This window comes from Corythoichthys intestinalis, chromosome 22 (genome assembly GCF_030265065.1).
Source record: "Corythoichthys intestinalis isolate RoL2023-P3 chromosome 22, ASM3026506v1, whole genome shotgun sequence".
In the NCBI taxonomy this organism is placed as follows: Eukaryota; Metazoa; Chordata; class Actinopteri; order Syngnathiformes; family Syngnathidae; genus Corythoichthys; species Corythoichthys intestinalis.
Genome location: NC_080416.1, coordinates 24252341 through 24388619, shown reverse-complemented (window position 1 = coordinate 24388619; position 136279 = coordinate 24252341). Strand labels below are relative to the sequence as shown.

Sequence of the window (136279 nt, the reverse complement as noted above, 5' to 3'; positions counted from 1 at the left end):
CTTCCTGCGACAAAATAAAAGCATGCATCACAAAACAAAAGTCAACATCATAATCAACACATTTCGCCAAAAGGCAGAAGTCATATTAATAAAATGAATTAAAAAGTAAGATACTGGGGGGATTGAATAAGATACTGATAACGCGACAAAAAAAAAAAAAGAACGACTGCAGACAAAATGGCGGACGAGACTCTGGCGTTGTAAAGTCGAAATCACTTAAGTCGGGTACGTCGTAACCTGGGGACTACCTATATTGGAAAACCGAAAGACCGAATAATACACATGTATACAATTCATTTTTTTAGCCATGTCAGACAAGTATGCTATTCAGTGAATACAAGGCGCAATACTGCCACCGGAGGGCAGTGTATCCTCCATCATTAAACAAAATACAATACAGTACCGTATTGGCCCGAATATAAGACGGTCCTGATTATGAGACGACCCCCTCAAGTTTGAAAAAAGACTTTTTGAACACCAAATTAATTTTTATACAGAAAATAATTACAGTACATCCAAAACAAATGAGTATAACAATATATTTGAGAGAGAAAGCCTGTTATTTTGCCTCATTCAAATCTTAATATCTGAATATTTAAATATGTAAACTAAAGTGCACTCACATTCGTAAATGAATGGCCTCTGGTTTTCGAAATGTAAATAAACCAATCTATTGTGATAAAACAACAACATTTCAATAACTGCATTAACCATCAAAGTGAAGTCTAACTGTAACTGTAGTCTTGAAACAAATCTGAATCAGGAAAAACATTGCAATAAAATAATGCAAACTGGTTAAACTTGAGAGTAGCTGAGATCTGTCATGACAGAACATCGCTTCAATGATATCTGGCGCCATCTAGCGTTGTTAATGGGTATGATGTCTAGACCATGAATATAAGACGAACCCCCCTCTTTTTCATTCTTATTTCAATGCTAAAAAACACTGTCTTATATTCGGGCCAATACAGTACTTTCAAACAAACAGAACTCCAAACTACTCACACATGGGCTCAAATGCACTCTGCTTGATGTGACGCGGGACATTAATGGAAAGCAACTTCAGAACAAGCGTGTAGCAATGATGAAGTAAATTTATTTCCCTACATTTAATAATTTATAAATTTCTGTGATAGCTCATAATACTTACAAACCGCGAACATGTTTGCTGAGAGACAGTAGTGTTGTTTCTCGCCGTGTTTTGATTGTGTCATTACAAGAGGACTAAGGTTCTTCACACTATTCGGTGGTAAACTTTCGGTCTTTTAACTGGAAACTGAAAATGCAATTTTTCGACCGAGGGTTTTCAGCGCCAAATTTTCGGTCACATTTCTAATATTAAGAGTTATTCCGATAACAATCAACAAAACAAACTACCCATCTCACTCCAAATCACAACCAAATCCATTCAAGTCCTCATCTTAGCATCACTATTGAACAACTGCACCAACTTGAAGTCGAGGGCATGCCTTGAGTATACATAAGTATCAATACAGTGGTATGAAAAATTATCTGCATCTTTTGGAATTTCTCACATTTCTCATAAAATCATCAAATGTGATCTGATCCTTATCAAAATCACACAGATGAAAATACAGTTTCTGCTTTAACTAAAGCCACCCAAACATTTATAGGTTTTCATATTTTAATGAGGATAGCATCCAAACAGTGACGTAAGGGGGAAAAATAAGTAAGTGAAACCTAGCCTAAGGAGACTTAAAGAGTAATTGAAACCAAATTTACCAAACATTTTAAGTCAGGTGTGTGCCCAACCACTGATGAGTGGTTTAAAGCTGCCCTGCCCACTATAAAGCACACATCTGGTAAGAAATTTCTTGATGAGAAGCATTGTCTGATGTGCATTGGTCAAAAGAGCTGTCTGAACACCTGCAAGGTTTGTTGATTTGTATCAAGCTGGGAAAGGATACAAGACCATCTCTAAAAGTCCGGATGTTCATCAATCGACAGTCAGAGAGGTTGTCTACAAATGGAGGGAGTTTGGCACTGTTGCTTTTCTCCCAAGGAGTGGCGGTCCACCGAAGATGACGCCAAGAGTTCAGCGCAGGATTCTCAGAGTTAAAAAAGAACCCTAGAGTGTCTGCTAAATACTTACAAAAATCACTGGCACAGTCCAATATGTCTGTGTACACATCAACTATATGTAAGTGTTCATGGGAGGACTCCACGGAGGAAGCCACTGTTGTCTAAAAAAAAAACATTGTTGCTCGTTTAATGTTCGCAAAACGGCACTTGAACACTCGACAGTTTTGGCAAAATATTTTCTGAACTGATGAAACCAAAGTTGAATTGTTTGGAAGTAACACACAACGTCATGTGTGGAGGAAAAATGGAACAGCTCTCCAACATCAACACCTCTTCCCCACTGTGAAGCATGGTGGAGGGAACATCATGATTTGGGGCTGTTTTGCTACCTCAGGGCCTGGACAACTTGCAATCATTCATGGAATAATGAATTCAAAAGTTTATCAGGATTTTTTGCAGGAAAACCTGAGGTCGTCTGTCAGACAGTTGAAGCTAAAAAGAGGATGGATGCTGCAACAAGACAATGATTTAAAACACAGAAGTAAATCAACATCAGAATGGTTTCAATAGAACCACATACACGTTCTGGAGTGACCAAGTCAAAGTCCAGACATGAACCCCATTGAGATGCTGTGGACAGACAAAGACAGAGATTCATGCCCAACATCCCAGGAATCTGACCAAGCTACAGCAGTTTTGTCGAGAAGAATGGACCAAGATTAGTCCTGATCGATGAGCCAGACTGATCTGCAGCTACAGGAAGTGTCTTGTTGAAGTTATTGCTGTCAAAGGGGGGCCACCAAATTTTAAATGTGATTGTTCACTTACTTAGTTTTCACCCTTCAGTCATTGTTTGCATACTGTCCTCATTAAAATATGAAAACTTATAAACGGTTGGGTGGTTTTAGTTAAAGCAGACAGTTTTTTTTCATCTGTGTGATTTTGACAAAGACCAGCTCACATTTGATGGTGATTTTATGCAGAAATGTGAGAAATTCCAAAAACGTCAGATACTTTCTTATACCACAGTATATAAGTCGCAGGCCCAGCCAAATTATGAAAAAAGTGTGACTTATAGTCTGGAAAATACAGTATGTCCTTTCATGTTCATGTCAATATATTTAACATAAATATATAAAAAAATATTGTCAAAAGGGATGCTAATGTCGTAGCTATAGGTAGGAAAGGGCAATAAATGTCTATGACAAAAACAGTCAACCGTCTTAGATTGGTGCAAAGTGTGGGCAAGAGAAACCCTTTCCTGCTCAAATTAATCCAAAGATTGCCCTTAAAAGGTTCAACCAATGTGTATGTGTAGAGTAATAAATATGAATACATACAGTACATATTGTATATGTAAATCTATACTAAATGGATCCTTAAAGTGGAAATGGAGTCTTTGTTTTCTGATTAAGGAATGGAGTACTTTTTATGTTCCCTTAAAATGGACAAATGGACATTCTTCCCCAGGCCAGGAATTGACGACAAACATTATAGTTGGATGGTTCTTTTTTTTTTTGCCTTGTTTATATGAACAGAAACTTCTCTAAATGTAAGTTGAATACAAAGAATCTATGTAATGTGTAAGTTATCAAAAAGAAAATCGATGTTTGTATGTGCAAGTATGAAATTTGTGGAACATTCAGGAACATTTGGGGGAAAAAATCTGTACAATTCTATGGCGTGTTGTCTTTGTTTTGTTAAAATGACGAATTATTGGTGATTTCAGTATTTGAATCTGAATATATTGGTGATGCTGACAAAGAAACGATGTCATTCATTATTACGAGTTTTCCGTTATGAGGTCACATGGGTGTTAAAATTTGGGAAAAGAATGTGTGGAGGGTGTAACTACAAGAAAAAGTTTGCTTTTAAAAAAATATATATAATGCGTTAAATTTAAGGGGATAAAAATGTTGCAATTAAAAAAAAAAAAAAAAGATTCTGTGTCATGACCGCAGAACAAGTCAAAAAGGGTTCAGATCAGGGGATATTTTGCCAACTGTGGACTTGTGTAGTCCTTTAAAGCGATGTTTTTCAACTGGTGTGCCTTGAGAGATGTGTGTGGTGTGCAGCGAGAAATCCAATATCGTTTTTTTCTTTTCTTTTCTTTTTTACGTCGTTGGGCGGAGTTGCAGTTGGAAGGAAGGAATAGGTAGGTTGCGGTCCTGTGCAGATGAGCGATGTATTGTTCGTGTGTGGATACCAGCACGTCTACTGTACATCACTTGATTAGATTCGTCAACTGTCAATATACACAAGAGTGTCCTTTCCGTTTCATCCATATGTAACGACTGTCAATTCTCCACCTGTGTTTTATTCCAACACATTGTCAAGGACAGCAAGATGGCTGATGGCTAGATATCCGAGCAGTTCTTAAACGCAACACAAGCAGCTATGGTTGTTCGGATCATGTTTTTTTGCTCCCGATCCGATCCCGAACGTTTTAGTTTGAGTATCTGCCGATCCCGATATTTCCCGATCCGATTGCTTTTTTTTGCTCCCGATTCACTTCCAATCATTCCCGATAATTTTTCCCGATCATATACATTTTGGCAATGCATTAAGAAAAAAATGAATAAAACTCGAATATATACATTCAACATACAGTACATAAGTACTGTATTTATTATGACAATAAATCCTCAAGATGGCATGTTTTAACATTCTTTCTGTGAGAGGGATCCATCGATAGAAAGACTTGTGACTTTGTGTATTGTGACGAAATATTGCCATCTAGTGTATTTGTTGAGCTTTCAGTAAATGATACTGCAGCATGCCCCAATGCATGATGGGAAGTGAAACCATGATGGGAAGTAAAACCATGACTGTGCGCCATGCTACCAATGGATATGTGTTCTCTGCTTTGGGAAATAAATTAAGGCGATAAGTTAAAGATCTATTGCCACCTTGCTTTCCCATATTGCTTCCTATGTGATTTCTAATCACAGGGAGAGGGATTGCAAGGTTATATCCATTTGAATAAAGGCTTCATAGCCTGCTAAAATTGTTTTGCGCTGCCTTATATCGGTCTATATTTGTAAATCGGCGTCATTACAGGTTGTGCGTGACAATGAGTGAGGGTCGTGCAGCGCATATATTTATAGCATTAAATATTTTAACGTGACACATTAAACTATTTGCTGCCGTTATTGGGATAATTTTCATAACCCTACCTTAAGCCTAAATTAAAGACTGGTTGAGTAACGTGTCTGTAATGCTAAATACAATTAGAAAACGAAAATATATACAGTACATATGTACAGTATATGTAGTATATGTACAGTACATAAAAGGCATGGCCGATATTTGCCAATTCCGATACTTAGAAAATGACTTGATCGGACCTGATCGATCGGGACATCTCTATAACCATTAAGACCTTATTTTCAAATTTTGGGATTCTCTGGCAATTGCAGGCCTTTAAGGGTTAAACCAAAGAGCAAAGCTACAACAGTTTTCACTTTGCCATGACCAAATATAAAGCATTTACTTAATTCATACACTACTAAAATGCTCCAAAAGTAAAATAAAAAATATCTCAGTATGACATTTAAAGGCACTTTATTTTAGACATTCTTAAAACAATCTCAATTCCTTTGAAGGCATTACACATTGACAATCACATGACCGGGAAGACTGCATGGAGCGCAACACCGCACTGGTTGAATCTGTTGCGCGCCATCTTGATGTAGCCTTTGTCGCCATATTTGACACCCCAACTGCAACACAGTTAAAGAAAACGCACCTTTAATCCACTTTTAAATAAGCAAAACTATGAAAACCAAACCTGTTCTTGATCAACCAGTAGTCTCTTCCTTTTTCTGTCCCGTAGCCCACAGCTAGCACACCATGGTTCACTTTGTGTGTGCAGGCCAAGTCCTCATACACCCCTTTTAAAAACAAACAAGAAAGTTGGCCTTCAAACTAAGCAAAGTGGAGCAAAATTTAAGTCACCGACCGTGGCGATAGAACACAAATTTAGAGTGCGAAGCATCAATGGCCACCGAAATTGGGCCGACGTTGGCGAGGGCAACCTTGAGGGCTTCTTCGTCACCTTTGGCCACGAATGAGTAACCTGAGCAGTTGGCTGCGCGATCTTGAGGTTTGTATGTGCAGATGCCACGCTGCCAGGACAAAACGGGGCCATCATTAAGGCTTTTCACATGGAATGTGTTGTGGTAGTTGGCCAAACACTAGCAGTTATATTAAAAGCACCAGTTAGGTGACCAATCAATATAAACAGTCTTAGTCAAAATTGATTGGGTGTCTATCACCATCAATGTCAGTGCAAGTCACCTTGGCTTTATAGGGGTACGCCTGGTCGGAGTCAATGCCGCGGTTCTTGTCAACGTACTGGAAAGCGTGAGTCATAAACCCACCATGGCAACCGTGGTTGCCAAAGTCCATGGAGCAGTCCACCAGGTTTTGAGGGCTCAGTGAAACTAGTTTACCGGTTCTTTTCTTCAGCTGACCCTCCAAAGCACCCACCGCACTGAAGGCCCAGCAGGAACCGCAAGAACCCTGCCAAGGATTGAGTTATGAGGAGATTTACACATGTCATCTTGTGGATTTCTTACCTGTGTTTTGACTTCAGTGACCAGGCCGCCTTTTCTCCAGTCTAGAGACTGAGGTGTGGTTGACTCCCAGTTAAAACTCAGTTGTATCCTTTCCAGGTCAGCAGGGACCACCGTACCCATGAGCGTCCCCATAACTTCCTCGTTGGTCTACAAACAAAATCATGGCTCAGGGGTACACTCCCGAATTTGTGAGGATGTTTGCAAAGCAACACGCATTTATTTAAAAAAAAAAAACTCCATAAATTGATTTTACAAGTTGACACTTAGTCTTGTTACCATATCTCCCAAGTGATTCATAGCCAGCTCGTAGGTGTGCATGCCCAGGGTGGCCTCCAGGTTGTGGACGCTGATCATCTGCAAGTTCTCTTCCCAGATACGCCTGCGACCAGACTCTTCCACCTTAACACACGCACACAAAGCAAACATCACAAAACCATAACAGACATTTTAGATCCCATTTTTACCTCATGTTTGTAAACTTTATTGTGAGCCTCCTTCCACAGTTCCCAGTGTGCATTCAGAGCTGGACTGATGTCGGCCTCTGCTAATCCCCACAGGATGGCGAAGAGCAGGCTCCGAAACATGTTTGGTTGTGCCCCCCAAAAACAAAACATAACAAAACAAAACAAAACAAAACAAAATCAAGCAAAACAACAGCAGGGCAAACAATTTCAGTATCAACTGACCTGATGACAAAATGAGCAGGCATGCAAGCTGGCGTGCAAAGAACCCCTTTTTATCCTGATGGATTCAGACACACCTGCAGACCGTTACAGCCTGAATGATGACATCATCATAGCAGGTGCATTGGTGCATATAAAAAAAGATATTTAAAATCAAATATATTTAATCTTAAAATTATATAGTTAACAGAATATAAAACTGTAAACTAAGACTATATAAACATATATCAGTTCTCAAACTCTGCTGCGGAGTTATTTGTTCTTCATTTTACAGCTGGAGTGAAGCGCATTTGTGTAGATACACCAGATATACAGTGGGTGGCAGCAAAGTGCGAAGAATAGGATTACATTATTACATCCACATAAACAATACAACATAAGTGGCATGGTACATTGTTGTTTAACTTGATACATAACATAACACAACATAACTAAGGAATAATCATTAATACAACATAAAAAATTACAATCACATAAAAATGTAAGTAAAAAAAAATAAAAATAAATAAATAATTACAAAAAATAATACATAGAAAATAAGGTGAGTTTTAGGGTCTATCAGCTAATTCAAGCTCCTCAACAATTCTACACAGTTTCAAAGCATTTTCCCCTTCATATCTTTCGAAGAACAAAAATAATTACATAATTCTTTGTGGAAAAACTTGGAATAGATTTGAAATATTCATTCTTATTTATGAAAAGTTTACCGAGAATTATAATTGTATGATTGAAAAAGAGGAAAGTACAATAGTATTATTTATTTAAAAAAAAAAAAAAAAAAAGAATAAGCACATTTATTCATTAATGTAGTTTTTTTTTTTTTTTTTTTTTTTTTAATTAGGTTGTTCTAATTAAACGTTTGGTAAGAAACAAAAGGATTTTAAGACCATAAATAATTAGTTCAATTAAAATAGAAATACACATAACAAAAAAAAAAAAAAAAAAATCCACACAAAATTCAGTATATTTGTGATACATTATACATAAGCATGCATAAATATGTCAAGAATAAACACAATTAATTACAGTATAGTTAGCACAAGAAATAATAATTAAAATGTAAAAATACTAAATTTATACATTACATGTTTTTGCGTTTTGCTCATGTTATACAAAGCACTTTGAATTGCCTTGTGTTGCATTGTGCTATACAAATAAATTTGCCTAGCGTTGCCTTGCTAATAGAGAAACATGATACACACAGTAAATAATAATAAAGAAAAAAACATAGTATATTAAGCTTATAAATAACAATAAAATATAAGCAATCAATTAAATGTACTACGAAAAAATGAATGCAACACATACAGGATAAGTTCAATCAATCAATAAATCAATCAATCAGGAATAAATTATTAGATTTTGCAATCAAGGAACATACTCCGATAAAAACAAATACAGCATAGTGAGACAACCGATATCAAAATATTCTTTCATTAAAAGAAAAAAATAGATCAATAAACCAATGAACAAATATATTGACATATAAGGAAATATACAACTGTAAACAAAAAAATAAAATAGAATATGCAAGATGTGGATAAGTTTGAACTATTTTCTGGCAAAATGCTTGCTTTATTGTTACCTGGGAAAAAGCACTGTCTAAAACAAACAAACAGGGCTTGCCATGCACAAGGGGGGGGGGCACGGGAGCTGTGACTGCGACCCTCGACCCCGGGCCCACTCCCAGCCTCGCTGGCTCCCCCTGCAACAAAGGGGCAGACGGTGATTGGGTCCCGGCTCTTTTGTCTGCGTCGGCATGGGGCCACGGTTAAAACCCTTCAAGTGGCTTGGGGGTTCCCGCCGGTGACCCTCCACTCTTACGATTAATCGACTAATTGATAACTATTTTATTATCAAATGAACTATTTAAAAAGTCGAGCAATTGCTTAAAAACATCGAAAATAATCTGAATCCTTCTTTTTGAACCCCCAATTGTTTTGTTGTTGGTTTTTCATTTTAATTTAATCTCTTTTTTATTTTTTTTTATTTTTATTTTTTTATTATTAACTCAGTGACGGTGATAGACGTCCAATCATGTAGGTCTTTGTATCCTTCTGATGACAATTTAACTGAGTTTATCACTTGAGGACGTCCAATCCATTTGAACTGCAAATGAACATTCGTTCATTAGGATTACAGTGAGGAACTGTGTTAGGGTTAAGTGATGCCAATAACAGCCACAAACAGTTGTACGTCTACATACAAATTTAATTCACTTCAGGACCCGGGTTGTAAGTCGAAATGATCGAATGTCGAGCAGGATTTTCCCATAAGAATATACAGTGGGGCAAATAAGTATTTAGTCAACCACTCATTGTGCAAGTTCTCACACTTGAAAATATTAAAAAGGCCTGTAATTGTCACCATGGGTAAACCTCAACCATGACAGACAGAATGTGGAGGGAAAAAAAACAACAGAAAATCACATTGTTTGATTTTTAAGGAATTTATTTGCAAATCATGGTGGAAACTAGGTATTTGGTGAATACCAAAAGTTCATCTCAATACTATGTTATGTACCCTTTGTTGGAAATAACGGAGGCCAAACGTTTTCTGTAGCTCTTCACAAGCTTTTCACACACTCTTGCTGGTATTTTGGCCTATTCCTAAATGCAGATCTCCTCTAGAGCAGTGATGTTTTGGGGCTGTCGTTGGGCAACAAGGACTTTCAACTCCCTCCGAAGATTTTCTATGGGGTTGAGATCTGGAGACTGGCTAGGCCACTCCTGGACCTTGAAATGCTTCTTACGAAGCCACTCCTTTGTTGTCCTGGCTTTGTGTTTGGGATCATTGTCATGCTGAAAGACCCAGCCACGTCTCATCTTCGATGCCCTTGTTGATGGAAGGAGATTTTCACTCAAAATCTCTCGATACATGGCCTCATTCATTCTTTCCTTTATACAGGTCAGTCGTCCTGGTTCCTTTGCAGAAAAACAACCCCAAAGTATGATGTTTCCACCCCCATGCCTCACAGTGGGCATGGTGTTCTTCGGCTGCAATTGAGTAGTCTTTCTCCTCCAAACACGAGAACCTCTGTTTCTACCAAAAAGTTTTGGTTTCATCTGACCGTAACACATTCTCTCAATCCTCTTCTGCATCATCTAAATGCTCTCTAGCGAACGGCAGACGGGCCTGGATGTGTACTTTCTTCAGCAGGGGGACACGTCTGGCAGTGCAGGATTTGAGTCCCTGGCGGCGCATTGTGTTACTGATAGTAGCCTTTGTTACTGTTTTCCCAGCTCTCTGTAGGTCATTCACTAGGCCCCCCTGTGTGGTTCCTGGATTTTTGCTCACCGTTCTTGTTATCTTTTTGACGCCACGGGGTGAGATCTTGCATGGAGCCCCAGATAGAGGGAGATTATCACTGGTCTTTTATGTCTTCCATTTTCTAATAATTGCTCCCACTGTTGATTTCTTTACACCAAGCGTTTTACCTATTGCAGATTCAGTCTTCCCAGCCTGGTGCAGGTCTACAAATTTTTCTCTGGTGTCCTTCGACAACTCTTTGGTCTTGGCCATAGTGGAGCTTGGAGTGTGACTGAATGAGATTGTGGAGAGGTGTCTTTTATATCGATAATGAGTTAAAACAGGTGCCATTAATACAGGTAACGAGTGGAGCCTCGTTAGATCACGTTAGAAGGAGTTGACAGCCAGAAATCTTGCTTGTTTGTAGGTGACCAAATACTTATTTTCCACTCTAATTTGGAAAGAAATTCTTTAAAAATCAAACAATGTGATTTTCTGTTTTTTTTTTTTTTTTCCACATTCTGTCTGTCATGGTTGAGGTTTACCCATGTTGACAATTACAGGCCTCTCTAATCTTTTCAAGTAGGAGAACTTGCACAATTGGTGGTTGACTAAATACTTAGTTGCCCCACTGTATTATAATTTGATTACCGTAATTTTTGCACTATAAGCTGCTTCTTTTTTCCCTCATTTTGAATCCTGTGGCCTACTTGTTTATTTATTTGGGATAATAGGTAACACATAAGACTGCCATAAGACCGTCATAATAATGACATGACACTATCATGGGCATTAATGAATGCTAACGTCATCCGGCAAATTATGTCACTAACTCCATTTATGTCCAGCTTAGATCATTTTTTTTATTATTTTTTTTTTTACATCCATTCAAAAGTAAGATACTGTCAAATAAAGTGTCACTAAATACTATAACTCGCAATTGATGAAACAACTACAACAGTAACTGAAAAAATAAATAGCACAAAACATGAATTTTGATTGTAATTGACATCTGTAGCGCTGTAATGCATGCTAGGAGACATGTTGGACAACAACAGTGTTAACAGCAGGTGGCAGCAGAGGTTTACTGTCTCCCCCAAGGGAGCAGTGATAACCAAATGAAGCTTCTTAAAGCAATTAAGCTTTGCAGCCAATTGGTTCAAAGCTTTCATTTAGTCTAATGACATTCTTATAATGCCGCTGTCAAATAAAGTGTTACCGGTTAATATCTTTTGGTGTAAATATCCCATGATACAGTGAGGACAGCTGCGACTTATAGTCCAGTACGGCTTATCTATGAACAAATGCCGTTTTCGTGTCAAATTTGGCGGGTGGTGCCTTATAGTCCGAAAATTAATTTAACAAAGTAATTTGTTCCACAGTCCAAAAACCTACGCTAAATCCCTCATGAATACCGCAGGTACAATTAAAAATAGCCATTACACATAGCAAAACAAATAAATTACAAATACAAATTGTAATAATAATAATAATAATCCACCGTATTGACTCCTAATGTGGCAGTTGTATTTTGCATGCTGTTCCTGAACAGGCTGACGAGATGGTGAGAGAGGTGCGTTAGTTTTTATTTTCAGTTTTCATGTTCTGTTGTTGTTGGCATCGGCTACAGCGGATGGTAGCCGTGTTGTGTTAAACAAGTTCTGATATAAATGATTAGAAACCTGACAAAGATGGCAAATTTCTTGCTGATGTTACAGTAATAATAATTTTCACCCACTTGTCATCACTTATATAGACTACCGAACGGAGGTCAGAAAAGGACCATCGAGATCATAAATATCTTCAACCGTTTCCATCTTAATTTCAATGGTAAGCGTCACCTTTTTTTTACCACCAGCACTAACCTTCTTGGAACCCATGTTAATTTCTTTTGCTAGAAATTCACCGTGCTGCTGTCCTGGGGGAAAACAATGAAATTGTGTCGCTGCTGGAAATTGACGCATTTTGAGCATGTCTCCATATGTCAGACAAATGACAGTCAAATTTTACGTCGGATGTTAAAAGGATCGTATGTCGAGGTGTTCGTATGTCGATGTCATTGAAGGCCATGTATGTCCATGCCAATGACGACCATGTACGTCTATGCCATCGACACCCATGTACATCCTTGCCATTGACCGTCATTAATCCTGTATGCCAATGTTATTTTATTTTTATTTTATTTTCATGACTTGCACATGATTTGACATCCAAACTGATCTGAAGAACCAGAACTGGCCCAAGGGCCTTAAGTTTGCCACACATTCCCTACATGCATTGCCTGCGGTCTTCATTTGAACTCCATTTTCATTTTTGACTTTCCAGAGTGTGAGTGGCCGCTTTAAAAAACAAAACAGAAAAAACAGCAGAAGAGTAAAAAGGAAGCGCTGTGTGAGGAGCCAGTCCAAGATGAAGGGGCAGCAGAAGAAAAGGGGCAATTACTGCTCCTTTCTTATGGAAATGCTAATGAAGTGGGGACGTGGGGTCCCTCGGGTGTGGGGGGGACAATAGAAGGCCGCCGGCAGGTTGAGCGTCACCGTGTAAACTGCTTCCTGCCAGAGGAGGCCGTTTAAGGCCCTGACTTTTACTGACTAACAAGCCATCTCCAGGCCTCCACTACAAAGAGGCGTCCCTCCATCAAAGCTGCGGGCGGCCACTGGCTGGCGTGTCTGTGGAAGATGCGCAACCTTTTCCCGGGACGGGAGGGACCGCTTACCTCTACGGTGTCTCCACGCAAGACACAGCTAAACACAAATTTACGATGTTAATATGTTACATTTAATACTAATGTTATATCCATACTTTTTAATTCACTGCAAATCCAGGTATATTTATGGTAATCACAGAGTGATATCTAGCTCTCCATTGACCACTGTTATGAACAACATTCAAATCCAATGAATGTACTGAACTCAAAAATTAAATACATCTGAACTGTTTTCAGCCAGTTAAGGCCAAGTTATACTTCCGCGTCGGACCTGCGCCGTCAAGGAAGACCCGATTTACGACCCTGCGCCGTAGCCTGACGCAGTCCTATTGATTTTTCAAACCCTAGCGTCACGTCAACGCATATGACGCGGCGGAAATGCACTGTGATTGGTTCGCTCACTGTTGTTCCCGGTTCAGCGTGAAATCACCGCCATTGTAGAATGGAAAAAAACTACACGCAAAAGTGGACCAAGCCGACGGGAGTATCATCGAAGAGCAAGTCTCGTCAAGACATCATAAAGTTTGCCAAATGGCAATGTTGGCAATTGAATAAAAAAATGGAAGAACCACCGAGACGTGTGTGTTCGGAATTGAGTGGCCACACGAAGCGGTGGCCCAGTCGACTTTATGTCGTATTTTTGGTTAGTGCACTTCATCATTTATTGTGTACATATATTTGCTGTGAGTCTGTGACTTATTTACATGTCGTACTTCAAGTATATGAAGAATAAAGCACAGGTTTGGTGTCAAAAGAGTTGTTTTGATCTTTAATTTTCAATAACAGACAGTTCACACACGATACATCATCACTGATTGAGAGTGCCTCGGTGCTTTTTATAATAATGTTAACATCAAGGCTTCCAACGCAGTTTGGGAAGTTCCATAGATGCCAGGCTATGGCTTCCCATTGGCTGGCTGTAGGACACGGCAAACAAATCGGGCTGGAGGGCTTTGCAGACCTTGGACAAAACGCTGGACCCTGTGCTCGACGCCAGTTTGAAGCTAGCCGCCACAGCTAGCTGGTTTCCACCAGAGGCTAGAAGAACTATGCGGCTTCAAAAGTTGGACGGACCGCCTCGAAACCGTCTTCTGCGTCGCCTGTGCCTCAACATTTGTATGATCAACATTTATTCAGTGTTGATGAGCTGAAGATCCACATTCAAGCGTTCCATCTTGCATTGTTTATTTTTTCTCTGTTAAACTAGACAAGAGGAAGTCAACAAGCATGCCCCAAAACCGTACAAATATAACACCACACCCCTTTAGTGGCTTGGCGGTGAATTACAGAGCAATGCTTCACCTGGCCGGAGAACCATCGAATGTCGAATGACGCCGTAGTCGCTGCATCACCGCAACGCGGAAGTATAACTCGGGATCTAGTCTTTTATGTACAACTCACCTTATTTGTAGCTATTTAAACCAACTGCTGGGGATGGTGGCAGAGTGGTTAGCACATCTGCCTCACAGTTCTGAGATCAAGGGCTCAATCCCGTTCTCTGGCCTTACTGTGTGGAGTTTGCATGTTCTTACCATGCTTTCGTGGGTTTTCTACAGGTACTCCGGTTTCCTCCCAAAAACATTGTAAAGCATTGTAGGCTGATTGAACACTCTAAATAGCGTACCACAAGCTACACGTCATTTCCGCTCATTAATATTTGTGACGTTAGCTATTGTTGCTAAGGGAGGATACGCTACCGTTTGTCCCCAATGGTAAATGAATGGAAATTGTGTAAGAAGAAGATGTTTACAGAACTAAACCTACCAATTCTGTCTGAAAATGATGTCCCTGATGCCAAATTCACTGGTAAAGATGTGTAAGAACATAAAAATGTTCAGTTAAAGAGATGGCTTGAGCCTCGAGGGCTGACAAAGACAACAAAAACGAGCCGACCGATGCAGAGCCTTAGGTTTTTTATCGACACCTTTTTCTTCCGCGACTGACAGTGACATTCTCCTGTTTCAACAATCTATCTTTACCGACACGTGCCCTGTCTATCTTATATATTATATCCTCTGGCTGTCTTACGTCTCTGACCGTTGTTTTGGGCAACTACATTAATATTTTTGTGTAGCGATCGCAAATGGTACTCGTTGAGATGCAGCGAACACTTAATTTTTTCATTAATATGAAATCTTAATTCTATAATTTATTTACACTTCCGCCTTTAAAGTTTTTTTTTTTTTTTACAACAGAAAATGTAACAGTGGCAGTCAGATACCATTTTAATTTAAGTACATTGGCAGACAGAAGCAGCACTGCAAAACGCCACGCTAGAAAATAAGTAAAAAAATCAAAATGGCTTACTTCTTCGTCCATTGAAGGACCATGGCTCCCAGTAAAATGTTTACTGCATATGAAATGCGAATGGTTTCACCCTTGCTTCTCCTAGCTGTCCGCACAAGTTGATTAATTCTTCACATTTTTCCTCCGAGGTTTTGGTTTCGGGAAACGTATGAAGAAAACATCCTTCGTATGTCATAATGTCTAGAGTCGTTTCTATAAGTTCCAAAAAATCCATGTGTGATCGGCATGTTCATTTTTGAAAGATTACTGGAGAGAAGTAGAAGAAATAACATTGTTTCTATGCGAGGGTGGGTCTATAATGTCCCACTTCCACTTTACTTCTGCTTTACGTTGCAATGTCACGGTCTAAAAATAGCATTCGTGCGGTACGCTATTGTCCCGATCTGTATGACTGTGTGCGCGAATGGTTTTTTGTCCCCTTGCGCCCTGCGATTGGCTGGCAACCGATTCATAGTGTACCCTGCCTACTGCCCATAGTTAGCTGGGATTGACTCCAGCACCCCCGTGACCAGAGGTGAAAGTGGTTAGAATTTCTTGCCGGAACTCAGCGACGTAAAGGTCGCCACTGCGCCCGAAATTTTATTTGTAATTTTAATTTTTGTATTTTGGGGGGGGCAAAACTACTGAAATGCAAAGAAAACTGTTTGGTCAGTTATTTTTATAACACATACAAAAACTGATTTTCATTCAAAATTTTTGCAAAACAAATGTTAACAAAAACAGCTATAACCCCAACTTCCATCTCCTAATTTTTATTTTCCCTCATTTCCTCACATACTAAATGCCAAATCTCAATTTTCACTACTTAAGAACATAGGATGTATATTAAAATTGAAGATAATGTAAACATTTATTTTTTGTTGTGTTTTTTAATAATAAAGATAAAGGTAACATACATTCAGAAAAATATGTACAAATGACTTATATTATGCAGAGTAAAATGGAATATATTTTGAAGATCGCGCAAACATTGACTTTTTTTAATCATAAGGAAATGAATAAGTAGCCTAAGATAAATGAACAAATATAAGTCCAAAATGCACATTAACAGCTAAGATGTTCTGAACCTCCCCATCAGAGCAAATAAAGCTAAATATGATAAATAAGCCACCTTAACTCTTTCCTTGCTCTTAAAGATTTGATTCATTTTCTGTTACATTGCCCTTTTAAAAAAAATCTTTATTTGCTGTTTCAGAAAACATGCACATTTGAACCAATCAGAGCTAACTATCTGGTGATCACATGTCAGTATGTCAGCCAACTGAACGGATAAATGAGTCCAGGCGTTTTGCTTTGCTGCATGCATTCGCACATTGATGTGACTCTTCATCGTCAGACTCAGATAACTGCAGCAGCTGGGGAAACCTCCATGCCGTCCGTGGAATAAAATAAATGATAAATATCGGAATAAAATAAATAATAAATATCAGTGGAAACGGATTACGCTACACAAGCACTTTGTTATGCTTGTTGTTAACACTTGTGTATGTAAATCTGATGTTGGTACATTGTTTTCTTCTTGGAGATAAAATGCATGTGTGGCAGCTTTGCTTTTTTTTTTTTTTTTTTTTTTTTTACATAGAATTTTGACATTTGCCGACATATTTTCGGAATCAAAGCACTGTATACCGGAACAGCGTTCCGGCCCTGAATCTTATACCGGAACTGCGTTCCTGACCGTTCCCACCCACTTTCACCCCTGCCTTTGACCCTCGTGGGGATAAACAGCTCCGAAAGTGAATTAATGAATACCAGCTTTTCAATTACTGTACTTCAGATCAATTTATTTCAATATTCATTTATTTAACTCATTGGCTGCTGTTGACAGCGCTTGACATCCAATGCATTTTTTACTGCGAGTTTTGGCAGCGATTTGCCCCCACCCCCACCTCCAGTCAAATTGGATTGGACACTAATGAACATCAGTGAAACATGATCACTCACTCCCAGCCTTTCCAGTTCAAATGGAATGGATATTTATCACTGTCAAAGGCAGTGAATGAGTTAAAATGAGAAATTCAAGGCCACTAAATTTTGTATTAATACTGTATTAATCAAATAAATACCGCAATTTTCGCACTATAAGGCACACCTATAAGTTGCCACCCAACAAATTGACACGAAAACGGCATTTGTTCATAGATAAGCCACAGTGGACCTTAATCCACAGCTGTCCTCACTATATAATGGGATATTTACACCAAAAGATATTAACCGGTAACACTTTATCTGACAGCGGCATCGTAAAACTTTCATGAACCACCATGAAGCTTTGAACCATTGCTTCAAGAAGCTTTATTTGGTCATCATTGATCCCATGGAGGAGACAGTCAACCTCTGCTGCCACCTGCTGTCAACAATGTTGTTGTCTAATATTCCTCCTAGCATGCATTGCTGGGCTACAGATGTGAATAACTATAAAATTCATGTTCTGTGCTAATTATTTCTTCAGTCAATGTTCTAGTTGTTTCATTAATTGCTAGTTATGGTATTCGGTAACACTTTATTTGAGAGTGGCACCATAAGACTTTCATTAGACAGTCATAATTATGATCTGACATTGTCATAAACATTAATAAATGCTTATAACAGATGTCATTTAGTGTTATCGGGCAAGTTATCTCACTTTGATTGGATGTAAAAGAACCGAGTTAGTGCCGGATGACACTTAATGACATCTGTAATAAGCATTCAGTAATGCCCATGATTGTGCCATGTCATAATTGTCAAATGCTGTTAAATATGAATAAATACATTGAACACACACACAATAAAAAAGATTTATTTATTTTTTATGTAAAGAACCTGCGCCTCTAATTTGCGGGTTTTCAATTTTCGCGGGGGGCTCCCCATTAACTGCAAAAAAAAAAAAAAAATCACTGTACTAACAAAAATACCGTAATTTTCAGATTATAAAGCGCACCTGACTATAGGCAAGGCAAATTTATTTATATAGCACAATTCAACACAAGGCAATTCAACGTGCTTGAACAAATATAGGCCACCACTCACCAAATTTGACCCGAAAACGGCATTTGTTCATTGATGAGCTGCACTGAACTACAAGCCACAGCTGTCCTCAATGTATTATGGGATATTTATTCAAAAAATATTAACCTGTAATTTTGTATTTGACAGCAGCATCATAAGTCTTTCATAAGATCAAATGAACCACCATGAAGCTTTGAACCAATTGGCTGCAAAGCTTCATTTACCATCACTGCTCCCTTGGTGGACAGTCAACCTCTGCTGCCACCTGCTGTCAACACTATTGCCGTCCAACATGCCTCCAAACATGCATTGCATCGCTACAGATATAAATAATCAAAATTCATATTCTGGATTAATTCTTTCTTCATTTACTGTTCCAGTTGTTTCATTAATTGCAAGTTATTTTATTTGGTAACACTTCATTTGACAGTGGCGCCATAAGACTATCATAAGATCATAATTATGACATGACTCTGCCATGAGCATTAATGAATGCTTATGACAGATGTCATTTTGTGCTATCCGGCAAATTATCTCACTTTTGAATGGATGTAAACGATCCGAGCTGGACATAAATGGAGTTAGTGACATCATTCATAATGCCATTAATGCCCATGATAGTGTCATGTCATAATTATGATGGTGTTACAGCAGTCTTATGATGCCATTGTCAAATAAAGTGTTACCCATTAACCCAAATAAATCAACGAATAAGCCGCACTGGACTACGAGCCGCAGGATTCAAAACGAAGGGGGAAAAGTAGCGGCTTATAGTCCTGAAATTATGATATGTTATTTCATTATTTGTACATAATTAATCATGTAAAATTTCTAGATTTTATGAACCTTTTGCAACTGTATTTCCTTATTTATTTACTGCATCCTTTTGTGGCTGGTTGGCTAAAAGAAATCCAATGATTTCATAGGTGTGTGTGTGGTTCATTTTAAAGGATTGCCATGATCTTTCAGTGCGTATTTTTTTAAACAAGGTTTATTAATATTTGATAATACAAATCAACATACTGTACATACTAGGGTTGCCAACCATCCCTTGAAAAACGGAATCGTCCTGTATTCAGAAACAAAAGTATGCACCCTGTATCAAGTTTTCAAGGGACCAAAAGGCGATCAGTGGAGGTAAAGAGGTAATGTCTATTTGAAAAAGTGTGGTTATTGTTTTCTTGCTATGAATTTTGAAGAGATAATATCTAAGTATATGAATGTTCAGTGCGTAAATAATCTAGAAGAGAATACATTTTAATTGAGTGTACTTGAACAGAAGGGGGCAGTATACTTGTTTCATACAGTAGGTGGTTAGGGTGGGTCTTATCCATCTGGGTGGGGGGGATTTTGGGGATGTATCTATTGTCTTTTAATGAGAGCCTTTGATGTGCCCCCACTGTTTGCTGTTTGTACACCTGGGACCCTGTGCCGGCATTCACATTGGCCGGGGGGGTGCGCGGGGGATCACTCGCCATATTCCAGGTAACACTTTTCAATCAGCTGGCGTGGGAAGGCAGTAAAAGCAGGCCGGCCCCCTTTGTTTACCTCCTCTGCTTTACGGTGCGGTGTGCAGCCCGCCCCTAAGCCGCAAACATCCCAAATCCTCCTTGCTGCGGCCCTGGTAGACATCGGCCTCCGGCAACAGTTCTGTCCGTCATCACCAAGTTTGGTGGTATGATAAAATCTCAAGGACTCACGTGCAAAAGTAATTAGGAACTCAGCTACAGTGGGGCTAAAAGTATTTAGTCAAACACTAATTGTGCAAGTTCTCCCACTTGAAAAAATTAGAGAGGCCTGTAATTGTCAACATGGGTAAACCTCAACTATGAGAGACAGAATGTGAAGAAAAAAACCCCCCAGAAAATCACATTGTTTGATTTTTAAAGAATTTCTTTGCAAATTATGTTGGAAAATAAGTATTTGATCAATACCAAAAGTTAATCTCAATACTTTGTTATGTACCCTTTGTTGGCAATAACGGAGGCCAAAGGTTTTCTGTAACTCTTCACAAGCTTTTCACACACTGTTGCTGGTATTTTGGCCAATTCCTCCATGCAAATCTCCTCTAGAGCAATGATGTTTTGGGGCTGTCGTTGGGCAACACGGACTTTCAACTCCCTCCACAGATTTTCTATGGGGTTGAGATCTGGAGACTGGCTAGGCCAGGGGTCCCCAACCTTTTTTGCACCACGGACCGGTGTGATTTGGGTCTTTTTTTCACGGACCGGTGTCCTGTCAAATTTTGCACCCTTATAAAATTTTGCTAACAAAGCTTTTGTGGCGGTGAAAAAAGCCCTCTTTTATATTCTGTTGGACTCTCAATGTTATCCAATGGTGCTAAAAAACTATTTACATCATAAACATACATGTGCAACATGGAAATGGCGTAAATTAATGCTTAACGACACGGCGAAGTCGTTAAGTGAGAGGGCTACGTGCAGTTGTGTGCACCTAACATGGCAAACGTAAGTTAATATTTCTTTCTTTAAAGAAAGTTTGTAGTGTGTACTTTGGAATCGCTGCATTTGCGGTCCTTTTTAACGTTACGCGCATGCCAACTTTGTCAGAACACCGGCAATGTGCGGCAGAAAAATACAGCAAATATAAAATAGCATTTGTTTTTAGCCTCGTCGTGTTAAGTGCAGGGAAAAAATACAACTCACCCGCTGAATCAGTGGGAGGCCTGAGTTTGTTTCGTTGAGACGAGATGGTCCCGAGATGGGAGAGTGAGAGAAGCTAGCATCACAAATACACGATGTTGGAAATTGTAGCACACTTTTCAGCGCGCTCCTAGCGATGTCAGGATATTCCGAAATGACTTTAATCCAGAACTTCGGTAGAGTTGTTGTCTCAAATATACGTTTAAGGTCGCCGTGATTTGCGATCTCTACAAGCTGATATTCCTGTTGCACAGACATGCTCGAATCACTCGCTTTATTCACATACGGGTCACGAATTCACTCCTTCGCAGTTCGTGGGTCTTTAGTGATTGGGAAGTAGCATAAATTTTGTTTTCTTCAAGGTTGTAGGCACATCTTCTGGGCCGTCAGGTTCCCTTTTCCCCGTAAAAAGTCTGTCCAAAGACGTCTGTTATTCAGTCATTCTAGTTTGGGGGCTAATTATTTCCGGGAAGAAATGTGATTGGCGACGACCTACGTCATACGTTATTATCGAGTCCAAGCACACATAGATATACAAAACGAGATTTAGTGCTAACAGCCCAATCAATGCATTTCTATGACGACCTCCTATCTTGTAGTTGTATATCTAGAGTAGACAGGGATATTGGTGTGTTAAGCGGCACAGGCCCAAGTCAATTGGCCAGAATGCAGTCGTTAATAAATTGTTAATTATTTCTGCGCGGCCCGGTACCAAATGCGCCACGGACCAGTACCGGTCCGCGGCCCGGTTGTTGGGGACCCCTGGGCTAGGCCACTCCAGGACCTTGAAATGCTTCTTAGGAAGCCACTTCTTTGTTGCCCTGGCTGTGTGTTTGGGATCATTGTCACGCTGAAAGACCCAGCCACGTCTCATCTTCAATGCCCTTGCTGATGGAAGGAGATTTTCACTCAAAATCTCTCGATACATGGCCCCATTCATTCTTTCCTTTACACTGATCAGTCGTCCTGGTCCCTTTGCAGAAAAACAGCCCCAAAACATGATGCCCCCCCCTCCCCCATGCTTCACAGTGGGTATGGTGTTCTTCAGATGCAATTCAGTATTCTTTCTCCTCCAAACACGAGAACCTGTGTTTCTACCAAAAAGTTCTATTTTGGTTTCATCTGACCATAACACATTCTCCCAGTCCTCTTCTGGATCATCCAAATGCTCTCTAACAAACCGCAGACGGGCCTGGACGTGTACTGGCTTCAGCAGGTGAACACGTCTGGCAGTGCAGGATTTGAGTTCCTGGCGGCGCATTGTGTTACTGATAGTAGCCTTTGTTAGTGTGGTCCCAGCTCTCTGTAGGTCATTCACTAGGTCCCCCGTGTGGTTCTGGGATTTTTGCTCACCGTTCTTGTTATTATTTTGACGTCACGGGGTGAGATCTTGCATGGAGCCCCAGATCGAGGGAGATTATCAGTGGTCTTTTATGTCTTCCATTTTCTAATAATTGCTCCCACAGTTGATTTCTTTACACCAAGCGTTTTACCTATTGCAGATTCAGTCTTCCCAGCCTGGTGGAGGTCTACAATGTTGTCTCTGGTGTCCTTCCACAGCTCTTTGGTCTTGGCCATAGTGGAGTTTGGAGTGTGACTGACTGAGGTTGTGGAGAGGTGTCTTTTATATCGATAATGAGTTAAAACAGGTGCCATTAATACAGGTAACGAGTGGAGCCTCGTTAGACCTCGTTAGAAGTTAGACCTCTTTGACAGCCAGAAATCTTGCTTGTTTGTAGCTCACCAAATACTTATTTTCCACTCAAATTTGGAAATACATTCTTTAAAAATCAAACAATGTGATTTTCTGTTTTTTTTTTTTTTTCCCCCCACATTCTGTCTGTCATGGTTGAGGTTTACCCATGTTGAGAATTACAGGCCTCTCTAATCTTTTCAAGTAGGAGATCTTGCACAATTGGTGGTTGACTAAATACTTATTTGCCCTACTGTAGTTGGTTTAGCCATATGAAAAGCACAACATTTACTCTTTGTTTAGCATGTTCGCTTTGACACCAACAAACACAGAATTTGGTGGTGTCTTTCACAACAGGGTGCACTAGAAGACACTAAAAATCCATGCCTGAAATTATTCAGGAAGTCGGCCATCTTGGTCTGAAGAAGATATTTATGCTGCCTTCACATTCTCTGGAAAAGATTATGCTTACCACTTGCTAATTGGTAATTCTGAGTACGTCTTGTTCATGCGCTTTTGTTGTCGTAGCAAAAAAAAAAAAAAAACATGGCAGACACGGACTTCATTTTTTGTTAATTGCGCGGGCAAAACTGTTTTAGACCTTTCAATTCATGTACTACAACAAGAAGAGAATGCATCAAAATGCAAACGGTAAGTTTTTGTTTGTAACGGAACATTTTAGCCAACACTTGGTTACAAAATAAGAGTTTTACAAATGTGTGCACTAAGTTATAATGCCAGCGTCAAATAACTCGACGAGATATATCCTTAAGAAACTTGTAGTTTCTTTCCATTCTCAACTTGTGAATTTCGACAAGTGGCATTTACCATAATTACGACATCAATTGAAATAGAGATGCAACTGAAAATTTGCCACTGAAAACTTTCAGCCGAAAATGGCTAAAATTGCATTTTCAGTTTTTGGTTAAAAGACCGAAAGTTTAAAATCGAATAGAGTGAAGAACTGTAGTCCTCTTGTGATGACATAATCAAAACATGGCGAGAAGCAAATATACTGGCTCACAGGAAACATTCCCCCGGTTTTTAAGTATTTTGAGGTATCAAAGAAATATATAAATGATTAAATCAAGACAAATTAAATACATTTGCTACATCACTACTAAATGCACGTTCTGAAGTGGCTTTACATTGATATACCGCGTCACATCGAGTACAGCATTTGAGCCCGTGCATGAGTATTAATGAAGTTTATGAGTTTAATCAAGCGAACATTATCCACATAAAGTAGTATTTAAATGCATACATGTGCATTTGCTGTGGTTTACGTACAGTACATCGTACATACAGGGGCAGCATGGTTGCACGGGCTGTATGACTCAGCAGTACAGTAGTCGTTCCCCAACCCAGAGGCTGTGGGTTTGATTCTACATCTTGAAGAACTCGTCTGTCCTTGAGCTAGATACTGAACCCACCGTTAGTCCTGGTGCTGCGTCACCAGCAAGTAGATGATGATCTGGTGTTGAAGTGCTTTAAGTGTCTTAAAAGGTGGAAAGGCACTAAACAAGTGTAACACCATTTACTAGGGGTGTAACGGTACACAAAAAAATCTCGGTTCGGTACGTACCTCGGTTTTGAGGTCACGGTTCGGTTCATTTTCGGTACAGTAAGAAAACAAAATGCAAAATATAAATGTGCTAGTTGTTTATTACACACTTTTGTGCTTTCAACAATAGGAACATTAGCCTATACAAAACTAGAATTCTGCTCAAAAAGTATCGGGTATTTAAAGATAATGCAACAACAATTTGGCTTTCAGACCCCGCATATTGGTCAGCTTTCTTTCTGAAAGAAAGAAGAAAAAAGAAGTCCTGTGTTAAAGAGAAAAGCAATCCTAATGACAAAGATTTTAACAGGTATTTTACAAATGAAATGCCTCACTGAATCATTTTTTTTTCTTATGAACGGTTTTCAAAAGCTTTAATGTTGGATTTTCTCAAGTTAAAGCACCACACAGAAATTAATAAATTTAATTGTGTAAGCAGGATCTGTGTATTATTCTTATTATGTAATTACAGGTGTTTTAGCTCATTTCAATTTATTTTATTTAAATGGGCTATTTTTTATTTTGTTATGTGTTTATATTTCACAAATCTGATGTAGTATTAATTTATATTGTATATTTTATGTTGTATAACCTTAGTTCCTATGTGAATATTAGTTCCTACTTGTTTTGTTGTGGTAGGAGGGTTTTGTATTGAACACGGGGCCGTGTTGGTTATTATTATAGCTGAGAAGACAGCAGTAAATCAACAAAGACAAGTCAACTGTGCCCCGATCAACAACTCAAGAGATCTGATGGACTCTAAAAGTGGGTTAGGATTGCATATTAGTTTGAAAATCGACCGGTTCCACTGTATTTTTACACGAGTGACTTCCGGTCTGCCCGATTCTAGCTACTGGTAGTAGTATTGACGCAGGAGAGTCGCGTCTCGCGTCAAATATTAAACTCGGCCATTCTTTTCGCGTGCGTTGTGTTGAGCCGCTTCTGGGACGCGTCTAACACGCAGCCGCACTGCGACTGGTGTGCATTGGCTGACTGACTTTAATGCCCGCGGTTCACTGCGTTCTCGCGGCGGCCACGTTGTCGCGCCGTTGACGTTTCTGGGTTATACTGTCGTACCGTGTTGGTCCTCATTATAGTAGAGAAGACGGAGTTAATATAATCTACACAAAGAAACTGTGACCCGATCGACTCACAGCCTCGAAAAGTGTTTTCTGAAATTTCCAGGTTTACGGTGAATCAGTAACAGGCACACTTTTGCTCAATAGACGATGTTTATTGATTAGAAAATGCAGAATAAATGAGAATCATTGATTACAATCCCACAACAGCAAGCAACAAGTATCAAAAACAAGCATAAGAAATGTCAAAGATGATGCTAGATTTGAGTTTGTCAACCCCAGAATCCCCGCGCTACGTCACAGCACAACCAAGTGTCTCCTAGCAATGAAAATCGCTTACCGTGACAAATGAGTGGGAAGCCAGCAACACTCCGGCAGAGCGGCAAAGGAACAAAGCCAGGTGATCCGTACGTGACCCCTGGCGGACTTCATGGGTCGCCCGGAAATGTTCGGTTTTTGTAGGAACGCGCCCCGCAGAGGCAGAGAGGCCAACCTCCGTCCCCGAGCGGCGCGGCCCTGACCAAGGACAAACATTAAAGCTACTTTTGGTTCAGCCCCCTTGAAAAAGGGCTTTTCACATGGGACAAATGAGCTGTGCTGCAACAGATGCAACAAATGGTAAATATTATGGGTGCAAAACAATTTATCTCTATGGGACCCAGGCGTGTAAGTAACTATGGGACCCAGGCGTGTGGTAAAACAATACTATGGTGCAAAACAAGTTATCTCGTGAGATTCTCAAGCGCGTCTCCTAACTATGAGAACAAGGTGGAAAACAATAGAAGTTGTTACAATCTATGTCACAGAAGCAATCATACATCACAAAAGCATAATGTAATATTTTCCCCCATCAGTAAGGGTTACATTACGTCAGAAACACGTTCGGTACGCCTCTGTTCCGAACCGAGCACAACGTACCGAAACAGTTCAATACAAATACATGTATCGTTACACCCTTACCATTTACCATTGAGATCTCATTCAGCTTAGCAATTTGAGGTGTGAGACCCATTTTTCGAGTGTCCCAAACTTCCAAGAAAGTGCAAGCTTTCATCAAGGCTTCATCGGCCATGATGTGTGTGTGTCTTTGTCCACCGAACAGAATGCTATGACGATGCCAGCGCCTCTCGGCCAAGAATTTTGCTTTCGGTACATCCCTATGATGAAGGCAGCATTAGTCCCGGATGCTATGTTTCACTTATTTGACTAATCGCACCAACCTACATGAAATTGGGGTAGGGATCATGTTTGTAACAGCAGGAAGTATGCAAAAGTCTCAAGGACCTGCACGTGAAATTGACTAGGAAATCCCCATTTATGTTTTAAGCTGCTATTTTGGCTAAATTGGCCTCATGCCTTGCCGACCTACAAGCGGGAATTGAATTGTTTCCGTCTTCCCAACGCTTTGAGCTCAGACGAAATGATGACGGGGGTTCCCGATTACAGCTCATTGTCCCTGCAAGTCGAGGCGACGGCGTGTTGCGTGAACATCTCATTTTAATTGTGCATTTCCAGAGGTGAGGAAGTGTCGCTGGAGGTGGCGGCTCTCAGGTCACACGTCCTGTGAGTAAATAACGTCGGCCGGTCGGTCGGCAGCGCCTTCATCATGCTATCCTTTAACACTTACTGTTTGTCAGTGCAAAGTGGCCTTTTGATCCCTCCTCGCCCCCTCCCCCGCCGCCCTACTCACCGCCACTGCCACTGGTGAGATGATATAAAAGTCTACTCGTGATTAATATCGGCTAATATTTGCCCATGTCTTTCCTTGGACCCTCACGTCATGCGGGCCCCCAAAGTGTGATCTCACCGTGCGTGGCTGCAGATGTGTGTGTGCGCGCACACAGCTGGGGGGCTGCAGCGAGGAGAGGGGGGGTTAACTGTGTTTTCTCACACACTGGTGTCTGCTGACTTCAGCTGCTCATATTTACATCAGGCAATGGCAACAGGGGGAATAACAGAGGGCAAAACACACCCGCAAAAGTAACACAAAAAGTACATATGCTTAAATATGACTAATAGAGGGACGTGTAGTGTAATCATAAAATATACTTTGCTGAGTAAATATTGGCATCATATTATCAAAAATCAGTAGGTGTGTCATGCCAAGTGTTCATAAAAAATGTGGCGTTTTTTTTATTCCTAGAAAGTATGTACCTTTAGCATGATGTCGTTTGAGCATTAGCACTGGTCTTTATATACAGAAGGAAAAAATGGCAATAATGATTCAATTAAAGGGATTGCAAATAAGTAAAATAAAAAAATTAAAAAATGAGAACAAGTAAACTAAATACTAAAAAGTACTAAATACTAAACTATGAATAAACTAAAGAAAGTTAAATACAGCTAAACTGCTTTGAACAAATATATTGTTAATGTTTTTTAAGTGCTTAAAACACTAAAATATATGCATAGTTTAGCTTTAGCATTATGCCGTTTGAACATTAGCACTGCCCCTTCAATATAGAAGGGGACAAATGGCAATAATGATTAAATCAAAGGGATTTCGAATAAGTCAAATTAAAATACAAATGCAACCAAATAAACGAAATACTAAAAACTACTAACACTAAATACTAAACTAAGACTAAAGTAGAAAAAAAAAAAAAAAAAAAAAAGCTATAACAACTAAATTGCGTTGAACAAATATATTGTTAATGATTTTTAAGTGTTAAAAACACTAGGATGTATGCACGCTTTAGCTTTAGCTTAACTATGATGCCGTTTGAACCAATGTTGTTTTTGGCAGCCCTTTTAATTTTAGTTTCAGTCTTTTGGACAATTATACTTATTAGTCTTAGTGATATTTTAGTCATTTCAAAACGTGTTTGTCTTCATCTAGTTTTTGTTGACGAAAACTCGATTAATTTCGTCTAGTTTTAGTCGAGGTTAACTATAAATGTTTTCGTCTGTAAAATTAAAAAAAACAACAACATAATAATAACTGTTTCCAACTATTTCGAATGAACATTGGCATACGAGCACATATTGTAGCATCTACAAGGACAACGCCAACTTGGTGATAATACACATTCGGCAGGAAAACAGTATATTACCGTATTGGCCCGAATATAAGACGGCCCTGATTATAAGACAACCCCCTCTTTTTCAAGACTCAAGTTTGAAAAAAGACTTTTTGAACACCAAATTAATTTTTATACAGAAAATAATTACAGCAAATCTGAAACAAATAATTATAACAATATATTTGAGAGAAAAAGCATGTTATTTTTTCCTCATTCAAATCTTAATATCTGAACATTTATATATGTAAACTAAAATGCAATCACATTTGTAAATGAATGGCTTCTGGTTTTTGAAATGTAAAAAAACCAATAAATTGTGATAAAATATTTTCGTTATCGTCATCGTTGACAAAAACAACAATGATGTTAATGTTTTTTTCACACTAGAATATATCCAGTTTTTTTTTTTTTTTTTCAAATTAGTGACCATTGTATCACGCTTTGATAATTGCAGTCATGAAAAATACATCAATATTTAATACGTATTTGATTATTTAACCTTAATTTAAATACAAAACATGATTTTGAATGCAAAGAGAGCAAATAATAACAATAATTTTTGGACAAAATATATAGAGGAATGTTACTCTAAATATGTTTATCATGATTAATTGTACGTTTTTTAAAGTCACAAAACAAAAATATGGGTCAATTTGACCAGCAGCAGCTTGAATGAACATATACTATATACTTCCTTGACAGATTTATTCAATTATTCCTATTGTTTTTACAGATTTTGTCATTTAGTGGATATGGATTTTATCTCAGTATGTGCATTCATATGTGTTTTAACAATCATTTAAATTGATGCTCTGAAATGTAACATTTTCTTCAGCAGTGTCAAAACATTGCCCGGAGTACTTAGCATGCCAAAGATCCCGAGGGTCCCACAGCGAGATGAGGGCCCGTGGGAGTCAGCTTTGGGTAGCGGGGGGCTAATTACTGGCCCCACTAATTCTTTTTATCCCTTTCAAAGGGGGCAAGTGATAAGAAGAGGTAAGTTTAGATTTCCTGAACTTGAAGTGGAAACGCAAAAGCGACAGACGAAAGCTCAAGGGGGCTCAATCCACATCGTACTCAGCATGCGTGCGCGTATGTGTGCAGGTGTGTGTGTGTGTTTCTCATACGCTTTTTGGTCCCTTTATGGTCATAATAAACAGTGACATCAAAACCTAAATAAAATATGAAAAAACACGAACTATAAGACATTAAAAGTCATTCTCTTTGTGTTTAACAAAAAACAAAGAAATATTATTAGAATACATTATTATTCTTGTACATTAAAAAAAAGCTATTATTGTATTTTTACACTTAATAAAATATAAATACTAAATATTGCTAACATTAGCATTTGTATCTAGATTTGTTATGGTTATGGTGTTATACTTATATAGCGCTTTTCCACCTTTCAAGGCGCTCAAAGCGCTTTACGTGAATACAGTACTTCTACATTTTGAAAAAAAGTTATTGTTTTCAACAAAGGAAAACTTTTAAATACAACATATTCTTCCAACATTTAGATTAGATTTACTACATTGACAAAAGAGCAACAGTTTCAGTTCTTAAATGTTCTGATTTTACTCTTAAGATTTTGTTATATTTATTAAAACACATTTTAAACACACAATATTTTGATAATGCTAAATCAGTGGTTCTTAACTGGGGTTCGATCGAACCCCAGGGGTTCAGTGGGTAAGCCTCAGGGGTTCGGTGAGGGTTAAAAAACACAGAGCCCTATTTTAGTACGCTGACTAAATCTAGGCAAGTTGGCGTTTCAGACTAGGTTTTGGACTGATTTGCCCTCAATTTACAGGGTTTATTCCATTTCTTTCAACTGCTAGCCCTCTATCTAATGGGAGGAGGAATCTGTTTGCTCAATGGAAGGTTGACCCGCACTCCGTATATGAGGAAGTATAACAGACCTACAGGCAGTGTGAACTGCGTCGATAATTAAAAAAAAAAAAAAAAAAAAAAAAGCATTTGTCATTTTACGTCATGAAAACAGTATGTGATGCAAGGATGCGACAATAAAATGATAATATAGACATGAAAACTAGCATGGGAGGCCGTTTGAGAAGTAAATCATACTTGCTTTCACATGCACACTCTCACTCATGCATGCTCTCTCACAAACACTATTATACCCTGTCATACATAGTAGTATAGTCTCTCATATAAACTAGTATACTCTCACATACACCTTTAGTCTCTCACACCCACTACTCTAGTTTCTCACACACAACTATAGTCTCATATACGCACATTATAATAACGATTTTTTATTCTTGATTTAAATGTCCCCAAGCCACTTGAAGTTTGCTAGAAGGTCTTTATTTTTAGGGATGTAATCTTTAAATGGGTTTTTAAATCATCTTCCTTCCTAATTGTGCTCAGTATAATTGTCAGTGTATGAAACTATACTATTACATGTGAGAGAATGTAGAGTACTGTGTGTGAGAGACTAAACTAGTGAAAGTGAGACTACAAGTGTGTGTGAGAAGCTACAGTAGTGTGTGTGTGACTACAAATGTGTATGAGGGACTATACAAGTGAGAGTGAGAGACTATATAGTGTGTGAGAGAGACTATGCTAGATAGTGCGCGTGAAAAACCACAGTAGTATGTGTGTGAGACTATACAAATGTGTGTGAGAGACTACTAGTGAGAGTGACAGACTATCCTAGTGTGTTTGACAGACTATACTAGTGCACGTGAAAAACTATTATTATGTGTGAGACTAAGACTATACTATTATATGTGAGAGAGTATAGTAGTGTGTGTGATAGACTATAATACTGGTAGTGAGAGACTATACTAGAGTGTGTAAGAAACTATAGTAGTTTGTTTGTGAAACTATACAAATGTGTGTGAAAGACTATACTAGTGAGAGTTAGAGACGATACTAGTGTGAGTGAGAGACTATACTAGTGTGTGTAATAAACTATGGTAGTGTGTGAGTGAGACTACTAATGTGTGTGAGAGACTATACTAGTGAGAGTGAGAGGCTATACTAGTGTGTGTGAGAGACTGTACTAGTGGGTGTGAGAAACCATATTACTAACTGTGAGAGACTAAGACTACATTATTATGTGAGAGAGTATAGTAGTGCGTGTGAGATATTATAGTAATGTGTGTGAGAGACTATACTTGTGTGTGTCATGTGTGAGAGAGTATAGTAGTGTGAGTGTGAGAGTATACTACTATGTGTGTGAGAGTATACTAGTGTGTGTGAAAAACTACAGTAGTGTGTGTGTGAGACTATACAACTATGTGTGAGAGACTATACTCGTGAGAGTGACAGACTATCCTAGTGTGTTTGACAGACTATACTAGTGTGCGTGAAAAACTTACTATAAACTATAAAAGTTTATGTGAGACTATACAAATGTGTGTGAAAAACAAAACTAGTGAGAGTTAAGGACGATACTAGTGTGCGTGAGAAACTATAGTAGTGTGTGTGAGAGACTATACTAGTGTGTGTAATAAACTATGGTAGTGTGTGGGTGAGACTACTAATGTGTGTGAGAGACTATACTAGTGAGAGTGAGAGACTATACTAGTGCGTGTGAGACTATACTAGTGCGTGTGAGAAACTATATTACTATGTGTCAGAGTCTAAGACTAAATTATTATATGTGAGAGAGTATAGTAGTGTGTGTGAGAGACTACTTGTGTGTGTCATATGTGTGAGAGTATAGTAGTGTGAGTGAGAGACTATACTACTATGTGTGAGAGAGTATACTAGTGTGAGTGACAGAGTATCGTAGTGTATGTGAGAGACTATACTACTAAGTGTGAGAGAGAGTATAGTAATGTAGGTGTAACGCTATAGTTGTGCATGTGTGACAGTCTGATGTTACATGTGAAAACAAGCATGATTTTCTTCTCAAACAGCCTCCCATAGAAGACCAGGAAATGAAATGAGTTTTATTTATTTTACCAACATGAAAATCAACAGCAAAAGGCAAAATTATTTGTAGTAGATAAGAAATTTGAACAGGAATTCACTTGGATGTTAGCTTGCTAGGTTTTGAATTTGTAAAAAAAAATAATAATAATAATAAATAAATAAAAAGGCTTTATCGTGAAATTCTGAAGGGTTCAATGAATGCACCTGTGAAACTCGTGGGGTTCGGTACCTTTAGCAAGATTAACCACTGCACTAAAAAAAATGTTCTTGTTGCTTTGCTGCTTTTGATAACATATTTTGTTACATTTCATCACAAAATAATTTTCACAATGACAATAATATTACATATTAAAATTGTATTAAAAGATGTATATCTACTATAGGAAGAATTTTTTTTTCATGATGATGATGATGTATTCTGAAGAACTAAATACAACATATTAATATGTGATTTCTTTTTTTTTTTTTTTTTTTTTTTTGCGCATGTGGTTGGAGGAACTTCAGTTATATAATATTACCGATTAGCTTTAAAGATGGAAGACTAAAAGAAAATAATAATGTCATAATCTAACCATGTGGTCCTAAAATGAGCTTGATATATGCGGCGAGCATCTTTTGTATACCCGCTGAGTGTTTTTGTACCTGTTGTCCATCTTGAGGGTCTTGACTCATCCCGCTGGCTGCGCTGATTTATTTAGGCCGGCGGAGTCCTCTGGAAAATATGCATGCTTATGAGTGTCTCTTTGTCAAGCACCAGACCTCTGCAATATTTCGCACCCAGGTGCCGCTGTGCTGATGCTTGCCCGGGCCACGACTCCGGCGCTTTAACCCTCCCGATACTTCCAAGTGATTCACATCGTAAAAGAAAAACTTCAGTTTAACAAACGTGACTTGTTTTGAATGAACACCTAGGACTACTACCTATTGTATTTTTACTCATTGGCTGCTATTGATAGTGATAGAAGTCAAATCCATTTGAATTGGGAAAGGCTGGCATTTAAAATAAATTGGACGTCTATTACTATTAACGAAAGAGTCAATGTAAGTCATTGCAGTTGTATTGCATGTGAAAAAAATGATGTAAAACACTAAAATAACCTGTATGCGACCCTCAGGTAAGTTTAATTGTCTATTGACTACTTTCGGCCAGGATGTTGATTTGTCGCCATGGCAACACATGACTCAGCCTTGACGTATATTGGTAGCTTCCGGAAAATGTGTGTACGTTAGGCCATGAACATGTCCTTCCTGTCAAGTCGCCAAAATAAAAACACGCAGACAGAGTGGAGGAATTAGGGGGCTGAAGGGAGGGGGGATAAAAAGGATACGGGATGCAAAGGTGTGAGGAGTCTCCTTTACATTTATGGCCTCCGTTGAAGTAGAGGAAGTGGCGCAGTAAAGCGGCAGTCACGCTCCAAAGCACCCTCGACTCAATTCCAAGTACATGACAGTGGAAATCACAAACAGGAAGACCGCTACAGAGAGTAGAAAACAATATATATTATAGGACTATAGCCTACATACTGTATGTGTAGCAGATCGTTAACAATAATGGAATGTTACAGTAAAATATAAAGTGTAAGAGTTTAAATTATTTTTATAATGAATACATTTTCATATTAATACAAAGTTAGTAAAAGCTAAGGTAATTAACTAAAAATGAATAAAACAGAAATACACTCTGGTTACCGCCCCAAGTAACACTCTACAGTAGATTCTTTTTCCGAGTATTTAACTCATTGCATGTCATTGACTGCGATAGACGTCCAATTCTTATAAACTGGGAGGACTGGCCGTGACTGCCCATTTTATGAACAAACCATTCATTCGCACCGCCCAGTAAAAATAGATTGGATGTCTAGCACTGTCAATGGCAGCCAATGAGTCAAATGCTAGGGGGTATGGTTGGTCTCAACATTGGTAGGGACGATATAACAGCACAACCTGCATGTACACTTCTTTCTGGGGACGGGACATTCATAAAACCAAACAAATTGGGTGAATGGGGGTCAGGACTACATTTCTCACAAATACGAACCAAATTAATTGAAAGGCCAAATGATCAATGCAAAATAAATCTGTACTCTATTGACTTTGACTTTCACGTGTTTTGGATCAGGTGATACACCGTTCGATTCAAACTTTTGTTTTCAAAAACTACTAAAAACATTTTGAAAACTTCCAGAATAAATGTCTGGATTTTATTAGCAAATTTAAATTGCAATATTTGAAGATAAATTACACTAGCATACACAATAAATACAAACTTGTTAATAATCTCCTAACTATACAGGAATTCAATGCTGTCTAAAGAAAAATATTAAATATAACTGAAAAAATTTCTTAGGGAATAACAAAAATAAATAAAAATGGAGCCCGCCCTCAGGTAAAACACACTGCTTTTGTCCACACGCACAGCCAAACTCGACAAAAAATGAAAGCTCCTTTGGGATGCTTTATGACCACATAAATAAAATAAAAATGAAAATTGGGGAGAAGGGGAATAACCTCGGTTCACTATATTTCTCACTGTTTAATTAACGTTAACAGTAGAAAACCCGTACAGGACTTCTCTCTAAGCAGTTTCCTACTCAAGTTTCTCAGGTTAGCAAACTCACAGTTTAATGTTATGCTAACTCTGATGCAGGTCGGACTTTCAGCAGAAACATTAGGGGCCGTTTACATGGTGACTCACCAAGAATACGAATATTTTAGAATTTTCATGTATATGGTTTCATCTCCATTCAACGACGTAGTATTCATGCCAGGCCCTAGGGGACAGTGCATATTTACAAGGCGACAGCAAATGATGCACTTTGACCCCCAACAACCTCCTCAGCCCGGAAGACAACATACCGGCCCACTCCAAGCATTTTTGGCATTTTTCTTTTGCTCCAAAAGGCACAAAAATGGAAACATTCAACATATTTAAATTCAAATATTATAAAAACAGTAAGCTAAAGCTGAGGTTCTGCCATATTTGCTGTTTTTAATGTTTAGTAGCACTGCTGCACATGGCCAATGTGACGTGTCCGAGTGCTGATGTTATCGGTACGGGAGCTTTCCATTGATATGGATGCGGAGCAAGCCCCTTCAAGCCCTTGCAATTGAATTCTTCCACTTTCAATGGTTTGCGTCTTCGCCTTCCTTTTTCGCCGACACCATATAAAGGTGAGGCCGCTCCGCAATACAGTCATTGCGTCTTGGTGTCGCGGAGTGGCCATGAAAACTGCCACTTAGTGGTGTTTTCCCCACCTTAACAACATTGACGTCTTTATACATTACAGGTACTTACATTGGTTGCTGCTGGCTGAGAAAAAAAACTTGTAACATCCTCCTCTTCGAAAGGGGGCGGAGGAGGCAGCATGTTGTCGACATGTTGTATTTCTGTCGGGGCTGTGAGTACGTGTCTGGGCGGGAGTCAAGTCATCGGCCAATGAAATGTGCGTTTGTTGAAGAAACAATGTACTGGCACATTCAGCAAGTGTAAAGGGGTAAATGTAAATCTGAACATAATGAAAATAATTCACTTAATAACGGTAGGATCAGACAGATAATCTAAATAACCTATACTGCATAACTATGGTCTTAATATAATATTAAAAAAATGTTGGTGGGGACAATTTGAGCATCCTGAAAAGTTAGTAGTGTTATGGCCCTACTGTCAGTATGCAAAACTACGCCCTTGGAAATGAGTGCCCTGCATGAAAGGGTTAAATACAGGTAAATCGGTTTTAATGTATAAAAGCATCAGGAAACCTGGAAACGCAATGAAAAGGAACGTAAACAAAAAATGTTTTATAAAGTTTAATTTACCCAACTCACGGTACAATTTGTGTTGGAATGATGCCTTTAAGGGGGGTAGTATGCAGAGATTGGAGTTGGGATGATGGTTTGTCTTTATGGAAGTGTCTGGGAGAAAATTGTGCTTTAGAGTAACAGCAGCTTTCCCATTCAATGAACAGCTGAAAGTGTCTTTAGCATTCCTTGCCAACAGCTTCATAACCAAGCAATGGATTGTAACTTGAAAAACTTGCTGCATGTGTAAAAGTCAAGGTACAGCTCGGTCAACTGCACAGTTTTTTAAAGGTATTTCTTAATTGATTTTGTTGAAGTAAATAAATGGCTGCTATGTATAAACTGTATAATTATAGCTGATGAATTATTATACTTGTCCAAATTTTACTTCAAACACTCACAAAAATAAACGCTCACACATTAGAAAAAAAAAAAAAATCACATTTAAAAAATCCTTTTGATGATATCGTTTACAGATTACACAATTTCAACACCTTAGGAAATTTGAAAATATGACATGCGTGTTTATTTACTAAATTTTCTTTTATTTCAAATAACCAAAATAAAGTTTTCTTCCTAATACAATATAGTAAAATGTATTGGTAAGTATATAAGATTTATTATTATTATGATCATTTAATTTTTTGCATTTTATTTTAAAAATTACAAATGAATGCATGAAAGTAGTTGAAATTACAAACACACTGTTAAAAAGCTCAAAGTCAAGTCAAAGTACTGCTTTAGACATTTTCTTTAATGTATCACTTAAGTGTTTAATTATGTTTGTAGATTTTATAAGCATTATGACACATACTGTATATTATCAACTATAGCGATGGTTTATTCTAAATCGTGTAGCTATTAATGGGCAAAAGTGCAAATTATTTCATTGCAGAAGCTCACAGCATTTTTGTTTTACTTCTACAATTTGGTCTCTGACTATGATTTTTAAAGACTATTTTCTTCAGAAATGCTGTGAGCCTGCCTTCCACACTCCCCCTATTTTTTTCAAGAGGTTTGCGCAAGGGCATAGGTTTGCATAGGGACATAGGGAGGTAGGGACATAACACTACCAACATTTTAGGATGCTGGATTCCCATATGTTAAAAGATAGAATTGACCCTACCATTATTAAGTGAATTATTTTCATTATGTTCAGACTTACATTGACCCCTTTTAACTTGAATGTGCCAGTCCATTTTCCCCCTCAAACGCAAATTTGATTGGCTGATAAGTCATGTACCAGCAACCACTGCAAGTAATATAAAAAGACGTCAGTGTTGTGGAGGTGGGGAACATACCACAAATTTTGCTACTGAAAATCCGACCTACATCATCAGGGTTAGCACGACATTAAATTGAATTTTCTAAGCTGCAAAACTCAAGTAGGAATCTGCTTAGAGAGAAGTGTCCTCCTGTATGTTTTTTCTACTTTTAACATTAATTAAACCGTGAGAAATGTAGTGAACCGAGGTTTACCCCCTTTTTCCCAATTGTCAGTTTTATTTTTTTTATGTAGTCTTAAAGCAGCTCAAATGAGCTTTCATTTTTTGTTGGGTTTGGCTTTGCTTGTGGACAAAAGCAGTCGTGTTTTACCTGAAGGACGCCTCCATTTCTTTTCATTTTTGTTATTCCTTGAAGAAGTTTTTTTCAGTTATATTTAATTTATTTATTTAGACAGACAATGTTGAGTGGTTTTAAGAGAAATGTTAATTTTTTGCATTCCTGCATAGTAAAGAGGTTATTAATAAGTTTGCATTGATTGTATATGTTCATGAAATTAAAGTTATATGCAAATATTGCAATTAAAATTTGCTAATAAAATCCAGACATTTATTCAGGAAATTTTCAAAATGTTTCTTTAGTAGTTTTTTAAAACAAAGGGTTTGAATTGAAAACCGATATAGGTAAATGTCAAAGTCAATTCAGGTTTATTTTCGATTGATCATTTACCCTATCAATTTAATAGGTTCATATCCGTGCGAAATGTAGCCCTGACCCCCGTTCATCCAGTCTGGTTGGTCTTATTAATGTCCGTCCCCAGCAAAAAGTGTACATGCAAGTTATGCTGTTATATAGTCCCTGCCAATGTTGCCAATACTCAAATTGTCCTCACCAACTTTACTTGCATTATATAATGACTTCAATTATATAGGTAATTTAGATTGTCTTCCCACATGTTGTAAGGATATAATTGACCCTACCGTTATTAAGTGAATTATTTGCGTTATAGTCAGACTGAAATTTACCCCTTTTCACTTGCTGAAATTCTGTCAACAACATGCCACCTTCTCCGCCCCCTTAGAAGAGGAGTGGTATTAGAATTTTTTTCCCGGCCATTAGCCACTATATGTAATGTAAAAAGACATCAATGTTGTAGAGGTGGGGAACACACCACAATTTTTGCTACTGAAAGTCCGACCTGCATCAGCGTTAGAATAACATTAAACTTTGAATTTATTAAAATTTGATGAATTTGCTAACCCGCAAAACTCGTGTAGGAAGCTGCTTAAACTGTCCTGCATATGTGTTTTCTACTATGTCTTGTCTATGGTCTTGTTATTTCCTGACTAAGAAGTTTTTTCAGTTATATTTAATTTATTTATTTAGACAGACAATGCTGAGTGGTCTTAAGACAAATGTTTTTTTCTTTTTTGCATTACTGGATAATAAGAGGTTATTAACACGTTTGCATTTACTGTATGTTCATAAAATCGAAGTTAAATGCAAATATTGCAATTTAAATTTGCTAATAAAATCTAGACATTTATTCTGGAAGTTTTCAAAATTTCAAAAGTTTCTAGTAGTTTTTTAAAACAAAGGTTTGAATTGAACGGTGTATCATCTCAACCAATACATATGAAAGTTAGTATAATTCAATGCATTTTTTTTTTTTTTTTTTTGCATTGATCATTTAGCCTCTCAATTATTTAGGTTAATATTCGAATATTCGTGAGAAATGTATCCCTGACCTCCGTTCACTTAATCTGTCTGGTCTTATTCCTGTCCCCAGCAAAAAGTGTACATGCAAGTTATTCTGTCACTTATAGTCCATGCCAATGTTGAGATCAAACCAACGCCCTTGGCTTTGCGATATCTTGACGTTGCATAATAATATCTAATATTGCAAATGAGCGCGAGTGAGGCAGGATGCATACATGTAGGCCCATTATGCAAATTCGGCATCACTTGCGGGCCATCCGGGCGCACACACATGCAGCAAGCAGGCCAAAGCACTAATAGCCCGAGCCCAGTAAACACAGCCCCCACTTCCACCCTAACTTCTCTCCCATGTGGATTTGAGACAACAAAAGATTAGCACTATTTGCAAATATACAACCGAGTTCAAAGGCAACACTTCTCTCGGCTCGCTTCCCCTTCCTTTGTCTGATGTGTCGGCCAGGGTTGTTGCTTTAAATACTGCACTATTTCACAGATTTCTGCATGTTCAATCTGTGCGTAAATCGTGCGTTTTTTCCTCAATGGAGTTCGCAATTCTGTAATTATTAAATAAGATTCGAAATTAGAGAAATATGTTAGGTTTGGAGACAGGCGACCAATGTAGGCGCGGTCTAAACCACGCCCCCTTTTGCCCCCCACGAGGCCCCTGCGGGCCCTTAAAATCATGGGGCCTTGTGAGTGCGCACAGCCAGTACGCACCGCTTTTGGTTGGATCTGGTTCTAAGCGTGTTTTTCGGTTTAAGTGGAAATATGAGCTCCTCTTCATCGTCGTCGTCCTCGAACCCGGACCAGCGGTTAGAACACCTTCTGAGCGCCGTGGAAAGCGAGTTCCAAAAGGGTAGCGAGAAGGGCGACGCGTCCGAGAGGGATATTAAACTGTCGCTGGAGGACGCGGACTTATGGAACAAGTTCAAGGAGTTGACCAACGAGATGATCGTGACCAAAACTGGACGGTAGGGCCGATTTTTACTTGTATTTAATGCTATTTCGTCATCAAATTGGGATTACCGGTGTGGTTTTCCCGCAGGCGCATGTTTCCGGTGCTGAGGGCCAGCGTGAGCGGTCTGGATCCCAACGCCATGTACTCGGTGCTGCTGGACTTCGTGGCGGCGGATAACAACCGATGGAAGTACGTCAACGGCGAGTGGGTGCCAGGCGGGAAGCCGGAACCGCAGAGCCCGAGTTGCGTGTACATCCACCCGGACTCGCCCAATTTCGGGGCGCACTGGATGAAGGCGCCGGTGTCCTTCAGCAAAGTCAAGCTGTCAAATAAACTCAATGGTGGTGGACAGGTGAGGAAAAGAAGCAAATGAGTGATTGAGGGCTATAGACGTCCAAAACATTTTGACTGAACATTCGTTCTTTGCAAATGTGATGAAAAACATGCAATGCGTGCAAAAGTGATGAAACTTTATTTTGTATATAATTTTTTTTTTTTTTTTTTTTTACAGATTATGCTTAACTCCTTACACAAATACGAGCCAAGGATACACATCGTCAAAGTGGGTGGCATCCAGAAGATGATCAGCAGCCAGTCGTTCCCAGAAACCCAGTTCATCGCTGTCACTGCTTATCAGAATGAAGAGGTCTGTCTTGTGCTAGTAAAACACCCTTAAACTGCATTATTTTCTCCCTAAAATGATTTTTTAAATCCTTATTTTATAGATCACAGCCCTGAAAATAAAGCACAACCCCTTCGCCAAGGCCTTCTTAGACGCCAAAGAAAGGTAGGATGATCAGATTTCACATTATTGGTCCAAAAACAACATATTTGACATTTGATTTAATTCAAAATAAATAAACAAATAGATAAATTTCGCTTAACTGTTCTGAAAATGACTCATTATTAAAAATAATCCATCATCTTGGTTAATCGTTGCTGTCGATTTATAGTGACAAGTAGAACAATTCAATATTCTTCCACTAGATGGCAGAAAACGCACTTATTTTATCCTAATAAGCCTCTCAATCAAATGCTCTTAAATTCCAGGAGTGATCACAAGGACATGCCCGACCACAGTGTAGACAGCCAGCAATCCAGCTACTCCCAACGTGAGTATTTTGCGCACCAAAATCTAAAAATTCAGCTAAAAACAGACCAAAAAAAGTGTAATAAAGTTACTAAATTGATATTCATTTGACAGTGGGAGGTTGGTTCCTGCCAGGACAAAACCCCATCTGCCCGAGCAGCAGCCCGCCACAGTTCAGTGGCACAGCGGGCCACTCGTCTGGTTCATACTGCGAACGCTATTCCAGCCTGAGAAGCCATCGGGCCAGCCCGTACCCCAGCCACTACCCGCACCGGGCCTCCAGTACCAGTAAGACGTCAACCATCTCCTGTATTTTAACTCAAATCCAAGCTGGGTCACTCAGGTTTTACTTTTTTGCCTATTCAGATAACTACATGGACAACACTTCTGGCACATTGGCGCCAAGCCATGACAGTTGGTCCGCCCTCCAGATCCCAAACTCCACAGGAATGGGCACCCTGTCCCACACTACCAACTCAACGTCCAACTCCAGGTGATACCCTGTCTACCGAACATGAAAATCTTCTGAGATACCACGACAATAACCTTCACATTTCTTCAGTCAATACCCTAGTTTGTGGTCCGTGGCGGGCACCACCCTGACCCCATCGGGCTCGGCATCAGGCTCCATCCCGGGTGGGCTGACCTCGCAATTCCTGAGGGGATCTTCCTACACGGGCCTGACGTCCTCGCTGCCCGTCTCTTCGCCATCCTCCATGTATGACCCGGGACTGGGCGAGGTGGGCGTGGGGGTTGGCGACGCGCAGTTCGAGAGCTCCATTGCCCGGCTGACGGCTTCGTGGGCGCCCGTAGCACAGAGCTACTGAGTGGGAGGGAAGATTACTGTTTTCTTCGGCTAACATCCAAGTGTATATCTTTGTACATAGACTAAATTAACTCGCCGTGATGTTTTATGTCAATGTGCCTATTCGGATTTAAGTGCCTTCTTCGTGGGGGAATCGGTGACGTCTCCCAACTCCTTGCGCATGTACATAACTATCTATTTGTATTTGAACTCAGTGTGAGTTGTTATTTATGTCATTTAATAATAAATTAAAAACAGTTTGCTCCAAAATGTATTGGTCATTTTAACTCCAGTTTACTCATTCAGTGACATTGACAGGAATAAACGTTCAATCTACGTATATGAACGGGGAGGGATGGCAGTTAATTATCACGTTTCAGTGTTGTTGACGGCGATAAGACATCCAATCCAGTTGAACTGGAAGGAGCTGGTAACCAATTGAATTGAAAATTAAGTTAAAAAGGTTTAAAAGTGTGAAGTTTGTGAAGACATTGCAGTTCTAAATGGTAAGTTATACACAAGTAAAAGCTTTGTAGCAACCAGCTGAAAAAAATTTACTGGTGTAGTTTTACTGTGTGCCCACTTCAAGATACTTGGACACACTTTTTTGTTTTGTTTTTAATTTTGTTCCTTAAAAATAGAGTGTACAGTATGTTTGGATTCGGGATCAAAATTGGCGACTGTCAAGAGATCCAAGCGAGTCTGCACTAAAGTACTGTATGACTGGTGGTTAAATACATTTCATGTGTCATGCTTTAAAAACTATTTTTTTGTTGAGATGTGAGTTCAAAATTGTCAATTAAAATCACAGAAATTTTTAAAATTGAAATAGTGCACGTTAAAATACTTATTGACAGGCAGTCTAATACATTTGTTAAGGTCAGTAGTTTCAGAAAGTGTCCTTTTTGTTGTGATTTTAGTCCACAACAGTCAATTAACTCACTTCATGCCAGGCGGTTCAATACATTTGTTGAGCATTATGGCTTTAAACATGTTCCGTCTTGTTAGATATTTTAGACACCCTTTTGATGAAATTAGAAGTGCTGAGATGCTAAATTGTGTTTGATTAATTTGATAAACACTTTATCTTAAAATTTAATCTTTTTGTAAGGGTATTTGTAATACTATTTATTACTTTATATTTATTACTTTACATTATTTACTTTACAATACTTTATTTATTTACATTATTTTGAAATATTAGCAATTATTATAGAATAAACATATTTTCTAAACTATTAATCGCTGTTATTTAATTATTTAGAAATATCAATACATTTGTAAATGAATACTATCTTTAAAAAAAAAAGTTAATAAAATTAAAATGAACAAAAACAGATATACACAGTGGTTAAGAAATCAAGTAATACTTTAAAGGTGATTTTTATCCCCCCATCCCTATAGTGTTTAACTCATTGCATGAGATTGATGATGATACCGTAGATGTTCAACTTCTTTTTAAAGACTGGCTGAGAATGTTCATGTTTCAGTGCCATTGACGGTGCTGGACGTCCAATCCATTTTGATTAGGAGGGGAGAATGAGCATATAAATGAAAGTTCAGTGCAAATGGAATAAGCATCTATTCTATTGCTCTCAATGGTAGCCAATGAGTTAAGCAAGTGGTTTTTTTTTTTGGCAAATGAAGTACACTGATCTCTCACTTATGGCTGTTAATGGAAATCGTAACCAACTACGTAGAGTGAAAAATCGCAAAGTAATGTCACCTCCACATTAAAAAAAAAATTTTTTGGGGTGTTTATATCATATCGATAAGTATTTAAAACCCTATAAATGCATCTTATCATTAGAACATTAAAGAATAGTTTGAAACATGTAAATAAAATATTAGTAATATAATAACATACATAAAATATTGTATAAATAATACGTACTGTACATTCTCTCTCATACGTACTGTATGTGTAAGTGTACATACATACGTAGATGTAAATAAAGTGCACGTATATGTTTTTCGAATAATAATACATTTGTTAAGCTCTGTAGTTCATAAAGTGTCCATTTTGTTGCAATTTTAGTTCACAACGGTCAACTAGAAAATTCAAAGTATGAACTCACTTCACGCCAGGCGGTTCAATACATTTGTTGAAATTTTTAAAATTTCCATCTTGCTAGATATTTAGACACCCTTTTGTTGAAATTAGAAGTGCTGAGATGTTCAGTTGTTTGATTAATTTGATAAGCACTTTATCTTAAAATTTAATCTATTTTGAAAGGTTATTTTTAATACATTAGTTACATATATTAATATTGAAAAACGAATGACTCTACAATAAAGAGTAGTATAAGCTGGTTTGATCAACTTCACAAGACATGGCAAAGAAATGCAGAAAAAATTGAAGTTCAAAAATAAATGTTTGTTGTTGTTTTGTTTCTTTTTTTTCTCTGTGTTTCTTGAAAGCAAAGAACTGTGTTTGTGAAGATGAATGTAACTGTCTGAAATGAAAAAAAAAAAAAAAAATTCCAACATAATTATAATAGAACTCTGGGTTTTGTGAAAAATTGTGAGTAATATAAAACAATGACAAAATATTGCACACATAAATATCACTGGACATCCCGATGAGGTAAACCTAGATCTAACGTGATAAAAATACAAACACCCAAATAATATTAGAAGTCATCATCCATAATTAAATGAAATAGCCACAGTGACAAACACATCGAGCAAATCTATTCAGCATGACAGACAGGAGCTGATATGACTCGTCTGTTAGTGGTTCAGCGCATACTTGTGGGGGCTACATGATGTCACGGGTGCGATGTGAGTGTCAGGCCGTCCCCCACTCGGGCAGCGGTGATGGAGTGGTCCTCACCCAGGTGCAAATGAAGGCTGGAGGGTCACGGGGACACAGGCAAATAGTAGTCAAGCAGTAATGTGACCTGCAGCTGCATAACATGGCACATAGCAGAACGGAGAAAACTTCATGATACTATTCTTTTGAAGACCTAGTCGCCAACAACGAAATTTTTTACTTTTTGTGGTGAAAACTCGCCTTGAATAGTCGACGACTTTAATTGCTAACTGTTGGCATGTGAACCAATTTTGCATTGATCTGCAATAAAGTTAAAAAAAAGGTGGAACTTGTGCAGGCCCGGAGTGGCTAATCGGGAGGACCAGGACAAATCCTGGTGGGCTGGCCTGACATTTGGGCCAGGACGGCCGGTCTTAATATACATTTTTAATAAAGCTGAAAGTTAAATGCATTAAAAACTGTGTTAATGCAAACCCCCGTTTGGCTGCCAACTCTGGGAGAGATTTTTATTATCGCCGGACCCCCTATGGTTGTTTTTGAGCATGTTTGAATGAAAATACAGCGATGAACCTCGTAGGGCTTTGGGTAGCTATCGTGCCGATCCTGTGTTACGCAAAAGCACGCGGAGGATCGGAGTAAAGTACGCATGTCAGGTGAAACAAACTTTGGCTTTTTTAACCCAAAATATGGCACTCTGAGGTGGACTGACTGGCGCGAACCACGCTGAAATGCACAGATGAACTATATAAGTTTTTGGGAGACAGCTGTTTTGGTGTGTTCATGTTACCTCATTTTTTACATTTATTACTTTTTTTTTGTAATTTTATGTCAAAAATAATATTACACCAATGATAACAAGGATATATTACATTAAAGTATATAAGTATATACAGTGCTACCTGAAAAATTTGAATATCAGGTAAAAGTTGTTTTATTTCGGCAATTTAAAATTGAAGATTAAACCAACAAATTTTTATTGAGCCATTACATGCAAATTGAAATATCTCAAGCGACCTCATTTTAACTTTTCTGATTAAGGTTTTTCCGCTTATTGAAATATCTCAAGCAGTTCCTCATTGTAACTTTTCTGATTAAGATTTTTCAGCTTATTAAAACCACAGACTTAAAAAAAAAAAAAAGAAGAATATTGTGAAAAGATTCCGTTTTGTAAAGAAGTCAGTCTTAGGTTGGCTCAGAAGAGTTGCATGGATGGGGAAGACTGCTCATCTGACAGGATATTCAGATTTTTTTTTAGTAGTAGTGTATATGCCTACACATATTTGAGATAAATCGCGATTAAAGATTTTAATCGCTTGGCGACACTATTATAATTAGGGTTGTTCCGATCATGTTTTTTTGCCTCCGATCCGATCCCGATCGTTTTAGTTTGAGTATCTGTCGATCCCGATATTTCCCGATCCGATTGCTTTGTTCTTTGCTCCCGATTCAATTCCAGTCATTCCCGACAATTTTTCCCGATCATATACATTTTGGCAATGCATTAAGGAAAAAATGAATAAAACTCAGACGAATATATACATTCAACATACAGTATATAAGTACTGTATTTGTTTATTATGACAATAAATCCACAAGATGGCATTTACATTATTAACATTCTTTCTGTGAGAGGGATCCACGGATAGAAAGACTTGTGACTTTGTATATTGTGACTAAATATTGCCATCTAGTGTATTTGTTGAGCTTTCAGTAAATGATACTGCAGCCAAGCCCCAATGCATGATGGGAAGTAAAACCATGACTGTGCGTCGTGCTACCAATGGATATATCTTCTCTGCTTTGGGAAATAATTTCAGGTGTTAAGACAAAGGTCAATTGCTACCTTGCTTCCCATGATATTTCTAAACACAGGGAGAGAGATTGCATGGTTATAGCCAATTGAAGAAAGGCACCAAAGGCTGCCAAAATTCACTCTACTCATTTTGCGATGCCTTATATCTCTATATATAGGTAAAGCGGCCTCATTACAGATTGAGCGCGACAATGAGTGAGAGGATCGTACAGCGCATGTATTAATAGCATTAAATATTGTAACGTGACACTTTTTTTAATAAATTAATTGCCACCGTTATCGGGATATTTATGATAACCCTACTTTAAGCCTAAATTAAAGACTCTGGATGAGTGTAGCATATTATGTCTGTAACCTTAAATATAATTAGAAAACGATTTAATTAAAATACACTGTATATATATTAAAAAAAGGCATGGCCGATATTTTTTTGCCGATTCCGATACTTTGAAAATGACGTGATCGGACGCGATCGATCGGCATCCCGATCGATCGGGACATCTCTAATTGCAATTACATTATTTGAAGTAGATCATGATGTTAGGTGGGCCGGTCTGGGGCATGAAACTCCAGGGCTGAAAATGAGTCCCACTCCGGTCCTACACTTCTGTTATAGAATCTCACAACTGCTCATCAACTGAATATACCGTAATTTTCAGACTATAAGCTGCTCCTTTTTATTTGGGTTAATAGGAAACACATCCCTCCTAGCATGCATTGCAGCACTACAAAATTAGATAACTATAAAAATTCATGTTTTGTGCTAAATATTTATTCAGTTACTATTCCAGTTGTTTCATTAATTGCTTGTAATGGCACTTGGTAAAGACAGCGGCGTCTTAAGACTGTTATAAGACCGTCATAATTATGACATGACACTATCATGGGCATTACTGAATGCTTATTAAAGATGTCATTAAGTGTCATCCGGCAAATTATGTTAATAACTCCATTTATGTCCAGCTTGGATCTTTTACATCCATTTAAAGGTGAGACAATTTGCCAGATGACACTAAATGACATCTGTTATAAGCATTCATTAATACTTATGACAGTGTCATGTCATAATTATGACTGTCTAAAGACAGTCTTAAGGCGCCACTGTCAAAGTGTTTCCAAATACCATAACTAGCAATTAATGAAACAACTGGAACAGTAACTGAAGAAATAATGATCTCAGAACATGAACTTTAATTGTTATTTACATCAGTAGCGCTGCAATGCATGCTAGGAGGCATGTTGAACAACAAGTGTTGACAGTAGGTGGCAGAAGATGTTGACTGTCTCCCCCAAGGGAGCAGTGATGGCCAAATGAGGCTTCTTGAAGCAACGAAGCTTTGAAGCCAATTGATTCAAAGCTTCATGGTGGTTTGGTCTCATGACAGTTGTATGATGCCGCTGTCAAATAAAGTGTTACCGGTTAATATCTTTTGGTGTAAACATCCCATAATACAGTGAAGACAGCTGGGGTTTATAGTCCGGTGTGGCCTATCTATGAACAAATGCTGTTTTCCTGTCACATTTGGTGGGTGGCGGCTTATAGTCAGGTGTGCCTTATAGTGCAAAAATTGTGGGTAAACACAAACAAATGTACTGTCCCTTTAACAATTTCATACACAAATTATGGATTTTTTTAACCCTTACAGAGCTGTCATCTAATTTACTGGCTAGGGTTAGCTTAAGGGAGGTTGGCAGTGAATGAACAGCCCTACCAGTTCAAATGGATTGGACATGGACTTGTGACAATCTAATATAAATGCTCAGAAACATAACCATTTACTGTTGCGCAACTTGATGGGACTGTCACGGATTGTGAATCATTTCATTTTCTATATGGCATGTTCTAAAATGCATGACTGTATCATCTAAATCCTATCCAAAATGACACAAATTGTTCAATATATTTCTCATACGAATAAAACAGATTGGAAATCCGTAGCTTCAGCTGCTAGAAGAAGAAGGTGGTGGGAAGATTGGGGGCAGGTGGATGGAGGGCAGAAAGGAGGCAGAGTCTGCTCAGCTGAGAGCAATGTCTCACCAAGGTAGCAGAATTTGTTCATTAACGAACACACAGACATCAGAGGGACAGGCCCGAAGAGGTTCTGCAAACATACCTCCCCGCCCGCCACGGCTCTGCCTATTCCAGACTCCATGGCTTGTTTTTTTTGCCAGCGGACCCTCGTAAATCTCAGCTGTGGCACCGCCGCAATGTGACCTGTTGCCATTTTTGTATGTTTTTTTTTTTTTTTTTTAAATAACCATAGAATATTAGCAGTGTTATGACAACCTTATAGTCAGAAATGACCTTGTTTGATACTTTATATTAGTGCACATTGATTAAATCGACCAAGTATTTAAAGCATCATGAGTGTACAGTTAATAAACTTAATGTTCTTTTTTTCCTTTAACCATAACTGAAGGCCAACATCCTCAACATGTGTCTATGTTGGACCTCCACACATGGGTGTCAGGCACACTCTGTCAAAGCGTATATTTGGAACACATACACAGTTCCAAGTCAAACTTTCAGTTGGCAATTAGGTAAGACCAACACAGGTTCGAGGAGATAGGCCATTATTTTTTAAAGGGACAAAAGGCCTCAATTGAAAGTCAGCCACGGGTAGGACTTAACTACAGATGGATGTTTACAACGCCAGCCTGAGTAAAGAACAACAGCAAACATCCTCCCCACAAAGTCGGGACAAGTGCTTTTAAACATCAACAGACAAAATGAAGCTAAGTGAAAGTAAAGCTCTCAGTAAGTGTGTTGATTTTGTTATTAACCCTTTCAGGGACACTGGTCACTATACCTGACAGCTATTCAGAAGTTAACACTTATAGTTGTGTTCAAAATTATTCAACCCCCACAGCAGATAAATATTTTTGCAAGTTTGATACTTATTTTTCATCTTTTTTATAATCACATTAATTAAATAACGACATGTGAAATACACAAATACAACTGAAATAACAAAAATACTATTGGGAATATTCCAATTTAAGGCCTTTCTGTGATTACTTCATTGACAAAATTATTCAACCCCTCAGGTATGTATAACTTTAGTACAACATGCTTTGCAACAATAACAGCTTTTAGATGTGAAGCATAACTTGACACAAGTTTCTTGCAGCGATCCACAAGTATCTTTGCCAATTCCTCACGGGCAAAGGCCTCCAGTTCATTAACATTTTTGGGCTTGCGTGCTGCAACAGCCTTCTTCAATTCAATTCAATTTTATTTGCATAGGCCTAAATCACAACAAGGTTGTCTCAAAGGGCTTTGCAGAGGCAATATGATACACAATCAGAAACAGCAAATGAAGTAAACAAAGATGAATAAATAAAGTTCAAGTCCTGGGCATCCCCCATCGTTGGACCCTCCTTCTTCAAGTACCACCAGAGATTTTCAATAGGATATAATGCAATGGCCACTCCAGAATCTTCCAGCACTTCTTTTGAAACCAAGATATGGTAGATGTTAAGGTATGCTTAAGATCATTGTCCTGTTGGAAGGTCCAACCTCACCCAATCCAAGATCTCCTGGTAGTGAACTGAATTCATAATACCTTGCATACGCTGAAGATTCCCTGTACCTAAAGAAGCAAAACAACCCCAGAGAACGACTGACCCCCCACCGTGCTTCACAGTAGATAGGGTGTTCTTTTCTTCATAGGCATCGTTCTTTCACACGTACCGTTGATCCATTGGCCCAAAAAGTTCCAGTTTGCTCTTGAATAATTTTGTCAATGAGGTAATCACAGAAAGGCCATTAACTTGAATATTCCAAAAGATATTTTTATTTCAGTTGTATTTGTCTATTTGAGATGTCATTATTTGATGTGACTATAAACAAGATGAAAAATAAATGTGAAACTTTCAAAAACACATACACACTCTACTGTGGTGTTGAATAATTTTGAACACAACTAAGATTTTTAAACCTTTATAGAGCAAGTGACTATGTTTGGTTATTTAGAAAACTTAAAATATTGGCAATTATTATTATATACAGTATATACATATTTTCTAAAGTATTAATCATTGTTATTCAATTATTTAGAATTATAAATACAATTATAAATGAATACAGCGTTAATGAAAATAGTTAATTAAATTATAATTAACAAAAACAGATACACAGTGATTAAGGCATCAAGTAATACTCTAAAGGTGATTTTTTTTTTCCCGCCATCATCCTGGTGTTTAACACATTGCATGAGATTGATGGTGCCAAATGTCCAATTCTTTTTAAAATCAGGCTGAGAAGGCTCGTGTTTCAGTGCCATTGACAGTGCTGGACGTCCAATCCATTTTGCTTAGGAGGGGAGAATGAGCAAACTATTCAAATTGAATGGACGGCTATCCTATTGCTGTCAATGGTAGCCAATGAGCTAAGCAAGTGTTTTTTGGCGATTCAAGTACAGTAATGCCTCACCTATCGCTGTTAATGGGGACCAGAACCAACCGTGTAAAGTGAACAATCGCGAAGTAGTGTCACCTCTCCATTTTTCAAAATATATATATTTTTTTGTATACTGCATCTATATCAATAAGTATTTAAACTCTATAAATGCACCTCGTCCTTAAAACACAAAGAATAGTTTGAAACATGTAAATAATATATCAATATAAATTAAATAAAGCATAAATATGTACTGTACATTCTCTCATATGATACGTGTGTGTGTAAGTCTACATACATAAGTAGATGTAAATAAAGTGTACATATATATATATTTTTAGTCTTTTATTCTAATAAGATTTAAAAATCCACGATTCACTGAGGGTGTGAAAGTTCAACTGCGAAGTAGCGAGGGATCACTGTTGTGCAAAATTAAGATAAGCCGTTAATTTTTTTTTTTCAAATATTAAAAAGAACTAGGCCTGCAAGCAGGACTGAACGGGCCCTCGCAATCTAGCGCAACTCGGACTATGTGCAGGTCAGGGTGGTGGCAGATCCTCCTCTCTAATCATCTCATTAGAACCTAACAAGCTCGAAAGTCGCCTCTTTACATTCACACACCTAACAGATTAAAAAAAAACCTAGTGGAGAGAGTACTACAAAAAAGGAGGTACTACTGAGCTGTGCAGCCAAGCCCTTATTCAAAACCAAAATTAATATTCTAACTGGGCCAATTCGACCAAGTGTGCCAAATATTGTGGCTCTATAAGCTGCCTGAGTCTCTGAAAAAAAGTATTTCCTTTAAATGGCGAATAAAGGGTCGTCACGGCAACAGACAGAGACACGTGGACATGGGCCGTAAATAAGTATTTTAATAGGTCTTGAAACTACAATGACCAACCTGAAAAGAACTGGACATCTATTGGAAAAACGAGTGACTTTCTATTGCCACTAGTTGGCGCTGTAGGGTTGATGCAAATGACCCCTACAAGGCCCTTCAGGGTATGACTCTCAACAAGCACGGGAAGTTTGGCGCAGATATGTTGTATATCTGCCGAGTTATGACTGTTCAAAGTTTTTGGAGAGAAAAATTGTTGACAGTCATTTTCACTTTCCTGTTTGGACCCCTCCGCTTCAACGAAACTTCAATATTTTTTATCAGGCACCTGAAGACAGGTCTTAAGGCTTCCCTTATGCAGCTTTGAGGTAGATTGATTTTTTCCCTTTAGAGGAGGAGTGTGTCCCGTAAAAAAAGGGCATTTCCTGTTCCCACTAGGAGGCGCCAAGCACAAATGGTAAATTTTCAATCCAGTCCTGCTCAGGCTGGTATACCTCACACACATGCCAGATTTAAAATAGATTGAACGTTGTATGAGGGAGTTATCAGTCATTTTCCGAATTCGGTGTTTTGGCGAAAAAATGGCCGACTTTGGCACCCCGCCCAGGTCAGGCCCGTGAATGAAAACACACCATTTTGATAACTTAAGATTTCATATGCCTCATGAACAGTCTCGCCAATTTTGAGAACGATCAAACTAATTCCCTAGGTGCCAAGGTGTAAAATGTGCACACTGTAAATCGATAAAAATTTCACATTCAATCCAAAATACCCGATTTCCTGTTGGGTTTGGAATACGCATGCAAGAGACTTTTTGGAGCAGTTTTGTACAAGGTATCGACTCTCCGAATTTCATACCTCTACGTTGAAAAAACCTAAATGGAGAGGCCTTTTTGAAAATTTCAAGGGGGCGCCACTGAGCCATTTTGTTACATGTTTTTGTAACGTTGCAAGATTATTGAACGTTATCCAAAGCCACATGTATGTCCAAATTTTTGTGAGTTTTCGTGCATGTTCAAGCCTCCAAATGTAAACTCCTACTGTGAACCCATGAAAATTTCACATTCGATCCAAAATACCCGATTTCCTGTTGGATTCGGAATACGGGTGTAAGAGACTTTTTGGAGCAGTTTTGCACAAGGTATCGACTCCCCAAATTTCATCACTCTATGTTAAAAAAACCTAATAGGAAACACCTTTTTGAAAAATTCAAGGGGGCGCCACTGAGGCATTTTGTTACATTTTTTCGTAACATTGCAAGATTATCGAACGTTATCCAAGGCCGTATGTATGTGCAAATTTTTACGAGTTTTTGTGCATATTCAAGCCTCCAAATGTAAACTCCTACTGTGAACCCATGAAAATTTCACATTCGATCCAAAATACCCGATTTCCTGTTGGATTTGGAATATGGGTGCAAGAGACTTTTTGGAGCAGTTTTGCATAAGGTATCTACTCCCCAAATTTCCTTGCTCTATGTTGAAAAAACCCAATAGGAAAGGCCTTTTTTAAAACTTCTTTCTGTCGCCACTAGTTGGCACTGTAGAGTTGATGCAAATGACCCCTACAAGAACCTTCAGGGTATGACTCTCAACAAACACGGGAAGTTTGGCGCAGATATGTTGTATATCTGCCGAGTTATGACTGTTCAAAGTTTTTTGCGTGACAAATTGTTGACGTTCATTTTCACTTTCCTGTTTGGACCCCTCCGCCTCAACGAAACCTCAATATTTTTCATCAGGCACCTGAACACAGGTCTTAAGGCTCCCCTGATGCAGGTTTGAGGTCAACAGATTTTTTTCCCTTGGAGGAGGAACCTGTCTCGTAAAAAAAGGCATTTCCTGTTCTCACTAGGGGGCGCTAGACCTAATGGGTAATATTTCAATGCACTCGTGTTAAGGGTGGGATACCACACATACATGCCAAATATGAAAAAGATTGAACGTTGTGTCAAGGAACTATAAGTCATTTACTGAATTTGTCATTTTGCCGAAAAAATGGTCGACTTTGGCACCACGCCCAGGTCAGACCCGTGAATGAAAACGCACCATTTTCAAAACTTAAGATTTCATATGTCTCCTGAACAGTCTCACCAATTTTGAAGATGATCCAACTAACTCCCTCGGCGAAAAGGTCTCAAATGTGCACCCTGTAAATCGATAAAAATTTCATATTTGATCCAAAATAACCGATTTCCTGTTGGGTTTGGAATATGCGTGTAAATGCTTTTTTGGAGCGGTTTTGGACAAGGTATAGACCCCCCAAATTTCATTGCTCTACGCTGACAGACCCTAATGTTATAGGCCAATTTTAAAATTTCAAGGGGGCGCCACTGAGCCATTTTGTTATATTTTTTTGCAACGTTGCAAAATTATCGAAATTTACAATTTTCCGGACGTATGTGCAAATTTTGGTGACTTTTCGTGCATGTTCAGGCCTCCAAATTGGCCGTTTTCATTTGCCCTGAAAAAAAAAAATAAATAAATAAAAACTAGGCCTGCAAGCAGGACTGAACGGGCCCTCGCAATCTAGCGCAACTCGGACGTCATGCAACTCGGACAGTGTGCAGGTCAGGGTGGTGGCAGATCGTCCTCTCTAATCATCTCATTAGAACCTAACATGCGCGAAAGTTGCCTCTTTACATTCACACACCTAAGAGATAAAAACCCCTATTGGACAGAGGACTACAAAAAAGGAGCGAATAAAGGGTCATCACAGCAACAGACAGAGACATGTGGACATGGGCCGTAAAATAAGTATTTTAAAAGGTCTTGAAACTACAATGACCAACCTGAAAAGAACTGGACATATACTGTATTTTAAAAAATGAGTGACTTTCTATTGCCACTAGTTGGCGCTGTAGGGTTGATGCAAATGACCCCTACAGGACCCTTCAGACTATGACTCAACAAGCACGATATGTTTGGCGCAGATATGTTGTAGAAGTTATGACTGTTCAAAACTTGTGGTGAGACGAAATGGCTTCAGTCATTTTTACTTCTCCTGTTGGACCCTTCTGCTTCAACCAAACCTCAGTATTTTTCATCAGGCACCTGAACACATGTCTTAAGGCTCCCCTGATGCAGGTTTGAGGTGAATAGATTTTTTTTCCTTGGAGGAGGAGCCTGTTTCGTAAAAAAGGCATTTTCTGTTTCCACTAGGGGGCGCTAGGCCTAATGAGTAATATTTCAATGCACTCGTGTTAAGGGTGGGATGCCGCATATACATGCCAGATATGAAAAAGATTGAACGTTGTTTCAAGGAGCTATTAGTCCTTTACTGAATTTGTCATTTTGCCGAAAAAATGGCCGACTTTGGCACCACGCCCAGGTCAGACCCATGAATGAAAACGCACCATTTTGAAAAGTTTAGATTTCATATGTCTCCTGAATTGTCTAACCAATTTTGAAGATGATCCAACTGATTCCCTCTGTGACAAGGTCTCAAATGTGCACCCTGTTAATTGATAAAAATTTCACATTCGATCCAAAATACCCGATTTCCTGTTGGGTTTGGAATATGGGTGCAAGAGACTTTTTGGAGCAGTTTTGCACAAGGTATCGACTCCCCAAATTTCATTGCTCTACGTTAAAAAAACCTAATAGGAAACGCCTTTTTGAAAAATTCAAGGGGGCGCCACTGAGCCATTTTGTTACATTTTTTTGTAACGTTGCAAGATTATCGAAATCCACACAAAGCCGCATGTATGTGCAAAATTTGGTGAGTTTTCGTGCATGTCCAGGCCTCCAAATGTAAACTGTACTAGAAATGGACAGAAATTTCACATTCGATCCAAAATACCCGATTTTCTGTTGGATTTGGAATATGGGTGCAAGAGGCTTTTTTGAGCAGTTAGGCATAAGGTATCTACTCCCCAAATTTCATTGCTCTACGTTGAAAAAAACCAATAGGAAAGGCCTTTTTTAAAACTCCTTTCTGTCGCCACTAGTTGGCACTGTAGAGTTGATGCAAATGACCCCTACAGGACCCTTCAGGGTATGACTCTCAACAAGCATGGGAAGTTTGGCGCAGATATGTTGTATATCTGCTGAGTTATGACTGTTCAAAGTATTTTGCGAGACAAATTGTTGACGATCATTTTCACTTTCATGTTTGGACCCCTCCGCTTCAACGAAACCTCAATATTTTTCATCAGGCACCTGAACACAGGTCTTAAGGCTCCCCTGATGCAGGTTTGAGGTCAACAGATTTTTTTCCCTTGGAGGAGGAACCTGTCTCGTAAAAAAAGGCATTTCCTGTTCTCACTAGGGGGCGCTAGGCCTAATGGGTAATATTTCAATGCAGTCGTGTTCAGGCTGGGATACCGCATATACATGGCAGATATGAAAAAGATTGAAAGTTGTGTCAAGGAATTTTTAGCCATTTACTGAATTCGGTGTTTTGCCGAAAAAATGGCCGACTTTGGCACCACGCCCAGGTCAGACCCGTGAATGAAAACACACCATTTTAGAAACTTAAGATCTCATATGTCTCCTGAACAGTCTGACCAATTTTGAAGATGATCCAACTAACTCCCTCGGCGAAAAGGTCTCAAATGTGCACCCTGTAAATCGATAAAAATTTCAAATTCGATCCAAAATAACCGATTTCCTGTTGGGTTTGGAATATGGGTGCCAATGCTTTTTTGAAGCAGTTTTAGACAAGGTATAGACTCCCCAAATTTCATTGCTCTACGCTGACAAACCCTAATGTTATAGGCCAATTTTAAAATTTCAAGGGGGCGCCACTGAGCCATTTTGTTACATTTTTTTGCAACGTTGTTAAATTATCGAAATTTACAATTTTCCGCACGTATGTGCAAATTTTGGTGACTTTTCGCGCATGTTCAGGCCTCCAAATTGGCCGTTTTCATTTGCCCTGAAAAATAAAAAAAAAAATAAAAAAAATAATCCTTTGCAAAACAATAGGGCCTTCGCACGCCTAGTGCTCGGGCCCTAAAAAATAATCCTTTGCAAAACAATAGGGCCTTCGCACGCTTAGTGCTCGGGCCCTAAATATACTTATTGTTAAAAGTCTGGGCATTAGGGCTGCAGCTATTGATTGGTTAAGAAATCTATTAATCTATCAATTAGCTCAAATATCGGATTAGGAACATTTAATGCGTTGAAAAAAAATATTTAGGAGATGTAAAACAACGGCTTGCAAAGACAGCACTTTTGAAAAAGCTTTAAATGCAAATACAACATGAAATTCAGTGTTTTTTTTCTTTCTTGAAACTATGCAGAATTGCACTTTCATTTCACAAGAGCAATAAATGCATTTAAAAATTAATTAAAATACCTGAGCTTAGCCTTAAACATTTATTTTTTTTAAATTAATGAGGATCGAAGTACGACAAAGACCAATTGGCTAACTTGGACAGCAAAAGTCTAATGTTTTATTTTTACAATGCTCTTAACAACTCGTTCAAACATATATTCCCACAAAAATTGCGAAATATACCTCTAAATTACAAACGCATAAACAATCATATGATGCCAAATAAAAACCTACCATATGTTGGTCTTAACAGGGAGCAGCTGGACCCAGCCATGTTAGATGAGTTGTCATATTCACTGTTGCCACTAGAGTGCAGCGTATCCAGCCAAATGAATAAAACTAAATGCAAACACGTTCTAGGCAAACCATTACACCATCCACTCTAATTAAACGAAACATCGAAGCAGCAAAATTTGATTGAAAGCTTATTTCCAAATCAAACTACTCAAGTTAATCAATTAATCATTGCCGCACTACATGGTATTTTTTCAATATTTATGTATTAATGTGAAAGATCATTTAAATAAAACAGGATTTTTAAGTGATTTTCAAAATTTACTTTTAAAACGTGTTTAAAGAAACATTTTTTTGAATTTGTAATTTGTTATGAATTCATTTTTTAAATTTTCTTTACAAGCATTTGAAAACAACACATTTTATTTTATTTTAATGTTATCAGCATTTGTTTGAAATTTAAATACTACTGTTATTTTGCCATGAAATTAAAGAGTTTTAAGAAACATTTACGGTCATTTATTCTTAATTCAATCATATATTTTATTATATAATTAATTTAAGTGTGCAATGAATAGACAAACAATATTCAAAGTTTGATACTTGCAAATGCAAAGCATAAATTATACATTTAAAAAATCATATCGACATCATCATACTATTCTCAAGCTACTAGAAAGTAAACATCAAATAATTATGTGTTTGTAAAGATTTACTGGCTAATATCACTCTGGCCCTCATATTGTAAAAGTAACAGATGTCCACGGGCGTGTTTTGGAGTCACACGTGCAATTCCACACACGAGGAACACTTGCTAGCCGGCATAGGAGAACGCACGTCGGCCCCTTGCCGCCGACTGTAAGCAAAGTGCCGCGGAGGCGAGAGGAACATTTTAGCAGTGGCGCATGATAGCGTGCGCAAGAGTGAGAAACAAGACTTTTAACTCGTTGGGAGAAACACACCGGGTTGGGAACCGCGTGTCAATGGTGGCGTTCACATGAGAAAGGAGGAAAGCGTGCTCTTGTTTGTATGCGATATATTAGGGAAGGACTACCATTCAATGCTGTCTTAAGCAAACCAAAACCCCAAAGATGACTTCAATTTTAAAATTTGTGTTCAAAATCAGTTCCCTTGAGATTTTACTTACTCTAATTAAACTGCAGGGGTCATTTAACATGCTATAGTTTGCACATCTTTGTCAAAAGGAGAACTTTGGTGAAAATACTTTCCTCCAATATGGTAAATGGGGTTATATTTGTATAGCGCTTTTGAGAATTTATACTTTGAAATGTGTATTAAAGTTATGTGCAAACAGTACCCTTTTCTGAGAATTCTATATTAAAGACACTAGAGGAAATAAACAGTTGACCCCATTGCTTTATTTAAAAAAAAAAAAAAAAATTAACACCAAGCAGACAGAGATGAGAGTTACTACATGATACCTGGATGTGAATGAAAACATAACGACTTGAGGGGCGGCCAGGCATCATGGTGGACACTCACACATACACACATACATACGTAGCCAATTTCAACTGAATTTAGCTTTGGAGAAGTCCATCTCTGGGTGCTGAGCCATGAACCTGTAGGCAAAGCGGGACAGTTAGCACCCCCCCTTGAGTGCGTTTAGTGAAAAAGCAGCTCACTTTTTAAGGATGTCCTGCTTCTTCTGCTCTTCCGACGTGGGCAGGCCCATGGACTTCTGGCGTTGGTCGTACATCATCTTCTCCACCATACCACGTGTTTCTCCGTCCAGGTCTGACAACTGCATCAACGGGAGAATGCAAATGCTTTCATTTAGCTCATTTGATATTGACAGCGATAGACCCACCTTTCCAGTTCAAATGGATTGGACAGCTACTTGTGATAAACTCATTAAAATTAGCAGAAAACGATGAAAAGAGCACATGATACAGTTAATTTAATGTTTTTCTTGTGATATGACTATTATCCAAAGATTTTTTTAATCCTTGTGACTGTTTATTGCAAGCAATAAATCTGTGTTCATGGAACAAACTTTGTTCCTGTAGCATTAACGTTTTTCTCGGAAAATTATGTATTTTGTATCAAAACATAATGACTTGTTTGGTTTGTCTGACTTTGCTTTACCTTAGTTTACTCATTTGTTTCCTTTTTAGTTTACTCATTTGTTTCCTTCACTCAGTAGGCCATTGAATGCAAGAGATAAAGTGATAATGACGACCCCATGTGGACAAAATTAATAACAGCACCTTATATGCACGTTATTGCATATAATTATACGACTATGCAATAGATAGACCTATTTTAATCGTGTAATATTACAAATGCTAACATGAAGTATTGCACAACCTTCAAAAAATGTTTTCCCCCCAAAAATAACTAGATTTTTTTTTTTTTGTGCTAATGTTAACACAAAGTGCAAAAGCACATTAGCCTAAGGAAACTAGCATTAAGCCCCTGAACTATTTTTAATATGTCCGTTTTACCCTGGAGACGCCCGTTTACAGACACCGTGCAACTGCTTTTGTTTCAACCCAGCCATAAGTATTTATATTTATTATCGAAATGTCTATCATTTTTAGCTTAGAATCATTAATTGATGTCTTCTATTTAGTTAAAAGAAAAAAAACGACTTTAAAAAATTATTGACTCGCATTTTCTAAACTTTTAAACAAATTACGTCACAATGAAAAATATAGCATCTGTAAATAGGTCACGGATATCTACCTCTTAACTATCCCTTAGTTGTTGTTTTTTTTGTTACTGTCGCATTTTCCCCGATATTTTAGATGATAAATAATCCATCCAAACAAAGACAAATGGAAAAAAAAAACATTTAATAAGGTAAATATTTGAAAAGAGAAAATCTCGACTTCTTAATGTCATATCGACCATTGTCATATTACCGTGTTTCACCCATAAAATCCCCAAAAAGTCCAGCTGTGGCCATTCACACCGGTGTCTTGACACTCGGTGAGACATGCTGCATGGAGTTTTTGGATCAAAACAATGTAAGTACGTGATAATCTCTCTTTAAAATCATGGTGTCTTTAATCATACTCTCACCTCGAGTTAGGGTTTAGGGGTTTAAAAAAAATGCCCTCCCATTCACAATTTTTCTTCCCCCACAAAATTGAGATTTTAAGCTTTCCAATATGTATCACACATGCATATAGGACATTTTTGAAATTTGGCCCAATTTGGGATCTCAAAGCGGAACCTCAAGTCACCTGAGTGTTTTTCGCCACATACTCTTTAGCAGTTGGTAAGCAAATTGTCTACTGATTTCTTTGTAGGTTTAACTCATTGAATCGATGATGGCAGCAAGACTAAACTTTAAAGAAACAATATTCATTCTCAAATGCTACTGGAAGAATGAAAATGCAGTTCAAGTGTGAACACCCTGTGTATGTATTTATGTATATACAGTATACATACACACAGGTTATGTTTTTTAAAATGAAGTCACCTTTGAGTTCTCAGGGCAGATCTTCTTGGTGTTTATTTCCTGATCAGTGTCAACAATCCTGCTCCACCATTCCATTTTATTAATCTGTAATTCAACAAAAAAGGTCAGCCATTGTGTGAGCTCCTCCACAATTGAGCACGAGTGTGGTCTCACCTTCTCCAAGTGGACAACCACCACCTTGCCATCATCCAGCAACCAGGAGCTTTCCTCCACCTTCACTTCATTGAAGAGCTGGCCCTCCACCACAGGCGGGTGTCCTTTCAGGCCCACCTTGATGGAGCGCCGCTGGATATCCACCACCACGTCTCGGCCTTTGATGCGGAAGTTGACGTCGAACGGTACGGTCAGCTGCGGGCGGAGAACACAAGCTCTTAGTGCTTCAGCACTACGACTGCGTTTTAGTTCGAGACACTCACATCTAATTCGGACAGCGTCTGAGTCCACTTGTACGTGGGCATGTCAGCACCGTTTCCCGCGTTGGGCTTGAGTTTGTCTTTGTCCTTCTCGTCCTCTTCCTCTGTATCAGACTGCGCGAATAGAAAGTTAAAAGCACAATTGAAAGGGCTCGTTATAATCACACCTCCAAGGAATAATTTGGCTGTATATGGAGATGTATTGAATGAAATAACAAGTGAGTATGGATATTCAAATCCTCACCCCTTTATCTTTGTCTCCTTCGTCTGAATTGATCACCTTCACAGTTTCCTTCTTCATCTCGTCTTTTTTCTTCTAACAACACACAAGCATGACAGTGGAAATAAGCGAGCGAGTGCAAACAAGAATAAAGAGTATCACAAGTCACTACATTTTCCAGTTCTGTCTGAAGTTTCTCAGCTTCCTCATCGGTGAGCTCCTGAATCCTAGGCGCGTCCTGGTTTTTCCTTTTGCGCTCTTCCTCCTCGGCTAGCTGGGCAGCCCGTTTGGCCTTCTCATTCTTCTCCCTCTCTTGCTTCTTCTGCTTTTCTCTGTGGGCCTCCCTTGCCAGCTTGTTTTGGTGTGCGAAAGCATCGGTGACAAGCTAGAAAAATGATGTGATAAGTGAGGATGGGTTGTCAAAATGTTAAGAAGGTAATTTTGAAATGTTCTCACCTTTTCTGCAGCACCCGCATCCCCGCCGGTGAAAAAATCAGTCTTGCGCCGCAGGAAACTGAAAAATGTATTTATTAACTAGAAACAAAAGGAGACATTTTGTAAAATTATTTAACTAAATTTCAATTTCAAAATCTCCGCCTCAGCTCCTTCAGTAGTTTACAATTTATTACACAGGCAACAAAATGGCTGACTATATTTACTTTTTAAAGACATTCAGATATTTGTAAAAGGTGCACCAACTTATTTTTCATTCTCAATGTCATTTTTAAATCATATCAAAAGAAATAATCAATAAGCTGTCACGTCATGGATTTTATGACATGCGGTGTACGCCGTCTAGCTACCAGCTAACCGGATTAGCATCACCGTTAGCGATTCATTAAGCGTCCTCTTTAATACCTCGTGTACTCCACCCTCGTGCTGCTGTGCCATAACAAGCAACATTCCGTCATACTTCTCCTCGTCGTCGCCCATTATTGTTTAATTTTAAATGATGGTGGAAACGCGAAAAGTTCAATGCTCCAATCCAGACAAGCAGCAACCACGGGAGGCCTGCGTTGTGTTGCGCTACTCACTTCCTGGAAACAAGCCCCGCCTTCTTAGGAAACAGTCTAATCGGAGGGATGGATTATAATTGACAGCTGAGATAACCAATAAAGGATAGGAATAAAGGATATGCTTGGAAAGAGACCTGACGTCGTAACTAGCTAGATTTTTCGAGAGAAATCGACTTTTAGTTTCATTTTATTGCATTTATTTTTCCAGTTTACACAAAACCGAAGCCATAATGTGTACGTAAAAATTCCTGACCATAACTATTGAAAACACAGCAATATTGTATTAAACAATTACTGAATTTAGTTTTTGATACTTCATGGAAACAAGCCCGTTTTTACTGGGATGCTTGGTGTATCAAATACAGTGATCCCTCTTTTTTTCGCGGTAAATGGGGACCAGAACCCACCACAATAAGTGAAAAACCGCGAAGTAGCCCCCCCCAAATATAATAAAATGTGTGTTCAATGTATTAATTCACATTTATCATTGGAAAGAGATACATATAAGACATGTTTTAATTTTTTTAAACCAAAGTATTTAAAAAAGACACATAGGCTATACATATATATATACGTTAGTGATTTTTTTTTAAGCAATTCAAATGTAATCATTATCATAAGTTATAAACATGTTACTGTCCCACCGAATGCCCCATTGAGTGAGTCCACTCAAATACGCTCAAGCAGCTCACTTACACACAATGAGGTGCCACAGCAACTGTTTCACAAGTTAAACGATTTTGACGCCTGCAGCGCTTTGGAGTTTCAGCTTACAAGCGTCTCTGGCAAGATCAAACCTTAACTGTCTGTCAACCATAGTTAACTTTAACAAGCAACTCCAGTGCACTGCCTGACCAAGAAAAGCGGCAGGAGCGAAAGTGAGAGACTACGTGATCGTGTCGGGACAGCTCTATAAAATACTGCATTTATTTATTTAATTTGAAAAAAAAAAAAAAAAAAAACGCAATGGACTGCGGGACGGAAGTTTGAAGCGCGAAGTAGCGAAGGATCACTGTACTGTATGTATAAATTCTAGTAAAACTAAACTGAAAAAAGAACATACAAAACAATCATTCAGCGATATTTACCTCACTGGATTTATTTCAGAGAACAATTAATTATGATTAAGAAAAAAAAAAAAAAACAATTGCAATAAGAGTGTGATCTGCATATTTACCTCACTCATTAAAAGAATAAAATTACAGGCAATAGCTTAGGGGCACAATTCCACAATAAGCACCTGATTAGAGGACGCAAAAAGAGGCAGGTGGAACTTTTTGTGAGGCAAACAGTTACAATTTCTTATACATTGCATGTGTACGTATATTCAGAAGAGAGTTGTTAATCCACAGGGATAAAAAACACATTCAAAACGCCTTTGGATGTTTGCTTCATTTCCACTCGTTAGGATGATTATCACGAACAAGGCAACTCCCTTCATTGCAATAAGTATCCTATATGAATGCAACAGCCGTGAGATGAGAAAACACATAAATTAGATTGAAAATCATTGAGAATTTCTGGTTACGCAGCGTTCCACTGCAATAGCAATTCAGGTACACAGGAAAATATAGCAAATATTGAAACAGAGAGCCCTGAGTTCACTTGTGTCCTTCTCACGCAATTCCTTTCAAAGAGTAATCGCTATTCATCTGTTTCATATTTGCAACTTAGAGTTATTGGTCATACAAATATTTACCGTAACTAGAAAATGCACTTTCTCTGACTGTGGTGCTTCTTGGCTTCCACACATATTCAGGTTACTTCAACACCGCAGGACCTGCGTAAGTTGAGGACACCCTCCTGTGTACGGATTCATGTTCTGACGGACGTGCGAATGAGCGGGAAACCTGACGAGTCCGTCTCCGTGTTGGAGGGCGAATAACTCGTTGACGTTGAGTCGGATGTGCGACCTGGGGAAACGAAACACTAGGTTACAAGAGGTTGAAACATGGTGAGTGGCTTCTATTAGCCAAAAGTAGTGCCGTAACGGTCAATCGATTAACTCAAGTAATTCGATCAGAAAAAAGCTTTGAATAAAATTTTGTTGCTCCGAGGATTCTATTAATTAGAATGACTTTGCATTTACAGTCATTTTCATTTGTTCATAGATAAGCCACACTGGACTTTAAGCCACAGCTGTTCTCACTGTATTATGGGATATCTAAACCGACGATATTAATCGATAGCACTTTATTTGACAGCGGCATCATACGACAGTCATAAGAAATGAACCACCTTGAACCTTTGAACCAATTGGCTGGAAAGCTTTATTGCTTCAAGAAGCTTCATTTGGTCATCACTGCTCCCTGATGGAAACTGTCAACCTCTGCTGCCATCTGCTGTCAACACTGTTGTTGTCCAACATGATCCTAGCATGCATTGCTACAGATGTAAATGATAGTGTCATGTCATAATTATGACGGTCTTATGAGAGTCTGATGACGCCACTGTCACATAAAGTGTTACCAAACACCATAACTAGCAATAAATGAAACAACTGAACAGTAACTGAATAAATAATTAGCACATAACATGAATTTTGATTGTTATTTACATCTGTAGCGCTGCAATGGATGCTAGGAGGCATGTGTTACCTATCAACCCAATAAATCAATGAATACGCCACACTGGACTATAAGCCACTGGATTCAAAATGAAGGAAAATAGTAGCGGCTTATAGTCCGAAAATTACGGTAGTTTTATTGATTTGAGTGGATACACTTCCCTCAAGTTGCAACAGTGAATATGCCATAACTCGTCTAACATGGCTAAATCCAACTGCTCCCTGTTAAGACCAACATAAGGTATGCTTTTGCTTTAGCTAATATGTTTGTTTATTTGTTATTTAGTTTAGACGTATATTTAGCAGTTTTTTTTTTGTGGAAATCTGTTTTTGAAATATTTGTCAAGAGTTAGCATTTTATAGCATTTAAGCTAGTGGACTTTTGCTAGCAATTGTTCTTTTGTTGTGCTTAGATCCTTATTAATTTTTATGTATTGTTTGAGGCTAAATTCGGGTATTTTTAAATGCATCTTTTGCTCTTGTTAAATAAAAGTGGAATTCTGCATAGCTTGAAGAAACAATCAGGAATTTTATTTTGTTGTCACATTTAATGCTCTTTTGAAAGTGTAATCTTCGCCAGCCAAAATAAATATTATTGCAAGCAAACTTTTGTTTTACATATCCTAAAATTGATCCTGCAACGCATTAAATGTTAGTAATCCGATTACTCGTATATTCGAAGTAACTCATTGATCGATTACCTAAATAATCGATAGCTGCAGCCCTAGCCAAGAGTATGAGGTAAAGGAAGCAACCATTAAAAAAATACAATTTTATTCTACACTATGCAGTGACAATAAAGATTAAAATTAGTTCAACAAGAACGCAATCTATTTTTGCATTTCAAATTAGTTGCCCTTTGTATCAAACAGTAATAGAGAAGTAGTTCTCCGTTGTAGAACATTTGGTGAGTATATATATAAAAAAAAAAACATGTCACGTGATGTTGCCGAAATTGAGGAAACTGTGTTTTTGCTCGTCTTTTCCTATTTTATCGTGTTTCCATATTTGAACATTTTCACAAAACAAGCATATATGATCCATTATGTCCAGTACTTTTCATATGATACAAGAAAACATGGACTCCTTAGTTTCAAAACTTGACGTGATAAAAGAAAAACTAAAAAAAGTTTGGGATTCTGCACCAACAAATTTGTAAAAAAAAAAACAGCTGTCAGACCTGAATAAACAAAAATCGTGTTCCTCAGTATTGTAAATTCTGACTATGGTCGATAGAAAGAACCAATACATCCCCTTTAAGAGTCAATGAGCAAAAGAAAACACACAAACAACAAATTAAAGTCTTATCTTACCTCTGTTGTTCCTCCACATGTCACGGGCACACTTGTCAGAAGACGTTAATTCTGATATTTGGATGTTGGGATTGGATTTGTAGTCATCTTGTAATGAAAACATCACAAAAGGGCAAACAAAACAATGATTAACTTGCAAGGATGGAAAGTCATTCTAAAGTTCAGATAACGTGTATTTATGCATTAGGTGTTGAATCCATTTCAATTTCAATAGCAAAGTAAAACAGTAGAACAATGATGCAGTCTCTTAGCTGCCAGTGACAGTGCTAGATGTCAAATTACTTTTGACTTTAGAAGGAACTTACTGTTATTGCTGCATACAAAAGAGTCGCTCTCCCTCATGGTCTCGTTGCCGCTATCCGTTAGCGTTCTCTCGGGGCGTGAGGCGACCGGACGTTTCTTCTTCTTGCTACGGCGCGTGCTGATGCGGATGATGCCTCGCACCAGCCTGCTCTCGGCCTCCTGCTCGCCCATCTGATGCTCCTCGGCCAGCGAGTTAATGAGCTGGTTGATTTTATTGGTCTTTCGCAAGAACACAGAATCCGTGGTGCAGCGTGCCAGCTCCTCGATCTGGTACTCGGTGTAGAGCTCTAGCAGCTTTTTGGTGATCAGAGAGTCCACGTTCTCCTCGTCCTCATCCCCCCAGTCGTCCCATTGTATGACCTCCTGCAAGGAAACATGGCACGGCTGCGTTTGACGCACGTACGTCACAGAGTCAGCGTCGATATAATCTCTCGGGCTGTCCACTTTGACTCCCGCGAAGCAGACGTCCCCTAGCCAGTCCGTATCATCTTCTTCTTCCTCTTTGTGGTCGGCCGGATTCTCGGCACGAAGACTCAGCTCCTCCGGCTCCTCGCATTCTTTATTTGGCTCTTTGGGACCAAGACATGGCGCTCGCAGGCACACTCTGTACAGGCCGCACGTCAGGACGCTGCACATTAATGTCTTGCAAGCCTTCGGAGAAGCGCATGGATTGCAGTTTTGAGTAGCATTAGGGGGCTCGGATGAGGAAGGGAGGAAGGAATCACATTCCCCCCCGTTTGAGGTTTTCTGAGGGGCTTGCAACTCGGGCTCGATGGGGTCAACGCAGCGCTCTTCGAAGGACGAAGACCCCCTGCTGCCAGTCTGGCTCAGTCCTCGTTTGTAGTTGCCAGCCTTCGAGCTTTCTCTTGCGCTGCCCACGTTGCCTGCAGACATGGCTTACGAGCTTCAAGGCCTGGACACAAATACACAGTGGAAAATATTGAAACGTGAAAATCCAGATTATTTAGACACCAGGAATACCCTCCTCGCAATTTAGTCTAAAAGGAAACCTTAATAACTAATCGATTAACAAGTTCAACAAAATAATTGGCTGCCACTGACGGCGTTAGACGTACAACTAGGCATGTGCCGATTACCGGTTTAAGGTATACCGTGGTATGAAAATGTCAAGGTTTCAAAACCATAAAAATTGTCCGTCATACCGTCCCTACAGTATTAGGTATTTTTCATGTCCCAAAATTGCATGGAGAAATACCTCGCTTGCAGCTGCAAGGCTCAACCCTCCCCCACCGGTTGTTGCTCAGTGTCAGTGAGTAAGCTGTGCAACACAATGGCTGGAAGAGGTCAAAATCCTGAACTTTTTCCCCTCATCGAAGAAAACAAAATCGCTGTTATGGGAATACTTTGGCTACAGAAAAGTTACAGACGGCCGCGGCTTAAAAGAGGAGGGCCAACAGACATGTAGAACATGTTTGCGGAGGGTGGCTGCCGAGGAGGCAATACCTCCAATATGATTTTGCATTTGTACAAAATTAAAGGTTAGTAAACACTGTCATGAAGGTTTCCCACCAGCTACGAGAGTTAACTCCAGCGTGTTTAGTGTGTCTAGCAGTGGTAAAACGTGTGTATAATGTAAACATAATACGAATCATACACACTTGCTTTTTATGTAAAACAATTCAATTATTTTTGGTCTGTGGCTGTAGGTTTAAGCTCACCTAAAGGACTGGATTTATTTTAATTTTATTTAGAATATTTCAGTTATTATTATTACTTTTTTATTTTATTTTATTTTATTTTAACTTAACATAGTACTTACACTTAATGTTTTGAAAAATAAAAATTCTGTTCTATGGAAGTTTTTTTTTCAACCCAGATATCTCAAACTAATATATTTTAGACATGTAATTGCAATTAGTGCTGCAACGATTAATCGAAAAACTCGAGTATTCGATTAGAAAAAAAATATTCGAATTAAGTTTTGTTGCCTCGAATATTCGGTTAATTAAAGTGGCATTGTAATGTTTTATTTGATGAAAGTGTTTACAATTAGTTTATTGATTAGGGTGGATACATTGCCCTCTGGTCTGCGTCATTTCACGTGGCTGAATCCAACTGCTCCCTGTTCAGACCAACGTAAGCTAAGTTTTTCTTTGGGCTAATGTTTTTTAATGCATTCGTAATTTAGTTTATAGGTATATTTAGCGTTTTTTTGTGGGAACCATTTGTTACGAGCATTGGAAAAAAAAGTTTTTATAGTTTTTATATATTTATTTTATAGCATTTAAGCTAGCGGACTTTTCCCATGTAAGTTAGCCAATTGTTCTTTTGCTGTACATAGATCTTCATTTATTTATTTTTAATACAGTTTGAGGCTCAGCTCAGGTATTTTAATTTTTCATGTTCCTTTCCCGATTACCTGATTATTCGAGCTAACTAATTCATCGATTAAACGACTACTAAAATAATAGATAGCTGCAGCCCAAATTGCAATACCGTGATACGGGGATATTTTAGCTGAAGTTTATCATACTCTCAGAATCTCATACCAACACATGCCTACCGGTAAACCATTTAAACCTGGAGGGTCGAATCTTCATGTCCTAATTATGATTGTCTAATGACAGTCTTATGGTGCCACTGTCAAATAAAGTGTTACCAAATACCATAACTAGCAATTAATGAAACAAATGGAACAGTAACTGAAGAAATAGTTAGCACAGAGCACGGATTTTGATCGTTATTTACATCTGTAGCACTGCAATGCATGCTAGGAGGCATGTTGGAAAACAACAGTGTTGACAGCAGGTGGCAGCAGGGGTTGACTGTCAACTCCAAAAGGAGCAGTGATGGCTAAATGAAGCTTCTTGAAGCAATGAAGCTTTGCAGATAATTGGTTTATAGCTTCATGGGGGTTCATTTGATCTTATGACAGTCTTATTAGTGTTACCGATTAATATCTTTTGGTGTAAATATCCCATAATACAGTGAGGACAGCTGCGGCTTATAGTCCAGTGCGGCTTATAGAGCAAAAATTATGGTAATTTGTTTAAACTTTTTTTTTTTTATATTTGGCAAAAATAATCGCTTGCCCTATAAAGGGTTAACTTCAAATGGACCAAATTCTCGTTAAATCAACAACTAAATAGTAAATGGCATTTCTGTAGTCATTCACATTTTCTTAGGGTGGAATATTAATAAACAATTAATAGTTTGATTGTTACACTTTATATTTGGATTTGATTCATTCCGAATAGAAAATGTGTAGTGTCATAATGATGTTTTGTTATTTTTCAAGACCGATCGTCCACGAATGGATTATATTCCATTACGAGTTTTAACAACTATATACGAATAAATATACATCGTCAAGAAGTTTACTACAGTAGAGAGAGAAAAAAAAAGTTGTACATATTAAGCAACATTCTCTTCAACGTATGAAAATAAGTGTCATTTTCATGGCGTCAACGTCACCCTTTTCCTCCATTAGATCACTGACGAGTATCTTAGTATACACGACTTACAATTCAAGGTTCGTCCACGTAGCAACTCGTAAACAATCGCTTCACTCTTCTTCTTTCATTGAACATGTCTTATCAATACTTTTCAAGACGAGAAACTTTGCTCGGTCGTCTTTTGGGGAGCAAGTTTGTCGAAAGTGCACCTGAGTGTCTAGGTGGGAGGTAGCAAAACAGGTAATACGGTAGAACTTCCGCTCATAGCTTATAAAGTAAAATGTAGATAAAGTCGCATAATCGCGTTGATTTGATTGAATAACATAAAAATGATATATTGACTTTTTCGTTAAATAAAACACACAATTGACCATGAACATGATTTCAACATGTTCCTTTATTTTTGTAACATTTTCGACGTAAATTCGTTGGTCAAAACTGCTAATTTGATAGATAACGCCAAAATCGGAAGTAGCATCTTACTATGTTTTATTGGCGTTATGGTAAATTCATAGTATAATATAGAATCTTGTTATTTTGCTACCATGTCGAAAATGTAAAAAAAAAAAAACGCCTTTATTGCGAAATCAAAAAACCGGAAACAGTTTATTATATTACGACGAGGACCTAACATCCATGCACTTAAAGAGTGAAAAAGCAGTTTAAATCACGGAAGCTTTAGAGTCGGGTGAGAATTCGCCTCCCTTCACGTTCGCACTTATTTCCGGAGTTTCAAACACAATGAAGTAATTTAATTGGCCGTGGCACGTGATATGAGCAGTAAATGGCTAGAAGGATGCTCAGTGATGAACCTCATCAACGGACGCCAATTTGGTATGTGAAGACAAGGGAATGCGTGTAAATATAAATCCGCCATGGAAAATAACGTATGTATTTCTGTATAGCTGGTTATTCATAGTGCCTTGCGTGTGCGTGACTATAAAATCCAAACGTGATGACGTCACTGGTCCGTTTGACAAAGTCGTGCTGAGAGTGGCAGTGCAAGTCCTGTCATGAAGAAAGGCGACCCCAAGCAAAGCGACCCCAGGAGACCCTCTGCTCCCGTGCCCGCCTTGGTGGGTCACAAAACCCGACCACAACCTCAAGCCAAGACCCAGAACCAGCACCACTTGGAGGTCCACCGTGGCGAGCCCCCGAGAAGACCAAAGAAAAGATGGGAGGTATTCCCAGGGAAAAATCGCTTCTTCTGCGATGGACGCCTAATAACGGCCCCCCAGAGTGGTATGCTACCCCTTACCCTGGGGCTCATCTTGGTAACCGGCGGATTATTCTTCATATTCGAGTGAGTTTATGTATATTTGATTTAATGCTGCAATGATTAATCGATTAACTCGAGTAATATGATTAGAAAAAAGCTTCGAATTAAATTTTGCTGCTTCGAAGATTCATTTAATTAAAGTGTTGTTGTAATGGTTTGTTTTTAAAGTGTTTGCATTTAGTGTTATTGATTTGGGTGGATACACTGCCCTCTACTGGCAACAGTGAATATGACGTAACTCATTTAACAAGAAAAAAGCTTTGAATCAAAATTTGATGCTTCGAGGATTTGTTTAAGTAGAGCGGCGTTGTAATGGTTCGCCTAGAAAGAGTTTGCCTTTAGTTTGTCATTTGGCTGGATAAACTGCCCTCTAGTGGCAACAGTGAATATGACATAACTCATCTAACATGACTGGATCCAGCTGCTCCCTGTTAAGACCAACATAATATAAGTTTTTGTTTGAGTGAATGTTATTTTATGCATTCATAATTTAGTTTATAGGTATATTTAGCTGTTTTTGTGGGAATGTGTGTTTTTTAACGATTTTTAAAAGTACTGTAAAAAGAAAGTTAGCATTTTATACCATTTGAGCTCGCGGACATTTGCTTTGCAAGTCAACCAATTGTTTCTTTGTTGTACTTATGTCCTCTTTTATTTATTTTAGGGCTGTCAAAATTATCACGTTAATGGGCGCTAATTAATTTTTTAAAATAATCATGTTAAAATATTTGACGCATTTAACGCACATGCCCCGCTCAAACAGATTAAAATGACAGCAAAGTGTCATTTCCACTCCTTACTTGTGTTTTTTGGTGTTGTGCCGCCCTCTGCTGGCGCATGGGTGCGACTGATTTTATGGGTTTCCGCACCATAATTATTATTGACATCAACAATGGCAAGCTACTAGTTTATTCTTTGATTGAAAATTTTACAAACTTTATTAAAACGAAAACAGTAAGAGGGGTTTTAATATAAAATTTCTATAACTTTTACTAACATTTATCTTTTAAGAACTACAAGTCTTTCTATCCGTGGATCGTTTTAACAGAATGTTAATAATGTTAATGCCATCTTGTTGATTTACTGTTATAATAAACAAATACAGTACTTATGTACAGTATGTTGAATGTATATACCTGTTTTGTGTCTATCTTTCCATTCCAACAATAATTTACAGAAAAATAGGGCATATTTTATAGATGGTTTGAATTGCGATTAATTACGATGAATTAATTTTTAAGCTGTGATTAACTCGATTAAAAATTTTAATCGTTTGACAACCCTAATTTATTTATTCATTTTTATACCATTTGAGGCTAAGCTGAGGTATTTTAACCCCTTCAGACCTGAGCATGCTGCAGAAGGAAATGAGGCGATTGTGTCGCTTAACCAATAAATACACTGAATTAGTTGCTATTGCCTCTTCTGGGAGATTAGATCAAACTTTACCCATCGAAATATAATCATGACGTTTGGAACGACCTCTTTGCTAATTTTGGCTCTTTGAAAATGGCTGACCAAACACAACTTCATAAAGGATCATCTAAAATGCTCATTTCTCATCAAAAACACATTAACATTAACATTGAAAATAACTAATAGAAGCATGAAATATCCCCAACCCCCCAAAAATTGCACTTTGTTCTGGTGTTGAGTATACTAAAAATCAGCGCAGGTTTTGTTTTTGCCCAGCAGAAGAAAATGCGGGTTTGAACGAGTTAATATATTTTTAAATGAAAGTGCAATTCTGCATAGTTTGAAGAAATACTCAGGAATTTTACTTTGTTTTCGCCTTTGGAAGTACAAACATTACATTACGCTTTACATCTCCTGAAATCTGTTCTGCAATGCATTAAATGTTCCTAATTCGATTACTCGATTATTCGAACTAGTTGATAGATTAATCGATTACTAAAATAATCGATATCTGCAGCCCTAATTTGATTATTCACATAATCTGTGCTTTATAAGTAGTTAACTGGTTTGTTTCTTTTATGTTCAAGCTGTCCTTTTCTGGTTGAAAACCTGACGAGCTGCATACCCGTCATCGGAGGAATCCTTTTTACGTTCGTGATCGTCACGCTGCTTCAGACCACCTTTTCGGACCCCGGCATTCTGCCTCGAGCGACGCCAGATGAGGCGATTGACATTGAGAAGCAGATCGGTAAAATGATACTCACAAATTCACCTACAGGGTGACCAATAAAAACAGGAACTTTTTAACAATCCAATAAAAGCAAGAGTGATAGAAGAAAAAATAATTTATAGTAATTGAAACAGAGTTAAATTATACCATTTGCGAAACAATGATTGAATTTTAATCTTTTAAAAATGACGTTCTTTAAATGGCCTCCTCCTGTACAAATGCATTCTTGTTTGCCAATACGCAAAAAATCCTGTTTTTTTTCAACAGTGGTGAACTTCAGATTTCAAGAATGCATTCATGCTGAAGGACTCCATTTAAAGGACTTAATTTTTAAACGAAAATTCCGTCATCTTTTCTTAAAATAAATTTTTAATTTTTTTTTCCATCACTCTTGTTTTTATTGCCATTAGCAGCCCAGGCATATGTATAAGGTAGCATTCACAGATTGTGTGCAGTGGTGGTTGATAAATGATTAACATTTCTATTAAAAACACACAATGACTTTTTAAAATTCATACACCAACTGACACCAAAACTTGTTTCTTTTAAATAATGCAGCCTCAATGACTATAAATGTAGCTATCGAGCCATTCTTATTTCAGACAATGCTGGTAACGCCACCTACCGCCCCCCGCCACGCACCAAGGAGGTCCTCATTAACCAGCAGGTGGTCAAACTCAAGTACTGCTTTACCTGCAAGATGTTCCGGCCGCCGCGCACCTCCCACTGCAGCCTTTGCGACAACTGTGTGGGTAAGATGGAAACATTTATTTCCCAATGAGTCAATGTGATACTTCTACAGATACTATAAAACGATGTTATTACGAACATAAGTGGGTAGTAACGCGTTACATTTGCTCTGTTCCATTTAGTTGAATATGTTATGTCCTCTGGTCTTATGTTGACTACTTTTTGGGTTTAATTTCTTTCTAAGATTGTACATTGTTCATCCGTCCACAGGATGTCGCTATTCTAACTCAGAATCTTAAGTTTTTCTTTGGTATTGCTGTTTGCGCTCGGCTTCCCCTAGTGGCGACTTGCTGTAAGCAGCAGGCAGAAAGAACTTTTTATTTCAGTTGGAAAAGAGGCCTTGAGGTGTTAAGACGTTACACACCTCCTCTGCACCATACATCGTTGGGAACCCTTGACAAAACAAAATCTGTAAGTTTGTACGTTTTAACAGTGGGTTAGATGTAATTTTGGTGTGTCTATTCTGTTATTTTGTTGTTATTTATGTGGCGCGAACCCACACGTTTTTGTGCTAAGCTAAAGTAGCCACTTCATTTCATTTGCTCATAATGGAGCCAGTTTTCTGTTATTTACATAAACATGTTATTGTATAGAACCTTTTATTTTGTGTATAACATTTGTGTTTTATGTATGTTTCAGTTTTACCACACACACGCACACACGTTGACACAAAGAAATAAATGAGAGGAAGGAGTTCGGGCCTCCAAGTTTCTTTGTCGGTTTAGCTCGCTGCCAAAGTCGAGTAGCCATACGCTCGGCTGAGGGCAGAAGAGTAAAAAGATTTTCAACACATCAAGCACCCAAGATGTCTCAGCAAGAAGTTTCACCACCTATCAGCCAAGTGGTCACCAGGTCGGAGGCCAGTCATTCTCATTCTTCACGCCGGTCCAGAACGAGTCAAGCTGCTGCACAAGCACGAGCAGACGCCGAAGCTGCCTACGCCAGAGCACGGTACGCCAAACGCCAAATCGACATGGAGGTCGAGAAGGCACGCATCGAGGCAACACTACACGCTCTGAAGACGGAAGGTGAAGCAGAAGCAGCGCTCGCCGCAGCTAAAGTTTGGGAGGCGACTTTCGAAGAAGAGGAGCGCGCCAAAGTCGACCTCAGCGAGCAAGGGGTATTTTCCAAGACACCCCCCTCCATCAGGCGTGCACAAGAGTATGTGCATGCTCACTTTGACGACCAGCGTGTGCAAGCAGATGGCACACAAACGCCAAACACTGAGCACCTGGTTAGGCACAATGACTCTCAACAACCAGAAAATAGCCCAAAATCAGCTGGTGCTTTTCCACATGTGCGTCACATCGACATCGCTGACGAAGAGCATCTCCAATCTCATCGTGCGAGAACGGACATCTCACACCAGCCTACACCTTCAGCAACCCCACAAAGTGAACTGTCCAATTTAGCAGCCTATCTAGCACGGCGTGATCTGCTGACATCGGGGTTCAAGGTTTTCGACAACCGGCCAGAGTCCTACCTGTCCTGGAAGTCCATGTTCTGCAACGCGACGGAAGGCCTCAATCTCAAGCCCAGCGAAGAGCTCGACCTTCTCACCAAGTGGCTCGGCGGGGAGTCTCTTCAACACGCTCAGAGGATCAGGGCGGTCCACGTGAGTAATCCACAGGCAGGTCTCCAACGTCTGTGGCAGCGGCTAGACAAGACTTATGGCTCTCCAGAGGTAATTGAATCCTCACTCTTCCAACGGTTGCAGACTTTTCCAAGAATCTCCAACAAAGACACTCACTTACTGCAGGAGCTTGCTGATCTTCTGTTAGAGCTATCGTATGCCAAAAGTGAAAGTTATTTGCCGGGTCTTAGCTTTCTCGACACACCAAGGGGCATAAACCCGATAGTTGAAAAACTCCCATATGGACTCCAGGAGTCATGGGTTACACAAGGTACCAAATACAAAAGGGAAAACGGTGCAGTCTATCCACCTTTTTCGTATTTTGTGCGGTTCGTAAATGACTACGCTGAAATGAGAACAGACCCTAGCTTTATGTTACAGTGTTCAAACGTAATAAATCCAAGGGTTGATAAGACATCAGTAAGACGAGACAAATACAGAGTTCCATTGGCGGTGAATAAAATAGAGATCAGTCCGGCTAAATTGACAGCACTCGATCCAGACAAACAATGTCCTATCCACCAAAAACCACATTCACTCGTCAAATGCAGGGGGTTTAGAATGAAAACACTAGACGAAAGAAAGAACATTCTCAAAGAGCACGCCATTTGTTTTAAATGTTGTGCGTCCACAAATCACAGGGCTCGAGACTGTAAAGCTATTATCCAATGCTCAGAATGTGATAGCGATGCTCATGTGTCTGCCATGCATGTCGGTCCACCTCCATGGACACCTCAAGACTTTAATCCCCCAACCCAGAGTCACGGCGGGGAGTCTGAGGGCCCAAATCCTGTGAACACAGCCAGTTGCACAGAAGTATGTGGGCAAGGCGTAAAAGGAAAATCATGCTCAAAGATCTGTTTAGTTAATGTATATCGCCGAACTTCTCCAGAAAAGAAAAAGAGGGTATATGCCATGTTGGATGATCAGAGCAATTCATCCTTAGCCAGATCTGCGTTTTTTGACATGTTTAATGTGCAAGGTACCATATTCCCATACACCATGAGAACATGTGCAGGTTTATCAGAGACACAAGGTCGTAAAGCTGATGGCTTTGTTGTAGAAGATGTAGATGGTAAGGTCTCCATGATGCTGCCTACAATAACAGAATGTGATCAGATTCCAGATAATAGAGACGAAATTCCCAGCCCTGAGGTAGCAGCAGCTCACCCTCATTTGCGATCAATCGCTTCACAGATTCCTCCTCTCGACCCATCGGCAGACATTCTTCTGCTCCTGGGAAGGGACATCATTCAGGCTCATAAAGTTCGTGGTCAGGTAAATGGGCCAAACAATGCACCTCATGCCCAGCGTCTCGATTTAGGATGGGTTGTCATAGGTGATGTCTGTCTCTCTGGAGCTCATAAACCCACATTGAACTCATTTAAGACGAACGTTCTAAACAGTGGACGTCCCACGTTCCTCAGTCCTTGCGAAAACACAATCGTTATCAAAGAGAAATACACCAAAAACGATCCACTAAACACACAAGCGGAACTAGGACAACATATTTTCCAACAAACAACAAATGACGACAAAGTTGCACTTTCGGCAGAAGATGCGTTGTTCCTAGACATTATGCACAACAACTTTGCTAAAGATGAGGCGAATAACTGGGTAGCTCCACTTCCATTCCGCTCACCTAGGCGGCGCCTACCTGACAATCGGGAGCAGGCCTACAATCGTTTAATGTCGCTCCGCAAAACGCTGAGAAGAAAACCTGAAATGAGAGCGCATTACGCTGAGTTTATGGAGAAAATATTCAGCAAGGGCCATGCCGAACCAGCGCCCGCACTGGCGCCAGATCAAGAGTGCTGGTATCTCCCTAGTTTTGGCGTTTACCACCCGCAAAAGCCAGAAAAAATTAGGGTAGTCTTTGATTCGAGTGCTCAACTTGACAATGTTTCTCTCAATGACGTGCTCCTCAAGGGACCAGATCTTAACAACACTCTCGTAGGAGTTCTGATGCGGTTTAGGTCCGACCCATACGCCGTCATGGCAGATGTGGAGCATATGTTTCACAACTTTGTAGTCCGAGAAGACCACCGTAACTACCTTCGTTTCTTGTGGTTCCAAAATCATGACCTTGATGGAAAAGTGCAAGAATTTAGGATGACTGTCCATGTGTTTGGTAATTGTCCTTCCCCATCAGTCGCCATCTTTGGACTGAAAAGAACAGCCATAGAAGGAGAAATGGAATTTGGCAGTGACGCAAAAGAATTCATTGAACGGCACTTCTATGTAGATGATGGGCTAAAATCATTCTCTTCCATAGAGCAGGCCATTGATGTTCTTAGTAGGGCACAGAAGATGCTGGCTCAGTGTAACATACGCCTGCACAAAATCTCATCCAATTGTCCTCTCATAACAGGAGCCTTTCCAACCGAAGATCGTGCTGTAGGCATGCAAGGTCTTGACATTGGGCAGACTACCCCACCAATGCAGCGCAGTTTGGGCTTAGGATGGGAGCTGTTGACTGACCAATTCAAGTTCCAAGTAAGAGTAAATGAAAGGCCGTTCACAAAAAGGGGAGTTCTGTCAGTTATCAACAGTGTGTTCGACCCACTTGGTTTTGCTATTCCAGTAATCGTAGGGGGTAGAACCATACTCAGAGACATTTCCACAAATGTTTCAGAGTGGGACACTGAACTGCCAAAAGACAAATTAGAACAGTGGCAAAAGTGGAAAAGTTCCCTCGGACACCTACAACATCTTGAAATTCCCAGAATGTACACTTCAATACCGCTGTCTGCAGCCCAAAGAATAGAGATTGACGTTTTTTGTGATGCTTCCACAAAAGCCGTAGGTGCGGTAGCCTACCTCAAACTCACAAATGAGGACGGACACAGCGAAGTGGGATTCCTCCTCGGCAAAGCACGTTTAGCTCCTAAACCAGACATCACCATACCCCGACTTGAACTCTGTGCAGCAGTCCTGGCCGTGGAAGTAGCAGAGTTGGTTCTAGAGGAGCTGGATGTCACAGTCGATCAGGTGAATCTTTACACAGACTCAAAGGTAGTGCTTGGGTACATCTCAAACACCAAGAGACGCTTTCACGTTTATGTGCACAACAGAGTCGAACGCATCAGGCGCTTTGCACAAACTCACCAGTGGCATTACGTGCCCACACACTTAAATCCGGCAGACCATGCCACACGAGCGTTGCCCGCTGAGCAGCTCTCCAGCTCCACCTGGCTCAGAGGCCCAGCTTTCCTCTCCAGGTTGGACCAAAGTCAAGTTCGAAGTCAAACCTTCGATCTCATAGACCCAGAGACTGACTGTGAGTTGCGTCCTGAGGTAACAACTTGCACTACCACCCTATCAAAAGGCCAGTTTAATAGTGCCAGATTTGAAAGGTTTTCAAGTTGGAAGGTGCTGCAAAAGGCTATTGCCAAACTCCAACATATAGCTCAATCATTCAAGAACAACTCTGAGGTTTCCTGTCGTGGCTGGCACAACTGCAACAAACATTTAACTGAAAAGTCACTGCAACTAGCCAAGACCACGATCATTCGCACCGTTCAAAGAGAGGTCTTCGCAGAAGATATTGGATGCATTGAAAAAGGCACAGCTCTAAAAAACTCAAGTCCACTCAGCAAACTGAATCCATTTGTTGACACGCAAGGGCTCCTTAAAGTTGGAGGCCGACTAAAGAAAGCACAGTTGTCTGCAGAAGAAACCAATCCCATACTCGTCCCTGGAAAGCATCATCTTGCTCAGCTCATAATAAGACACTTTCACGAAAAATTATGTCACCAGGGAAGGCATTTCACGGAGGGAGCAGTCAGAGCAGGGGGCTTTTGGATTGTGGGAGGAAAAAGAGCAGTAAGCAGTGTGATTTTCAAGTGCATCACATGCCGCAAATTAAGGGGCAGGCAACCTGAACAGATAATGGCTGAACTTCCTGAGGACAGGCTGTCCACGGACCCTCCTTTCACAAATGTAGGCCTTGATGTGTTCGGTCCCTGGTCCGTTACAGTGAGAAAAACGCGTGGTGCTAATGCAGATGCTAAAAGATGGGCAGTCATATTCACCTGCATGAGTACACGTGCAATTCATATTGAAGTGATTGAGTCAATGGACACATCGTCATTCATTAATGCACTGCGTCGTTTCTTTGCCATCCGAGGTGGTGCCAAACTCTTGAGATCTGATTGTGGGACAAATTTTGTGAGTGCCTGCAAAGAGCTCCAAATAGACAAACTAGGCTGTCACAATGACAAAATAGGCACATTCTTGAAAGACAGTGCGTGCAAATGGCAGTTTAATCCTCCACATGCATCCCATATGGCTGGTTCCTGGGAACGCATGATCGGCGTCACCCGAAAAATCCTCAATGCAATGCTCCTTGAACATCCATATGGGAAGCTCACACATGAAGTACTCGTGACATTGTTAGCTGAAGTCACCGCAATTGTAAATGCACGCCCGCTAACGGCTGTTTCTACAGATCCCGAAAACCCAGTCATTCTTACTCCTGCGATGCTACTCACGCAAAAGGTTGGCACACCACCGATTCCACCAGGGCAGTTTCAGACCAGTGACCTATTCAAAGCCCAATGGAAGCGCGTGCAGTACTTAGCTAATGTTTTCTGGAGTCGTTGGCAGAAAGAATACATCGCAGGCTTGCAGGTTCGTCGCAAGTGGAAAATAAAAAAGCCGAACCTTCAAATGGGCGACGTTGTTTTAATGAGGGAGTCTCTGGAACATAGGAATAATTGGCCACTCGGACTGATCACAAAATCTTTCCCAAGTGAGGACGGTAATGTCAGAAAAGTTGAGGTTAAGATTTTCCGAAACGGCGAGAATAGGTTTTACATTCGCCCAATTCGTGAAGTTGTGCTTTTGCTGTCTAAGGGTAGCATGTAAAACGAGTTGTTGTTGTGTATCGTTCATTAGTTAAGAGCTGACATCTTGCAGATGTCAGGCGGGGAGTGTTATGTCCTCTGGTCTTATGTTGACTACTTTTTGGGTTTAATTTCTTTCTAAGATTGTACATTGTTCATCCGTCCACAGGATGTCGCTATTCTAACTCAGAATCTTAAGTTTTTCTTTGGTATTGCTGTTTGCGCTCGGCTTCCCCTAGTGGCGACTTGCTGTAAGCAGCAGGCAGAAAGAACTTTTTATTTCAGTTGGAAAAGAGGCCTTGAGGTGTTAAGACGTTACACACCTCCTCTGCACCATACATCGTTGGGAACCCTTGACAAAACAAAATCTGTAAGTTTGTACGTTTTAACAGTGGGTTAGATGTAATTTTGGTGTGTCTATTCTGTTATTTTGTTGTTATTTATGTGGCGCGAACCCACACGTTTTTGTGCTAAGCTAAAGTAGCCACTTCATTTCATTTGCTCATAATGGAGCCAGTTTTCTGTTATTTACATAAACATGTTATTGTATAGAACCTTTTATTTTGTGTATAACATTTGTGTTTTATGTATGTTTCAGTTTTACCACACACACGCACACACGTTGACACAAAGAAATAAATGAGAGGAAGGAGTTCGGGCCTCCAAGTTTCTTTGTCGGTTTAGCTCGCTGCCAAAGTCGAGTAGCCATACGCTCGGCTGAGGGCAGAAGAGAATACGTTTTTGAGAAAAATGTACTTATAAGAGTACTTTTACCACTCCATACTTTTTACTTTTACTTGAGTAGCTTCGTGACGACGAAACGCTACTCTTACTTGACTACTTTGGGCTACACTAGAGTTATTACATTTTTCCTCTTTATTCTACATACTAGATTTGACTTATTTTTGCCATAGATGCCCACAGTGCCTCTACGAGTTCCAGCAATGAGGTAATGCAACAATAGCCCACTGACTCCCATTATACCAATGGGATGTAACAATACTAGGGCAGCTATCAATTATTTAGGTAATCGATTAATCTATCAATTAGTTGGTTCGCATAATCGAGTAACCTGAGTTGGAACGTTTTTAATTCATTGCAGGATAAATTTTAGGAGATGTAAAAAACAAAAAAGAAAAAAAGCTCGCCAAGATAGCACATTCAAAGAGCATTAAATGTGAATACAAAAAAAAATTCCCGAGCATTTTTTCAAACTATGCAGAATTTCATTTTCATACCTGAGAAATACCTGAGCTTAGCCTCAAACTATGAGGTTATGACTAAATAAATGTGGATCGAAGTTTTTTTTTTCTTTACAATGCTCTTAACAGATCATTCAAACAAATATTACCACAAAGACTGCCAAATATACTTCTAAACTAAATTGAAAATGCATAAACAATCATATTATAAAGACTTACAAGTTACCTTGTGCTGGTCTTAACAGGGAGTAGCTGGATCCAGCTATGTTAGATGAGTCATGTCATATTCACTGTTGCCACTAGAGGGCAGTATATCCACCCAAATCAATAAAGCTAAATGCAAACGGTTTCAAAGCAAACCATTACAATGTCATTTTAATTAAACGAATCCTCGAAGCAGCTTACTTGAGTTAATTGATTAATTGTTGCAGCATTAAACAATGCAATCACATGACCAGACGCAGGTTTGCAGTTGGAAGTCATATGATCACACTTGCCTGTTTAATGCTGGTGCCTTTAGTTTAAAGTATCGTAAAAATTCAACTATTTAACATAGTCAACATGACTCGAAAGCATGGATTTGTTCGAACATTTCTCCCAGTTTTTATTTGGCAGCGATTTATTTGACACCGATAAACTCGTTTTCAATTCATAGTAGGTTTTTTCTCCAATAGAGGGCACGCTTGCTTTTTAGATGGGTAATCATATAGATGATGTGCGTAGAAAAAAAAAAGTACCATTGTTTGAAAAAATATCACCCTTTAAGCAGTTACTCACAAAGTTACTCATTACTTGTTTTTTCTTTTCACCAGATACTTTTTTACTTGTATTTCAGTAAGTTTTTTGGACGAGTACTTTTACAAGAGTAACATTTAGAATTGTCCGATGTTATCAGGTAGCCGATGATATCGGATAATATCGACATCGGTTTTTCATTAGCTGTTTTATCGGGCCAATATGCATGTTGCCTTCAAAGTGAATGTAGAAGCCTATACCCTTTGTTCAGGGCTAGTCACAGCTTAGCACAGCAGTTATGCTTATTGACCATGTGATGTCTCTAAACCAGTGCTTCTCAATTATTTTCTGTTATGCCACAAGCCCCCCCCCCCCCAGGAAGAAGTAAACGTTCGGCGCCTCCCTCAACTCTCTGCCGCCACTGTAAATATACTGTAGTATCATTTGTATATAAAATTCTTATTATTATAAGTACACCTCTGCATAACATTGTGTTCTTTTTAATATTAAAGAAAGAAGTAATATAGATCAACTTACAAAAGTGTAAACAAAAACAAAACAAAAAACACATCCATACTGTAAAGATACACTCAAGATACATTTTTTGACTGTTTGATACTGAAAAATAAAATTAATAAATAATAATAAATTCTAATTTATTAGCAACATTATCTTACCAGGACAATAAGCCAAACAAACGACAATGTCATTGGACAGAAGGACAGTTTTTTTTATTTTTGCTGCAGTATCAACTCCTTTCCGATGGTGTGGGGTTATTTTGCACTGAGCAACTTTGTATGCCACCTTAAATGATGCTGACAGTGCTCGACAAAAAATAATTCCTGCTGTCCGCTGCAAACATTTTTAGACAAAGTAAACAGACTTGCCTTTAGGGCTGGGCGATATGGCCTTAAGTACGTATCATGGTAAATTGAGCAGATATACCTCGATAACGATAAATGACGGTAAATTTCCCCAAGCGGACTGTTATATAATTTGAACATCTGAATCAATGCATGAAATACAAATTAGCCGTTTCTCGTTGATTTATTTACCAGCTTTCAATTTAACAATTGTACATGCAGTCTAAACATCAAGTATATAAAAAAAATTCTTGTACACAATAAGAATTCAAGTATGAACACTGAAATCAGCTTGTATGACTTAAACAATGTACAACATTATAAAAATCAATACGACGACTATGCAAGCATGTCATTGTAACACAAATGACTTACAGCTTGAACAGTACACTTCAAACAGACAACTTGTTATTAATGGCTGCTGTGACATAATTACTCAACACAAGTGTTTACTTCAAGGTTACAGTTTTTTTTTTTCCAAAGTATTTTTTTAATACATGCACACATTCACCACCAACACAGACACAACCACATTAAAGCTATATTGCTCTTATGCAAATGAAACATTTAAGATTTTATAATGGCAGTAATGACACAGAATAAAGCAAGCACATACAGAAAAATAGCTGTGGTTTTTAAACAGTCATATTAATTCAATTCAATTCAATTTTATTTGTATAGCCCTGGATCACAACAACGTTGTCTCAAAGGGCTTTGCAGAGGCAATATGATACTCAATCAGAAACAGCAAATGAAGCAACAGAGATGAATAAATAAATTCAAGTCCTGGGTTTCCCCCATCCTTAGACCCTCCATGTCGGCAAGGAAAAACTCCAAAAACTCCAGAGTCTTCGGGAGAAAAATGAGAAACCTTGGGGAGTACCACAGTCAGAAGAGATCCACTCCCAGGACGGATAGACAGGAAGCCCCAGGACCGCTAATGGGAATTAGCAGGCGAAATTTCAGTCCGTAAAGATGCAGTGGAGTAAAGGAACAAGAAGCGGTCCATCTAGCCAGATGAGACGGGGGTAGCAACGAGGACGTCCATCCAGCTTGGGGTCTGGACAGTCAGGAAGCTGCAGCTGAAAAATAGCCCCTCCCCTCGGGGACACCGGGTGACTAGTGATGAAGAGACTAGACAACTAGATATTAACATTGGAAAATAGAAATAAAGTAAGATAAGTGGTAGGTAGAGTGATAAAAAGGAGATAGAACTCAGTGGCTGTACTTCCCCCAGCTTTATAGCTTCTAGTGCAGCTTAGACTAAACTTTGAGTCTACTCTGACTTCAACTAGCCTGACCATAAGCTTTGTTGAATAGGAACGTTTTTAATCTAATCTTAAATGTGCAGACTGTCTCGGCTTCTTTAATATTAGCTGGAAGCTGATTCCATAAAACAGGGGCTTGGTGGCTAAAGGCTCTAGCTCCGACAGTACTTTTAGAAACCCTGGGAACTACCAGTAGACCTGCATTCTGAGAGCGGAGTGTTCTGTTGGGGCGGTATGGAACCAGAGCATCGGTGGGAGACTAAGTTTGGCGGCCAAGTTTCGAGTTAAGAGAGCAGCACCGTCCCTAGTCGGATGAATGCCGTCTCGTTATTATAGGCTTCACTGTTGGATTATACCTTTTGCTGAATGCTTTACCATCATAAAAGCTATCAAAGAAATCACACACACACACACAGATATACAAAATAACGCAACATACTGATCCATTCATCAAATTCAGCCGTTTCGACAAGGTTAGAGCCACTATCAAACTCCCATCACGTTCATTTGTAGTGTTAGCCGCTAGCGTTAGCCTGTGGCTAACGCTCTCTACCAGTAGAAAGCACTGAAAGCACCCTCTCCTGAAATCGTGAGAACCAGGGAGGACAGCGGGTGAAAGCCCATCTTGAGGCCACCAAGAGTCTTCTTAATGTTGGGGGGAAAGTTTGGCGAAGCTCCCTTAAGCCTGACTCCATCACGCTTGTAGCATTAGCCGCTAGCGTTAGCACACTGGGCTTCGGTTTGTTTGATTTCCTGATAACCACGTGATTTTATGCATAAGCACACTGACTGCTTTCTTTAAGGGGAATGAACATAGCCAAACAACACAGAGTCAAAGCAGGATGAAAAGACTGTATTTTCTTTTTTTATTTTATTAAAGCACCGAATTTACCGACATGGTCAAAATTATGTCGGTATTTGTGAAGAATTTCGGTAACGGTAAATTTTCGGTGTACCGCCCGGCACTACTGGCCTTTCCTCGTCTCCCACTGTACTAAATTCATACGCGTCTTCATATTGCTCTTAGCGGTGTGCTCTTGTTTGGTTCAAAAATATTGCACACACGCTGAAAATGAGAGTGGCACTGCCACCAAGGAGTTGATGTGCAATTACACTATATTCTAGTACAGTAAAAAAGTATGTTCCCCAAGGTCACATGCACCACCCCCAGCATTGCTCTGCGCCCACTTGGGGGGGCCCGCCCCAATATTTGAGATGTACGGTACTGCTCTAAACTAAGATGCTTGGGATTTGTTATGTGAGCATTATCATTGGTAAAGCATCCACTGGGGCATCACAATACAATTAGCCATAATATGTTAAATCCACGACCGCATATATCGGTATGTTTGATATCAGTATTGGATTCTTGGAGTTGGACAATATCGGGTGATCATTTAAAAAGTAATTGTCGGACAACTCTAGTAATATTATTCTTAAGTAACGCTACATGTACCAGAGTAAAATTTTTGGCTATTCTGATTACGAATGATCATGTTTCCTTCAGAACGATTTGACCATCACTGTCCCTGGGTGGGCAACTGCGTGGGAAAACGCAACTATCGTGTCTTCTATGCATTCATCGTGTCTCTGTCCTTTCTGACGGCGTTCGTCTTTTGTTGCGTGGTGACACATCTGGCACTGAGTAAGGAAATAACGATTTTGGAATGTTTCAAAATCTTTATAGTTTTTGTTATCTTTCTGTATAAATCATGTATGTCTTCTTTCAGGATCTAATGATGGGAAAAGCCTGGTTTTTGCTCTCCAAGAAAGTCCTGGGAGATATCCTTTACCTTTTGGAAAGAACATTTTTAAGACAGTCATCCCTGATAACATGGGTTTTGTTTCTTTGACTGGACTTCGTACCGCCGTGGAGCTGTTTATTTGTTTCTTCGCAGTCTGGTGCATCGTGGGCCTCTCAGGCTTTCATACGTACCTTGTTGCGACCAACCTTACCACCAATGAAGATGTGAGTAACAATATATTATTGTGGTGCTGTATTAAATCTAGTCATCTCTCTTGGGCTTTTAGAGCCTAAATAGGCACCCCTACCTCTATTATTCTTTTGATTCTTTTGCCGGACAAATACATTGATTCTGTTTATGTTTTTTCCCCCTTGCTTTAAACTAGTGTTACTGATACAGAGCCCTTAAATGACATTATCGGTGTTGAGGTCTACTAAAAAAAAAAAAAAAAAAAAAACGTACCAGTGCTCCGCATTATGTACTTTGCGAGATCTAGTTTCCAACCACCGGTTGCCCTACTCAAGATGGCAGCGAGCAGGGCAAAAAATTGAGCAATTGTCACACTTCCCAAGATGATGATAGATGTAAAAATCATGTGGCATCCAGTCATCCTACTGCGTTGAATTTATTTGGTGGTACGAAAAAGTATGTGAACCTTTTGGAATTTCTCACATTTCGGCTTAAAACCACCATCAAATGTGATCTGATCTTTGTCAAAATCACACAGATGCAAAAAGTGTCTCCTTTAACTAAAACCATCCAAACATTTATAGGTTTTCATATTTTAATGAGGATAGTATGCAAACAATGACAGAAGGGAGAAAATACGTAAGTGAACCATCACATTTAATATTTTGTGCCCTCCACCCCTTTTGGCAGCGATAACGTCAACCAGACGCTTCCTGTAGCTGCAGATCAGTCTGGCACATCGGTCAGGACTAATCTTGGCCCATTCTTCTCTACAAAACTGCTAGTTCAGTCAGATTCCTGGTATGTCTGGCATGAATCACCGTCTTTAGGTCATTCCACAGCATCCCAAAGGGGTTCAAGTCTGGACTTTGACATGGCCACTCCAGAACGTGTATTTTGTTCTTCTGAAACCATTCTGAAGTTGATTTACTTCTGTTTTTGGATCATTGTCTTGTTGCAGCATCCATCCTCTTTTTAAATTCAACTGTCTGACAGACGGCCTCGGGTTTCCCTGCAAAACATTCTGATAAACTTTTAAATTCATTCTTTCATTAATGATTGCAAGTTGTCCAAGCCCTGAGGCAACAAAACTGCCCCAAACCATGATGCTCCCTCCAACATGCTTCACGGTTGAGATGAGGTGTTGATGTTGTGAGGAGTTCCATTTTTCCTCCACACATGATGTTGCGTGTTACTCCCAAACAATTCAACTTTGGTTTCATCAGTCCACAAAATATTTTACCAAATCTTCTGTTGAGTGTCCAAGTAACCTTTTGCGAATATTAAACGAGCATTTTTTTTTTTTTTTAACAGCAGTGGCTTCCTCCGTAGAGTCCTCCCATGAACACCATTCTTGGCCATAGTTTTACATATAGTTGATGTGTGCACAGGACTATATTGGACTATGCCAGCTATTTCTGTAAGTCTTTAGCAGACACTCTAGGGTTATTTTTTACCTTTCTGAGTATTCTGCGCTGTACTCTGAGCATCATCTTTGGTGCACAGCCACTCCTTGTGAGAGAAGCAACAGTGTCAAACTCTCTCCATTTGTAGACAGCTTCTCTGACTGTCAAGTGATGAACATACAGACTTTTAGAGATGGTTTTGTATCATTTCCCAGCTTCATACAAATCAACAATCCTTGATCGCAGGTCTTCAGACAGCTCTTGACTGAGCCATGATGCACATCAGACAATGCTTCTCATCAAGACAATTCTTACCAGTTGTGTGTTTTATAGTGGGCAGGGCAGCTTTAAACTACTCATCAGTGATTGAGCACACACCTGACTTAAATTGTTGGGTAAAAATAGGTTTTTATACCACCCTGCCCATCGCCTGTTCCTCCTGCTGAATTCACAAGTACACTGAAATTGCTGTTATGGTTATGCTGTCCTTAATACGCACTTGACACTGTTGGGTGCGGGGGGGGGGGGGGGGGGGGGCATGAGTGGTTGTGTAAATGTATCAATATCTATTATTATTTATGGTGGGATTGTGGGGGCACTGGGGACACTTTACCTTTATATTGCTCTGCACTAAGTACTTTAATGGAAACTAACCCATAGTATTGTTGGAACTCCAATCTGAATTTCGTTGTGATCTTGACAATGACAAATAAACTCTGAATCTGAATCTTTCAATTGCTCTTAAAATCTCCTGAGGCAGACAGTTCACTTATTTTCCCCCTTCTGTCATTGTTTGCATGCGATCCTCATTAAAATATGAAAACCTATAAATGTTTGGGTGGTTTTAGTTGAAGCAGACCTTGTTTTTACATCTGTGTGATTTTGACAAAGATCAGTCACATTTGATGATTTTATGCAGAAATGTGAGAAATTCCAAAAGGTTCAGATAGTTTTTCATAGCACTATAAGTTAATCATTAGTAGACGTGCAACCCATTTCACCATAACGTAACGTAACGTAACGTAACGTTGAACATAACGTTGAACATTATAACATTGAACATTATGTTTAACATAACATTATGTTTAACATAATAAAGTTAAGCGATGAAGTCCAGAACATTTACCTGGGGTAGTCATCTTCAATAAGCTGTAGAGTGGTTTTTGGTTATTTTTGGGAATTTAAAAAAAAAAAGCTTTCAGTTCTTTGCATGGCTTTAAAAGCCCTTTAAAGTGACATAATTACATTTGATGAAAACAGATATTTGGTCTGAAATACTTGATTAAATAGCAGATGCTTTGATATCGATAAAACAACCTTTTCAAAATCAGTCAAGAAATAAGCTATTATTACTTAATTTTAATGTCAATGCGTTGACTTAAATGGGACTGTCGCCCCTACCAACATGGCCGACCTTAGACCATTTTGGCTAACCTTAGGTTAGTTCATAAAAACTAAAAGATACTTTCAATTTGCAGATTAAAGGTACTTGGTCAGGGAAGAGCGGCGCAGACGTCACCAACCCATTCAGTCACAGAAACATCTTCGACAACTGTGTATCAATCCTGTGTGAGCCCATGCCACCCAGGTAACAAATATATATTATTTTACATGAACAAGTTGCTAAAGTGTCTTCTTTTTCCCTCTCCATTATAGTTTGATCAACAGTCGAGGCCTCACGCAGGCGGATTCTGCCATGGCCATCGAACTGCCCGTCACGGCTGCCAAAAGTGGCATGAATGCGGTATGCGGGTTTACCTTTTGGGAAGCTAATTTGCAACATTTTAAAGCAGGGAAAGCTGACACGCTTTCTTTCCACAGCCCCAACCGAGAGCTAAAAATCTGACGAAGCCGTCCACCCCGGCGGGGGACGTCCACCCAAACCGTGGAACCCGCAGCAGTACCAGCTTACTACCCCCCGATACCTCTCGTGTACGCCCTGCAGAGACATAGACCTAAAACTAGAATGCATTCACACTTGCCTCAGATGTCCACGTCACTCCGCGGCCAAACAGAGGAGCCTTGAAGGTGCCGGCTCCGTTCTTCCTTTCAACCCAAAGACACTTTTTAAAATATATTTTGATCAACTTTTTCAGGGAATGTTTAAAAGAAATGGTGTCGCCTCCATTTGTTTTTGATACAGACGAGAGGCCATGTGTGCTGCATGATACAAAGTAGAGGTACACTTTTAACAGATTTACTTGCAAATTTATTTTCAAGTTTTACAAGTCATGTATAGCTTTTCATTGGCGAGACAATGTAAAACATCACTAAGCGTCTTGTTTTGTACTCAAATTGAGTTTGCATCCATAATTATAGTGTAGTTGTGCAATCAAGTCATATTTACACTCATCTAAGACCGCCTTTTTTGACTTTTTGGCCAATTTGCACTATGCCACCTAGCAAAGCCACAAATGTTGGTGCTCAATAAGCAAGTCATGTTTATCCACATTGTAACCTGCAAGGCAATACTCATAAACGTTACCCACCTGGAATGCCTTTTTAAGGAGAAGCATGTCTGTATTTGTATGAAAATGCCAAGCATATTAAATTAAATAAAAGTAAAGGTGATGTTGGATTTTTTCCCCTGAATACTGCTGCTACATTTTTACGGAGGACTAAATGGGACAGAATGAAATATATAAATACGAGAGTTGTCCGGATTTTAGCCGATTATATCGGTTATCCGATAAAGATTTTAAAATGATATCGGATAACGTCGACATAGGATTTTCATTACCTGTCTTGAACCGCTAAGTCATGTTCACTTATTGCCTGCCTGTGTTTCCGGTGTTTTGACGCCCTCTGCTGGCGCTAGGTGTAATTAGTTATGAATGATTCCAGCACTTTCTGCTGATGTCATCATATGTAGACGTGAGCTAATTGCTAATACAGAGAGCTAAATAGAGGAGCTCACATCTGCAGCCAGTGCACCATATAGCCGTTTTTGCCATCTGACCACATTCATTTGCTCCGTTACATTTACTTGAGTAACTTTTGGGGAAAAAGTACTGCTAAGAGTAGTTTTACTAACCTATACTTTTTACTTGAGTAGATTTGTGAAGAAGAAATGGTACTCTTACTCCACTACTTTTGGCTACCCTCGTCGTTACATTTTTCCTTTTTCATTTTACGTATTGGATTAAAAGGTTTTTTTTGTCAAAGACGCCAACAGTCGCTCTGACAGTTTTAACCAATGAGATGTCGCAACAGTAATCACATGACCCCATTATACCAATCAGATTCAAGCTTGCCATTCTATGATCATGTCGGCTTGTTCAATCACGTGGCGTCTTTAATGTAAAAAAATTGGTATTTGACATAGAGCGCCGTCATCAGCATGACTCAATAGCCCTGATTTTAATCTCCTAGTTTTTTATTTGGCACCGATTGACCACGGAAAACCGGAGATAGGATCCTTTTAGTTTCATAATAGGAAATATGTTAATAATGCTTCATTTCTGTAGATTTTTTTTCTCTCACTGGAATTCAATATTGCTCTTTCTTTTCTTTTTTTTTCTTTGGTTTACTGTATTATTTATTCCATTATTTTATTTTATTTTATGTTATTACATATTTTTAAACTGGAGTGGCACGTCAAATTTTGTTGTTGACAACGTTGTTGCTGATAATGACACGTTCTATTCTATTCTGTTCTATTATATTATGTAGTATGTTATAGAACAGTATGATAATAATAATAAACCCTAAACCACTGAGAAAAAATAGCATTGTTTAAAAAAACAAAAAAAACAAACATCTTAAACAGTTACTCACAATGTTACTCCTGACTTGAGTATTCTTTTCACCAAATACTTTTTTACTTGTATTTGAGCACATTTTTTGGATGACTAATTTTACTTTTACTTGAGTAATATTATTTTGAAGTAATGCTACTCATACTTGAGTCAAATTTGAGGCTACTTGACCCACCTCTGCTTATAACTTATTACTTTGTTTTGTATTAATGACTCATGAGTGTTGTGTAGTATATTGGAGATGTGTATATTTTGTTTTGTTGCATTTGTGGTACAAAGTGGTTAGATTATTTCATTGCTTGCAAGCTATACTACCAGTTGCTATTCAAATTGACATGTGGTGTATACTTTGCATTATTCATGACCTTATTTCATACAATATTGACACGTCGTTTTGTTTTTAGTTTTACAAAAAAAAAATATCAGTGCTCTTCTCAAGAGAAAGATGACCACACTCAAGCCAATCCAACTTTACTCCAGCGTTTGACTTCTCTTTAGAGCCTGATTTGTTCGCTATTTGTCCAGTTTTGTACCCCATCACTCACATTGAGGACATAATAAGCTCATCATAGCACTGAAACCGCATTAGTTAAAGTAACTAATGACTTGTTACTTGCCGCTGACGTTGGATTAGTCTCGATCCTGGTTCTGTTGGACCTGAGCGCAGCCTTTGACACAATCGACCATAATATCTTATTGCAGAGATTAGAATGTGACATAGGCATTAGAGGAGCAGCCCTCTGCTGGTTTAAATCATATTTATCTAATAGGTACCAGTTTGTCAATGTAAACCAACAATCATCATCGTACTCTAGAGTTAGTTATGGTGTGCCGCAAGGATCTGTCCTCGGGCCCATCTTGTTTACGCTGTATATGCTTCCTCTAGGTAATATCATCAGAAAACATAGCATTAACTTTCATTGTTACGCTGACGACACACAACTGTATTTATCAATTAAACCTGATCAGGTCAGGCAAGTAGAAAAACTAAGCGCCTGCGTCCGAGATATAAATACCTGGATGAGCACTAACTATCTTCTACTTAACCCTGAAAAGACAGAAGTCCTTATAATAGGCCCGAAAAGTGTTAGAGACTCTTTAGCTGCCCAGATAGTCACTCTGGACAATGTAAGTGTAGCCTCCAGCACCACAGTTAAAAACCTAGGAGTTTTATTTGACCCTGACTTATCGTTTAAAGCACACATTAAACAAACCTGTAGAACGGCTTTCTTTCACCTGCGCAACATCGCCAAAATTAGAAATATTTTATCTAAAAGCGATGCAGAAAAATTAATTCACGCGTTCGTTACATCGAGATTGGATTACTGTAACTCCCTACTTGCAGCTTGTCCTAAAAGCTCTCTAAAAGGTCGTCAGCTAGTTCAAAACGCAGCAGCAAGACTTTTAACAGGAATCAATAGAAGAGAGCACATCACCCCTGTGCTCCAGGCACTTCACTGGCTTCCAGTCGAGTTTAGAATTAAATTTAAAATACTCCTTCTTACATTTAAGACCATTAATGGGTTGGGGCCATCTTATCTCACCGATGCTCTGGTTCCATACCGCCCCAACAGAACACTCCGATCTCAGAATGCAGGTCTACTGGTAGTTCCCAGGGTTTATAAAAGTACTGTCGGAGCTCGAGCCTTTAGCCACCAAGCCCCTGTTTTATGGAATCAGCTTCCAGCTAGTATTAAAGAAGCCGAGACAGTCTGCACATTTAAGATTAGATTAAAAACGTTCCTATTCGACAAAGCTTATGGTTAGGCTAGTTGAAGTCGGAGTAGACTCACAGTTTAGTCTAAGCTGCACTAGAAGCTATAATGCTGGGGGCAGTACAGCCGCTGAGTTCTATCTCCTTTTCTTACTCTACCTACCACTTGTCTTACTTTATTTCTATTTTCCAATGTTAATATCTAGTTGTCTAGTCTCTTCATCACTAGTCACCCGGTGTCCCCTTTCCCCCCTCCCCTCTGGGGAGGGGCTATTTTTCAGCTGCAGCCTCCTGACTGTCCGGACCCCTGCCTGGATAGACGTCCTCGCTGCTACCCCCGTCTCATCTGACTAGAGGGACTTCTTCTTGCTCCTTTACTCCACTGTATTTTTAAGGACTATAATTTCGCTTGCTAATTCCCATTAGCCGTTCTGGGGTTCCTGTCTATCCGTCCTGGGAGTGGATCTCTCCTGACTGTGGTACTCCCCAAGGTTTCTCATTTTTCTCCCAATTGACTCTGGAGTTTTTGGAGTTTTTCCTTGCCGGCATGGAGGGTCTTAAGGATAGGGGATACCCAGGACTTGAACTGCATCTATTCATCTTTGTTGCTTCATTTCTAATTGTGTATCATATTGCCTCTGTAAAGCCCTTTGAGACTTCTGTTGTGATTGAGGGCTATACAAATAAAATTGAATTGAATTGAATTGAATAAGTGCCTTATTGGCACTTTGCACATGCACTTGATTTAAAAAAAAAACTGATGTTTGCACTATTTTGATTTCAACAATAAATATAGTGGTACAATATAGGCACTTTGTCCATAACTGCAGTTAAAGTGGTTGTCTAATTTTTACAGTATGTTTATTTGAAAAATGTTATCTTATTAAAGCATCCAGTGAGGCATCACAATACAATTTGTCCTAATATGTTAAGTCGATGACCACATATATTGGTTTGATATCTGTATCTGATTTTTGGAGGTGGACAATATCAGGTTATCGGTCAAAAAGTCATTAACCCCCCCTCCTTTTTTTTTTTTTTCTTTTTTGCTGCTCTTGACACAGAGAAAGGAAATCTGAGCGTCCGATTGGTCTGAACAGTTTTAATGTATCACATTGGAGTATGACATATTCCCATTGTGATCATTCAACATGCCTCGTTTATTAGTAGAAAGCGGCAAACAGTAAGTGGTTATGGGGGGGTGACAGAAGAAAAGAAGGCGAGAGAGACTGAAGAAGTACAAACAACAAGAAATACATTGAACGCCTACACTATGAAAATGTTGGTGCTATTGTTAGCTAGTTGTATTTCCAGTTGACACCATGTGGGGGGCCTGATGACCAAGGAAAAAAGATGAGAGGTGGAGAGTCAGAAAGATAAGTGATTGAGAGGGGTGGAGCGTTCACAAATCAGCCATGTGATGTGTAGAATCCCTTCGTGTGAATTTGTGTGAATCCCTTGTGTGTGATTATGCTGGCATCCTATTCTATGCTATCTGATCGCTAATCCTGACACTTGAGTTTTTGTACTTGACTGTGTCTAATTGCACTTAGTTATGCGTAAATCCCATTAGATATGTGATAGTCCTGCAGACGAGTGGAAATGCCGGCGGGAACCACCAAAGGGCCGCAGCCCTTCCCCAGCCAATCGGAGGGAGTGAGCCGGCGCAGCCCATCCCTCTTCCCGCAGCCTAGCTAGGGGGCCACCATCATCCCCCCCGGGATCCAAGGTGGTCCCCTGGGCCATCCGCGCCTCATCAACTGGCCTTCAGGGATGGGATGAGGGGACGCACCACCACCTTCCACGCCCACCTCCTCCCAGCCCGCCTACCCGGCCTACGAGCCACCGCCGCAGCCCCCCAACCAGCACGGCAAACCGTGGGACCCCCAGTGGCCCGTCAAGCCCAGGACTGGGCAGAATCCCCGGAGGAGGTGATACATAACCATCTCCACTGCCCCTGTGGCCGGCAGCCCAATCAGAGAGGGAGCCAGCCGTGGGAGCCAAGCCATAGAGAAAAAGTGGGGGATCCACCTACACTAGTATGAAAAAGTATCTGAACATTTTGCTATTTCTCACATTTCTGCATAAACTCACCATCAAATGTGATCTGATCTTTGTCAAAATCACACAGATGAAAAAACAGTGCTTTAAGTAAAACCACCCATACATTTATAGATTGTCATATTTTAATGAGGATAATATGCAAACAACAGAAGAGGAAAAAATAAGTAAGTGAACCATCACATTTAATTTCTTCATGGGGTTCAAGTCAGAACTCTGACTTGGCCACTTCTGAACGTGTATTTTGTTCCCCTGAAACCATTCTGAAGTTGATTTACTTCTGTGTTTTGGATCATTGTCTTGTTGCAACATCCATCCTCTTTATGGCTTCAACTGTCTGACAGACGGCCTCAGGTTTTCTTGCAAAACATCATGATAAGCATTTAAATTCATTCTTCCATTAATGATTGCAAGTTGTCCTGGCCTGAGGCAGCAAAACAGCCCCAAATCATGATGCTCTTACTGAGTATTCTGCGCTGAGCTCTTGCCGTCATCTTTGGTGGATGGCCACTCCTTGGGAGAAAAGCAACAATGCCAAGCTCTCTCCATTTGTAGACAACTTCTCTGGCTGTCGATTGATGAACATCCAGACTTTTAGAGATGGTTTTGTATCCTTTCCATCTTTATATAAATCAACAATCCTTGATCGCAGGTCTTCAGACAGCTCTTTTGACTGAGCCATGATGCACATCAGACAATGCTTCTCATCAAGACAATTCTAACTAGGTGTGTGTTTTATAGTGGGCAGAGCAGCTTTAAACCACTCATCAGTGATTGGGCACACACCTGACTTAAATGGTTTGGTAAAAATTGGTTTCAATTGCTCTTTAAGTCTCCTTAGGTAGAGAGTTCACTTAGTTATTTTCCCCCTTCTATCATTGTTTGCAATTTATCCTCATTAAAATATGAAAACCTATAAATGTTTGGGTGGTTTTAGTTAAAGCAGACACTGTTTTTTTTATCTGTGTGATTTTGACAAAGATCAGATCACATTTAATGATGATTTTATGCCGAAATGTGAGAAATTCAAAAAGGTTCAGATACTTTTTAATACCACTGTGCATTTTTTTAAAATTATACTTTGCAAAATAAAGTGAAATAACTTGTCTAATATGTTTTTGTTTTTTTTTTGCACTACTTAGTTTACTTATCACGGTCCTCATTAACCGCGAAAAAACAAGCCTTTTTTTTTTTTTTTTTTTTATTACGAAGAGGGGTGGGGGCGTTACTTTACGGTTGTTCACTTATCACGGCGGGTCCTGGTCCTCCTTAACCGTGAAAAATGAGGGATCACTGCCCTGGTCCTCATTAACCACAAAAAATGAGGGATCACTGTACTGTATTAAATTTGCCTTCCTTGCTCTGTGTCCAAAATGTTTCCTTTTCCACATGTGTCGTATTCCTCCTACACATTTCCATGCATGTATTCTAACATGAGAATCACACATGCGCGTGACCTTGACATGTGACATCACATTACAGGGAAAATAAATGGCTAATAATACCAATATATTGATAATCTTGCACAGCCTCTAAACATGTACTCCCCACTAAAGTCCTTATTAAACCAATAACTATCGATTTTAAGGACTTTTGCTTGCAGCTACTTGCACAAAACCCTGCTTTATTCCTCTGTATAAATAACCCGCTCGCTAACCTTGTGTAGGAGTTGAGGGCAACTTGAAGATGGAGCTCGTGGAGATGCAGCGCACACTGGATGAAGTACATGTAAAATGTTTGTATGGCTGTGATAAGATTTGATAAGATGATTATTCTCTGAAAATACACTGGGATGTAGGAAGGAGCAAATAATAGTCCATGAGGCATTGAGATAGCTGAGTACATTTGTTCAGTGTGTGTGTGTGCGTGCGGGTGTGTGTGAGTGAGTGTGTGTGGGGGCGGTGGTGATGATGATTCAAGTCAGATTTCTCACAGGAACAGACACTTCACTGGAAGCAGAGGCACATCGCAGTTGGCCAGTACGGAAGGAATATTTAACTTAAAAAATTGGTGGCTGTCGACTTTCGTTAAAAAAATATATCATAATAGTAGGTATTTAATTTTTTTCCCCAATTTTTCGGAGGCGATACAACATGTCCCGTGTTGCCAGCCTGTCCAAGCTGCGGCAGGAGAGGATGAGGGAGATTAACTTGAGGGTGAGTTTTAACGAAATATTTGTCTTTTTATAATTTTTTTCATTTTTAAAAGTCAACTTATTAGTATTTCAAATGCAAACAAAAAATGTCAGTGTGTGTTACTTCCCCTTCTTTGGTGCCACTGCGGTTTCCTGTTTGTGACAGGGGCCCGCTTGTACAGGCGGGCCCGCACCCATCATGCCTATCTAGTCATACTGCACTGAGTATGCTGGGGTCTGTGGGTGTAGGTGTGTGTGTTTGCTTGTACACAGTGCGCCCGCTCTTGCTGGATAGTGTTGCCATAGAAATGGTCGTGAGCGTGTGTGATAGCACTGCTGAGTGTGAAAATCTCCAAGGGCCTTAAAAAGGTTGCGAAAATGTGTCGGTGCAGCTGTGAGGGAATTTGGATGGTGATAGAAGGGAGAAAATGTTAACGAAATGTTTCTGCGTTATTGTCCAGATTGAGTATGAGATAACGTTAAGCTAATAATGCTAAGGTTCGCGAAACGCCTACACACACACGTAAAATATTTTGTGTCGTTGTGGGAAAATTAAAGTATTTACAGAGTGTGTGTTGATCTAGTTGGTAAAATTTATATTCAAAACCGCTTTTAACAGCCGTAGAAGTCTCATCCATTTTGACTGGGAGGGTTGGCAGTGAAGGATCGTCCCAGTCAAAATGGATTGGACGTCTATCACCATCAACGGCAGACAATTCGCAAATATACAGTCATTTTCGGACTATAAGCCGCAACCCACCAAATTTGACACAAAAAAACGGCATTTATTCAGAGATAAACCACACCGGACTATAAGCCGCAGCTGTCCTCACCGTATTATGGGATACACAAAGATATTAGCAGGTAACACTTTATTTGACAGCGGCAAGACTGCCATAAGACCAAATGAACCACTATGAATCATTGCTTCAAAAAGCTTCATTTGGCCATCACTGCTCCCTTGGGGGAGACAATCAACCTCTGCTGCTACCTGCTGTCAACACTGTTGTCGTCCAACATGCCTCCTAGCATGCATTGCAGCGCTACAGATGTAAATAACAATCAAAATTCTTGTTTTGTGCTAATTATGTCTTCAGTTACTATTCTAGTTGTTTCATTAATTGCTAGTTATGTTATTTGGTAACACTTTATTTGAAAGTGGCGCTACAAGACTGTCATAAAACCATAGACTTCATAATGATATTGACGGGACACATTTCCCAGACACTGCGCCACACATTCAATCAACTAGGGGGCTATCCCACACTCCACTTCAGTCGGTTGAAGTCGGTCGCAGTTATTCTCAAACACATGCAGCAATTCAATGCCGGATTTAGGTTGAAAAAGGTCGAAAGCAGTAGTGTATACAAACAGGAAGGATTGTCTCAGGAGTGATTTGTTCGAGGATTCATTGTGATTATCTTATTTTTCGTACAACGCATGTATTTTGAAACGTTGTGAAAAAAAATCAATGGGAGAAATAAACCGCTAAGGCATTGGCGTCATAATTCACAATATTTACGTAAAATAAATGATAACTGCCCGTTTTTTTGCTTTTAACCAAGAATCGAGACTGTTTTATGTTTATATCTACAAAGAATTCAGGGATTTAAGCATTTATTAGGGCTGTCAAAATTATCGCTTTAACGGGCGGTAATTAATTTTTTAAATTAATCACGTTAAAATATTTGACGCAAATAACGCACATGCCCAGCTCAAACAGATTAAAATGACAGCAGTGTAATGTCCGCTTGTTACTTGTTTTTTGGTGTTTGGCGCCCTCTGCTGGCACTTGGGTCCAAATGATTTTATAGGCTTCAGCACAATGAGTGAGCATGGTGTAATTATTGACATCAACAATGGCGAGCTACAGGTTTATTTTTTGACTGAAAATTTTACATATTTTAATAAAACGAAAACATTAAGAGGGGTTTTAATATAACATTTCTATAACTTGTACTAACAGTTATCTTTTAAGAACTACAAGTCTTTCCATCCATGGATCGCTTTAAGAGAATGTTAATAATGTTAATGTCATCTTGTTGATTTATTGTCTTAATAAACAAATACAGTTCTTATGTACCGTATGTTGAATGTATATATCCGTCTTATGTCTTATCTTTCCATTCCAACTATAATTCACAGAAAAATATGGCATATTTTATAGATGGTTTGAATTGCGATTAATTATGATTAATTACTTTTTAAGCTGTAATTAACTCGATAAAATTTTTTAATCGTTTGACAGCCCTAGATTTTATTCACAAGAATTTTCAACATAAAAACTCTTTGTGGTGATAAGGCGGCGCCACAGTGGTTTATGACCAGAAGCACATTTGACATATATAAATGCTAATTGCCTGTTTTTTTTTGTTTTTTTTTTGCTTTTAACCAGCAATCGAGACTGTTTTACGTCCATATCTATAAAGAATTCAGGGATTTAAGCATTTATTCACAAGAATTTTCAACGTAAAAAGGTCTTTGTGGCGATAAGGCGGCGTGACAGTGGCTTAAGGACTAGCAGCACCTTCAACATATTTATGTAAAATAAATGCTGACTGCCCGTTTTTTTTGGTTTTGTTCTGTTTTAACCAAGAATCGAGACTGTTTTACGTCCATATCTGTAAAGAGTTCAGGGATTTAAGCATTTATTCACAAGAATTTTCAACATAAAAATTTCTTTGTCTGTGTTTCCACTCCCTATTAGTCGGCCCCGAGCTTCGTGTCCCGTCAATATATTATGAAGTCTATAAGACCATCATACTCATGACAAGACACTCCCACGTGAATTAATGAATGCTTATGAGAGATGTCATTTTGTGCTATCCGGCAAATTATCTTACTTTTGAATGGATGTAAACGAGCCGAGCTGGCCGGATGACACTTCATGACATCCGTCATAAGCATTCATTAATGCCAATGACAGTGTCATGTCTTAATTATGATGGTCTCATTGCAATCTTATGACGCCGCTGTCAAAGTGTTACCTATTAATCCAAATAAATCAACAAATAAGCCGAAATAGACTATAAGCCACAGGATTCAAAATTTGGGAAAAAAGTAGCAGCTTATAGTCCGAAAATTACATTATTAAAAACCGTAAGATCAGTTGATTTCAACAAATTCCGTGCAGTTTGTCAGTTATTTGTTAGTTTCAAGGGTCCGGATTTGCTAAGCTAGCGCGAGTCAATGGTGCCTGCTTAGCATGCCAATAAAAAAACGATCTAACATAGTCAAATAAATTCAAAATACAGATGCGGCCAAAACAGTGTCACCACCAAACTGCCGTAATTCATTTCATTCTGCAGGACTATTCATTTTAGATGCGTAAAACGACCACAATGGAGAGGAGTGCTTTGGCCACTTGTGGTCAATATGCTGGGGAGTTGTTCCCACAAAAATAAATCAGCGGTCAAAAAAATAGATGTGATATCACTCCGCTCTGCTTGCCTAGACAGCCTGTTCCTTGCAGAGTTGCTGGATTACAAATGTTCCTGTTTATACTACAATTATTGGCAATGGCAATGGTAATAACTTTTCCTGAAAACACAGCCAACACTACTGATTGCTTGAGTCATCAGTGATTGTCATTAGGGAATATGTTGTTTTTTTATTGGTATGGTAAGCAGGCACCATTGACTTGCGCTAGCTTAGCCACTCCGGAGCCCTGAAACTAACAAATAACTAACAAACTGCACAGAATTTGTTGAAATCAACTCGAAGATTAAGCCTTATGTCAAGAATTCTGAAATTCCCCTTTAAATTAATTTATAGGAAAGTCAATTACATGAAATGACATTTTTAGACCCCGTGGTTACTGCCCACTTCCTCAATCTCTGCTTGGGGTTACAATAGTTTGACTGTTGGAAGTTGTAATATACAGGGTGTTCCAAAATGGTTGACCCCATTCTAAATGCCATATCTCAGAAATTACTTGATTGATCTTCATGAAACTAATTACTCTTTATGTTAAAGGTTATAAGTTTTATTGGTTAAATTTGCAAAGAAAAGTACAAATATTTGTTGTTTCTATGACAGATTTTCATAAGTGTTCAATATGAGCGCAAAATGCCTTATCAAAATATCTTTTCTTTTGAAGTGAATGGCATTTCTTACCCTGAAAAGATAGAAATGCCAACCGTTACACACAAAAATTTGAAACGTTCCTACACAAGCTGTGAAAATTTGAGGTCATTCCAACGAAAATTGTCAAAATTATTGGCCTATGAATTGGGGTCAAACATTTTGGAACACCCTGTAGTAATAATAACAATAATAATGTCAAAACAAGTTCATTTTTAGAACAGATCTAGCTCGTCTATGGACGTCTATGGCAGCCAATGAGTTAAAACTCAGAAGTCAACCAAGCCAGTGCTGGAGAATGAGAGAATAATACTTTTCATGTGCGTCTAGTTATTGCAAACATGTATACTGTGTGTTTTTAGAATAATCCGCATTATTCGAGACGTCAAAATTAGGGCTGTCCAAATTATCGCGTTAATGGGCGGTAATTAATTTTTAATTAATCATGTTAAAATAAATGACAGTACAGTGAACTGCCCACTCGTTAATTGTGTTTTATGGAGTTTTGCTGCCCTCTGCTGGCGCTTGGGTGCGACTGATTTTATAGGCTTCAGCACCCATGAGCACTGTGTAAGTAATTATTGACATTAACAATGGCGGGCTACTAGTTTATTTTTTTGATTGAAAATTTTTGCAAATTTTATTAAAACGAAAACATTAAGAGGGGTTTTAATATAAAATGTCTATAACTTGTACTAACATTTATCTTTTAAGAACTACAAGTCTTTCTATCCATGGATCGCCTTAACAGAATGTTAATAATGTTAATGCCATCTGGTTGATTTATTGTTATAATAAACAAATACAGTCCCTATGTACTGCATGTTGAATGTATATATCCATCTTGTGTCTTATCTTTCCATTCCAACAATAATTTACAGAAAAATATGGCATATTTTATAGATGGTTTGAATTGCGATTAATTGCGATTAATTACGATTAATTAATTTTTAAGCTGTAATTACAGTGGGGAGAACAAGTATTTGATACACTGCCAGTGTATCAAATAATTCCCTTTCATAACTGGGCATTCTAATTTCACAGTGTTTGATCACTTAATGAAGTGACTGGTGAGTGTACATTATTGTCTAAAGTTAAACCACCCAAGGTGCCGAGAGAGCTCCCATTAATATTCAAACTGGGTTAATAGACCGCTTACATTACGTCCTAAAAGTGGACCACTTGACACACATGAACAATTTCACCTCTTGAAAAGCCACAAAATGACATTTTACAAAATATTGGGTGGAATTATGCAGCAACCAAAGAAAATGTCATGACGCCACCGGGCGAGAATGGAACACAAAACTGGATACGCACTGACGCAGGTCGATGCAACAGAAGAGTGTTTATTTCGTAACTGTCTCTATAAATTGGTTTCCTTGACTGCGCGCGATGACTTCTGCTTTTACAGTGTGACCATCATGAGATCGCAACATCCTCCACGCCTCCATCTGAACTGAACTAATGGAAATCCCCCTTGAGAATAAACAGACTATTGAACCACTGCAGACTCTGTGAATAATTGTATTTGTTTTTACGTAAGTCCACTTAATGAGTCATTTTTTGCCATCCCCTCAGAATAAAGAACGAGAGCGCATGAGGGAGCGAGAGAAGGCGGCGCGTGAGAGGGAGGCCCGCTATAACAACGGTCACCTCTTCACCTCCCTCACAGTGTCGGGAACAACGCTATGCTCGGCGTGCAACAAGAGCATCACGGCCAAGGAGGCGCTCTGCTGTCCCAGTAAGGCACAACGAGTACAAAATGTTGAAGCTGACACCATCAATCTATGCATAAATTTTTGGTTGCACTCTGGGTGAGGAAAGCATGATATGCCCTGGATGGGTTGCCAACCAATCAAAGAGAAAGCAATTGGGCGCCCTTTAGTAATATGAATCCACAGTACAGTTCAACTGTATTTAACGTTCAACGTTTAATTAATGCATTTGATTTACATCTTGTTTTTAAGCATTTATTGAGTAACACATTTTTTTTAACGTTTATCTGCAATACATTTCAATAGAAGTATTGGTTACCGTGGTATGAAAAAGTATCTGAACATTTAGGAATTTCTCACATTTCATCATAAAATCACCCTCAAGTGTGGTCTGATCTTTCTCAAAATCACACAGATGAAAAAAAACTGTCTGCTTTAACTAAAAAAAACCAAACATTTTTAGATTTTCATATTTTAGTGAGGATAGCCTGCAAACAATGTCAAAAGGGGGAAAAACTAAGTGAACCCTCTGCCTAAGGAGACTTAGGCTAGGTTCATACAACAGTTCTTAATGCACGAATCCGATTTTTTCGTGTTTTTCCAACTCGAGTCAGGCATTAACTTGACGGTCTGAACAGGACAAGTCGCATAGAAGTGGACCATTTCAAATCCAATCTGAGTCACTTTCGTATGTGGTTCAAATCCGATCTGGGCCACATTTTTTAGAACGTGACTGGCGGTCTGAACTGTCAAGACTCCCAAATCAGAATTCATGCAGCAATTACGTCAGCAAAGAGCAGGAGGCTCGGAGGACGGCAGCCATGTAGGTATTAGCGCCTAGCTTGAACTCTGCTTTTAGGCACGAAGCGGGCTTGACCACAGTCATAAAAATAAAATAAAGAAAATAATAAGCCTTACAATTTTCGATTGTCATTCTGTGCACCGAATGAGCAATATTTCATTATTGCACACATGGCCGAGTCGGGGCAAACTGACGCACCCACGTCATTTCACGCACACACGTCAAGGCTCATGTGTGTGCGTGTATGCGTTCTATCAGTCCATATAAACTTTGAATATAAGACTAAACGGGGATTATTAATGTCTGTTATTTGTGGTCTCTTTTCGGAAATCAAAATATGATCACTCAGGAATGACATACAGCTAGCATGTGCAATTTGTTTTGATTCTTCTGCGCATGTGGGTCTCTTTGCTGAACGCATTTCAGACTGCGAATTAGTGCGCATGCGTGATGCTTGAACGGCCTCAATGGACAAAGGCAGTCTGAACGGGCACGCCCAAAAAACAGATATGGCAAAAAATCGGATTTGTAGTATGAACCTAGCCTTAAGGACCAATTGAAACTAATTTTTATCAAGCAATTTAAGTCAGCTGTATGCCCAATCACTGATGAGTGGTTTAAAGCTGCCGTGCCCACTTTAAAATACACACCTGGTAAGAATTGTCTTGATGAGAAGCATTGCCTGATGTGCATCATGGCTTGGTCAAAAGAGCTGTCTGAAGACCTGCGATCAAGGATTGTTGATTTGTATAAACTGGGAAAGGATACAAAACCATCTCTAAAAGTCTGGATGTTCATCAGTCGACAGTTGGAGAAGTTGTCTACAAATGGAGAGAGTTTGGCACTGTTGCTTCTCTCCCAAGGTCCGTCCACCAAAGATGATGCCAAGAGTTCAGCGCAGAATACTCAGAGAGAGAAAAAAAAAAGAACTCTCAGGTGTCTGCTAAAGACTTGCAGAAATCATTGGCCATAGACTTGCACTGGCATAGTCCAATATCTATGTGCACACATAAACTACTAGTATACCAGTATGTAAAACTATGGCCAAGAATGGTGTTCATGGAGGACTCCACGGATGAAGCCACTGCTGTCTAAAAAAACATTGTTGCTCGTTTAATGTTCGCAAAAAGGCGCTTGGACACTCCACAGAAGTTTTGGTAAAATATTTTGTGGACTGACGAAGCCAAAGTTGAAATGTTTGGGAGTAACCCACAACGTCATGTGTGGAGGAAAAATGGAACAGCTCACAAACATAAACACCTCGTCCCCACCGTGAAGCATGGTGGAGGGAGCATCATGTTTTGGGGCTGTTTTGCCGCCCCAGGGCCTGGACAACTTGCAATCATTCATGGAAGAATGAATTCAAAAGTTTATCAGGATGTTTTGCAGGAAAACCTGAGGTCGTCTGTCAGGCAGTTGAAGCTAAAAAGAGGATGGATGCTGCTACAAGACAATGATTCAAAACACAGAAGTAAATCAACTTCTGAATGTTTTCAGAAGAACAAAACACATGTTCTGGAGTGAGGAGGAAGGAGGAGGAATCTGACTGAACTACAGCAGTTTTTCAGAGAAGAATGGGCCAAGATTTGTCCTGATCGATGTGCCACAGAGTGATCTGCAGCTACAGGAAGCGTCTGGTTGAAGTTATTGCTGCCAAAGGGGGGGCACAAAATCTTAAATGTGATGGTTCACTTACTTATTTTTCCTCCTTCTGTCATTGTTTGATATTATTCTCATTAAAAATATGAAAACCTATAAATGTTTTTGTGGTTTTAGTTAAAGCAGACTGTTTTTTCATCTGTGTGATTTTGACAAGGATCAGATCATATTTGATGGTGATTTTATGGAAAAATGTGAGAAATTCCAAAAGGTTCAGATACTTTTTTATACCACTGTACCTAGAGTGGTTTATGCATTTATAGTTAAGTACTGTGACAGTCAGACTGTGTATATAATGATGTTTTAATATTTCTGGGGATATTAATTAAAATTTATATAAAAACAGTAGCGTTGTCCGATAATAGCTTTTTACCTGATGACCAGTATCCCAATATTTTCCAACTCCAAAAATCTAATAATGATAAATGTAACAACTTCAAGTTTTTCCAAATAAACATTCTGTGAAAAATAAGACCACAATTTCAACTGATGGTGAAGTTGAAGAAAGTGCCTATATTGCACCACTATATTTACATCAGTTTTATTTCTAATTAATTATTTTTCAATCATTTTTTCTTCATGTCTGCTCACATAACAAATTTCAAGCATCTTAGTTTGGAAACATCTAATGGTCAATAAGCATAATGTGACCAGCCCTCGTACAAAGGCAGAAGGCTTCTACATTCACTTTGAAGGCAACATGCATATTGGCCCAAAACAGATAATGAAAAACTGATGTCACTATTATTTGATATCATTTTAAAATGCCTTTATCGGTCAATATTAATTCTAAAAAAATAAACCCATTACTGGCGATCGATGTCCAATCCATTTGTCAAAATGGGTTGGACGTCTATCGCCGTCAATAGTAGAGATGGATAGTGAGTTATTTACTTTTTTCTTCCACCCAGCATGTAACGTGACCATCCACAACCGCTGCAGAGACGCTTTGCCAAACTGCGCCAAAGTCAAACAGCGGGTAAAGACACGATATTGTCATTATTATTAACAATTAGTAACAAAAGAAATTAGTCTTTCATTTGTAAATAATGTATTTTCAATTGATTACAACTGACACTAACATCAATATGTATCGTTTGCAGCAGCAGAAGACAGCCTTAATGCGTAATAACTCATCTTTGCAGAATGTCACACTGCGTACAAGAAGTAAGACACTTTATTGCCATTGTTGCTCCTATTTGTTGACGTATATTTTTCTTTTTAAAGTACAATACTGCTCATCTTCCTTTTACAGACCCGGTTATGCGTGAGCGTCCCACATCAGCTATATACCCTTCTGAAAGCCTTCGCCATTCCCTTCTCGGATCCCGCCGGGGACGCTCTGGGCTAACCCTTTCTAAAAGTGTCTCCACAAACAATATTGGGTGTGGACATTGCTAGCAAGTTACATTTTAAAATGTTTACGTAGAATGTTTTAATGTAACATTATTTTACTAGTACATACAACCCCTAGAAAAAAGTCTGAAATCACCAGTCTCGGACGAGCATTCACTCAGACATTTTATTATGTAAAACAAACTCAGATAAAAAGCTTGAAAAAATAATGAATGAGTTCAAAAGTGCAACTCTTTAGCATTCAGAAACACTAAAAGAAATTAATAAAAAAAAATATTATGGTGGTCAGTAGATGTTACTTTTATAGAGCAAGTGCAGGGAAATTGTCAGGGAAGCTCAAGCTTGAACTCCGAGACAAGTATCAACAGATAACAAAATGAGAATAATGAATCAGCAGCCAAGGATTGCCTGCTTCAAAGACTTTATAAACATGATATATCATGGGTACAAAATGATATGACTCAGCTAGGAGCTGAGTTCACCCAGAAAGTACGAAGCTGTACAATAGAAGCTGGACATTTATACTGTTAAAAAGGGCAGTGCCGAAGCGCCCCGTGAAACAAAACTTTACCCAGAAACGAAACTCATCATCTCACAAGCCTTGGTATTTTTCCATACAAAAACATCTTTGAGCTGAGATCTTGAACACTGGTGCCGGGTGGAACGAAGATAAGAAACCACTGTACTCCCTTGCATTCATTCAGGGCACATTGGAAAACAACGGAGCATAACAGTCCATATTTGGGCATATGGTGATACCGTCTACAATTGTCAAGGACATGAGAAGGCACGCTCAAAAAGATTACAACAGATTATTATAACAATAATACTCTATGCTATAATGTTCTCATGCAAGCATAACAAATGCATACAAAATATGAAATGTATAATGGTTGTGTTTTAAGCATGAATGAAATTCTTTCCCATTAAAATGTTACTTTTATAGAGCAAGTGCAGGGAAATAAATATAGAATCACTCCATTCTGAGGAAAAATATATGGAGTCATGAGAAACAAAGAAATAACAACGAAAACACACCTCTAGTATTTAGTTGCAGCACCTCTGGCTTTTATGACAGCTTGCAGTCTCTGAGGCATGGATTTGATGAGTATTCTTAATCAATTTGGTGCCAACTCTCTTTGATTGCAGTTGCCAGATCATCCTTGCAGGTCAGAGCCTTGCTGTGGACCTTTTTTTTTTTTTTTTTCAATTTCCAATACAGGTTTTCAATAGAGTTGAGATCTGGGCTATTTGAAGGCCACGAGATTGACTGGATCAGTCTTTCTCCAAGGAATGCTTTAACAGTTTTAGCTCTGTGGCAAGATGCATTGTCATCTTGGAAAATGATTTCATTATCACCAAACATGTTTTCAATTGAAGGTATAAAAAGGCTGTCTAAAATTTCAATGTAAACCTGTGCATTTATTGAAGATTTAACCACAGCCATCTCCCCAGTGCCTTTGGCTGACATGCACCCCCATATTATCAAGGACTGGGGGAATTTTGATGTTTTCTTCAGGCAGTCATTTGTAAATCTCACTGGAACGGCACCAAACAAAAGTTCCAGCATAATTACCTTGTCCAATGCAGATTCTTGACTCATCACTGAAAATAACCTTCATCCAGTCATTTACAGTCCATGATTTCCTCTCCTTAACCCAATGCAGTCTTGTTCTTTTCTGTTTAAGTGTCAATTTTAACTTTCCTGCATGAAAATCCAATTTCCTTTAGGAGATTTTGCACAGTTCTGTCAATGTCTGGAGTCTGTACCTTGACTCCAGCTTCCTCCCATTTCTTCTTTATATCTCTTGTTGTACATCTTCTGTTTTCAAGACGTATGGCCTTTAGTTGTTTGTCATTACGTTTGGATGTCTTCCTCGGTCTACCAATACGCTTAACTTTAACAACCTTGCCATGCTGTTTGTACTTGGTCCAGATTTTTTATACAGCTGACTGTGAACAGCCCACATCTTTGACAACTATACGTGTAGCGTTACGTTCTTCAAGAAGTTTGATAATCCTCTTCTTGATCTCAAGAGACATCTCTCTTGTTGGAGCCATGATTCTTGTGCATCCACTTGGTCCAGCAGCCCTCCAAGGTGTTATAACTGCACTGTTTTTAACTGCTGACTACCGAGCAGATCTAATCTGAGGCAGGGGCCCAATTAAGGAAAGGAAATTGACTGGGTGTGTTCGTATTTTCTACTCAAAATGGAGTGATTCCATATTTTTTTCTTCAGAATGGAGTGATTCTATATTTCCCTGCACTTGCTCTATAAAAGTAACATTAACTGACCACCACAATGTTTTTTATTCATTTCTTTTAGTGTTTCTGAATGCCAAGGAGTTGCACTTTTGAACTAATTCATTATTTTTTTCAAGCTTTTTATCTGAGTTTGTTCTACATAAGAAAATGTCTGAGTGAGTGCTCGTCCGAGACTGGTGATTCCATACTTTTTGCTAGGGGTTGTAGTACTCATTCGAATTTTACGCTGCAGGAATTTGAACGACGACTCTCCTCTGGGCCTGCGGCGAATCCTGTCCCAGTCCACTGACTCCCTCAGCTTTAGGAATAGGACTATGTCAGTGGAGTCCCTCAACGATGATGGTACACAACGTCTGCTTGAGAGTGAGGCCCGTTCATGGACTTTATATGTAATATGTTGCTGGTCTCATTAAAGGGGACTACTACTATACTTCCATTCTGGAGGAGATGGAGCTGGAGGGCGAGGACTTCAAGGCGGACTCGTGGAGCATGGCGGTGGACACCAATTACCTGCACGCGCATAGCAAAAACGTCATCAAGAGACAGGATGTCATTTATGGTGAGGTCTGCTCAACCTGGTCTTTTCCAGTTAAGTTAACCTTTAGATGCACAAGTGACTGGACCCTACACTCTTCCATTAGTGGGTCAAAAATGACTGTGCGAGAGCCCTTTTGTAATGCAAAGGATTAGTATTCTCTTTTCAGGGCAAATAAAAATAGCCACTTTGGAGGTCTGAACATGCTCAAAAACTCACCAAAATTTGCACATACTAACGGGTTTGTGTACATTTAGATAATTTTGCATCGCTGCGAAAAAATGTAACAAAACGGCTCAGTTGCGCACCCCTTGAATTTTTTAAAAAGGCCTATCTCATTAGGTTTTTTCAACGTAGAGTGATGAAATTCGGGGAGTCGATACATTGTGCAAATCTGCTCCAAAAAGCCTCTTGCACCCATATTCGAAACCCAACAGGAATTCGGGTATTTTGGATTGATCGATTTACTAGGTGCACATTTGAGACTAGGCGCCTAGGGAGTTAGTTTGATTCTACTTAAAATTGGTGAGACTGTTAATGAGACATATGAGATCTGAGAGTTGACTCCAGCATGTTCAGTGTGTCTAGCAGGGGTAAAACATGTGTTTTTTTCCCTCTGCCAACTGTCTGTGTTGAGAAAGAGTGTGTGTATGATGTAAACACGATACGAGTCATACACACATGCTTTTTATGGAACATAATTCAATTATTTTGTTCTGATGGTAATAATGCTGAGCTGTGGCTGTATGTTTAGACCATAGGTGTAAAACCAATTCCACAAAGGGCCAAGTGGGTGATGGATTTTGTTCCAACCATACCGCGCAAACGGTTTAACCAATGAATTTTCTGTTGAAACAAGCATCACCTGACAAAGTTTAACTGATTACCCATATAAGAGATCACATTGGTCAAAAGGTGTCCTCTTCATTGGTTGGAAAGAAAACCTGCACCCACCTGGCCCCTTATGGAGTAAGTTTGACACCAGTGGTTTAGACTTACCTAACCTTTAGAGCTGTAATTCAATACCGTGAAACTGTAATATTTTGGCTTAAAGTGCATGTGACACGAAAAAGCATGTTTATTTCATAATACACGCGGTATTTTATGCTCCTGAATGATATGGACCGCTTGGATGTGTGTGGAAGCGATCGCTATATTTTTTTAGTTTTTTTTAATCCTGCGCCATGAAAATGAGTGACTTCCGGCTTCGGTCTTGCATTGAGGAGGAGGGCGCTGTGACGTGTACGGATGAAGGCGTCCTCTTCACTATACAGCCGTAAAATCTTGCCGAATGAGGGAGAGGCGTGTGCGCCTTTTTGGAGTTTCAAAAGGTTCCCATTCTCCGTGGATAGTGGTCAAAATAAGCCCTACTACTGTGGGACCATGGGACTGATACGAGGAAGTGAGTAAACATCGTGTTTTGTATTATGTCAAATACTGGGATCATTTTAATATGTAGGTGGCTTGCATTTTGAGGCTGACATGCATGTGGGGCAGCTATTTTTCGGCACAACACCGGCAGCTTGTCGCACATCCACTCGCCGGGAGGGCACTATATTCGGCTTGTTGTGCTCATGTGCCCGGTGTTCTGTCAAATTTTCCGACCGATCAGAAATTGCAACTTTAGGTTAAAAATAGCCGCGAATACAGTGATAACAAAGTAAACATTAAAAACGTTCTTTAAATTAAGGACTACCTACGTTTGATCATTGATAGGCATGTAAAAAGCTCTCCTCATGCACATTAGCTGCACGTTAGCTGCACAACAACTGCAGCCGCCCTCCTCCGGGGAACGAGCTGTAAATTGCTGTCCGGCGAAGACAGTCGACAACCCAGTCGTCATGTCAAAACATCCGGGATAGTTATGTGTGATTTTCCGCTTCGAAGACTTTGAAACATCACTCGGTTCGGTTTAGCATGTCGGCTAGCTGTCACGCCTCTAGGTTTGTTTACTTTCTCTGAAGCCGGGGACATATGTCCGATTTAGGTGTCATAAAATATCGTTCAGGAGGTGCAACAGTAAAGGTGAAGTCGACAGTTTTGACCATTATGGAGTAATTTTGCCATGTCGTCCTGAATAAGTGCATTTTTATTATTTCATATTCCATTTAGCAAAAGACTGTTATTTGTCATGACCATGCCATTTATTTAGCAATTGGGGAAAATACTTGGATAAAAAGAATATCCTGTAAAAATATTGAAGTAAAGAGACAGAAACAATGACATTTTGCAGCTCTCTTCGTCGCGTTTTCCTCGTTGTGAATAGTTCCCCCTCGATGTGCTGACTGGTCCTTCTCAAGCCATTTATTTAGCTATTGGGGAAAAATACATGGATAAAAAGAATATCCTGTAAAAATATTGGAGTAGAGAGACTGAAACAATGACATTTTGCGGCTCTCTTCGTCGCGTTTTCCTCGTTCTGAATAATTCCCCCTCAATGGGCTGAATAGTAAAACCGATGAGCCCAGTCTCCCGCTGACGTCATCCACCTGTTGGGGACGCTAGAGCCCTATAATGGTAGGCGTGGCTAACCGGCAGATTAAAAGACTAATTTCTCGTCATCTGGGCTTTGCTAAATTGTTGTATACAGTCGAATCGTCTCAAAATATGATTCTAATTCACATAATAATGCTATTTAAGACTTTTTTTCTCCTGTCGTATGCTCTTTAAGGTTATCATACTGTCAGACCGGTACCGGTACATACCTAGTAGGGACGATATTACCGTAATGCACATAATGCAAACAGTAATCCAAACAAGGGACAGGTAGCTTGACCTCTTTGTTCCTTGTGAAGGCTGGCCTGACCGCAGTAGTTTTGCAGGTTAGCAAGTTTAATGTTACTAACACAAAGCAGCAAAAAAAAAAAAGTTTAATGCTATGCTAACTCTGTTGCAGGTCGGACTTTCAGTAGCAAAATTAGTGGTGTTTCCCCCACTTCTACAACATCGACGTCTTTTTATATGACCTACAGTGGCTGCTGCTGGTAGAAAAAAAATATATCCCTCCTCCCCAAAAGGAATGAAAATAAATTCACTTAATAATGGTAGGGTCTATTCTATCATTACAACATATGGGAAGACAATCTAAATTACCTATATAACTGAACTCTCCATACAATGCAAATAAGGTTGCTTAAAAGTTGGTGGGGACAAAATGAGCATCCTGAAAAGTTGGTAGTGTTATGTCTCTACCATCCCTATGCAAACCTCCACCCTTTCTTGACACCGTGGAGAAGGAAGCATAAGAGTAATGTTTTCAATACATCAATACGCAGTAAAGGTACTAGCTAATTTAGTCAGCTATTGTTAGCTAGTTATGAAGTAGGCTAATTTGTTGGTAAATAATAGTAACAACAGTCATAAAAAACGCACACATACAATTATGAAGGTAATACTTGACAAGTATCAGTTCTTGCTGTGTAAAATAATCCTCCTTGGGGGGGGGTCACTTGATAAACATAGTCTGTGTGGTCCACAGTTAATTTATCCCTAACAGCCAAAGTTGGTAAGAATCAAATGTTCCCTTTGGATTCCATGGAAATACATGTGGGTCATTTTTGACCTACTGATGGAAGCTTGGGTTGGTGATACAAAAACTACGATTTCTTCAAATGTATAAGAGGTAATATGAAAATGTGAATGGCATTATATCAAAAACATGTTTTTGAAGAATACCTGGAATATGAAATGATAACAAGTTTTCATTACAAAGATTTTACAGAAAATAACCTCATTTTTGACCCACTTATGCATCTAAGGGTTAAATAAACCACAAATTATACTATAAATATATAATTTTCTGTCCCTGCTCAGAGTTGATTCAGACCGAGGTGCACCACATGCGAACACTGCGTATTATGGAGCGGGTGTTCCGCCAGGGCCTGCTGGAGGAACTGCAGCTGGACCCGAGCACCATCCACGCCCTGTTCCCCTGCCTGGACCAGCTGATCAGCATCCACTCGCACTTCCTGGTACAGCTGCTTGTACGGCGCAACTCCAGCCTGCAGCCCGAGTCCGACTGCAACTTCACCATACACCGCCTTGGCGACATACTGCTTGAGCAGGTGATTGCCGTTCTTCTTCACTAACTGGCCCTGTCATAGCAGGGTGCTCTTGTCTGCTTAAAAATGGTTTCTTCCACACTGATCATTTTCATGTCCAGTTCTCTGGCCAGAGTGCAGATGACATGCAGAAGACCTACGCCGAATTCTGCAGTCGTCACATGAGAGCGGTCAAGTTGTATAAGTCGCTCTTGGGTAGAGACAAGAGATTTCAGTGTTTCATTCGGGTGAGAATAAAAAATAAACACAAGGAAATACAGCAAAAATGATCAAACAGTGAAATTATGTGTTTATGCAGCGTGTAACTCGAGGTCCCTGGTTACGTTGCCATGGCTTCCAGGAATGCATTTTGTTGGTGACTCAGCGCATATCTAAGTATCCTGTCCTTATTCAACGGATTTTGGACAACACTGTCGGTGAATTGCCACACTTTGATTATTCTATCGGTACAGTTAATGCATTAGAACCACAATTCCATAGCATTATTTCTTTTTTTTCTCCCACAGAAGATGAAGAAGAAGCAGCCTCCATAGCGCAGGCTCTGTCTATGGTCAGAGATCTTCTTAATTCAATAGATCAGCAGGTATGTCTTTATTCATTATGTCTGCAAAATAGCACTATCACAGTGAATCAACTACAGTGGTACCTCTACTTATGAACGTCTCTACATACAAAATTTTCAGGTTAAAACATCCCGCAAAAGGGAAAATATGCCTCTTGTTAAAAAAAAAAAAAAAATACATGATACGAAAGGCAAAAATACAGTATGGCTGGTAATCGCAGCTCCCAGAGTTTACTGAGAACATAACATACTTATAGCTAGGGTTGTTCCGATCATGTTTTTTGCTCCCGATCCGATCCTGATCGTTTTAGTTTGAGTATCTGCCGATCCCGATATTTCCCGATCCGATTGCTTTTTTTTGCTCCCGATTCAATTCCAATCATTCCCGATAATTTTTCCCGATCATATACATTTTGGCAATGCATTAAGAAAAAAATGAATACAACTCGGACGAATATATACATTCAACATGCAGTACATAAGTACTGTATTTGTTTATTATGACAATAAATCCTCAAGATGGCATTTACATTATTAACATTCTTTCTGTGAGAGGGATCCACGGATAGAAAGACTTGTGACTTTGTATATTGTGACTAAATATTGCCATCTAGTGTATTTGTTGAGCTTTCAGTAAATGATACTGTGGCCATCCCAAATGCATGATGGGAAGTGGAACCATGACTGTGCGTCGTGCTACCAATTGATATATCTTCTCTGCGTTGGGAAATAACTTAAGGTGTTAAGACATAGATCAATTACCACCTTGCTTCCCCACATTGCTTCCCATGATATTTCTAATCATAGGGAGAGGGATTGCAAGGCTTTAGCCAGTTAAAAAAAAGGCTCCAAAGGCTGCCAAAATTCACTCTACTCATTTTGCGCTGCCTTTTGTCTCTCTATATAGGTAAACGGCATCGTAACAGATTGAGCGCGACAATGAGTGAGAGGGTCGTGCAGCGCATACATTAATTGCGTTAAATATTTTAACGTGACACATTTTTAAATAAATTAATTGCTGCCGTTATCGGGATATTTTTGATAACCCTACCTTAAGCCTAAACCAAAGACTCTGGATGAGTGTAACATATTATGTCTGTAACATTAATTACAATTAGAAAATGATTTAATTTAAAAAAAATATATATATATATATATATATATATATATATATATATATATATATATATATAATATAAAGGCATGGCTGATATTTTTTTGCCCATTCCGAAACTTTGAAAATGACGTGATCGGACCCGATCGATTGGGACATCTCTACTCCTTTATACCAATCAGACTCAGGCTTGCCGTTCTATGATCATGCCGGCCTGTTCAATCATGTGGCGTCTTTAAAGCACCGTAAAAAATTAAGTATTTGATATAGAAAGCTGCCTTCAACATGACTCAAAAGCACGGATTTCAACCTCTCTCAAAGTTTTTATTTGGCACAAATTTACCACTGAAAATCGGAGGTATGATCCTTTTAATTTCATAACAGTAATTATGAAGGAATTATTTTTCTCCGCTAGAGGGCAATCATGCTCTTTGGACAACTAATTTTTGTCTTTTTTTTTTTTTTTCAAAAATCCTGAGAAACAAACAAAAAAAAGGCTATTATAAAAGGTTATCATAAATATTCCTGGCTGGGATTTTCAGTCAAAAAGGAACCGGTGTCTACTTCTCAACTCAAAAAGCGCGCATGAACACACACAGCTGGCACAAAGTTAAACCCCACCTATGATTAATTATTTTTTTAAGATTTTGTTTTACATTTTAGTGACAAACATAAAATGATGCACATTATCTTCTTTCGTGGGCTACACAAAATGGTGTGCCGAGCTGGATCTGGCCCCCGGGCTTTAAGTTTGACACCTGTATTCCAAGTAATTCACATTTTCTGAGTACTGTATTGACATCCTCTATATGGCAGATGGAGGAGCTGGAAAAGACGCAAAGAATGCAAGAAATCCACGCCAAGCTTGACCAGCGAGCCGAGACCAGGGTGAGAGACGGCGGACTTTTCCGACCCGCCGAGCTTCTGCGGCGCAAGCTCGTTTACGAAGGAACGCTGCTCTGGAAGACCCCAGGATCCCGACCAAAAGGTACGCAAAAATGTAACACATTAGCTGACAATGACATCGGTTCATTTGCTGCCAGCCCTCGCCGTTCAAATGGATTGGATGTCAATGGCAGCCAATGAGCTAAACAGTGAGTTAGCCATGCCACAATTGTGATGCTGACACTGCAGCTTTAAAAACAAGACACTTGCACTTCCCTGGCACTCACTCATTAACCAGATCTAAATTTACTCACACAGTCTTTGCAAAGTCTGAGGTCTTCTCACCCCGCTAATAGCGCCCTCAAAATGAAGCGCCCTCCTTTAGAACCCGATGCGAGCGGGCTTTGTGGGGATCATTCGTACCCTCCACAACCATCTTGGTGCTGGCCTGTGTTGTTATGGCCTTTTGCTCTCTTGAGAGGTAATCTAGAGAGGCACTGCTGAGTCATTAGATCTCAATGCAGTTGACATCCCAGTTGTTCTTATGTGCAAGTGATTTTCCCTATAGGACTGGGGTCTGCAACCTGTGGCTCCAGAGCCACATGTGGAGTTTTTATTCTTCTGCGGTGCCTATTTGGGACTTGGAAATAATGGCAATTTTAAATTAGTTTGTTTTTTCAAATTGAATTCTGAATTTGCATATCATAGTGCTTTTCTAGCATTTTAAAAAACATAAAAAATAAAAAGAGTCTCTCTAAAATAGGAGGACATTTCAGTGAAAACTCACTTCTTTGGTTTTCTGCTAAGAAAAGCTTGATTAGCTCAGTTTAAAAATCTATGGTGTTGAAATTCACCCCGCCGGCCAAGACGTACGGAAACAGCGACAGCCAAAACAAGTGCCGCTCGGCCGACGCTGCCCCCGCGCGCGCCAACCGGGAAGGCAGAACTTCGCACGTCCACCTCTGATATTAACCCTTTGTACTGACTCCATGTTCCAAAAGTTTGAAAAAGACTCGCCGAAAGCAGGTTGACAATTTATTCGTCGACAATGGTCAAAAACAAGGCAAAAAACAGAAGATAGGGGGACAATTCAGGATCCAAAACAAGGCTACATGTTTCCGAGCAGCAAAATCTGTGTTATCTCAGTGTCCAGTCTTTTTAAAGTCCTTGGTGGAGCGGGCCATGTCGAAGGTGTGTCCGAAGGTGTGTTGGGCGTTGCTTTTGGGTCTTCCCCTCTGTGGCCGGTTTGGGCGGCTTAGGGACGCCCGCTATCAACTTGTTGTCCTGGCTATTTCTACTTGCTTTAGGACAAAGTGCTTTGTCCTTGGAGTTTGCTGGGAGAGCTGATTGCAAGAGTTGGTGCGTCAATCTTGTTCGTGACGCACGCATTGGGCTTCTGTGATAAGACGGCATTGTGTATCTCTTCTCTTTCTTCTCATTAAACTATGGTGTGCTATTTATTTTATATTAGTAGTGCAGTCCTACCCTAAATATGAAAATGTTACTATTTCCTGATTAATTATATCACGTGTGTTAGAGTAATGCAAACAGTTAGACGGTGCCTACGAGAAACTGTACCATTTTTCTCATCTCCCCCTCATTAGCCCTGATAAAGTGATTCACTTTACTGTGTCAAAGGGCATGTAGTGGAGTCTGCTTAAACAATAGTTAGATGAATGTGTTAGACTAATGCAAACAATTATATGGTGTGTGCGATGACGGTTTCTTTTCCCTTCAATAGTAAAATTTTTATTGCATAATTTAGTTGATATTTACAAAATTTGGCAAAATCACAGTAACAAAGTGGCTAATCTGTACTAATGATAGCTTTTTCTCCGGAGTAGAAGCTAGCTGTTATCATACGCGGAGATTGAGGGGAGGCAGATGTGGCAGTGCCCCCCCCCCCCCCCCCCATTATGTATGAATTTAATTTGTTTCAGGGCCCGGCTTGTAAGTTGAAGTGGTCATATGTCAAGCGGGATTTTCCCATAAGAATACATTATAATTCACTTAATTCGTTCCACAGCCCAAAAACCTACGCTAAATCGTTAAAAATACTGCTGGTACTATTGCAGATAGCTACTACACATAACAAAACAAATAAATTCTAAATACAAAGCAGAATAATAATAATTATAATGTAAAAAATCGGGTTCTAATGTGGCGGTTGTGTTTTGCATGCTGTTCCTGAACACACTGCGTGAGAGAGGTGCGACAGAGTAGGAACGTTTTACTTTCTCTTTTCATGTTCTGAAATAAATGATTAAAACGTGACGACGCTGGTGACTTCCTTGCCGATGTTACAATCAAGTGCTGTCAGAAAAAGTAATTTAATTACTGATAATGCCTTAAAAAGTAATCTAGTAACTTTACTGATTACTTAATTATACAGTTAACTAAGTTACTTTAAAAGTAATTTATCAGTTAATTTTTACCAGTTTTTCTCTCTTTTACACCTCAACATAAAAATGGCAACAGAAAAATATCATCACATGTAATTGCCTTTCCGATAATTGAAATTAAAGGGGACTAATTAAAGGGGAAGGATGAGAATTTTTCACATAAGGCTTGATCTTTGAGTTAGTGGAGGTTTAATTAGTAAATGGAGATGATTTCAACCACCATACACTCACGCTAGCTTAGCCACTGCGGAGCCCTGAAACTAAAAAATAACTGACAAACTGCATGGAATTTGTTGAAATCAATTCCACCGACTACTTAAACCCCGCTAACTCGATGATTAAGCCTCATAACAAAAATTCTGAATTTCGGGTTAGGGTTTAGGGGTTAGGGTTAACAGCATATCAATGCCATTATGAAACAATGCAAATTGACTGCACAATAATCAACAACACACAAATGCATTGTACAGTGCAATAAACACAAAGGTCAGGGCAGGCGTGGATACGCACGCACAACCCGGAACTACGCCGTACACACACGCGGTCAATTTGGCCCAAAATGTGAAGGCAGCTAAGCACTTTACAGTTTGCACTCAATCGGACTTCACAACCCAAAGATGGTAAACGAACACGTCACCTCACGGCATAAATGTGCCACACGCATATGATGTAAAAAATAGTGGCCGACTTTGCGAATATGAGCGGGAACGACGACTACCTGCCGTTGCAACGGCAAAGCTACGAAACGGCCGCGCGTTTACCAGCTCTAACCTATCGCTGGTATCCCCAAGAATGAAGGAAAAATAGGTTTATTCATGGATGCACACAGATCAATATTCCCAAGCACATCTCAACAAGTGGTTTCACTCGGCTTGAATGTGCATCCGCGCTGCCACACGTTAATCCTAAAGCACTTAGCGCTTGTGACTCGAGACCAAAACAGAAAGAGCAATAATAGGTTTCCTTAGAAACGAACACGTAGCGACAATCTTTCTAACATTTTCGATTTAAAATACTCTTCATACTTGATTACAATATTCTTCATTCTATATACATTATGAGGCAATAACAAAATAGTAACACACACTAAGGAAACTAACTTTAATCAGGTAACTGGTTTGTAAAAATGAATTTACAGAGGAAAGTAATCAGATAACGCGTTACTGACAACACTGGTCACAATAATAAAAATAGTAATAATTAGAGATATCCCGATTGATCGGGTCCGATCACGTCATTTTCAAAGTATCGGAATCGGCATAAAAATATCGGCCATGCCTTTTTAAAATATATGTATATATTTTATTGAAATCGTTTACTAATTGTATTTAACGTTACCGACATAATATGTTACAGTCATCCAGAGTCTTTATTTTAGGCTTAAGGTAGGGTTATCAAAAATATCCCGATAACGACGACAATTAATTTATTAAAAAATGTGTCACGTTAAGATAATTAGCGCCATTAATGTTTGCGCTGCACGACCCTCTCTCTCATTGTCGCGCTTAATCTGTAATGACACCGTTTTACCTATAAAGAGAGATAAAGTAGTAGAGTAAATGAGTAGAGTGAATTTTGGCAGCCTTTGGAGCCTTTCTTCGATTGGCTAAAGCCTTGCAATCCCTCTCCCTATGATTAGAAACATGATGGAAAGCAATGTTGGGATTGCAAGGTGGCAATTGATCTTTGTCTTAACACCTTAAATTATTTCCCAAAGGCGAGAAGATACATCCATTGGTAGCACGACGCACAGTCGTGGTTCCACTTCCCATCATGGTTCCACTTCCCATCATGCATTGGGGCATGGCTGCAGTATAATTTACTGAAAGCTCAACAAATACACTAGATGGCAATATTTAGTCACAATATACAAAGTCACAAGTCTTTCTATCTGTGGATGCCTCTCACAGAAAGAATGTTAATAATGTAAATGCTATCTTGAGGATTTATTGTCATAATAAACAAATACAGTACTTATGTACTGTATGTTGAATGTATATATTCGTCCGAGTTTTATTCATTTTTTTCTTAATGCATTGCCAAAATGTACAGTATATGAGCGGGAAAAAATTATCGAGAATGATTGGAATTGAATCGGGAGCAAAAAAAAAAGCAATCGGATCGGGAAATATCGGGATCGGCAGATACTCAAACTAAAACGTTCGGGATCGGATCGGGAGCAAAAAAACATGATCGGAACAACCCTAGTAATAATCATAATGAGAGTCGTCCTCGAGATCGTAGACATATTCCGGCTGTAATGTCGAGCCAGTTCACTGACGCGCACACCACGCTCATATTTTTCTATCATTTCCTTTTTGATTTCAATGGTAAGCGTGACCTTTTTTTTTTACCACCCGCACTAACCTTCTTGGGACCCATGTTGATTTTTCTCACAAGAAAATCCGCCGTTTGTCTGTCTCGCAGGAAAACAATGAAATTGCGACGCTGTCATAATTCGTCGTATTTCAAGCATGTCGTCATATGTCGAGACAAATGACGAGTCAAATATTACGTCGGATGTCGAAATGATCGTATGTCCAGGTGAGGCTCAGTGGTAGAGTAGTTGTCCATGAGGTTGTGGGTTCGATTCTCCGCCCTGATGAACTCGTCTAAGTATCCTTGAGCAAGATACTGAACCCCACGTTGCTCCTGGTTCTGCGTCACCCGTAGGTGGATGGCAATGTAGTGTAAAGCACTTTGAGGGGCTTGAATGGTGGAAAAGCGCTATACAAGTATAACACCATTTACCATTACCATTTACCACTGTATATGAATTTAAAATAAAGACCTAGCCATGAGTAGATGAGTAAAATGAACAATAATCATACAAAGTATTTTATAATGGGTCAAAATTATTTTTCAAACAGATCATGTGACTAGCACCTTAGAGACCAAGCCTAACCTTACTAACCGAGCATATATCTTGAAAGTTAATTTTATTGCTGACACTGTGTGTCGGGGTCATCAACATGTTTTGCCCCTCCTCCTACAAAAGTCAAACTCTGCATATGGCTGTTACTGCTGACCAAGTGGACAAAAAAAATGGTTAAAAGGCCATGGGAGTATCTTGACAAAGACGCGGTAAGGGCTGAGAACAAAGCCCTGGGGTACACCAGATTTAATTTAGGATTGCTTTGAGATTAAATTTTTCCAAACAGACAAAGTGTAATTCACCAGAGATACAGTTGTGGTCAAAAGTTTACATACACCTGTGAAGAACATAATGTCATGGCTCTCTTGAGTTTCCAGTTATTTCTACAACTCTGATTTTTCTCTGATAGAGTGATTGGAACAGATACTTCTTTGTCACAAAAAACATTCATGAAGTTTGGTTCTTTTATGACTTTCTTATGGGTGAACAGAAAAAAGTGATCAAATCTGCTGGGTCAAAAATATACATACAGCAGCGCTAATATTTGGTAACATGTCCCTTGGCCATTTTCACTTCAATTAGGCGCTTATGGTAGCCATCCACAAGCTTCTGGCAAGCTTCTGGTTGAATCTTTGACCACTCCTCTTGACAGAATTGGTGCAGTTCAGTTAAATTTGATGGCTTTCTGACATGGACTTGTTTCATTTTCCACAAGTTCTCAATGGGGTTTAAATCAGGACTTTGGGAAGGCCATTTGAAAACCTTAATTCTAGCCTGATTTAGCCATTCCATTACCACTTTTGATGTGTGTTTGGGGTCATTGTCCTGTTGGAACACCCAACTGCGCCCAAGACCCAATCTTCGGGCTGATGACGTTAGGTTATCTTGAAGAATTTGAAGGTAATCCTCCTTCTTCATTATCCCATTTACTCTCTGTAAAACACCAGTTCCATTGGCAGTAAAACAGCCCCACAGCAGAAATACTACCACCACCGTGCTTGACGGTAGGGATGGTGTACCTGGGGTTTAAGGCTTCACCTTTCCTCCTCCAAACATATTGCTGGGAATTGTGGCCAAACAGCTCGATTTTTGTTTCGTCTGACCACAGAACTTTCCTCCAGAAGGTCTTATCTTTGTCCATGTGATCAGCAGCAAACTTCAGTCGAGCCTTAAGGTGCCGCTTTTGGAGCAAGGGCTTCCTTCTTGCACGGCAGCCTCTCAGTCCATGGAGATGCAAAACACGCTTGACTGTGGACACTGACACCTGTGTTCCAGCAGCTTCTAATTCTTGGCATATCTGCTTTTTGGTGATTCTCCGTTGAATCTTCACCCTCCTGACCAATTTTCTCTCAGCAGCAGGTGATAGCTTACGTTTTCTTCCTGATCGTGGCAGTGACAAAACAGTGCCATGCACTTTATACTTACAAACAATTGTTTGCACTGTTGCTCTTGGAACCTGCAGCTGCTTTGAGATGGCTCCAACTGACTTTCCTGACTTGTTCAAGTCAATGATTCGCTTTTTCAGATCCATGTATGTATATTTTTGACCCAGCAGATTTGACCACTTTTTCGGTTAACCCATAATAAAGTCTGCCCTGCGATTGGCTGGCAACCAGTTCAGGGTGTCCCCTGCCTACTGCCCGTTGTTAGCTGGGATAGGCTCCAGCACCTCCGCGACCCTTGTGAGGAATAAGCGGCATGGAAAATGAATGAATGAATAAAGTCATAAAAGAACCAAACTATATGAATGATTTTTGTGACAAAGAAGTATCTGTTCCAATCACTCTATCGGAGAAATATCAGAGTTGTAGAAATAACTGGAAACTCAAGAGAGCCATGACATTATGTTCTTCACAAGTGTATGTAAACTTTTGACCACAACTGTAAACTAAGACAGAAAATACAGAAAATCTTTTCTTGTGTAGATGTTAAGGTCTTACTGATGACGGACATCCTGGTATTCCTTCAGGAGAAAGACCAGAGGTACATCTTTCCATGCCTGGTAAGACACCTCAACACGCATTTAAAGTTAACTATTTATGTACACCCATAATACTTGTGTGTCTCCAGGACAAGCCTCCCGTGCTGTCCCTGCAGAACCTCATTGTTCGAGACATAGCCAATCAGGAGCGAGGCATGTTCCTCATTAACGACTGCTCGCCGCCGGAGATGTACGAAGTGCATGCCCTCTCCAGGGAAGACAAGAACATGTGGATACGGCAAATCCAGCACACCGTCAGCAAGTGAGGGGATGGATTGAATATACACCACCACTCATAAATAACACACAATGTTTGTTTATTCATGTTTTTGTTGTTGTTTGCACTCAGGTGTCCATCCCGTGAAGAGTTCCCTCTTATAGAGACAGAACACAAGGCCCATCTGAGGAGACTTAAAGGTTTGTTTTAGCTTAAATAAACCAAGAAAATCATTTAAACACTTGAACTGATCAGTCGATTGTTCGTTTGGTCGCAGCGGACCTTCAGCAGAAGGACCGTGAAATGTTGGAGCTCTTGCAGGAGAGGGTGACGCTGTTTTGCGAGCTGGCCCAGGTGACCAGTTGCCAGGACGACCTGGAGCCACCTGTTACTCGTTATTTGTTCAGAGCAGACACTCCGCAAGCGCCGCGGGCCGAGAAGTTCCTACTGGATGCCACAGTCGAAGGTAAGAAAAATAAAGACATTTCACACTATCACCAGTGATGGCGCTAGTGTGACTGGTGATGTTTCTCCATAGTGGACCAACTGAGTGAACTCCTGCTGGGCTCCAGTGTTGACGTTCCTCTCTTGTGCCATCACAATCACATGGACATGACTGACACAAGTAACTGTTTTTTTTTTTGTTTTTGTTTTTTAAAGATTTTTTAAATTATTGTTCTTTTTATTTATTATGAATTGTTTTTCCTTACGTGTAGGTGATCAGGAGTTTCTCATAAATGGAGCTCATGATCTACCAGCAGCAAAAGTAAGCTTTAATTTATTATCCAATTACTATACTTAAATCACAATTAAGGTGTGCACTAAATATGTGCTGTTGTATCCGGCAGGAAGTCTGTCAGAGGCTGATGAATCTCAGTGTTTACCTCCATGCACTCCAGGTGAGTTGTGTGTATCACCAATCACTTTCACATTCTCTTCACAATAAGAGCAACCACTTCCTTTTGATTTCATACATAACAATCAGTATTTCTTTCCTAGTTTTCACAAAACAACAAAGGTATTATTTCTGTCTACTTTGTAATTCTACCTTAATCATGATCAAATACAGTGGTATGAAAAAGTATCTGAACCTTTTGGAATTTCTCACATTTCTGCATAAAATCACCAACAAATTGGATCTGATCTTAGTCAAAATCACACAGATGTAAAAACAGTCTCTGCTTTAACTCAAATCACCCAAACATTTATAGGTTTTCATATTTTAATGAGGCTAGCATGTAAACAATGACAGAAGGGGAAAATAAGTAAGTAAACCCTCTGCTTAAGGAGACTTACAGAGCAATTGAAACCAATTTTTACCAAACAATTTAAGTCAGCTGTGTGCCCAATCACTGATGAGTGGTTTAAAGCTGCCCTGCCCACAATAAAACACACACCTGCTAAGAATTGTCTTGATGAGAAGCATTGTCTGATGTGCATCATCGCTTGGTCAAAAGAGCAGTCTGAAGACCTGCGATCAAGGATTGTTGATTTGTATTAACTGGGAAAGGATACAAAACCATCTCTAAAAGTCTGGATGTTCATCAATCAACAGTGAGAGAAGTTGTCTACAAATGGAGAGAGTTTGGCATTGTTGCTTATATCCCAAAGAGTGGCCTTCCACCAAAGATGACGCCAATAGTTCAGTCTATAATACTCAGTGAGGTAAAAAAAGAACCCTAGAGTGTCTGCCAAAGACTTACAGAAATCACTGGCACAGTCCCATTTCTCTGTGCACACATCAACTATATGTAAAACTATGGCCAAGAATGGTGTTCATGAGAAGATTCCACGAAGGAAGTCACTGCTGTCTAAAAAAATAATAATTGTGGCTCGTTTAGTTTTCACAAAAAGGCACTTGGACACTCCACGGAAGTTTTGGCAAAATATTTAGTGGACAGATGAAACCAAAGTTAAATTGTTTGGGAGTAACACACAACGTCATGTGTGGAGGAAAGATGGAACAGCTCACCAACATCAACACCTCATCGCCACCGTGAAGCATGGTGGAGGGAGCATCGTGATTTGGGGCTGTTTTGCTGCCTCAGGGCCTGGACAACTTGCAACCATGGATGGAAGAATGAATTCAAAAGTTTATCAGGATGTTTTACAGGAAAACCTGTCAGACAGTTGAAGCTAAAAAAAAGGATAGATGCTGCAACAAGACAATGATCTAAAACACAGAAGTAAATCAACTTCAAAATGGTTTCAGAAGAACAAAATATACGTTCTGGAGTGGCCAAATCAAAGTCCAGACTTGAACCCAGTTGAGATGCTGTGGCATGAGCTAAAGACAGCGATTCATGCCAGACATCCCAGGAATCCGACTGAACAACAGCAGTTTTGTAGAGAAGAATGGGCCAAAACTAGTTCTGATCGATGTGCCAGACTGATCTGCAGATACAGAAAGTGTCTGGTTGAGGTTATTGCTGCTGGGGGGGGGGCACAAAATATTAAATGTGATGGTTCACTTACTTATTTTTTCCCCTTGTGTCATTGTTTGCATACTAGCCTCATTAAAATATGAAAACCTATAAATATTTGGGATGTTTTAGTTAAAGCAGACAATATTTTTCCATCTGTGTGATTTTGACAAAGATCAGATCACATTTGATGGTGATTTTATGCAGAAATGTGCAAATATCTTTTTTTTTTTTTTTTTTTTTTTTTTTTAAACAAGTGCCAATAATGCACTACCATATCAAATATGGCTCACGCAGTGCTCCTGGCTCTAAATAACAACAAAAGTAAACAGCTTCAGTACAGTGGATTAGTATGTAATGAGTTTATAATCAATAATTTATTGTTGATTTCATTTTTGCACTTTGCACCATGAATGCCAATGTTTTGCTCACATAACAAATCCCATGCATCTTAGTTTTAGAGACATCTAATGGTCAATAAGCATAACTGCTGTGCTAGACTGTGACCATCCCTTGAACAAAGGCAGAAGACTTCTACATTCACTATGAAGCCAGCATGCATATTGGCCCAAAACCGATAATCAATAAACAGATTTTTAAAAAATGATTATATTATCCGATATCATTTTAAAATAATTTTATCAACTTTAAGAAATTATGTAAAATAAAATGTCTTTAACTGACAAGTTAATGCCTCGAATATTTAATTTAATGTTTTTTAAGGCCTGAATTTTGACAAAATCCATTTAATGACTTTTTATGCTTTTTAATGACCCGCATAAACCCTGTCTTCACCAGGCCGCTGTCATCAAGCAAGACTCCATCTTGGAGCTGCTGCTGCAGCAGGAGGACACAGCGGCATCTCCGGCATCAGCGGGTTCCTGGCGGCAGAACCGCGATGCCGGCAGTGGGTCAACCATCGGCGAGCTGGCCCTCCTGCAGAGGCAGCACAGTCTGCTGCAGGAGGAGCTGTTGAGGCTACGCGACGCCGAGACTCGGCTTAAGGATAGCGAGAAGGCCCGGGCCAAGCTGGAGAAGCAGGTCCGACACATGAAGGTCTGCGGCGAGGGGGCGACCTCGCAGGATCAAGGGGAGCCACCCGCTCAAGTAAGAAGGCCACAATGCACTTGACACCAAGCAGAGGGGCAAATAATTTGTGATATACTGGACTGTCTCAGAAAATTAGAATATTGTGTATTCTAATTTTCTGAGACAGTCCAGTAAGGCAGCAATTCAATTTTAGAGAAGACCTACTTGCAAGGCCATTCTAGTTTTTTTTTCTCTTTTTAATTGTGTATGTTCAATTCTCTTTTAAGTGTACTTATGTAATATTGTTTATTTAAACAAAATAATGTTTGTGTTCTGAATGATTTTGCTCTTGACAATTACAGTTGTCTGATATTATCGGTTAGCTGACAATATCGGCCGATAAAAGCATTTTGAAATGATATTGGATAATATGAATATTGTTTATTCATTATCAGTTTTGGACAAATATGCATGTTGCCTTCAAAATGAATGTAGACGCCTTCTGCCTTTGTACATGGGCCGGTCACAGCTAAGCACAGCAGTTATGCTTATTGACCATTAGATGTCTCCAAACTAAGATGCTTGAGATTTGTTATGTGAGCAGACCATTTGCATTCATGGTGCAAAAATTAATTGAACGATAAATTATTGAAGAATAATGAATTAGAATTTAAACTGATGTTTGCACTATTTTGATTTCAACAATAAATATAGTGGTGCAAGATAGGCATTTTTTTCCATAACTTCAGTTGAAATTGTCTTATTTTTCACAAAATGTTTATGTGGAAAAACTTGAAGTTGTTATATTTATCATTATTAAAGCATCTAGTGGGGCATTTCAATACAATTATCCATAGCATGTTAAGTCAACGACTGATTTTTGGAGTTGGACAATATTGGGATATCAGTTATCAGTTAAAAAGTCATTATCGGACACCTCTAGTGTTTTTTAGGGCTGTCAAACGATTAAAATTTTTAATCGAGTTAATTACAGCTTAAAAATTAATTAATCGTAATTAATCGCAATTAATCGTAATTCAAACCATCTATAAAATATGCCATATTTTTCTGTAAATTATTGTTGGAATGGAAAGATAAGACATAAAATGGATATATACATTCAACATACGGTACATAGGGACTGTATTTGTTTATTATAACAATAAATCAACAAGATGGCATTAATATTATCAACATTCTGTTAAAGCGATCCATGGATAGAAAGACTTGTAGTTTTTAAAAGATAAATGTTAGTACAAGTTATAGAAATTTTATATTAAAACCCCTCTTAATGTTTTCGTTTTAATAAAATTTGCAAAAATTTCAAACAAAAATAAACTAGTAGCCCGCCATTGTTGATGTCAATAATTACTTACACAACGCTGAAGCCTATAAAATCAGACGCACCCAAGCGCCAGCAGAGGGCGGCAAAACTCCATAAAACACAATTATCATGTGGGCATTTCACTTTACTGTCATTTAAACCTGTCTGAGCGGGCCATGTGCGTTAATTGCGTCAAATATTTTAACGTGATTAATTTAAAAAAATAATTACCGCCCGTTAACGCGATAAATTTCGACAGCCCTAGTGTTTTTATATAAATTTTAATAACTACCCCCCAAAATATTAAAACATTATCATCTAGTCAGTCTGATTATATATAAATATATACCATTATTATAAAAAAATATCACACTCTAAGCAATTACTCAAAAGGTTACTCATTCCTTGACTATTATTACTTTTACTAGAGTAATATTTGGAGTTGTCTGATATTATAACGTAGCCGATAATATTGGCCAATAAAAGCATTTTAAAATGACATCGGATAACATCGACATCGGTTTTTCATTACTGGTTTTGGGCCAATATGCATGTTTCCTTCAAAGTGAATGTAGAAGCCTTCTGCCTTTGTACAAGGGCTGGTCACAACTTAGCACAGCAGTTATGCTTATTGACCATTAGATGTCTCCAAACAAAGATGCTTGGGATTTTTTACGTGAACATTCTCATTATTAAAGCATCCAGTGGGGCGTCACAATACAATTAGCCATAATATGTTAAGTAAACGACAGCTTAAATCGGTTTGATATCGGATTTTTGGAGTTGGATAATATCGGGATGTCTGTTAAAAGGTCATTATCGGACAACTCTATTGAATTGATCAACCTAGTAATGAGTTTAAAAGGTAATAATCCAAAATTAATGTTGCACATTGTGTGTGCATTTATTATTTCCTTGCTTTATTTACACTCAATCATTTTTGCCCAGCCTGGAAGAGAGGGCTTGAGCGCAGCCCCACAGTGGGACAACCAGGTACATCAATCAAACACTCCTCAGAGGGGCAGCGACGAGGAGGTCAACATGACGTCTGATGATGACGATGACGTTGAAGAAGAAGAGGAGGAAGTATCAGAAAGCTCCAGAGGTCAGAAATCTCACATGTAATAGCCCACATTTGAACTGGGAGTATTGACTGTGAATGATCATGTTTGAGTGCCACTGACGGCGACAGACGTCCAATCAATTTTCAACCCGCAGTCAAAATAGATTGGATGTATACTGCCGTCAACGGCAGTGAATGACTGAACCCACTCACCTCAACTGATACCAGTGGTGGAATGTAATGAAGTAAAAGTATTTAGTTACTGTACTTAAGTACATTTTTTGTGTATCTGTAGTTTACTTGAGTACAAATATGAAGTGGTACTTTTTACTTTTACTTCACTACATTTTACAGCAGGTATTTGTAGTTTTTACTTTTTACTACTTTTCGAATTGTCGCCTGCGTTACATGTTGCTTTTGTTTGTTTTCTTTTTTTAACATTGTGAATTGACAGTTTCGTTTTCATGCTTCCGGCGCAATCGATAAGCCTCTATGGAACGGCGGTATGAACCTGTTGCTTCCAATCCGCCATTAAGCCAAATTTTGGAGCGTTTGAGCTTGTTAAGCTTCTGTTTACAGTACAGTCAAGCCGAAACTTCAAGGTGCCGCATGTGTCAATCATCGTTTAGCTTGTTAAATATTTGCTCTGGCAACTCATTGTGAGTAAGTGAGCAGCATTTAATAAAGACAAGCATTTTTCCACGACATTGTTGTTTCAAAATAATTCGGTGGGACAGTAACATTTTTAAAACTTATCATAATTATTACATTTGAGGAAATAATTAGCACCGCACATGAATTTTGATTGTTATTGACATCTGTAGCACTGCAATGCATGATAGGAGGCATGTTGGATGAGAATAGTGTTGACAGCAGGTGGCAGCAGATGTTGACTGTCTCCCCCAAGGGAGCAGTGATTGCCAAATGAAGCTTCTTGAAGCAATGAAGCTTTGCAGCCAATTGGTTCAAAGCTTCATGGGGGTTAATTTGGTCTTAGACAGTCTTATGATGCCACTGTCAAATACAGTTTTACCGGTTAATATCTTTTGGTGTAAATATCCCATAATACATTGAGGACAGTTGCGGCTTATATTCCAGTCTATCTATGAACAAATGCCACTTTTGTGTCAAATTTGGTGGGTGGCGGCTTATCGTCAGGTGTGCCTTATAGTCCGAAAATTAATACATATACATATATATATACTGTATGTATATACTGTATATATATATATATATATATATATATATATATATATATATATATATATATATATATATAATGTATATATACACAGTGAGGCAAATAAGTATTTAGTCAACCACTCATTGTGCAAGTTCTCCAACTTGAAAATATTAGAGAGGCCTGTAATTATCAACATGGGTAAACCTCAACCATGTGAGACAGAATGTGGAAAACAAAAACAGAAAATCACATTGTTTGATTTTTAAAGAATTTATTTGCAAATCATGGTGGAAAATACGTATTTGGTCAATACCAAAAGTTCATCTCAATACTTTGTTATGTACTTTTTGTTGGCAATAACGGAAGCCAAACGTTTTCTGTAACTCTTCACAAGCTTTTCACACACTTTTGGTGGGATTTTGGCCCATTTCTCCATGCAGATCTCCTCTAGAGCAGTGATGTTTTGGGGCTGTCCTTTGGCAACACGGACTTTCAACTCCCTCCACAGATTTTCTATGGGTTTGAGATCTGGAGACTGGCTAGGCCACTCCAGGACCTTGAAATGCTTCCTTAACCCTTTAACATCTAAGCCTATTTTGGCCGAATTTGCATGCCTTTGATGTTGCCTTTATATTTCAAAGAAAAATCTGTACACAAAGGCCAAGTTGGGTCCCTTTTTTCAGGATACCTTGAACTTCATGTCCAAACTGTTGTTTTCTTCACTGACCAACTTTAATCCACATTTTGGACCCAAAAAGACAAAAAAATCCCAAAATCTTTTTTCAAAATTTGTAATGTTGAAGTCCCACTGACAACCAAACATGCTCGACCAACCGTTTTGAAGCTTGATAATATTTATTTAACTTGCTAGGATAAACATTCAGTAGAAAAAAATAAGATTGAATTGTTTTATGTTTGACAATTCAACACAAACAGCAGTTATGGTCATCGGCGTTTTTGGCCTTCACACATACTATGGTCAAAACATGTTATATACAGTGCAAAATAGTGAGAATTTTTTTTTTATATATATATCATCCAACACAAAAAGGGTTTGGAGGATATCTCTTTGTGAAGTTAGGTATTGTACCCATCACCTTATCAAAGGTATATATGTACATGCAATCAAGCTTCTCGAACACATATCTATATAAAAATTGAAAAGAGCACTCAATAAAGTTTGTTTTTGAACATGTCACTAAACTGCGTCACATACAACGTCACAGAGCCTACTCATCCGCCACGACCGCCGTGCGGTTTGCGCAATGCTGTCACTTCTACTCTCCGAGACGCCGACTGATCCTAGGAAAACAATGACAAATACAGCTCATCCTATTCCTTGAGTTTATGAAATAATGCATTAGCTTGCGCTAAATTTAGTTTTCGATTCATTCTGCACGTTTCAAAGTCGCTCGCTGAATCCAACCGGCTGTTGCTTGCTACGCGTGTCTCCTTTCCCTTAGTTGGCGCCTTGCTCGTCAATTTATTAAAAATGTTCACATTAGGTTCGTCCTTCTTGACATCACAACGGCTCTTGGGATATGTAGTCTTTTCTGCTGCTTTCCGTTTTGAAAAAAGGACAAGAAATGATGGAAATATGGAGATAAACACATGGTCCATGCAGCGTTTTAATGCATATTTATGAGTGCAATAAAACTATAAAACTCAAATGACATTATCTCCCGTTTTACTTGGTCGATTGACTTCAAATAAAAACTGGTGTGGACATCAACTTCCATACTTTCAAACGAGAGCAACCAGGGGCACGTGGGTGACGTAATTACAGCGTTACGAGGCTTCAAATGAGGCTTCAGATGATATGCGTAAACGTGTCGTATCCGACACGTTCGGTGTTAAAGGGTTAAGAAGCCACTCCTTTGTTGCCCTGGCTGTGTGTTTGGGATCATTGTCATGCTGAAAGACCCAGCCACGTCTCATCTTCAATGCCCTTGCTGATGGAAGGAGATTAAAATCTCTCGATACATGGCGCCATTCATTCTTTCCTTTACACAGGTCAGTCGTCCTGGTTCCTTTGCAGAAAAACAGCCCCAAAGCATGATGTTTCCACCCCCCATGCTTCACAGTGGGTATGGTGTTCTTTGGATGCAATTCAGTATTCTTTCTCCTCCAAACACGAGAACCTGTGTTTCTACCAAAAAGTTATATTTTGGTTTCATCTGACCATAACACATTCTCCCAGTCCTCTTCTGGATCATCCAAATGCTCTCTAGCGAACCGCAGACGGGCCTGGACGTGTACTGGCTTCAGCAGGGGGACACGTCTGGCAGTGCAAGATTTTTGTCCCTGGCTGCGCAATGTGTTACTGATAGTAGCCTTTGTTACTGTTGTCCCAGCTCTATGTAGATCATTTACTAGGTCCCCTGTGTGGTTCTGGGATTTTTGCTCACCGTTCTTTTTATCATTTTTTCACCACGGGGTGAGATGTTGCATGGAGCCCCAGATCGAGGGAGATTATCAGTGGTATTGTATGTCTTCCATTTTCTAATAATTGCTCCCACAGTTGTTTTTTTTTTTTACACCAAGCGTTTTACCTATTGCTGATTCAGTCTTCCCAGCCTGGTGCAGGTCTACAATTTTGTCTTTGGTGTCCTTCGACAGCTCTTTGGTCTTGGCTATATGGGAGTTTGGAGTGTGACTGACTGAAGTTGTAGACAGGTGTCTTTTATACCGATAATGAGTAAAAACAGGTGCCATTAATACAGGTAACGAGTGGAGCCTCATTACACCTCGTTAGAAGAAGTTAGACCTCTTTGACAGCCAGAAATCTTGCTTGTTTGTAGATGACCAAATATTTATTTTCCACTCTAATTTGGAAATAAATTCTTTAAAAATCAAGCAATGTGATTTTCTGTTTTTTTTTTCTCCACATTCTGTCTCTCATAGTTGAGGTTTACCTATGTTTACATTTACAGGCCTCTCTAATCTTTTCAAGTAGGAGAACTTGCACAATTGGTGGTTGACTAAATACTTATTTGCCCCACTGTATATGTGTGTGGTGTTACATCTATATATGCATATATATGTATACGTATATTTTAATTTTTTTCTTAGATACTTGTACGTTGACTTAAGTATTTTTTGCAACTGTATCTGTACTTTTACTTGAGTAAGAAAGTCAGTATTTCATCCACCACTGCCTGATACCTGTTGCTTCTTCTACCTTTCCCCACCACAGATTTTCAGGATATACCAGAAGAGATCTGATCTTCCGCTATCAAGCTAAGTGATCCTCACGCACTCCAATATGAAAGCCATGCTAGCACAATGTGCGCACTTCTGTCTCGAATGAAGTTCAATTATTTTGCTGTTTTTCTTTCTCACTTTGACTTGTGTGCATGATTTACTTACTGAACAAAAGGGAGGGGGGAATGAAGTATTGAAATAATTAACACTACTACATGAATGTGCTTCTAACAATAATTGTGATCTTTTTGTGTTATAATTTGAATTATTTGCTGGAAATCTGACCTCACCCTTCATTCTGCTACTGATTTTCTGTGAATTTTGGCATTTTTGCGCCTAAAAAAGCGACATCAGGAACCCATTATACAAACAATTTACATACAGTATATATGATTAAATATGAGGTATTTAAAAGGGCATCAAATAGAGATGTATGTGTGCTTTTGATGGTACTGCATGATTCTACGCATCTCGTCGTTCAGTGCAATAGACTCCACTTTAGACAATCTTTGATTGTATTTTCCGAATGTATTTTCTGCTTTGCGCTTACACTTTTCTATCATGAATATTTGGCTCAAGGTTGAAGTTTCTGGACACAAAATGATGATGATGATTAATATTATCATGTTAAGATGATACTGTATTTGTATACTGTACTGTATAATCTGAAAGACTGCTTATTTTTGGTCAAGAAAGAAATACTGTCAAAATATTAGAAACAGCTTTATGTATTGTTTCCTCATCAATAAAATTTTCAGATACTTTATTATACTTTCTTTTTTGTTTTTAAATTAACTTATTAACAAAGCGTTTAAATGAGTGTCATTTACAGCGATAGATGTCCAATCCATTTGAACTGGAAGAGGTCCTCCCAGTCCAAATGGATTGGACGTCTATCAAAAAATTAATTCAATGATGATATATTCAACTGAGTACAGTACTGACAAAATATTCAGTGTTCAATACAATAACGTTATTGTTTTTTTGGGGGGGAGTATTCTCTCATTTTCGATTTTATGTGTATCAAGGTCAAGGTTATTAACGTTAATTAAAACTGACAAAGTGACGAAGACTAGAATTGAAATACATGAAAACTATAATAAAAGAAATAATGAGACCTAACTCAAATGGTATTGCCTTTACAAATCTAAAAATGTATGAATATTAGTTTTCATACCGCATCTTTCAAATAACCAAATTTTTAAAAAAGTCATAGACTTCCTAATTATATTGACAGGACACGGGACGCGGAGCTGATTACTAGAGGGCTTATCTCCGTCAAAGTTGACCGAGTGGAAACACAAAGAGCTTTTTACGTTGAAAATTCTTGTGAATAAATACTTAAGTCCCTGAATTCTTTATAGATATGGACGTAAAACAGTCTCAATTCTTTGTTAAAAGAGCAAAGAACCGGGCAGTTAGCATTTATTTTACGTAAATTTGTCAAATGAGCTGCTAGTCTTTAAGCCACTGTAACGCCACCTTATCACACAGAGCTTTTTCCGTTGAAAATTCTTGTTAAAAAAATGCTTAAATCCGTGAATTCTTTATGGACATGGATGGATGACACAAGAAAGCCCGCAAACAGTTTGCTGAAGACATGTCAACAAAGCACATGGATTACTAGAACCATGTCATATGGTCTGATGAGATGGGCGGGCTTTCTTGTGTACCGTCTTCA

At 39.1% G+C, this 136279-nt stretch overlaps 6 protein-coding genes across 11 annotated transcripts; 3 read left to right on the top strand and 3 right to left on the bottom strand.

Moving 5' to 3' along the window:
• Window positions 1-5590: 5590 nt before the first annotated feature.
• Window positions 5591-7340, bottom strand: LOC130910344 (cathepsin K-like). The gene is made up of 7 exons (XM_057827550.1): window positions 7088-7340; window positions 6900-7022; window positions 6624-6770; window positions 6343-6567; window positions 6005-6170; window positions 5834-5936; window positions 5591-5765 (listed from the first exon to the last, which is right to left on the bottom strand). The coding sequence occupies exons 1-7, from the start codon at window positions 7235-7237 to the stop codon at window positions 5666-5668; spliced, it is 1014 nt and encodes a 337-aa protein (XP_057683533.1). The 5' UTR covers window positions 7238-7340; the 3' UTR covers window positions 5591-5665.
• Window positions 7341-36143: 28803 nt separating this feature from the next.
• On the top strand, window positions 36144-42107 carry tbxta (T-box transcription factor Ta). Its single transcript, XM_057828671.1, has 9 exons — window positions 36144-36172; window positions 39994-40203; window positions 40278-40542; window positions 40702-40836; window positions 40916-40977; window positions 41241-41302; window positions 41395-41568; window positions 41647-41773; window positions 41843-42107. The coding sequence occupies exons 1-9, from the start codon at window positions 36144-36146 to the stop codon at window positions 42105-42107; spliced, it is 1329 nt and encodes a 442-aa protein (XP_057684654.1).
• A 16680-nt stretch (window positions 42108-58787) lies between these two features.
• On the bottom strand, window positions 58788-62565 carry nudc (nudC nuclear distribution protein). Of its 2 annotated transcripts, none has more exons than XM_057827552.1 (9): window positions 62371-62565; window positions 61969-62046; window positions 61685-61897; window positions 61537-61605; window positions 61296-61406; window positions 61033-61227; window positions 60880-60963; window positions 59075-59193; window positions 58788-59011 (listed from the first exon to the last, which is right to left on the bottom strand). In XM_057827552.1, the coding sequence occupies exons 1-9, from the start codon at window positions 62443-62445 to the stop codon at window positions 58960-58962; spliced, it is 996 nt and encodes a 331-aa protein (XP_057683535.1). In that variant the 5' UTR covers window positions 62446-62565; the 3' UTR covers window positions 58788-58959. The 2 variants fall into 2 exon arrangements, with proteins under 2 accessions (XP_057683535.1, XP_057683534.1); XM_057827551.1 differs by having other exon boundaries at window positions 61537-61608; window positions 62371-62563.
• A 1046-nt stretch (window positions 62566-63611) lies between these two features.
• On the bottom strand, window positions 63612-70349 carry LOC130910342 (uncharacterized). Its single transcript, XM_057827549.1, has 4 exons — window positions 70196-70349; window positions 66713-67623; window positions 66408-66494; window positions 63612-64441 (listed from the first exon to the last, which is right to left on the bottom strand). Exons 2-4 carry the CDS (start codon window positions 67602-67604, stop codon window positions 64344-64346), a joined length of 1077 nt encoding a protein of 358 aa, XP_057683532.1. The 5' UTR covers window positions 67605-67623; window positions 70196-70349; the 3' UTR covers window positions 63612-64343.
• Window positions 70350-70756: 407 nt separating this feature from the next.
• LOC130910340 (palmitoyltransferase ZDHHC18-B-like) lies at window positions 70757-94439 on the top strand. Of its 4 annotated transcripts, XR_009061855.1 has the most exons (10): window positions 70757-70960; window positions 71032-71429; window positions 73409-73569; window positions 74154-74303; window positions 86357-86494; window positions 86580-86818; window positions 89668-89777; window positions 89846-89933; window positions 90011-90217; window positions 90286-94439. XR_009061855.1 is itself a non-coding variant. In XM_057827546.1 (9 exons), the coding sequence occupies exons 2-9, from the start codon at window positions 71140-71142 to the stop codon at window positions 90140-90142; spliced, it is 1308 nt and encodes a 435-aa protein (XP_057683529.1). In that variant the 5' UTR covers window positions 70757-70960; window positions 71032-71139; the 3' UTR covers window positions 90143-94437. The 4 variants fall into 4 exon arrangements, 1 of the variants encoding a protein (XP_057683529.1); XM_057827546.1 differs by having other exon boundaries at window positions 90011-94437; XR_009061853.1 differs by lacking the exons at window positions 70757-70960; window positions 71032-71429; window positions 73409-73569; ... (4 more) ...; window positions 90011-90217; window positions 90286-94439 and adding an exon at window positions 77178-81151 and having other exon boundaries at window positions 86357-86495.
• Window positions 94440-97626: 3187 nt separating this feature from the next.
• arhgef1a (Rho guanine nucleotide exchange factor (GEF) 1a) lies at window positions 97627-135363 on the top strand. Of its 2 annotated transcripts, none has more exons than XM_057827548.1 (22): window positions 97627-97878; window positions 103521-103683; window positions 107030-107097; window positions 107222-107285; window positions 107374-107503; window positions 109973-110082; window positions 110156-110299; window positions 114089-114339; window positions 114438-114563; window positions 114635-114752; window positions 114846-114919; window positions 116829-117000; window positions 124100-124176; window positions 124245-124417; window positions 124505-124572; window positions 124650-124838; window positions 124911-124997; window positions 125089-125138; window positions 125221-125271; window positions 127594-127902; window positions 130097-130253; window positions 134591-135363. In XM_057827548.1, exons 1-22 carry the CDS (start codon window positions 97816-97818, stop codon window positions 134617-134619), a joined length of 2673 nt encoding a protein of 890 aa, XP_057683531.1. In that variant the 5' UTR covers window positions 97627-97815; the 3' UTR covers window positions 134620-135363. The 2 variants fall into 2 exon arrangements, with proteins under 2 accessions (XP_057683531.1, XP_057683530.1); XM_057827547.1 differs by having other exon boundaries at window positions 97628-97878; window positions 114843-114919; window positions 134591-135362.
• The last annotated feature ends 916 nt before the right edge of the window (window positions 135364-136279 follow it).

What these genes read in the sequence shown, in the direction of transcription:
- LOC130910344 (XM_057827550.1), bottom strand. Translation starts at nt 7,237, where the DNA reads ATGTTTTGTTTTTGGGGGGCACAACCAAACATGTTTCGGAGCCTGCTC. An exon ending in CGTACCCCTATAAAGCCAAG is followed by an intron (nt 6,171 to 6,342) that starts GTGACTTGCACT and finishes TTGTCCTGGCAG; the next exon opens with CGTGGCATCTGCACATACAA. An exon ending in TACTGGTTGATCAAGAACAG is followed by an intron (nt 5,766 to 5,833) that starts GTTTGGTTTTCA and finishes ACTGTGTTGCAG; the next exon opens with TTGGGGTGTCAAATATGGCG.
- tbxta (XM_057828671.1), top strand. Translation starts at nt 36,144, where the DNA reads ATGGCCCTACTGTCAGTATGCAAAACTAC. An exon ending in CTGTCAGTATGCAAAACTAC is followed by an intron (nt 36,173 to 39,993) that starts GCCCTTGGAAAT and finishes TTTCGGTTTAAG; the next exon opens with TGGAAATATGAGCTCCTCTT. An exon ending in GCACCGGGCCTCCAGTACCA is followed by an intron (nt 41,569 to 41,646) that starts GTAAGACGTCAA and finishes TTGCCTATTCAG; the next exon opens with ATAACTACATGGACAACACT.
- nudc (XM_057827551.1), bottom strand. Translation starts at nt 62,445, where the DNA reads ATGGGCGACGACGAGGAGAAGTATGACGGAATGTTGCTTGTTATGGCA. An exon ending in ACGAGGGTGGAGTACACGAG is followed by an intron (nt 62,047 to 62,370) that starts GTATTAAAGAGG and finishes TTTTGTTTCTAG; the next exon opens with TTAATAAATACATTTTTCAG. An exon ending in AAGGAGACAAAGATAAAGGG is followed by an intron (nt 61,407 to 61,536) that starts GTGAGGATTTGA and finishes CTATTCGCGCAG; the next exon opens with TCTGATACAGAGGAAGAGGA.
- LOC130910342 (XM_057827549.1), bottom strand. Translation starts at nt 67,604, where the DNA reads ATGTCTGCAGGCAACGTGGGCAGCGCAAGAGAAAGCTCGAAGGCTGGC. An exon ending in TTTTGTATGCAGCAATAACA is followed by an intron (nt 66,495 to 66,712) that starts GTAAGTTCCTTC and finishes TTTCATTACAAG; the next exon opens with ATGACTACAAATCCAATCCC. An exon ending in CATGTGGAGGAACAACAGAG is followed by an intron (nt 64,442 to 66,407) that starts GTAAGATAAGAC and finishes TCGTTTCCCCAG; the next exon opens with GTCGCACATCCGACTCAACG.
- LOC130910340 (XM_057827546.1), top strand. Translation starts at nt 71,140, where the DNA reads ATGAAGAAAGGCGACCCCAAGCAAAGCGACCCCAGGAGACCCTCTGCT. An exon ending in ACCTTACCACCAATGAAGAT is followed by an intron (nt 86,819 to 89,667) that starts GTGAGTAACAAT and finishes TTCAATTTGCAG; the next exon opens with ATTAAAGGTACTTGGTCAGG. An exon ending in CCAAAAGTGGCATGAATGCG is followed by an intron (nt 89,934 to 90,010) that starts GTATGCGGGTTT and finishes TTCTTTCCACAG; the next exon opens with CCCCAACCGAGAGCTAAAAA.
- arhgef1a (XM_057827547.1), top strand. Translation starts at nt 97,816, where the DNA reads ATGTCCCGTGTTGCCAGCCTGTCCAAGCTGCGGCAGGAGAGGATGAGG. An exon ending in TGAGGGAGATTAACTTGAGG is followed by an intron (nt 97,879 to 103,520) that starts GTGAGTTTTAAC and finishes CCATCCCCTCAG; the next exon opens with AATAAAGAACGAGAGCGCAT. An exon ending in CATGGACATGACTGACACAA is followed by an intron (nt 124,998 to 125,088) that starts GTAACTGTTTTT and finishes CCTTACGTGTAG; the next exon opens with GTGATCAGGAGTTTCTCATA.